At 42.8% G+C, this 144,179-nt stretch overlaps 4 protein-coding genes, 2 non-coding genes and 1 pseudogene across 18 annotated transcripts; 3 read left to right on the forward strand and 4 right to left on the reverse strand.

The window, feature by feature from the left end:
• Window positions 1-4,042: 4,042 nt before the first annotated feature.
• Window positions 4,043-61,533, reverse strand: Ino80d (INO80 complex subunit D). 13 transcript variants are annotated; one of them, XM_032901209.1, is made up of 12 exons: window positions 61,434-61,515; window positions 52,627-52,730; window positions 42,756-42,847; window positions 42,404-42,559; window positions 34,430-35,160; window positions 28,563-28,671; window positions 23,520-23,744; window positions 17,518-17,627; window positions 14,719-14,852; window positions 9,351-9,568; window positions 8,452-8,609; window positions 4,043-6,412 (listed from the first exon to the last, which is right to left on the reverse strand). In XM_032901209.1, exons 5-12 carry the CDS (start codon window positions 35,061-35,063, stop codon window positions 5,250-5,252), a joined length of 2,751 nt encoding a protein of 916 aa, XP_032757100.1. In that variant the 5' UTR covers window positions 35,064-35,160; window positions 42,404-42,559; window positions 42,756-42,847; window positions 52,627-52,730; window positions 61,434-61,515; the 3' UTR covers window positions 4,043-5,249. The 13 variants fall into 13 exon arrangements, with proteins under 13 accessions (XP_032757100.1, XP_032757090.1, XP_032757091.1 ...); XM_032901199.1 differs by having other exon boundaries at window positions 42,404-42,650; XM_032901200.1 differs by lacking the exon at window positions 61,434-61,515 and adding an exon at window positions 61,039-61,141 and having other exon boundaries at window positions 42,404-42,650.
• Window positions 61,534-83,834: 22,301 nt separating this feature from the next.
• On the reverse strand, window positions 83,835-85,234 carry LOC116898195 (annotated as a pseudogene).
• Window positions 85,235-92,374: 7,140 nt separating this feature from the next.
• Ndufs1 (NADH:ubiquinone oxidoreductase core subunit S1) lies at window positions 92,375-126,033 on the reverse strand. The gene is given in 19 exon segments (XM_032901215.1): window positions 92,375-92,889; window positions 95,720-95,792; window positions 95,894-96,028; window positions 97,709-97,884; window positions 100,715-100,869; window positions 103,764-103,923; window positions 105,075-105,214; window positions 108,216-108,344; window positions 109,143-109,288; window positions 111,811-111,925; window positions 112,877-113,011; window positions 114,763-114,948; window positions 115,916-116,046; window positions 116,136-116,217; window positions 117,168-117,244; window positions 119,493-119,600; window positions 120,306-120,397; window positions 120,982-121,047; window positions 125,809-126,033. Coding segments are annotated over 18 exon segments (2,193 nt in total). The 5' UTR covers window positions 121,043-121,047; window positions 125,809-126,033; the 3' UTR covers window positions 92,375-92,797.
• Window positions 126,034-126,122: 89 nt separating this feature from the next.
• On the forward strand, window positions 126,123-128,893 carry Eef1b2 (eukaryotic translation elongation factor 1 beta 2). The gene is made up of 6 exons (XM_032901214.1): window positions 126,123-126,505; window positions 126,954-127,076; window positions 127,630-127,756; window positions 128,043-128,109; window positions 128,472-128,597; window positions 128,695-128,893. The coding sequence occupies exons 1-6, from the start codon at window positions 126,426-126,428 to the stop codon at window positions 128,847-128,849; spliced, it is 678 nt and encodes a 225-aa protein (XP_032757105.1). The 5' UTR covers window positions 126,123-126,425; the 3' UTR covers window positions 128,850-128,893.
• Window positions 127,888-127,965, forward strand: LOC116899815. Its single transcript, XR_004387815.1, has one exon. It is a non-coding gene; the product is annotated as a small nucleolar RNA SNORD51 (small nucleolar RNA).
• On the forward strand, window positions 128,227-128,358 carry LOC116899821. Its single transcript, XR_004387821.1, has one exon. It is a non-coding gene; the product is annotated as a small nucleolar RNA SNORA41 (small nucleolar RNA).
• A 2,951-nt stretch (window positions 128,894-131,844) lies between the features above and the next one.
• Window positions 131,845-132,944, reverse strand: Gpr1 (G protein-coupled receptor 1). Its single transcript, XM_032899559.1, has one exon. It carries the CDS (start codon window positions 132,942-132,944, stop codon window positions 131,883-131,885), a length of 1,062 nt encoding a protein of 353 aa, XP_032755450.1. The 3' UTR covers window positions 131,845-131,882.
• Between the last annotated feature and the right edge of the window lie 11,235 nt (window positions 132,945-144,179).

Consider the following 144,179-nt stretch of genomic DNA (forward strand, 5'->3'; position numbering starts at 1 on the left):
CAAAACTGCCCTAATTTCCGCAAGGAATCCCTGAGACATACTCAACACTAGACAGTGAGAGGAGCTATCACCGTTGAGAACTGATTCCACCCTTTGGAGCAGAGGCACACACTGCCGGCGGCTGTCAAGCTCTCCCCCGGGTCAGCACTAACCCGCTGGAGCCGCCTGGACTACATGACACAGGCTGGAGTCAGTTCAAAGCAAATCAGCCTAAGTCCCCAAGGAAAAGCGACGGTGTGGCCTTGAGCTGTAACTGGTGCCTTCCGTCCTGCATGTTGAAGCGCTTTCCATGGGGAACTTGGGGTGCATATAGAGCTTAGGTCAGTGGTCCCCAGCTTAAAAAGCAAACAAACAAACACATAAGAACAATGAGAACCAACGAATGAAAATCCTACCACTCTTGGGCCAAGACGAGTGCGGCTTGTGTGTGTGCACACGCACACGGCAGCACCGGGGAAGAGCGTGCAAAAGGTGGAGGGAGGGAGGAAGGGAAGAAAACATGCTGCCCGCCAGCCGTCAAGAGTCGAGCGGCTTTCACCTCAGAAGACTGCTTTCCAGACTACCTTTAGGTCAGCCAAAGACCATGTGGATCTGCTCTTCAAAGCACTCAAACATTCCTGGTACTCAGAAACACAGGGTAAGTAAAGTCACAGCAGATCTCTGAAATGCCACATCTCTCCTACTTCATACCACAGTGCGAGAGGGGAAGCCAGCCAAGCACAAACACTGGAGTAAAGACCCCAGGCTCCTACAGTTACTCACAACCACGGCATCCACACCCTGGGCGTTACAAGAGGCAGGGCCAATCCCACACGTGCCCTTCCTGACTAACTCACTGGCCAGTGGAAGGCTCAACAGGCATCTGCCTCTGCTTTTCTCAGAGACTGCATTGTATTATAAACATTTTGAAAGATCTCATGTAAATACTACTTTAATTAAAGTGTGATTTTGGGTCCCACAAATATAATAACATGGGAAGGCTAAAGAAGCCAAAGTATTAAGAAGTCATTTTTCTTTTTTCTGAATTTCAGGGAAGAAGTCAGTTATTTTTTTTATTTGTTGAAAGGGGGAAAAATATGTCTTTTCATGAATGACTGTCTCCCATGAAGTACTCTTGACATGAAGAATCCATAGAACAATGTGGGTAGCAGTAAAGAAAAAAAAAATACAAGAGAACACTCACTTCAATTAAATTATCTTTCAAAGATGTTTCTAAATCTCCTCATTATACTGCAGAGTTGTGTTGACCATTCAACAAACCATTTATTAGATTATCCTACACATGTCAGATAAAGTATAGAACTTAATCTTTTTAAGTCTAAAAAGGAGACTAAAAAGTAAATAGCTTTAAAAGTATAATGAATTCCAAACCTATTAAGTAGTTTAGTGTTAATATCCTCACTCCCACTCTGCAGTGTGAAAACAACACGCAGCCATGCTGAGAACTGCACTAGGGAAGGCAATGCTTTCAGACGGGCACTGCAGAGGACGCCCACACGCCCGCCCACCGCTGACCAGGATGCCAGTGCACAGCAGCGGGGCAGGATCAAGGAACACACAGTGAGGGGTTCACCTCTGTGTGCATGACTCAACTCTAACGCCTTATTTATAACAAGCAATGCAAGAAGCCAACAGAAAGCTGTTCTTTCGTGTAAAAGAAACTAAATATTCAGGATGCCTGAACATGGCTCCCTCCTAAACACAGAACTGACTTTGCCACGTGGACCGGGAGCATGGATGGACTGAGAATGAACTTTGGAAGAGTTTTTAGTGTGACTCTCAGAAGGGATGATTCCCTAACCTTCAGGTGACAGTCTGGTTTTACTTTAAAAGATTCATCTTATAAACAGTTATTTGGCAATATAAAATAATCACTTTCCAACTCCATCTCTAATAACTATCTGCTTCTCATCAAACCAAAATCTTCTCACAGAGGGGCATTAGATCACATTACCTGCCAACAGGGCACTGCTGCCATTTATAAGCAGGAATATCTCACACAGTAGGCTCACTAGAGAAAATCTCTGCTTTCAACTATGGGATGATAAGTACAAGATGTGTCCACTGCAGAGTCTGTTACTTGGTGGGCTTCCTCTAACTGTCATTTACTATCCTGAATTGTTCACTAGCTGTATAACTTACCCAGGTATGAAAATTGCTAAGCCATTTTTACAGAAGAAAAAAACAATGTCTTGAGTACTTTCACTAAAATAACATTAACAGTTAAAGGAGAAAAAGCCCATCTTCCCTTCAGGTACCAGAGATTACAGTTGCTGACATTCATATTCTCAGAGCACATAATGCGGTCATCAACTGCAGCAACTTCACAAGTTAAGTCACAGTAACACAATGAACTGGCCTTTATAAATGGTCCCAGAACCCGCAGAGACACAGTGAGCCTTCTTTGTTACTGTCTCTCATGTACTGAACACTACACTAATACTAGCTTCTATCCCATTAGGGCCTGTGCAGGGTTTGTTTTTGATTCCAGTATTGCCTTACCATAAGTGCTATGTTTTCATATAAGCATTACAAAAGATGCTGAATTTTCTTTGCATATTAATACCCACCTACTACTAAGAGACTAGAATTGCTTCAACAGCTAGAGGGGTGACAAAGTGGACACCTCTGGGCTTAGAAACAGATATTCCTCTAACAGGGAGCTCACAAAAAAACCAAGAGAAAAGCAAATTACAGGCTTGGATGTTCGTTCTGAGACGGAAGGAAAATGTGCTTTTGCTAATTATTCAGTCCATTATCAGTATTTCCAAGACTGCCCTCCCTTCAGCAACCATCATGGGCATCTGAACAGAAGGGAGCTTGCTCAACATTTTTGGCGTGAAGCTGTAACTGGCAACATTCCTGACCACTTCAAGCCTCCTTACTCGAAAGCGAAGAAGGGCTTTTAAATGCACATAAACAGAAAACTGCAAACAATAAAGGTGCAACCTCCTGCAAACTCAGTTTGACAACTAAACGACTTTCAGCAGCTAACACAGAGACAGACAGCCAGTGGCAGTCCAAATTGACTACTCACGACTTCCCTCTCCCTGGCAAAGAGGAGCCGATAAGGAGACGGCCATGTGGCTCTGCTACAGTCTTCAGTCGATGCACACTGGAGACAAAATGCATTTTCTGGGAATTCAGTTACCTAAAATGATTCTAGTGGGGATGTGAGAACAGCCTAACAAACGAAATGACACTTTTGAGGTGAGGTAACCACTCACTCTCACTCTATTACAGCATACTAAAATAAAAAAGCTACTGACATAGGCTCACAGATCAAACAGTCAAAAAGCTGTCCTCACAATTCAGGAGAGAAGTTCATGGTGATACCAAATATAATTTTGCTTTGTGACATAATTTATAATTTAGGATTTTCTCAATTTGCAAACAAGGCAAAGCTATTAAAAATAAATGTTCCAATTAACTAACATGATTTTTAAGGAAAAAAAGGAAACATATTACAAACATATTTGCCTCCCCAACTTCAGTAAATACAAAATAGGTCAGATCATGATTTCATCTGGTCACGTGACACTTTCTCTCCAAAGCTCAGGCACGTGGTGTCTGCATAATGCCTGGTAACCACCATCATTCCTTTGCAAGGCCGAGAACGAAGGCCTTCAACAGGAAGACCTGGTCAGAAGTAGCATGGCATGAGGAGCACACACATAAGAAGTAGGAAAATACGTCTCAACCTTAAACTCGCAGGAAGGAATTAGGATCAGACGGTCCCTGACTAAAGGATTGCTGTACCACACACGTCATTTAGAGACATGCTGCCTTTTAAGAGTGTCTGCATGTAAATCAGGTGGAGCTCAGATGCAGACACCTGACGATATCTGAAGGGGCAGGGAGCCATCAGCAGAGCAGAGCAGAGCAGAGCAGAAAATGAAGCTCCACCCAGCTGGGAGGGGAAGGCAGGCAAGAGGAATCACTTCACAGTCACCAACTTACTGCACTACCCAATAAGATTTTTTACCCTAAAGCCTTGGTACGTTAAAAAAATTTTCCAATTTTACTTTATCCTAAGTACTTAAATTATTTTAAAAGTACCTAAGGTAAGTCAAATTATGTCTAATTTCCAAATTCTGCTTTGACAGAACTGTTAAAATGTGTGTCCTTCTGATATTACACATCACTTCACAACTGGTACACGGTTCTACAGGTGTCCTCCACAGTTCACAAATCTCACCAAAGAATCACAACTGTAAACATGTAAAAACTAGGACCCAATGATGGACCAAACAGGCGGAGATGTCATCTTTCGAATCTCTCTGGTGTAGCCTGCTTTTGCACACCAAAACATTTTTTTCATTACTACTTACAAATGTGTTCCATGAGTGGGGAATCTGAAACAAATGCACATGATAGAAGAGAGGTGGGGGTCACGACACTCCCCATGACTGATGTGAGCTCCGCCTTCTGGGCTCCTTTCCTCACAGGCTGACTTTAGCAAGGCGCTATCACTCTGAGACCACCCCTCTCTGTTCAGGATGCTTTAGCAACTCAGTAGGAAGGAAGGACGAATCTTGCAAGGCATGAGACAGGAGGAGGGGGAAGGGCCTATGCTTATTCTGGGAGTGAGGAGAAGACAAGCCACAGGCGACAGCTACTGCACTGCACACCACACACACAGGGCGAATGAACAAGCAGGCACAGGCAGTTAAGAGACCATGTTCTTTTCAGCTAATGTATCATAATTAGGAATGGCATCCTGGCCTCCCTGTGGTATCTGGCAGTTGGTGCTAAGTCAGAGCTTTGATTTGTGTCCGCACACCACCTACTACACAGGATCTCAACAGAACATCCAGAACAACCTATGTAAAACCTGGCTAGAGAATGGGAAGCATTATCTCAACAGTAGGAGACAGTAAAGGGCACTGGTAATTTGAGGTATCTTCCACTTCTAGGACTTGCTGAAATAAAAACAAATAAAAATAAAAATAAAAAATAAAATAATCAATCCTACCCAGTCACTGTGCTGAGCCACCAAAAAGCCTGCCAGGCCAAGTGACCCGCCAGGCTGAGCGGACCGCCAGGAGGGAATGAGCACCAGTGCTAGGGAGCACGCGCGAACACTGACGCAAGGTCCACTGCACGGCCACCTGTTGAACCGGGAAGGGGCGTCCCTCTAATCCCCACTGTCATTTTTAAATCTTCTGTAGGAAAAGGAGAGAGGGGTGCAAAAGAGGAAACAAAGATAGAAAACACCGGGTTCCACCTGCCGGCAAGCACAGACTCGCTCAGTTGGGGGTGGGGAAGGGGGGAGATGCATTATTGGTACTTGTAGCCGTGGCACCTGTTACTGTGAAGCCTGTAGGAGGGGCTATGGAGCTGTGGCTGGGCTGCAGGTCCTTAGGAATGCCACTGTGAGAACTCAGCTGGTGGCCGAAGGCTGCGCTGAACTGTGGGAGTTGCTGCTTGGGAGAGGTGGAGGCCATTAGTTCAGCAGAAGGCCCCATGCCACTGAAGCTGGTCTGTGGTAACCCCGGAAGCACACTGGAACTGCTTGGGGTAACGGTGGCGAAGGCAGGCTGTGTGGTCTCTGAGTTGGATGTGGTGGGTGGCGTGGAGAGGGAAGTGGAAAGAAGGTGTCCATCCGCGCCAAGGAGGTTGCTAAATGCAGAGGGATCGCCAAGGTTGACGGGGAGATTGCCCCAGTGAGTTCTGGGGTTGACCACTCCTCCAAGTGGCACCTCAAGCTGGGTGGGGAGCAAGTGCTGGGCCATGATGGGCATCTCTGCTGAAAAGGTAGCTGCCATATTATCACCAGAGTAAGATGTGTGGGGAGAGGTGATATGGTCACTGTAGGGCGACGGCACGTGCTCGCTATCATAATGGCTTCCATGGGGTGAGGAGTGTGAATGATCACTGCTGTATTGCTGTCGTGAGGTGATAAGGTCGTCTGCCTTGCTCAGCAGCTGGGCAGGATGTGGCCTCTGAGAGGCATGGCTGCCATCATGAAGTCCATGAAACTGTCCTGGGAAGGCTCTCTCCCCAAGTGCACTCTGGCTGAGCAGAGTGGCAGAAGTAAGGCCAACGCTGGCTGGGGCAGAGAACTGCCCCTGGATCTGCCCTGCCAGGGGTGTAGGTGGGTTGGACAGAGTAGCAGAATGGAGTAGGTTCTCGTCCAGCTCTAGACTAGAAAAGCTATCGTGCACTATACGTCCGTTCAGTAGCTCCCCTAGATCCGTGTTTACTTCTCGACTCAAGGACTGGATTCCCGAAGCATCGGTACCCGTGGAGAACACCCCCATCCCTCTATCTGACAAGCCCTGGACTGGCACACCGTCTGACTGGGAAAGTACCCCAATTGTACTCAGGCACTCGAGAGAAGTTACAGCTTGCAAGGCCCGCTCAAGCTCTTCAGCTTCTTCAGTGGTCGGGAGGAGGTCTCCATTCTTTCCTGCATCAACCAAAGTCATGAGAATCAGTGGCTATGACAACTAACTTACACAGCAAGTCACACGTCTGAGTATTTCACGCTATCCTATCACAGGGGTCCTTCTTGCCGGGTTTGGGGGTGCACACCTACAATTCTGGTACTTAGGAGGCCAGAGCAGGGGGATCTGAGTTCCAGGTCAGCCTGGTCTACAGAGTGAGTTCCAGGCCGGCTAGAGCTCCAGAAGGAGGACCCTGTCTCAAAAAAAAGAGAATCCTTTGTGAAAAGAAACGTTTCTTGAGATGGGACTAGAAAAAAAATTAAATATTGATCTGCAGGACAATGAAATATTGATCCATCAGCTCTCTGGGATTTTAATTGCCATCTTGTTTATTTATGTGTAGAAATCTACCATGCGAAATGTTTTGTTTGTGTTTGTTTTCAGACATTTTACCATGTAACCTTGGGTGGCCTCAAAGTCATAGAGATATGTCTGTCTCTGCCTACCAGTGCTGAGATTAAAGGCGTGTGCTATCAGGCCTGGCTCCGTTAAGTTCTTTTATTTATGAGCAGGTTTATGTCTATGTGAACTCTGGCCACACATGTGTAGGTGCCTGTGGAGGCCAAGGTGTTGGCGCTGGAGGTGCAAACAGCGGTAGGTTCCAATATGGATACTAGGAACTGAACTTGGGTCCTCTGGAGAGTGCAAACACTCAACTGAGCAGTCTCACCCGCCCTCAGTGTTAGTTTCTTAGGAAGTCTAAAAGGCTGTCAATTAAAAACCCAATGTCCATTTGATTATACATATTTTTCACCTAAAACGATATTAGTGTCATTAATATAAATAAATGAAGGCTGTATAGAACAAGACAGGTATATAATACTTTGTCTAGATTCTTCCAACTGGAGATGAGAACAAAAAGTAATGGTAAATGCTCAGTTTCTTTCCAAAGTTAACTTTCTTCCTCTTTTCTAAGATTTACTCTTTCTAATTATGTGTCTATGATCTATGTTTGCCTGTGACAAGTGAGTGCGATACCCGTGGTGTCCAGAAGAGAGTGTCCGATCCCTGAGAGCTGGAGTGAGCAGCCTCCTAAGGACAACCAAAAGGGTCCTAGACAACAGAGGAAAGTGATCTTAACCATCTCTCCAGTTCCATGAGTTACCTTACAAAGGATGCTTGGTTTACTCTTTAGAGTCTGTCCTGTCCTCCTTGGCCAGGCAGAGTGGGAACACCTTTAATCCCAGCATTGCTGGGTTACAGACCTGGACCACTGTGCCAGGCTCCAAAGACAGGGCAAGCTGTAAAAAGATTCTAATAAACTTTCCTTTACAAATAAAAGATATATTGAATAGCACTGTCAAAACATCAAGGAAAATTACTCATTTTAATGGAACAAAATTCAATTGCTATTAAAGTACAAATATACTAAGTATCTGGTATGATTACCTAAATTCAAATTGCCCACCTTCTGAAGAAGAAACCGCTGGAGGGATGTTCATGTCTTCTATTTATAGTGATGGGAATGTTATGTCAGGGAAAACATTTCAGATATGCTGCAAAGGGCTATTTTATTAAAAATAAGAATAGTAAAATGCCAGCAAGATGGGTCAGTGGGGGAAGGTACATGCCACACAGGCCTAACCGTCTGAATGGAACCCTGGAGCCCAGGTAAGGATGGGAGGAGAGGCTCTCCCCAACCCTCCACATTCATGCATGCTTCTACACAGTTACACACGTCACATACAGCAATATTATTATTACTATTATTTCTAGGATGGGTTCAGTGACACCAGGCATAATCCCAGTAAGCCAGAGCTGAGACAGGAGAATTATGAGTTCAAGGTTAGCCTGAATTATGTGGAAAGATAAAATAAAACTCATTTCTCTTCTTTTTTTTTTTTTTTTTTTTTGGTTCTTTTTTTTGGAGCTGGGGATCGAACCCAGGGCCTTGACGCTTCCTAGGCAAGTGCTCTACCACTGAGCTAAATCCCCAACCCCCTCATTTCTCTTCTTATGAACCATGTCTAAATCAGTTCCTTGAGTAAAACACTGACCATACCTTCAAAAAAATCAAAGTCTTGTAAATCATCCGGCAGCCGCGGCAGGACATCTGCAAAGTCTTCCTGGTTCAATTCCAAGTCGTGCGGAATGTCAGTGATCTCATTGGCAATGTCATCCGGCAACTCGTCAGCACTCAGCTCTGGCGTGGAAGGGCTTCTGCAAAGACAGAGTAGACGTCCAGACACCTACAAGGCAGGTCACCCGTCCTCGGTGCACATCCCTCACTCTCTAAGCATCCAGTGCAAACACAAGAGATGGCCGCTCTCTCCAGCCATGGCAGCGGCTCATCCCCACACTTGGGAACTGACGGCTAGAGAGTCAGCTCACTCTCAGTTTCACAGAGACTTGAGGATGTCTAGGAATACACAGGGCTCTGTCTCAAAACAATTCTTTTCCCTTACTTTATGAGAAGGAAATTGGAACACAGGACATTGCAGAAAGACCCACCTCACTACCTGTAGCCATGAATTCCTACAGCCTTTACCCATGATTAAGACAATCATTACTAGATGGTACTTTCACTTCAAAGTAGTAAAATGAATCACTATTTAGGGTATCTATGTTTTAGTAAAATTTCAAAACTGATCAATGAAATAAATGGACAGGAGTGAATTGACATCATTATATCAAAATATTTAAGTCTGCCAAAATTTTAAAAACTCATATTCCTAATTAAATACTTCTATTTTAACATGTATAATTTTAGTTAAAACAGAAGAACCTGAGTGAATAAAATTATCAATTTTAGCACTATTTTCTTTGCTCTAATGAAAAACTGGCATTGATAAATGTATAACACAAACTTAGTCAGACGCTGGTAAAATCTGTGTATGACACTGTTCAAAGGGTTTAAGCTGAGATGCCCAAGAGCTGTGGTAGGTTAGGGGCACCACTGACCGGATCTGGGAGGCCTGCACTGGCAGTGAGACGCTGGTGGGCATGCTGAGATTCCCTTGGGGCACTGCAGGAGGGATGGGCTTCTGGGGTCGACGAGGTCCACGCCGTCTCTTCTTCTTGTGTTTTTTGGTAAGTGCAGGGGGCTTTGTTTTTTTCCTAGGTTTCCTCTGTTGCTGGTGCTGAACTTTACGGGAGTTATCTCCTCTCAGGAAATTATCCTTTAAAATGAATAAAGCATTTTTAAAAACCTACCCTACCCCTCACTCCTAGGTTAGTGCACAGCAGGGTGACTAGCGAATGGCAATTCTCTATATATTTCAAGACCAGAAGAAAGCTTAAAGCTTTTACTCAAAAGAAATGTAGGTACACTGCCTGCCTAGCATGTGCAGGGCCCTGAGCTGGAGCCCCAATATCACATTAAACCAGGTGTGGTGGTGCACGCCAGTACTCTAGATAGGCACCTGAAGGAGGCAACTGGAAGATCAACCCAGGCTACACCAAACCCTGTCTCAAAAGAAAAAAAAAAGAGTTAAATATTTGAAAGATATGTTTTACCCAATTTAAATACTGTATAATATGGAAACATCACATAATTCTAATGATAATTTTTGTGCATCAGTCAGAATAAATTTATCTGAGGCTACAGATAATAATGAGTCTCAGTGGTTAAGAGCACAGACTGATCTTCCAGAGGTCCAGGGTCTTGTTCCCAGCACCCACTGGCAGCTGGCAGCTGGCCCAGGAGAAGTGGCGCCCTTGCCTAACCTTTATAAGCATGAAGCACTCACGTGGTCCATACACTCACGTATAGGAAACCACTCATACACACAGAGATAGATAATTATCTGACAACCCTAAGGTTATCTGGGAAAACTTAACTATCAGAAATGCTCTCTTAATGCTTCCTAAAACTATATATAATAAATGAACAAAAATGTTAACTGAATTCACAGTTCACATTGATCTTTCCCCTGTCTCCTCCCCCAACCCCAGAACACCGCCTAGTATGTGAAAGCCAAGGGTTGATCTCCAGCAAAGCCAACAAACAAATGAGACACTATGATAGTTTATGTTCTCCAAAAACTTACTCTTGCCATGAAGAAACATCAAGAAAAAGAGGCATAAATACACCACTCAGAAAATGAGTAACAGATTTTAAAGACAAGGATGGGTAAGGGAGGGGACCATCCTAGGCCAAAAGAAACAGCAGAAACAAGGACAGACTGACAAGCTAACTGGTGGAGGAGCTTGGAACTAGAGCATACATGATTCTGAATTCAGTGACTTTAAACTTTAATAGGCAGGGAGACTTTTCCTCCCTTTTCTTTCCAACTAGAGGAGTCACTTTTGAGGAAGAAACATGACAAGCATGTTAAGAGATGCCGGCCTTCTAGCAATGTACAGGGATGAACAAGTAGATGTCAAGGTTCCTTCAGAACAGGAATCAAGGTTCCCATCTCAGAGCCAAATGCAAGGCGATAAATAGGCCACATCAGCATTCAATAAAATAAATACAAAGCAAAGGGCTCATCTGAAATTCTTTTTTAAAAAATGTATTCCATTATTTCCCAATTTGTGTGCATGTCTGCACACATGTATGTACAGGTATACACAGGTGCACACGCATGCCAAGGGCAGAAGAGCGTATTGGTCCCTAAGGCGTTTGTGAGATGTCCAGCTTGTCATGTGGGTGCTGGCATCCAAACTCAGTCCTGTCCTTAGAGTTCTTGCCTCCCTGAGTGTGTGATCTAAAATTTCCACTGTTAATAAGCCAGTCACTCTGCAGAACTTTGTGACAGCTCCCGTTGTACGACACTGTATTCCAACAATGTCTATTTGATACCCTGCCTGCAACAGAAGAGTGCTTGTGACTGCTGACACCTTACACTTACTGCCATCGAGATGAGGGTCACAGGAGGCATTACACACACACAGATCAAACATGGTTACAGCTCATGCTGTCACTGCTTGAATTCAGTTATGCACACTGTTGGTACAACTTATGCACACACACAAAGTGTACCAGAAAGGGACAAAGAGCAGCAGGGTATGGAACCGATGACAGTGAGACGGACACTAATACTCAAGAATGAACCACAGCAGGCTGTGTTCTCAAAGCAACAATCCAGTAAAGGAGAAAAACAAAGTACATTAAGTTGTATTATAGCTTCAGAACAAAGAAAAACCTGCCTTTTGCATGTCAAATAATATAGCTGAGATGAGGAGGAGGAAAATTAGAAATCTGTATCTAAACAGCCTTTTTTTAAAAAAGATTTATTTATTTTATGTATATGAATACAGTAAGCTGTCTTCTGACACGCCAGAAGAGGGCATCAGATCCCATTACAGATGGTTCTGAGCTACCATGTGGTTGCTGGGAATTGAACTCAGGACCTCTTAACCACTGAGCCATCTCTCCAGCCCTCTAAACAGCCTTTTAATAGGCTCTTTTAATAGCTATATAACTTAAGAAAAACCATTGTATCTACAACTGGCAACATTTTTTTTCTGGCGATATATAAGACAGTGTTTAAATAGTTGATACCACTCTTTAGTGTATGAATCCTGGGACAGCTCTTAACTAAATAGCTAAAAGGACTGCAGACAGCAGTGTTTGGAAACTAATACCATTAGATCAAATTTAAATCAGGGAAGACAAGGAAAGCACAAAATCAAAAATTCTGAAAGGATTATTTCATGTAAACTTAAGTATAGACTCTGAAGTTGTAGATTTACTTTTTAAAGCCAGTGCTGAGGATATAGAAGAATGCTCACTGGGCATATTGGATACCGGGTGTGATGGTAGGCCTATCATCCTACCACTCATCAGGTGGAAGTTAGATCTGAAGTTCACTGTTATCCTCAGCTGGATACCAAGATCAAGGCTAGCCTCGGGTACAGAAGACCTGTCTCAAACCTTTACTGGATACCAAGATCAAGGCTAGCCTCGGGTACAGAAGACCTGTCTCAAACCTCTACTGAATACCAAGATTGAGGCTAGCCTCGGGTACAGAAGACCTGTCTCAAACCTCCACTGCCAGCAGGGAAAAGGCCCACATTCATCCCTGGGAGGTCACTAACAGACCCTAGTCTTGCATGTATGTGGGATGGCAGAGTAACACCGACGTGAAGAACTGAGTCCTGTGCTGCTTTGAAAGCTGCTGGGCCCTCATCAACAAGGATCTATGGAGCCATCAATCAAGGTCTACACAGCAGTCCAAACACACAGAGGCCTAGGACAATGACCCAGCTGGTATTGCTCAAGCATCAGACTGCAAGCGTCCACATACAGAGCCAGGCACAGCACCAGGCATCTATCTCTCCAGCACTGGGGAGGCAGAGACATGCATCTCTCGAGTTGGTTGAGCAGCCAGTTAAGCCAATCAGTGAGCTCCAGGTTCAGCGAGAGAAGCTATCTCAAAAAACAAGAGTGAGAAGAACTGAGAAAGAGCGCACACACACAAACAGGTATATATATACAAAAGCATGCGGAAAGCTGGGTGTGCTGGCTCTCACACCTATAATCTTAATACTCAGGGGTAGGTAGCTAAGGCACATACTTTATAAGTTCCAGGCCAGTTTGAGCTAGAGTGAAACCCTACCTAAAAACAAAAACAACAAAACCCAGAAAATTATTCTGCATTCATATAAAGCCCAAATAAACAGAAAAATGCCCATCTTTTAAATGTATTTCAATTAAATAAAAAAAATAAATAAGTACTTGGGAGGCAGAGGCAAGAGGATCTCTGTGAGTTCAAGGCCAGCCTAATTTACAGATTGAGTTCTTGGACAGCCAGGGCTACACAGAGAAACCCTAGTCTTGAAAACCTAGAAGGAAAATAAATCCAACATTTCTATGTGAAGTTTAGTATTTGTTGTGGTTTATATATGCTTGGCCCAGGGAATGGCATTGTTGGGAGACGGGGCCTTGTGGGAGTAGGTGTGTCACTGTGGGTGTGGGCTTTGAGACACTACTCCTAGCTGCCTGGGAGCCAGTATTCTGCTAGCTGCCTTCAGATGAAGATGTAGAATGCTCAGCTCCTCCTGCACCAGGCCTGCCTGGATGCTGCCATGCTCCCGCCTTGGTGATCATGGACTGAACCTCTAAACCTGTAAGACAGCCCAATTAAATGTTGTTTTTATAAGAGTTGCCCTGGTCATGATATCTGTTCACAGCAGTAAAACCCTAAGATAGTATTCAAAGTTTTCAAAACGTGATCCTAAAACTGAACTAACCAAAAAGAAGATCTTGGTAAGGCCAGTGGGTTAACAAGGGAACAGACCAGAAAGGCAGCCTTTCTGCCTAACTGTACCCTTAGCTAATGGCAAAGCCAGAGCTGCAAACCAGCTGCCTGGTCCTTGATACCAATGCATGCTCAAAGTGCACCATGCTCAGAGAATACCTTGCACCTTGCCTTTCTGGCCTTATGGTCCAGAAGGTACACAGCACAGTATCTCAAGACAACTGCTTGATAAATGAAAATACAGCTCAAGTCTGAGGAGTTTGTTTTCCATGCTGGCCTCAAACGCAAAATCTCATTCATGTCAGGCAAGTACTCTACTGCTAAGCTACAGCTTCACCCCAAATCAAACCCATTTTAAATAATTATCTAATTCAAAGATTTGACTAATTCAAATGTGTCTCTCTTTCAAATTATTCTAAATTAATTAGGGTTCATGATACTAACATTAACAAAAGCAATAATTAAGTTCAACAAAATTATAGAAAGGCTTGGTATTTTGCCTAAACTTTATTAAATATCCAGAGATTCCCAGAACTGCATATTAAAAAAAAAAAACTGAAGGCGAAGATGGTGTGTAAAACCTGCTATGTATAAGAAACTACAACTATACTACTGTGTGTGTTTATGAATGAGACATAAAGATATGAATGGATGATTTTTTAAAAAGCATTTATCTAAATAATAACAGGTTTGGTATTTCTCATCTGAAACACTGAGGGACCAGCAGTGTTTTTGAGGTTTTGTATATTTGCATATAATTTGCATATGAAAAATCATTACTCCAGAGATCTAAAAACCAGCATCTGGAAGGCTCCAAAACATGTACTTTTTGAGTGTCATGCCATCTTAAAACTGCACAGATTTTGGGTTTTTGGATTAGAGATATTCAAACTGTACTAAGTACTCTTTGAAATACTTGGGAGTTTGGTTTGGTTTTGAAAAAGGTCTCAAATTCAAGAGGTCAACACACTATTTTGAAATTTTTTGGTCAAAGGCAACACAACATAGTGTTTCCAGTACTGAAACCACTGTTTGTACAGAACTTCATTAGTGTCTTATTCCTAGTGGAAACAGTCATCAGCAATTTGAAAGCCCCAACTGCAGGGCATAAATACTAAACTTACCATCTTTTTGGCATGTTCTTCGCACAGGGGCGTCTGGTGTGTAATGTCAAACACTGGCACAGAGCACTGCTGTCCGTCTGCAAACTTGGCAGTGCAGCTGGAGAACAGCTGCTGAGAACGGTTCAAGAGGATGTCTGGGGTTTGTAGTCAGGAAGAAAACACACTCAAATCATTTAACTCTTCGGTATCTGAATAAAGTGTCACTCCCCTCGTGTTTTACAAGCACTACCCTGTCTCTATCAATCAACAGGGGAAATTCTGAGGGACTATTTAGCTAACAGGCACTCGCTCAGGCAAATCTCCTTACGGCCATTCTAAATCAACTTCTACACTGTGAATAAACAATAACACTTTCTTGTTAAACCTTCCTGAAATCCCTGCTAAAAAGATGTTGTAAAATCAGCAGCTGACTTTTTTCTCTTAGGTATTCTATCTTATATATGTATGAGTGTCGTGCCTGGATGCTCTTACATATACCAAATATCAACTGCACTGGAATGGATGGTTGTAAGCTACTGTGTGAGTTCTGGGAATGGAAATCAGGTCCTTCTGAAGAGCAAGGAACAAGTGCTCTTAACTGATAAGCCACCTCCCCAGCTTCTAAAATCAGCATTTAATAAGAAAACTTTATCTTAGGATACTCAACAAAGAGAATGAAAATTTAAATAAAAAAACCCATCTGTCCAAGGTTGAATTTTTTATTCACATTTACAGGACCAAAATAAATCTCACAAATTAATGACGAAAATTAATTTGAAAGCCTTATTTAAAATTGAAATGTCTAGGGCCTCTTGTTTTGTTTGTTGTTTTTTAGACAGGGTCTTGCTATATAGCCTAAGCTAGCCTTAAACTCGTGACTATAGAGTAAGACCACCTCAAAAGACAAAGAAAAGTTCATCTTCTTAGCCACTGTACTGTTCCATGTTTGACCTCTGGGCTGAGGGCAGGGCTTCTCAGCAAGCATGTAAGCAGAATATGAGACCTTCTACTCAATTTCCAGTACCACACACGTACACACACACACACACACACACACACACACACACACACACACATACACACACACACACGCACACACACACACACGCAAAGATTTATTTTCTATTTAAAATGTACATTTGGGTTTCCCTTTTTTTGATTTATATTTGTTATATATAAACTGTTAGAGAAGAGCCTGGTAAGACTCAAAGTAAAGGACAGAAAGGAGGCCAAAAATGTACGTGTAGGAGCCAGGTGGGAGGGTCTGGAGGTGACTGAGCCCCAGAGTGTGACGCCAACCAGACATGATGAGCCCCTGTTTCGAGGGAGGGAGGGAGGGAGGGAGGGAGGAGAGAGAAAACATTCATCCTGAACACAATTACAGACCTGTAACCCTCATATCTAAGAGGGTGAATCAGGTTTCAGGCCAGCTAAGTAACATAGTAACAGTAGGGTTATATCCTACTTTACTATACCGCACATAAATACATACAAAATTAAGACTGCAAATCAGAGAGACTGCTAATGTAAAATGTTCCAGCTGGGTGTGATGACACAAGCCTATAAGCTCAGCCCACAGGAGAGTGAGGAATGACTGCCACAGGCTTAGGGGCAACCAGGGCTATACAGCAAGAGCCTGTCTGATGAAAACAAACACAAGCATTTTCAATGGTACTCAGTTTTAATATTTACTAAAGACGAGGGTAGTGACCCAGTGAAGTGACTTAGTGGGCAAAGGAGCTTTCTTAGCAAACCTGCTGACCATAGTTCCATTTGCAGAGTACACGTAAAGGTGAGAAGAAAGATTGACTTTACACAGTGAGTTAAAGGACAGTTGGGACTACTAAAATATGGTCTCATAAACAAACAAACAAACAAACAAACAAACAAAGTGCCAGATCTGCTGGCACTAGCCCTTAATCCCAGCACTTAGGAGGCAGAGGCAGGAAGATCCACAGTTTAAGGCCAGCTGTGTCTATAAAGAGAGTTTCAGGACAGCTAAGGCTACACAGAGAAACCCTGCCTCAAAACAACAAAGAGTGCTGTTTTCCCACAGTCACTGCGGCCCCAGCTGGAAGCACCTAGAGAAGCAGCTCTCCGCTTTAGTGAGAAGCGTCCCACGTCAGCTGTACAGCACCTGCTTTGCTGCTCTGTGTAGAGGTCCAAGCTCTCACTCTGGCACAGGTCCTCAACTAGAATTAGATGCCTGTCCCTTCTCCATTTGTGAGACAGCAAAAGAGCACAAGATGATGTGCTCACCAATCTCTCCTTGCCAAACTCAGTGCAATGAAAATAAAATATACAATGACATAATAAGGAATTTATTCAAGACTATATGAAATTAGAAATTATGTAAAAATTATTCTGATAATAGCTTTTATTTTACAAGTTTTTTTTTTTTTTTTGGCCAGACATGGTGATGTACACCTGGAATCTCAACAGTGAGGACACCAAGGCATGAGAAACATGAGTTTGAGACCAACTACAACTATATAGTGAAGTTCTACTTCAAAAGGAGTGGAGGCAGGGAGCACCCACTTGATTTTACAATGACATACTGCAGGAGAGCATTGCCTAGCATGCAGAAGATTCTGTTCCACTCCCAGTACCACTGGGGGTAAAAGTACACAGCCTGACAGTAGTGGTGCAAAACAGAAATAGGTAGATCTCTGTGAGTTCTACACCAGCTTGGTCTAAGATTGAGTTCCAATACAGCTATGGCTACACAGTATTTCTGTCTCGAAAAAACAAAATAAAACCAGCATAGAGCCCACCAGGGCTTAGTACCTTCAACGGCTGCTTACTGAGTTAAAAGGATACGCTGGAAACAATGCCTGGTGAAGGGCAGGGCCTGGTTTGTGCACTGTTCACCCTTCACTGTTCCACTGCAAGCTGCTGGCTCCACCTCCTTCAACTTGGTCTGGCTGAGGCTACAGACAGAAAAATATAAAATTCACTTTAAATGCTCTAACAACTCAGGGTAAGTTTTTTTTTTTCCCCCCCGGAGCTGGGGACTGAACCTAGGGCCTTGCGCTTGCTAGGCAAGCGCTCTACCGCTGAGCTAAATCCCCAACCCCTCAGGGTAAGTTTTTTAATGCTGATCTCATTATTTGTATGTATGTGCAGCCATGAATAAGCACAGCAAAGCCCTGGAAGTCAGAGGACAACTCCAGGGAGTCGGTTCTCTTCTCTTCCATGTAAGTTCTGGAGATCAAACACAGGTCATTGAGTTGGATGGCAAGCACCATTACCCACTGCCCATCTCCATGGCCCCCAGGATAAATTTTCTTGAACATGCATACTCTAACTATCTTTACTATACACAGTTATTAAAACACAAGTATGTGGTAAAGTCAGCAGATATTACAATTATCAAATGTGTTATTTTACTGACCAACTAACATTCAAGGCAAACAGCTATATCACAGTGGTTTTCAGATACACCTCTGTGGTCATTTGTTTTCCTCTTGTTTTCTGAGACGGGGTCTTTCTCTGTAGCATACACTTAGCTTCCTGCCCTTACCTCCTGAGTGCTGGGATTAGGCTGTCTATCTTGGCGCTTTGTTTTGTTTTGGCTTTTGTTGTTTTGGCTTTGGGGGACAGGGTCTCTTTACGTAGCTCAGGCTAACCTAGAGAGAACTATCCAACACAGACTAGTCTCAAACTCACAGCAATCCTGCTTCATTCAAACTCCCCACACAGATGTGTGGGGATGGGATCACAAGCATAAGCCACTATGTGCAGCTTGTGGGTCGAAGAAGACCATGAAGCAGACGGACTCTCTTCACTATGTGACAACTAACACAGACTCTCTTAAGCCTTGCCTCTCTTCCCCACTTAAAAAGCAGAGGCAGCAAGCACCTTTAGCTGGCAGGACTGCCTGAGCAGAGACCCGACACACCTTTACCATTCATGGAAAACAGGGAGGGGTGCACAGTAGTCAGCTGAGTTGGTTATCGGTCTCTACTCTTATCATCAGGACCATTTGGCCACCTAGTGCTAATAAACAGTAAGTCTACAAAGACAACTGAGGAGGGATTTTAATCTAGCCATATGGCTAGAATACAGATGCACCTTAGCGCAAACCTTTAATCTCTCTGGCTGGAATATAGTACATGCCTTTGGTACATTCTTAGTGATACCTTTAATACCAAACAATGAAGGTAAAATTAGTTTGAAGAAGGAAGTATTTATATTTCAAAGTGATGTCTAATTGAGTAACAGACAAAGTAAAGAATCAGAAAAAGATTTGACAGAATAGGATATGTCCAACTCTCAAGAGAACAGAGAGAAAAGAGAGGCTACTTAACAGAGAACAGAGAGAGGAAAAAGAGAAAAGGTAGTTTTACTGGGACAGTTGTAGAGACAGGTTGAAGAGAGAACACGCTAGACACAGGTGAAGACACAAGCCAGAGAATGAGAAAGGAGTCAGAAGTTTAGAAGAAATTGCCAAAGTTAGTATGAGGCCAAGCAGAACAATTCGGTCAGAAGCTGAGAGAAGCCGGTTTGAATCAGTCAGCTTGGCGAAGAGTTTGGAGTTGGCCAGCTACCGCCCAGCCAGAGTTCAAAGAGAACTGGAAAGTATAAGTTCATTTAGCAGTCTCAGAGGCTAAAAACATCCTAGGTCTAGATTATACTGTACAGAAGCTAGCAGTTTCCAGGACAAGGCCTACCTTAGCAGACAGAGGCAATAAGTCTTGGAGATGACAATTACATCAGGTGAATAAAAGTTATCTTTACAAACACCTGAGTGTCAAATGGGAAAGGGGATGTGAATATGCTGAAATGGTTTAAGCTTCGTACATCCTTCATACATTCCTTATACATCCTTCAAAATGTGCTCACTTTGAAATACTTATAAGGCTTGCTAAATGTTTGCAATTCCATGCTTCATTATTTGAATACTATCTTAATTTAGATCACTTGTGATATAAGCGTTTAAACTTCTATCTCATCTGTAAGCAACATCTGCATTAGGTTCTAGGTCAATCATAAACACTATGTAAGGCAGGCATTGGGAGGCAAATCCATAGCAGTAGCACTAGGAAGGTGCTGGAAGCAGGAGGAGCAGCTCTGGCTATGAGACTCTCTGAATAAACAAAGACTAAGGACCAGCAAGATGGCTCAACAGGTAAAGTGCTTGCCCTAAATCTAGAGTCTAAGTTTGATCCCCAAAACACATATGGTAAGGAGAGAACTCATACCTGCAATTTGCCACCTCTCTACACATGCACTCAAAATTTAAAATTGAGTAGCACAAATTTAAAAGTAGAAAAAGACTTTGCAAGGGTAGAAAAGTGGATGATTGAAATATCTAATATCTTGCTGGGAAGGATGCATGGGCCTTTAATCCCAGCACTCAGGAAGCAGGCGATTCCTTTACCTACTGAGCCATCTTGCTGGTCCTTAAGTTTGAGGTCAGCCTGGTCTACATAAAGAATCCCGGGCCAGCCAAAGCTACACAGTGAGACCTTGTCTCAAAACAAACAAACAAAAAGAATATTAAATTTTATTTGTTGGTGCTGGGATTAATGCTAAACACCATGAGCATATACAAACCCTCAATGACTGACCCGCAACTTCAGCTCATGTTGACAATATATTTTCCACTACCACTAGAAAAGATGTTTATACTATTAATGTTAGCCTATAAAAATGCACAATTTTCATAAGAAAAGCTGTATTACATTAACAGCTACGCCCCAAATTGCTTGGTCTAGATTTTTATACCACATGGCACTCAATATAAAACATAATTTCACTGAACACTTTAATAATCTACTGACCTGTCTACCAAGCCCAATATACAATATATTTCCTCATTTCTTTCTTTTCTTAAAACAAACAAACAAACAAACAAACAAACAAACAAAACAGTCTCATGTAACTCAGGCTGGTCTAAGTAAACTCACTATGTAGCTAAGAATGACTGATTTCCTGAGCCTACTTACTAAATTCTGGGATTACAAATTTGCATCTATGTCTCTCCCTCTCCCTCTCAGTTTACCCATCTGTCTCATAAATCCAAGGTCAGAATTTCATTATCTCTACAGATAAGTTACAGTCACTATGGTATTAAAAACAATATTATCCAAATAGCACTAATAAAGCAAAGAGAATTACTAATGTGTCATTAATCATGGGTGACAAATGACATTGAGTCAGTGTGAAGGCTGTAGGAACCATCTGGACAGGTTCTCTTTGGTTTGCCAGTCTGTTTTGTTCACCAGTAATAGGACTTGAACTTAGAGCCTCACGCTTCCTGGTCAAATACTCAACCGCTAAGCTACATCGCCCCGGCAGTCTAACTTGATACTGAAGTTGGTTTGGGAGGTGTTCTGAAAACTACTTATGAGTCAGAGAAAAGCTGGAGTGATGACTCCTAGTGCACTGTGATACCTGGGCTAAAGCCTACAGAACTACCGAAAAGGAAAAAAGTGAGAGTTTTTTACAATACCAAACTGCCTCAATCTCATGGTATAGACCGTTACATCTTTGACAAGATCATTATCAAGTATCAGAACTGAGGTATACAAAGCTTATGTACATAGCTGCTTTATGCTGCAGATATAATTTCTACTGATATTATTCAGTGGACAGACTTATAAAGCCATAGGAAACAACTGTTGAACTGAGTAAACTGTCGAATAGAGAATAGGCCTCCACATGTTAAATTCTACTCATCTGTTCATCAACTGGAGATCTCAGATCGCATTGCTTCTGTAGTCACAGCAGTTACTGTGTGGATTGGGAAACTTATTCAAGTGACTCATGAGTAAAATAGAAGACTTAAGAGTATATAAACTAATATTTCAATATTCAATAGTGCATCAGTAACATATTTTTGTATATAAACTTACTTTTTCATATAAATAGAGACTTAAAGTTATTACCTAAAACTATAAAAATTTAAAATATTATTTTTTAAATCAGAACTGAATATTCTAAATTTGAGAAGCTGTTCCTTAGCTGGGCAGCAGGGGCATATGCTTGAACTCTAGCACTTGGAAGCAGAGATAGTATTACCGTAAGTTAAAGCCGGCCTGGACTGTATATTAAGTTCTAAGACAGCCAAGTCAACACGACTGCTTCATGACAGAAGAAACGAGAAACAAAGACATTTCCTTAAAATGAGATGTTAAAAAATGTTTAACTCAATTCAATGCTTTAAATGTGTATTTCAAGTAATACTAAAAGATAGTTATAACTATGATAAGTATAAGTATTTTAAAATCCTATATATGAGACTAGAAAATTTTACTTAATTTTTTTGGTTACAAATACCGAAAACCATTTTTTAAAAAATATATAACTTAATTATTATAAAATTTTCTCTATCAAAACAGCATAAAAGCGATTTCTAATATTCATATTTTAACACATTATACAAATGCTATTAAACTGTATTTTCAAATGAATTTAGGAGAAGGGCCATGGTATATTTCTGAGAAGAAAAACCAGATACAGACCTTTTTGTTTTGTGCGGGGTTTGTTTGTTTGTTTATGATGTGGTCTTAATTAGCTCTCTGGACTTGAGTTCACAACCTTCTGCTCTCAGCACACACAGTGCTGGAGTTACAGGTATATGATGTAGGGAGGAGAAGCTTGAGTACTATGTGGAAGCATCACCTATCAATAAAAATCTGATGGCCAATAAGCTGAGGTAGGATTAGAAAGTGAGACATCCCACAGAGAAACAGAGAGAGAGAGAGAGAGAGAGAGAGAGAGAGAGAGAGAGAGAGAGAGAGAGAGAGAGAGAGAGAGAGAGAGAGAGAGAGAGAGAAACTCTGGGATAGAGTCAAGTTCAGGTACTATAGACGGGGACTTGAGGATATCGGATGTATGAAATTGGGGAGAGGTAACTACACACATGTCAGACATAGAATAGCATAAGTGAATAAGTTATGACCTAGTGGGAGGAGATCTCGCTTATGGCCTAGGCGTGTTTTTAACAAATAACAAGCGTCCAAGCTGTTATTCAGGAACAGACCGACAAAGAACTTTTCAACAATACAGGTTAATTTTAACTTAAATACATAAAACAGAAAAGGTCTAAAGAGTGACACCTATATTATACAGTCACTAGAAATTCTGTTTTCCTAGATTGGGTGGCAAACGCCTGGAACCCCGGTGTTCTGACACTGAGAACAGGCAGCACAGGTCTAAGGGCAGCGGGTGTGTACTACATATTCACCTATGGAGCCAGTGAGACAGCAAGAGGAACAAAACAAACACAACCAACTGTTGTGAACACAAGGTAATATGCAATTAAAAGAAAGCATAGCTAACACAAGTAAAATTTATTTTACTATACAATAAAAATACTAGGTTATGGTTAGAAAAAGATATAATTTTTAAAGACAACAATCATTAATTTAAATAACAGGAAAATTGTAAGCGTTGCAATTTGTTTTGGTTTTGTTTGTTTTTCTAAGACAGTTAACACCGTCAGTCAGATGAAGTGGTGTCTGCTATAATCTCAGTACTCAGGAGGCTGAGGCAGGAGGATCCAGAGTTTGAAGCTGGTCTGGATGACACAGAATCACAAAGCTAACAAGCAAGAGAAACAACATTCTCAAATCTTGTTAAGGCATAAATTCTAATGTAACTCAAGGAATCAAGAACCAGTAAATGCTTTCATTTCTCTGTCAGCTCAAGGTAGCAACTCCTTCTTAACAAAACCAAACATGGCACTCGACTACTTGAGACTTAATGTGTATGCACCTCACACAATGCCTCAACCATCCCTCAAAGGTGAATGAAGCATAGCGGGAGACAAGGCCTGAGAAGGGAGGCCTTGCCTTCGTAGCTCTAGCTCTAACCTGTCTCGGCTACACGCAGCTCTCCGAAGTTCTTGTATCAGCTGACCAGTGCATTCGGGCTCCTTACTGGCTGCCTGCAGCAGCGCCTTCCTAAACGTATGCCGGCATTTCTTTTGTCGAGACTCTGCCCGCTCCAGGCGGCAGAGGTGCTTGTATTTCTGCTGAAAGTAAGTGCAAAGTTGGGTCACCCTGGAGCTCCTGCTCTCCGCATCGTCGTCATCTGACCTAGAAAGGGCAGGGTAAAGGGGAAACTGATTACACGGGAAGTTCACGTAAGAAAGGGGACGTGAAAACAAACGAGGTTAGTGGATACACACTAGTTATGCTCAACACTTCTGTGGCATGAGAATACACAATACACCAGGAGAAATTCCAGTAGCGCTGAAGATAAGCACAAGACTCCAGCAACAGCGGGGCAGTGGGGCTCATCCTGGCCGGCCTTCTACAGGCTCTACTGCACCCAGTAGGGCAGAAAGGACAAGCATTTCTTTATCTTTGCTCCCTGAGGATGCGGACATTGTCTCTTCTTGACAACAGTCACCTCAGAAACACAGCAGTCACTTCCAACAGCCCTTACCAAGAGCTAAAACACTCTACATTCTGCTTTATGGGATCTTCTCTCACTTAGAGCACATAGGCATAGGACCATGGGCCTGCCATGGTAGCTACAGAGGCATCCAAACTGCTTCCTAGGCCAGCGTTACAGTTTCCTACCATGCTAATGTGACTGACTGCTGATCCCAGTGTAAGTGTTTGCTGGAAAGGATGCTGAGGGTACTTCTAAGCTAACCATGCTGCATTGTACTTGCTCAGTATTGCTTACCAGCACCAAGGACAAAATGTCAACTTTTGTAGAGGATAAATATGACCTCATTTTTATTGTTACAAATAGTGCACATGACCTGAACACTGATGTCACATGACCTTCTTTATCTTCTATTATAAGGAAACACTACAGTGCAACTCCCAGAAAACGGGCGTTAACACTGCCTGTCTCCTGTGGCTCAGTATGATTTTGTTTTGTTAGAGGGTGGCATTTTACTCCATATCAGCCCACAGCAAGCTACTCTATAAACGTCTGTTTAGAATATCTCCTAGAAACATGTCCTTTACAGAATAGTTCCTACTTTAAATACACAAATTAAAGGCTCATACCTCAATTTTTGCATTTACTGAACATCTACTGTGTGTCTATTATGCTAACCACCACAGGAGAAGCAAGTGGAAATGAGTCTGCAATGAGATCTACACAAGAGAAATTCACTCCCAGATGGATTAATGCAAAAGAGGCCAGAACCAGTAACTAACACAGTGAGTGGAGCAGAGACCAAAGGCTCAAAGCTCTACCACAAGGCAGAAAAGATATCTGAGAACTCAGCTTGGTGACATATTCAGGAGATAGAGGCAGGAGGAGTGCCTTGAATTCAGGGCTAGGCTGGCACTCATGGTGAGGCTTTGTTGAAAAAAAATAAATAAATAAACAAACCAACAAAACAGAAAACAAAGATTAGGGGGTAGGGTGTCCAGCCAAGTACAGTGGCACAAATGGCATAAGTTTGCAATCCCAAATTCACTGCTACATGAATTCCATGTACACTACATGGTGAATTCCAGGTTAGCCAAAGCTACTAGTCAGAGTGCTTTGGGAGGGAAAATCTAGGAGTGTCTTAGAATGTCAGTCCCCAGGCCTTACTGCAGATCTGCTGGTGAGTGCTAAGAATGAACTTATGTTTCAATTGTTCCTCAGAGCTCACTGTAGGTCTACACTGCAGAGTTCTAGCAGGGCCGATGGGTGCTATAAACATGGTATGGGTGAGTATGACGACTGTAAGCTGTGGCAGAGGTACGGACGTGTCACCGATGCCCACTGCTGAATGAAAGGCTCGGTCTGTGAAGGAGACAGCAGGAGCACTAGCCTTGAAGAAAGCACCCGTACTGAGGACAGACATGAGGAGACCTCACACAGACAGACACCCCATGGAGACGGGAAGTGACATGGTAAGTAGCTGGGCTAAGAAGGGTATAGAATGGAGGGAGTGAGGACAGCTGAAGCTCCGAGTCTAAATGCCAAATCTAGGAGCTTAGTGCCAGGGCTGGTGGCACCGGCCAGTATTTCTAGCTACTCTGGAGGTTGAGACAGGAGGCTCTCAAGTTAAAGGCCATCTTGACCTGTAGAGTCAATTCTGGTCCAGCCTGAGCAACGTGGCAAGATCCTGTCCCAAAACTAAGTAAAGAAAAGGGCTGGCACACAGCTCAGCAGTCGAGCACTCACGGAGTAGAGAGAGCCAGTTCCCAGTGAGGAAGCTGGAGGAAAGCTGAACTTTATTTCAAAGATAAGGAAGAATCTTTACAGGTATTTAAGAAAATGAATAATAGCTAGACATGATGGTGCTGGCCTTTAATCCCAGTAGTCAGCTACTCAGGAGGCTGACTCAGGAGGATCTCTAAGTTTGAGGCCAGCCTGGTATACATTGTGAGTTCCAGAACAGCCAGGGCTATGTAGAGAGACTTGTCTCAGCAAACAAAAACAAAAACAAAAAAAAAAAAAAAAAAAAAAAAAAAGAAAGAAAAAGAAGAAAAGAAGGAAAGAAAGAAAAGGGTAGCAAGGCCTCAGTGAGTCAGAACACCAGTGGGTAAGCTTGAGGGCCTGAATGGATGCCCAGAGCCCATGTAAGAGGATGGGAGTGAAGAGAGGAAGCGATGGCTCAGGAATTAAAAACTGCTTTATTCTTACAGCATACCTGGTTTTCACTCCCAGGACCCACAGGGTGGCTTTCAACCACTCATAGCTCCGGTTCCAGGGTATCCAAGGCCCCATTCTTATCTCCTTGGGTACCAGGTATATACGTAGTAGAGGCAGACTCAAAACTCATACGATAAAAGAAACGAATCTAAAAAAGGGACTGGGGCATGGTACACACACCGATAACCCTAATAGGTGGGAATGGGGACTGCCAGAACTTGGTGACAACCAGACTAGCCTCGGATTCATCGAGAAACCTGATCTCAAAGGAATAAGGCAGAGAGAGCTAGAGTAGGACACCTGATATTCTCCTCTGGCTTCCACACGGGAGGCCTGAGCATGTACACACAGACACAGACACAGACACAGACACACACACACACACACACACACACACACACACACACACACACACACACACACACACACACACACACACGCATGCACATAGTACACTAAAGCCAGGCAAGCAGTAAGGTAATGTATTATTTGTTAAAAGAAGGGAAGTAAAAACTAGAAAAGCAGGGTCTTGCGGCCATCAAGGCAGCCAGGCATGTGGAATGCGCCACAGAGGAAAAGAACTGAGGCAGGCATGAGCCTCAAACAACAAAGGGCACTGTCACTGTGGCAATTCTGTAAGAGCAAAGGCAGAGACAGAACGCACACTGCTTCCAACTGAGAGAATCCACCCCCAAACTGAGACTCAGGCTGTCACAGGAATTAAATAGAAATGGCTTCCATCTGCCGCCATTCATCTCTCAAGTTCTCGGCAGAGCACTCCCTCGGGTTAAGTCGCCATCTGGAGAACTGACCGGAAACCTCTGAAGTCAAGTTAGTGGACATGATGTGTGCCTGATGGCTCTGTAACTACAAAACTAAGCATGACAACCCTACTGTGTGCTCAAAGAGCATAGCAGTAGTAGGCAGCCATCCTGAAGCATGAAATGGAACCTGAGTGAATAAAAATTGCAGTTCCTAACAACTCTCGGGGCTAAGTGAGGCAGAAACGGTGCAGTGGAGATCAAACCCAAGAGCAGAAACAATGCGTGTACTACTGCAACTTCTTGACATTGCCTATTAATAAAACCCAACTAATTCCCTCTGCTCAAGTCCCATGCGCAAATAAGCTTTTAACTATAATTTGCTTCCATGTAGTCTTGGTTTATAATCAGTCTCTACAAAATCATTTTCCATGTCCTGTTGTACTAATCTACCACAAATTCAAGAGGCATAAGATAAACTCTATGTCCATCCTAGGAGGCTGTGAACTTCCAGGGATGGATCTGTGTCAGATGTCAAATGAGCTGCTCTCTATTTCATTGGGTATTTATGTAGACCCCAAGTCTTTAAAGAAAGGATTAGCTCAGTCTATAGCAATCATCTTCCAGCCCCAACAAAGAGGTCACTCTATTTGTTCTCAGGGCACCAACTTCTTTCTTTATATTGCTAAAGAAGTCAATAAAAGAAACTCATTTTTGCACTATTTGTTACTAAGAAGATGCACACTCATTGTCTACAGACTTCTGACAAATACCTCCTTTATAAAGCACACTGGGGAAACACTGATGAAGGCTCTAAGAACACTGAACCAGCATTTGATAGGCTGAGTTCAACTAAGAAGATACCTTCAGAAGCACTTAGCACAAGACGAGTGAAGTACAAAGCACTATTTCTAGTTATCACAGGCGTGGGATATGAAGCATGACGGGACTCACGGAGACCCTCAGAGTGACCATGATCAAGTTCCAGCATGGCGGAGCTTGAGCTGACCCTCAGAGTAATCATGATCAAGTGCCTTAGCTTTCTGGGTATGTTTTCCACTTTTATAAGATGATCTCCAAGAGTCCTTTCTTTTTTTTTTTTTTTTTTTTTTTTACAGATTTATTGATCTCATGTATGTGAGTACACTGTCACTGTCTTCAGACACACCAGAAGAGGGCATAGGAACCCATTACAGATGGTCATGAGCCACCATGTGGTTGCTGGGAATTGAACTCAGGACCTCTGGAAGAACAGTCAGTGCTCTTAACCACTGAGTCATCTCTCCAGCCCTCAAGATTCCTTTCGATTCTGTTATATTAAACATTGGCAAGTGGGAAAGATAGAGAAACATATTTAGCAAGGAAACATCAAAGTTAACTTTGCTCAAACAATATAATCCATTTATTCCCAAATTGAATTAAGTTTGACTAACTAAACTTAATTATAGCATAGTAAAATTTAATAAAAAACATTGGAACAGACAGGAAGAAAGGCAAATTGCTACATATCCAAGATTAAAACCAAAAAGGACAGCTTACGTGTGTCTTTCCTGTCTGAGGGTTTCTCGGACGGACCATGCGACCTGATATGGTGAAGCCTGATCTGAATCCTCCAGCTCCTCTCCGCTCTCCTCAGACCAGTCCAGCCCTGCAGCAGACAGTGCAGAGGACAGCTTAGACAGAACTTGAATGTATTTAACATTTACACAAAGACTGGCAAGATGGCTCATCAATAACAAGGCACTCGCTGCCAGGCCTAACCACCTGAGTTCAAGCCCAGGGGCCCACATGGTAGAACAGCACCAGCTTCCACAGTTGTCCTCTGACCTCCACATGCGTGCAGTGGCACCCCCCCCCATCAATAAAAATTAATGTAATGAAATTTTAAAACAATAAAATCCAGACAAAAACAGTCTAAAATATATAAGTAATGCCTATAGCACAGTGTACTTGATGGCCTCCAAATGAACTTCACTTCTATTCTTATATTTGATATACACTCACAGCTTTTAAAACCCCACCATTTTAACAGTAAGGTTGTGCTTACTTCAAGAATGGGCTTCTTAATGCACTCTGTTAATCATTTGGAAACAACACGAGCAAAGAGACTGAGCTCCCAATACATAAAAAATAAAATCATTCAAATATTAAAAACGTCATACACTAAGTTAAAAAAAAGTCAATGTTAAAAACAAAACATCCAAGTCATAGCTGGTGCTGTAACTTCCCTGGAGAGTGCTTGGCTGGAACACACAAAGCACTAGGCATAATCCCCAACAGGACCTAAACCCAAGTACAGTGCCACATGCTTGTAATCCCAGTGCTTGAAAGACGGAGGTGGGAGGATCTTAAATTCAATGTCACCCTCAGTTACAGAGTTCAAGACCAGTCTGAGATTCAAGAGCCCCTGACTCAACAAACAAACAAGCAAACAAATAAACACCAGTAAAAAGAAAAAAGGATAAGAAAAGCCAGACGTTGTGGCTCATGCCCTTTATCTCAGCACTTAGGAGGCTGAGGCAGGGGTAGAAGTAAGTGGATCTCTGTAGGTGTGAGGCCAGCCTGATCTACAACTGAGTTCCAGGCCAGCCAGGGCTACACAGTGAGAGGTCCTGTCTCAGGAGAAAAAGGAGAGGAGTGAAAAAAGTAACTTATGTAGCCAGGCAAGAAAAAGTGAGTGTCTATGGGAGTCTGTCAGCAGTATAAATGTGGATGTGTTTCTCTTGCTTAAATGTAACTGTCCTCCAAGCAGACCTTTAGGACCAGCCCTGGACTGGCCATAGTGTGAATCAGAATGGATTTTTCTTAATGTGCTCTCACTAACTTGAATGTGGACTACAAAGAGTGCCCAGAGAGCACTACAGTGTCTGTTTTCTCCAAAGAGCCTTGGTTCTCTAATATGCTTGGATTTAAACACACACACACACACACACACACACACACACACACACACACACACACACACAAACACACACACACACACACACACACACACACACAAAAACCATTAAAATGTTTTTTTGGTAAACTTTACTCTGTTCAAAAAATGAAGATAAAAATGACTCAGGCATAGCACTCAAAAGACTAAGAGAAGAACACTCTGAATTCAAGAACAAACAATCAGGGAGTGGGCAGGGTAGCTTAACAAGTAAGGGTGGTTTTGGTCAAGACTCATTTGAGTTCAATCTCCAGATTGAACCCACATGGAAGGAAAGAAACAACTCTCCAAACTACACTGGTACACACGAACACACACACACACACACACACACACACACACACAAATAAATAAATAAATAAATAAATAAAAAAAAAAACAAGTAATTAAATAAAAAGAAAAAAAAGTCTTACAGATATTTGAAACATGGAAAGGGGAGGGAAGGCTTTACAAATGATGTGTAAACAGCTCTAGCTATCAGAAAATACATGCCAGATAAATATTGCTTCATAAAACATATAAATAAGAGCTGGAGAGATGGCTCAGCAGTTAAGAGCACTGGCTGTACTGCCAGATGTCCTGAGTTCAATTCCCAGCAACCACATGGTGGCTCACAACCATCTGTAATAGGATCTGATGCCCTCTTCTGGTGTGTCAGAAGACAGCTAATAGTGTACTCATGTACATAAAATAAATAAATCTTTTTTAAAAAACAAACATACAAACAAACATTCAGCTATATTGCTAAATATTGTTAGTAAATCCCAGAGTTCCTAAAACTTTGAGTTCTGCATGTCAACATTACTTTGAAATATGGATAAGGTACTGCTTGCACATAGGCCAGTGGATGGCTGACAGCAGTGATGTGGGCGTGACGGTGGTGGCTGCCACTTTGTTATACTTCACAGGGCTACAGAGAGTTTTACTTTAAAATGATTTGCCTTATTACATCTCAGCCCTGCGTACTGTCTAGCATACTGAATGACTACACGGGACATGTTCACGAAGCTCCTCTGTGAAGAAAGGCTGATGATGGCTCTAGGCGCAACATGAATAAACTGCTTTTGTTTCACTGAGTTTATCTTAGCTTAGATTATTTTCGTTTCAAGGCAAACTCTCATGTAGCCTAGGAGGCCATGAACTCACTGTGTATGAAAGATGAACTCTGTCCTCCTGCCTCCATTTCCCAAGTACTGGGATTACAGACAGGCATTTTCCCTATGTGGGATGATGTCACAGGTGACGCAGGTACAAGATAGAATGAGGCCTGTCATTGGACGAGAAGGAAGGAGGGGCGGGAGGAAAGTTTGAGGGAAGGGGAGGAGACAGGAACAGAAGAGAGGAGGAGACTGGGAGAGAGTAGCTGGGGACAACATGGAAGGTGATGTTAAGATTCCACGCTGTACCTTTACAGGCTGTTATGAATGTTCTTAAGGGATGGGTGTGTACAGGGCTTTGTACGTTTAGGTGAGCAATTATATCTTGTCAATTGGATCAGAGGTTATTGTGTTGTGTGTTCTTTCATGTAGCGATTTAAGATGTGTGTTTCTGGCATGGAAACCTGCCTTGGGAACTAGACAGGTAGAGAGATTGCTGCCAGGCTCAGAGAGAGGCCTTCAGCAGTGTGATATGGGATGGAGCAGAGTGGGTGAGAGGCTTTGCTGACTGAGAATTAAGATGTCTAGCAGATATCTTGGGGCACTGTGGGGCCGGACCTAGAGTAGATAAAAGACAGCTTTTTATTTTTTATAATTTTACAACAGCAACTCTACACCAGGTTTATGCAGTACTGGGGATCAAACCCATGCATGGGTCTCACTACCAAGCAAGCACCACCAAGTGAGCTATGCCCACTGTCCACACCCCTCAATATCATGTTTTCTTTCTTTTAATTATTTCCACTGATGTGTGTATATGTGAATGCTAGCAGACATCCAATATAGGCCTGGCTTCTACAATCAAGTGCATTTGCATATACATGTATATACATACATGTAGAGAGAATTTCTTCTGTACTGAACAGAAGCATCACCTGTCAATAAAAAAATTATTGGCAAATGAGCTGAGGCAGGAAATAGGAGGTGGCAGTTCTGGTAGGGAGAGAGGAACTCTGGGATAGTTAGGACAAAAGAGATTCACCCCCAAACTCAGGGGACACAGAAGCATGAAACTGAGAAGAGGTAACCAGTCATGTAGCACTCACAGAATAGAATAAATGGGTTAATCAAGTCACAAGCCGTCAGGGAGCAAGCCCAAGCTCATGGCCTGGGTGTTTATTCATATAATTAAGTCTCAGAGTAGTTATTTCAGGAACTGGGATATGGGTGGGAAAGCCCATGGTTACCGCATACATACATTTCCTACACAAAGAAAAGGAAAAAGGCAGCTGAGATGGCTCAGAGGTTCAAGACATTTTTTGCACAAGCGTGATGACCAAGTTCAGTTTCTGGACTCGTGTGGATGGGCGAGAACTAACTGAGTCCACTGTGCTGCCCTCTGATCTTCATGTGCACACCATACGTCTGATCTGATCCCCTTTCCTCCGCATGATTCATGACGTCTGTTTGTTATATAGTTAAGGAAAAATTAAAGATGTGACAGAAATTACTCTGCCGTACAGCTATGCGTCTACAATAGTTTAAAGTAATGTAAACTAGGTTGTGAGTACGTATGTATAACTGGAACTTAATTTAACTTACTTTAAAGAGTTTACCAAGGTCATAACAAATGGGCATTTAATAGTTTTGGGATTATTTTATTATTTTTGCTTACTTTAATCCAGAACTTTTACTCAGATAATTTAATAACAGGTGAAATAATTTAGAGCTATAAAAGAAAGCCCACTACTCTATTTATAGTAAGTACACCCCCTGCCCCTCCCATTCTCCGTGAGTAGGCAAGCCTGGTAAGATATGTACTTCACCGGTACTTACACCAACCAGGCAAACATCTACCCATGTTCATAACCAAAGAGCGAGTGCACCGATGCTCCTGCTTAGGTCCTCTTCTTTACGTAGCTTTACAGAATGGAATAACATAATTCCTCTGGACTTTTTTTACCACCAGTTATGTTAACCACAACCCAGTCAGATCTTATTCAGTCTTCAGAACACTTCTATAATAATGTAAATAAATAAAATAAATCTCATGTGTGTGTGTGTATGTATGTGTGTGTGTGCGTGTGTGTGTATGTGTGTGTGTGTGTGTGTGTATGTGTGTGTGTGCGTGTGTGTGTGTGCGTGTGTGTGTGCGTGTGTGTGTGTATGTGTGTGTGTGTGTGCGTGTGTGTGTGTGTGTGTTCTAGCAGCAGGCGGTGGTAGAGCACCTTTAATCACAGTACTCAGAAGACAGAGGTGGGAGAATCTCTGAGTTCGGGGCTAGCCTGGTCTATGGAGCAAGTGCCAGCACAGCCAGGGTTTACACAGAAAAGCCCTCTCTCAAAAACAACAGAATAAAACAAATCAAAATACAAACCAAAAACACCAAAAACAACCAGACAAAAAAATTCAGAACTTTTCTCTGACTTAATGGTAAAAGCATTTATCATAAAACCTGACTTGAATTTAATCCCCAGATCCCATGATGAAATGGGGGAAACAACATACACAAATAATATATTAAATTAAAAAATAAAATAATAAGTTTTGTTTATATTTTCTTATTTTTGAGTCCTGAACATGAACAGCATGAGACTTTCTTAATGGAGTTTTTAGGGTTTCACTACAAAACCCTGACTGTCCTGGAACTCACTATGTAGATCAGGGTGGCTCAAACTTAGAACAACCTTCCTGCCTCTGCCTCCCAAGTGATGGGATAATAGTCATATGGCACTGTGCTTGGCTTTTTCACCAAGTATGAAAGAAAACCCATTAGCAGATAGTAATGATGCTGCCACACTGAGACAATGAAACAGTCTCTGGCCCACATAGTATAACAAAATATACTGAGGCTGAGGAACGGGCATGCCCTGAGCTGAGAATCGGCTAGCCTATGCAACATATCAGGGCCCTCTCTAAGACACTCAGAACTTCAACGAATGCACAGAGGCTGCAAACACAACCATCCTTTTATATACTGCTATAACCATTAATGAAAGCTATGACTGTTTGTCTACATGCTCAGGAAGCGAAGCTAATTAAACTTATCAGCAACAAAACAAAAATATAAACAATACAAAGTAGAAAAGGAACTTGTAAGAAAAGGGTTCACTGGAAGAGGGAGACAAGAAAAGGCAATGGGGAGATTAAATATAATGAAAATACATTCGTGTATTTTGACATGAAACTGTCAAAAACAACTTAAAATTTCAAGAATTTAATTTTCGAAAGCTGTAACAAAATTATAAATGGTCAATTCAGAGCTGTATCTACTCATCCAACTATCTGAACACATGCTCCCTGCTGAACTATACAGTAGCTGTGACAGACACATTTCCTGGCAGCAGTTTCAGGAAGAGAGGCCAGCTCACCTAAGTGAGGAAACAGATCCGCGTCCAGCTGATGCTTTTGGGTACACAGTTTCACCAGTCTCTGCAGTCGGCTTATACAAGAGAAGTGTGGAGAGAAGGCGGTGGCTTTCATGAGGATTCGGTCAGTCCTGGGGGTGTCTGAGACGGGAGCTCGACTGGAGGGAAGGAGGGGCAGAGGCCTCTTGTGAGAGGCCTGCCTTGTTTGTGCTATAGAGTGTGTGGTGGGGGCCACTCCCTGCATTGGTAGGCTGGTGCTCTGAGGCTGAGGTGACTTGCAGACTGAGCCCTGTGGTGGCGCTGGAGGTTTTAAAGAAGTAGGTAGAGGTGACAGGTGGGCATGCTGCTGTGGAGGTGTGGGAGGGGTGCTAAAGTGCTCTTGCCGAACTTTTAAAATCTCTGTCTCTCTCTGGCGTTGCCGGTTCTGAGCCAACTTGCTCTGCAGCTTTTTTCTCACAGTCACCCCTTTCTTTAGGTCATCGTCTTCCTCGTTGAAAGCAAAGGGGTCTTCCAACTCAGTTTCCAGGTAGTGGAGAGGAACCCTTGCCCCAGGTGGAGAGAGGGACATGCTATCCAGTCCATTGGGCATCTTCAAGGCCAGGGTAGGTACCGTCAGGCTAAACGCCATGGCATCCATCTGGTGCCTGACCTTCACCTCCTCTACCGGGTCATTCTTTTTCTTCCTCTCTTTTTTCGGGATAAAGCCGAGTACCTGCAAGTGGCTGTTGCAGTACCTGCAAAAACGCACACTAACATGAAAGATGCTCTTCGCACATACGTAAATCAGAACAAAAAAGTACACACTGCAAAATGTGACCACAAATACACTAAAAATGAGTGGCCAAGGCCAGGTGGCACAGGTCTGTAATCTGAGCATTTAAGAGGTGGAAGCAGGAGGATCAGACGTTCAAAGCTAGCTAGCTTGTAGACTCTATCTTTAAAAACCACATCAAAAAAATTATAGCCAGCCAGGTAGTGGTGGCACAGGATTTTAATCCACCACTCGGGAGGCAGAGGCAGGTGGATCTCTGAGTTCACAGCTAGCAGAGCAGGCCCTGGTCTACAGATCAAATTCCAAGGTAGCCAAGGCTATTCAGAGAAACCCTGCCTTGAAAACAAACAGAGACAAACAAAAGTAGCAGCCAGCTGGAAGCATGGGAGCACAAGCCTGTAATGCCAACACTTAGGAGGACCGTAATTCAAGATTAGCCTGGGCTACCCAGAAGGACCCTCTCTCAAAAAAATAAATGGAAAGCACTAACTGTCATGTTCAAGCGATGCCTAACTCAAGCCTATGTAATTTTCAGACACATAAGTGAGCTGCTCAAGTACAGATATTGCCAGACAAAGTCAGGTCTGTCCACTGGAGAGTGGCCTGGACAGCAACTTGACCACTGTCTCACACAGCTTCTGTATTCACAGCAAACTAACTCATCCCAAGTCTGAAGATTACTTACAAGTCTCTTATGCAAGAAAGCTATATATTCCAACCCCACTTAAGTTCCTGGAGATTCACCAAGAGCTTATAACATAACACACACACACACACACACACACACACACACACACACACACACACACACACACACACACACGGTGGGAACTAAGCATGATTAGTGGAATGAGCTTCTAGATAGGCAGAGAAGAACAAACACTGTCTCCTCCAGCACTAAGCCGAAGTAGGCACTGAAATAATGACCTTCATTCAGATAAATACGCTACATTTATAAAAGTTAATTTGTCCAAAACTACTTTCCAAGGGAAAAGTGACCAAACTGAGATAGGAACTAAAATCACAGCTCATGATGACCCTCGTTAATCTTCAATAACAGGCAGACTATCGCTGTAACTTAAACACTATGAAGGCTACAATACATACTGAGAAAATAAGTACCTGTTATGACAACTAACTATTCTGAAAACCTGTCAGGTCTGTGAAACAGAATATTCTCAATTCGTATTCTTCAGAGTTCCCACAGCACACTAATAAGTATGCCATCAAAACAGTATTCCACGCTTATGTCAATTTGGAAAATTACGGCTTAACCAAAATTACATAATGATTTTGTTGTTGCTTGTTTCTGCTGAAAAACTTCTCAAAGCATTATGTATAATAATGTGCACTATGAAGTTCCAAGGGAGATACACCCATCTGTCAGGGTCCCCAAAGCTATCTGAAGACAGAACCAATTACTGCGGCAAACACCATCTCTCCACAAAAATGAGCAGACCTGGCAATTCTGAGCTAGACCCCCCATTCACCTTAAACAAAAGAGAATCTTAAGCTGAGGGCAGTAAGGAAAAACTAATAACTAAGAAGAGAAGGAGAAGAAAGGAAGGAAGGAAGGAGGAGGAGGACAGGGAGGGGGAGAAGCAGCAGCAGCAGTATTAGGTATGTGCATCAACCTTGAACCCCAGCACTTGGAGGGTAAAGGCAAGAGGATCAGGAATTCAGTCACCTTCCTCTATACAGGGAGTTCAAGCCCAATCTGGGCTACTTGAAACATAGGATCAAAACACAATAATCCAAGAGGAAAACATAGTAGTCACATACAGTGGCTACCTTGAACCCCAGCACTTGGAGGGTAAAGGCAAGAGGATCAGGAATTCAGTCACCTTCCTCTATACAGGGAGTTCAAGCCCAATCTGGGCTACTTGAAACATAGGATCAAAACACAATAATCCAAGAGGAAAACATAGTAGTCACATACAGTGGCACACACATAATTCCAGTTACTCAGAATACCAAGGCAGGAGGATAACAAGTTTGAGGCCAGCCTAGGTTACACAGGGATGGTTTTAACTCAAAAAAAAAAAAGGGGGGCTAGGAGGGGGGTTGGGGATTTAGCTCAGTGGTAGAGCGCTTGCCTAGCAAGCACAAGGCCCCTGGGTTGGTCCCCAGCTTCGAAAAAAAAAAAAGAAAGGGCTAGGAGGTGGGTGGCTCACTGGTAGAGCAAAGGTCTGGGTTCAGTATCCAACATCGAAAAACAACAAAACAAATGGTTTTCAGCATTTGATGAAAAGATTAGTTTCTCACCGAAGAACAGTAAGGTAGAATTGTGTATTCTAAGTTAGAAGTCAAGGTTAGAGAGATGGCTTGGTGGTGAAGAATGCTTGCTACTCAATCATGAAGACCAGAGTTTGGATTCCCAACACTAATGCTAGGCAGCTCACAAATTCCTAATCAATTAATCATTCCCTCAGACAAAGTGACAAATTCTTACTTATATATTTATGTTAAATGCCATGCAGAACTAAGAAAATGTTCTAGTTCAATTAGGAAGAATTTCCCCTTTCTAAGAAAAGCAGCTTGAGGCTGGAGAGATAGCTCAGTGGTTAAGAGCACCGACTGCTCTTCCAGAGGTCCTGAGTTCAATTCCCAGCAACCACATGGTGACTCGCAACCATCTGGGATGGGATCTGATGCCCTCTTCTGGTGTGCATGAAGACAGCAACAGTGTACTCATGTACTCACATAAATAAATAAGCCTTTAAAAAAAAAAGAAAGAAAGAAAAGAAAAGCAGCTCAAGTGCTTATTGTCAGCTTGCTGTATGGTCCTGTGTGTGTGTGTGTGTGTGTGTGTGTGTGTGTGTGTGTGTGTGTGTGTGTAGTTGTTTTTTTCCTTCCACCATGTGATTTCCCAGGGACTGACCCCAGGTCCTCAGCGCCTTCACTAAGCAGAGCCATGTCAACAGCCTCTAGAGAGAGGGATTTTAAGCAAGCAGGTTGCAGCTGGGATAGTGCTCACCCAGTGGCTAGAGTAAGCGAAGGCTGTGCATAGCCTATGCTGTTTCACCTTCCTGAGGACTGGGACTGTTGGAATGAGTTAACACACCTAGCCAACTCTGTCAACTAAAGCTTGTTGTTTTGTAGGATAGTAAATAAGATCACCTCAAATTCTTCAGTGTTCAAAGAGTAATTGTATTAACAAAAATGAATTCTTATTTTCAAATGATTAACTTTTCAAAATAATTATGATTTAGCTAGTAACATTTATATAGAAATTTAAACATATTATTACATGAATTCAACCTGGATTTCTTGAAACAACATGAATATTAACCTCTTTCTAATTCTAATTTAACTTATTTGCAAATAGCACTACCAACTTTAGTGGATTGGCCTGATGCTACTTGTATTTTAATGGTTGCCCCATAGATGAGAGAGTCCACACGTAAAATGCTAAGTGACCGTGCTCCCAAGTTATTTCTGATTGGTAAATAAAGATGCCAACTGCTGGGTAGAACAGACATAGGCGGGGGGGTTGGGTTTTGGGAGCTTGGGGTTGGCGAGGACCCATGAGGGGAAGAAAGCAGAGGGAGAAAGGAATAAAGAAAAACGTGGCCCTGAGGCCAATTGGAGTTAAGAGCAGCCCAGATGAAACACAGTAATAACTCGGGGTTACAGATAGGGAAGTAGATTCTAACAGCATGGAGGGTAGGCAGCTGCCCAGCTTTTGTACCATTTTAAGGCTTATTGTAAATATAAAAGGCCATGTGTGTTTTTATATCTGGGAACTAAATGGTGTAAGGTGGTGTAGAAACCCCAGGTCATGATTAAATATTTCAACAACAAACAGCAAAAGTCTTTTGCAGTTACACAGTCATGGGATAGTTTTGAAATAGAATGTATACTTAGTACTTCTCTCAATATAGAGATGCAAAACCCCTTTCCCTTCTTTTCTTGTTCTTCAAAAAAGAAAAGAGTCAGACAGGTGAAACAGGTGCTTCAGAAACTCCTCAGATCTTAGGACGGCAGCTGCTGTGGCTCAGGAGAAAGGCGGCCCAGGGGTGCCATGTGTGAAAACCCAAGTGAGGGCCCTGCAGCAATGCAGCCAAGTGACCAAGCGAAGCAGCCCCGTCACAGGCAGAGGTAGGGATTACCCCTCAGTCCCAAGAGCCAAGCGCTCGCTGAGTGTCGATGCACAGGTCCCCTGCACACCTGAGGTTAACGTTTTCTTCCGTGCTCCACTCCTCTAGGCATGGTAATCGGAGCCACATGTGCTCACCAGAAATCTACAAGAAAAACCCCAAATCCCCTGTCTGTGTGCTCATTTTGGTAGGCTCTCTACCGACAGAAATCATTCATTTCACACTAAAACTGAAAAATACTCAACATAAAGAATGCACCATTCTTTTCTGGCCAGTTTATGCAGGTTGACATATGCTTACTTTAAAGAATGTGGACAAACATGCAGAAGGAGGGTGTGTGTTAAAACAGTTCCAATTTCCTACCCTTACATAGTGTCTAAAGCTGTGTTCAAGAATGGCCATTGTGGGCTGGGGTGATAGCTCAGAGGTTAAGAGCACTGACTGCTCTTCCAAAGGTTCTGAATTCAATTCTCAGCAACCGCCTGGTAGCTCACAACCACCTGTAATGAGATCGGTGCCCTCTTCTGCCTTGCAGGCATACGTGCAGGCAGAACACTGTATACACATAAATAAATAAATAAATCTTTAAAAAAAAAAAAAACCCACTGATCTAGAGAATGAAAAGAAGTATGAAGAAACTATATACGAAAGTATTTTTCCTACAAACATAAAAGATAACCAAGTACAACTCATTTCTTAAAAAATAGCACAATGAGCCAGGTGGTAGTGTACACCTTTAACTCCAGTGCTAGGGCGGGAGGCAGAGACAGGAGAATCTTTGTTTTGAGGTCAGCCTTCTCTACAGAGTGAGTTCCAGGACAGCCAGGGCTACTCAGGAACACTGTCTCCAAAAAAACCAAAAAAACAAAAGAAGAAGAAGAGGAGGAGGAGGAAGAAAAGGAGGAGGAGGAGGAAGAAGAGGAAGAGGAGGAAGAGGAGGAGGAAGAAGAGGAGGAAGAGGAAGAAGGAGAAGGAGAAGGAGAAGGAGAAGAAGCAGCAGCAACTAAATAATGAATGGAATATAAATTTGAAAATAGCACAATGTAAAGAAAAGAAAAAAAATAGCACAATGTTTTTAAAGTATAAATTCAAATATTCTAGTGACAAAAGTCTGCCCTTAAAGTAAAACTACAGCTAGCGACGAGGGGTGGGCAGAGTCTAGCTGCAGTCCCGGAGCCAGGCAGGGCGATCATTAAGCACCCGCAGCCACAAAGGGCAACGCCGCAGTGCAGCTTATAAAGTCCCAGGTTGTCCACGCCCTTCCAGCCTTACTTTCTGTAACTGGAGCGCTCTCCTAAGGAGCCAGCCTGACTCTAAGTGAAGCCTGGCTGCTTCTGGACATTGTGGCTGATGCCCTGCCTATTCTGACCTCCAGGGTATTCCTGTAACTCAAAGTGGGTCTCTTGCTTCCTTTCAGGGTGACTCCAGCACCACCACCTGCGCCAGATTTTCATTATTCTGTAGTAATGACCCCAGGAAAGGTATCCCAAAGCCAAACCTTTTACCCTGCTCTACCTCGACTTGCACCCTGAGGAGTTCTCCATTGCCACTGCAGGGGAATGGACAAGGAGAAGAAAAAGATTTGAGTCTGACTTCCACTGAGGTGGAAAAGAGTTCATTTGCTAAGACACAAAGCAAAGAAGCCTAAGATCTTTAATGGAAGGTGTGATGCCCATAATTGCTCTTTCTCAGACGAACGCCTTGACACACCCTGCTCCGGCAGAGACCACAGCTGTCCTAGAACCTGCCCCATTTCCACAGTTGGCTCAGGCCTGGCTCATCAAAGTCTGGTGAGCTGGACACTCCTCCACTCAGGTTGCAGACTGCTTTTTAAAGTCTTGAATCCTAGGCTTAACTCTGTGGTCAGTATCTGCACTAGAAATTCCCACATACTGTATATGGCCACCTGTGGTACATCTCCCTTGGTCAAGGGATGCAGACAGACAGCATATGAAGAACAGGAGAGGTATACCAAGAGGAGAGCAAAGAGTCTCTCAGGCCTGAGGCAGAATGTTCAGGGCAGTGCTGTCTCAGAGAATTTTTAATAATGCTAGAGTGGTTCTGTAATGCACCCCCATCCAGGAGGGAGCCGCACACACCTGCAACTGTGGAGCGCTTTGGTAAGGCACCAAGTGCTCCCCTTTAGTGTGAGCGACCACCTGTGGGGAATGTTTGCTGTGTGGACAGAGCCAGCTCACGAATGAGCTCCCTCTTCGCACTGACCAAGTGACATCTAAGCTCTGCAGCACCTCTGCTCCCTGACAGACAGTCTGTGACATTATTTGGTGACCTGTAAACTAGAAAGGATTAGCTTTTTTCTCACTAAAAACAATTTGCTAAATTAAATATGAAAATGCAAGAAAAATATAAAGAGGATAATTAAGTTCTTTTTTAAAAAGTGAAAATACAGTTTCATAAACATAATGTAAATGGGATTCTTTTTAACCATAAAAGGTCACATAAGAAAACAATGCCAAACATGGCTTACACATGTGTCATGGAGCAAATCTAATGAACAGTTTCAGTATTTTAAATTCTTTTCCAACAAATACATCTTTTATTACCTTTCATACAGGCATTTTCCCCCCAAAATCTAAATTAATGCTGATGGTAGCCCTTAGCTAGTTCCTATGCTGTACCAGCCAGCAGGCAGAGGCCAGCAGCCCCTTTGGTGGCCTCACACCAACAGACCAACACTGCAAGGGTCACCATCAATTTTCCGGAATAAAAATTGCTTTAAAATGTCTAAAAGACAGACAGAAGCAGATGGATCTCTGTGAGTCTGAGGCCAGCCTGGTCTACAGATTGAGTTCCAGGACAGCCAGGACTACACAGAGAAACCCTGTCTCAAAATATAAACAAAAAAGTCTAAACGTGTATGTAATCAATAAAAGAAGAAAATACTTTAAACATACTTTAAAATGCCCCCTAAACATCCTGTTTTACTTAAAAGAAACTGCTTTCTTAAGCCCAGAAATACTCCAAGGTTTTTTGGAACAGCCCCAGGATTTAACACTAAAATTTAACCCACTGAAAAGAAACAGTATCAGAGAGAGAAAAGGGAGAGAACGGACAAGGAATGGTATGATCTGATGCAGCTCTTACCTGCGATCCTCTGACTTGGGAATGGGGTTGGTGCAGCGCTGGCTGTTATACTTGGCCACATATTCACATTGCTTGAAGGGGGCAGTCTTGTCTTCCAGAACGTGTCTGATACAGAAAGCGTAGCCGTTGAGTCGCCGCTGCTTGCACAGTTTGGGGCTATATGAGCACAAGGGCTTATTGTCAACCTCAGAGAAGTGTATATGTTTCCCTTCATACATCACGTGACTCTATTCCTTGTGAACATCAGCTAAAAGGCCACCACAAAAAAGAAACCCAGATGATAAACAAATCAGAGTGTGCGGTAGACTCAATGGAGAATTTCACTGAGGGGCTTGTGGCCTCTCAGCCATACCTGATTTTAAATCTTCTGCACCACAGCAATGTGAAGAGAGCCCAGGGGTACCACAGTTTGGAATGCTGCTCAATCAAGAAGAAGCAGATTGTCTACAAAATATCAAAGGCCTCATTAACACAGACATAAACAAAACCAGCTCAACCAGAACATAAAGTTATCTCCATGTCACCCTTCCTAATGTCACCCTTCCTAGTATCATAGACTGACTCGAATCTAATACTCCAAGGATAAGTTCCAACAGGAAAAGGGGAAATTACAAAATGTGTTATCTCACTCTCCAAAATTGGACCAAATCACATTCACTCTGTAACTAGCTCAGAGTGGCTCAAAGCTACAGCCTCTTCTATCAAGTTATTTCCACAAGGTCTATGCCTATAACCCCAGCACTTGGGAAGTTTGAGCTAGCCTGCACTAAGTAAGACTCAGTCTCAAAGTGAGGGGGGAAAGAGTAGGAGCTGAATAGTTGGCTCAGCAGTTAAGAACACTGGCCGTTTTCCCAGAGAATGTGGGTTCAATCCCCAGAACGTACAATGATCTGTAACTACAGTCCCAAGGCCTCCGAGGGCACTAGGCACCCATGTGGTGTACAGGCACACATGCAGTCAAAATACCCATACACATAAAACAAACAAATACAAATTTTCAAAAATAGCTTCTTACAAAGCACTACATTTTTTTGTCTCATTGACAAAATATTTAGCAATTTGTTAAAAAAAAAAAATGTTTGTATGAAATACAAAACAGAGTTGGTTATGGTATCACACACCTATAATCCCAGCATTTGGAAAGACGAACGAAGCAGGAGGGTTATGTCTAATTCAAGGCCAGCCTGTTCTACATAGATTTCTAGCCATGTCATCCAGGGGTGCACAGGAAGAGCATATTTATAAAGAAACAAGTTAGTTTCAGGTAAAGGCACCCATGGTATATATGTATACACAAGCACACACACAAAATAAATAAATGCAGTAAAAATAAAGGAAAAGGAGGAGGAAGAGAGAGCAGGCCGTGGTGAGACGGCCTTGGTGGGCAAAGCACCACAGTGCAAGCCTGGTTACCTCCGCTCTGTCCTTGGGACCCACACAAGCAAGTGTGGCGGGGATGCACTGACTCCTTCCTGTTGTTCGGACCTCCATGTACACACTGTAGCACACATGCCCACACACATCACTCACATAAACAATGATAAAATAAATAAATCAGATATGATGGTATTCATCTGTAAAATGCCAGTTCTTGTGAAGTAGAGGCCAGAAGAGTAGGAGTTCCAGGCCAGCATAGACTACATAAGTATTAGTTAAAACAAAAATAAAAAAACAAAACAAAAAAAAAAAAGAAAAAACGGGCTGGGGATTTGGCTCATTGGCACTTGCTATAGAAACATGAGGACAAAAGTTCAGCTGTCAGAACTCATAAAATAAAATACCAGGTGAATGTGACGACCCACCGTAATCCCTATGCCTGAATGGCAGACAGGGGGATCCCTAGGAAAACTGGCTAGTGAGACTAGCAGTGTACCTAAGACCCTGCCTTGATATATAAGGGGAGATCAACTGAGGAAGGCTCCTGACATCAGCCTTAGGCTTGTACACTGAGGCATGCATGAATTCACACACACACACACACACACACACACACACACACACACACACACACACACATACCACACATGCCTAAAAGAAAAATTAAAATATACACATACATACACATATGTGCACATAAAACAGAACAAAATCTGTTTTTTAAAAGATGTTATTTCTGGGCTGGGAAGTTGACTCTGATCAAAGTCTGCCACCAAGCCTGGCAATCTCAGTTCAATCACAAGGATCCACAGGGTGGGAGGAGAGAACCAGCTCCTAAAAGTGATCCTCTGATGTCCACACACACGCCATGGCACTCTTGTGAGAACACACACACACACACACACACACACGTAAAATAATGCACTCCCACTGCTTTTCTAACATTCTGTGTGCCAAAACCATCCCATGCAGACCTGAACTCCTTGAGACAAGTCCGAGTTAGTCGGCCACATTTACATCCATCAGTTCAATGTTCCTCAACAGCCAAACACAAGGACTAAGCATGGTTTGGATCTTCTAACCCAATACTCCCTAAGAAAAGGAAAAGAGAAATGACGTAGTATCTGCTATACTAGGACACACAGGAAGACCAAATGTAGCATTTACATAACAGTGCAGTCTACACCAACGGGCTGAATGTAATTCATGAGATCCAAGTCTCATCAACGCTTTCAAAGTCACCTAGATGGTGGATGACAGCTTGGACTTCAGCTTTATCTCTTCCTTTAAAAACATGAATATGGGGCTGGAGAGATTAAGAGCACTGACTGCTCTTCCAGAGGTCCTGAGTTCAAATCCCAGCAACCACATGGTGGCTCACAACCATCTGTAATGGGATCTGATGCCCTCTTCTGGTGTGTCTGAAGACAGCTCCAGTGTGCTTATATATAATAAATAAATAAATCTTAAAAAAATAATGCTCATGCCTTTAATCCTAGTACTTGGGAGGCAGAGACATTCAGATGGCTGTGAGTTCGAGACCAGCATGGTCTATAAAGTGAGTCCAGGACAGCTAGCTAGGACTACATGGAGAAATCCCCTACCTAGGAAAAAAAAAGAACTCGAGTGTGGCTGAAGATGTAGCTCAGGTGGCAGAGTTCACACAAAACCCAGGATTTAATCCCAGCACTACATAAAAATGTGCATGGTAAGACTTTTAGACCTAGGCCTAAAATCAGCACAGTGAATAAGGACACGGGAGAAGTTCAAGGCCATGAGATCTTGTCTTAAAAGAAAAAGGAAACAAACTCTGTTGTTGCCAGTGTGGCCCGGGGTGGGAGATGCTCAGCATGTGCAAGGCTGGAGTTAGTTCCTGGCTCTACAAGAACCCAAGCTAGAAGAAGTAAGAAAGCGCAGAGTGAAGGAGGAGCTGACTACACAGAAATTCCTCACACGAATGACAGGGTAATACACAAATGACTGCACCAGAACAAATCAATGTTCGAGTCCAAAACCTGCACTTACTGTGTCTTGAACATTTAACCTCTCAGGATCTCAGATTTCTCATCCACAAAACAGGGTAACAGGAGCAGTATCATCACTAGGTTCTGAGGGCCCAGTGGTAACACAGGGATGAGCTAAGGAGCATGGCTAACATGTGATAAGTTATTCACAAATATTAACTGTATGGCATGCAGGAACTGTCTTTCCATCTGCCAGAGAACAAGAGATGCTATACGCTCCTCGGGAAAGAACATTCACTACACAGGAAGATAAAACGCAGATCATAAGGCACCGTACACTATAACAATAAAATGAACCTAATTTGCAGAGTCAGGGTCTCAGACTTCACAAAGACAAAGCAAATCCAAACTGTTAGTGTAGCAGTAAAACACATGCACTGACAGACCTAGTCATGCACAAGTGTAGAGCAGACACAAGCGCTGTCTCTTTCACCTTATTAGGATGAAAGACAGACAAACTGATCTAAAGTAACTTTTGTTGCCTCTAGAATGGATGCAGCCCAGGAAGCTCGAACGCTCCACGGAGTCAGGGCTGGGCCACATCAATAGGAAGCTGGGGCCACAGTATCCTCTAGGCCTCAGAAATCCAGAGCCCCACTGATGGGGACCAAGAGACCTCAGAAAGAAAGAAAGAGAGAGACAGACAGACAGACAGACAAACAGACAGACAGACAGAGAAGGGAGGGAGAGAGACAGACAACCAGCAAGCTTGCTCCAGAGTGGAATGAGAATGGTTGTCCAAGAAGAAGGCTATGGAGTCAATCCCTAGCAAAGTGTATGTATCTCTCTCTCTCTCTCTCTCTCTCTCTCTCTCTCTCTCTCTCTCTCTCTCTCTCTCTGTGTGTGTGTGTGTGTGTGTGTGTGTGTGTGTGTGTGTGTGTGTGTGTGTGTGTGCGCCCCCAGCTGGTGCATACCTGTATTCCTAGCACTCACAAGCAGAAGTGGGAGGATCTGAAGTTCAAGAGCATTCTCGGTTACATAGTCAGTTACAGACTAGCTTGGTACACAAGAGATACTGTCTCAAAACAAACAAACAAATTCTACTTGCCCTAAAGGTCTGGGTCCTTAAGACAGGAATCTGAAAACAAATCTACAAATGACCTGAATTCTCACATTCTGTGCCATTCAGCCATCACCCAATTTCTCAAATTAGTTCAAGTCTAGTCTACCATTTTCTTAGAACGTTGCCCTTGGGGCTGTCAGGATGGCTCCGTGGGTAAACACACCAGTCACTAAACCTAAGCACATGAGCTCCACCCCTGGAAGTCAGACTGCAGAGGGAAAGAGCAGGCTCTGGCAAGTTCTGCTCTGGCAAAGTCATTTACATGGTCAAGATGATGGCTGAAGCACCTACTACCTAAATCTGAAGACCTGAGTTTGAAACCCAGAATCCACGAAAACCCACATGCAGTGGCAAACATCTGTAGTCACAGCACTCCTAACAGGAGATGGGAGGCAGAGACAGAAAGGGTCCTTGAAACTCTCAAGTCAGCTATCCTGGCTATCAAGGGCAGCAGGAAAGAAAATGCAAACAAAAAACAAGCAAAAGAAAGAAGAGACCTATCTCAAATTAGGCAGAAGGTGAGGACCTACACCAGAGTAATCCTGTGGTCACATATGCACCAGAGCAGAGCATGCACCCGCGTTCACTCACGTGAGTGTGTACACATGGCTGTGTACACCTACATGCACACAGCACAAAGAGAAGATAAGCAGGCCTGAGCCACCACACCCCACTTCCTTCCTAGCCAGGTGTGGTAGCTCAGACCTGTATTTCCAGCACCAGGGGAAGCAGGATGGCCAAAAGTCAAAGCCCGTCTGTGCTACATGGAGAGCAAGACCTTGTCTCAAGAAAAACAACTTCTTTTAGATTTACTATTTATGTATATGAATGTCTCACCTGCATGTGTATTTGTGCAACATGTGCATGCTCACAGGGGTCAGAGGAGGGGTCAGATCTGATGAAACTTAAGTTACAGGTGACTATGACCATGAAACACTATGTGGGTGCTGGGAACTGAACCAGAGTACTGGCAACAAGTACTCTGAACTACTGAGTCAGATCTCCAGCCTTCAAAAAACCTTTTTGTTTTGTTTTGTTTTTGAAGTTTTTCTACCTTGTTTGTTCTGCTGACACCTTCACGTATTAATGAGCTAGGTTTCTAGGGTCCCTGTAACTTTAATTTTTTTAAAGCTTATTTTTTTAAAGATTTATTTATTTATTATATATGAGCACACTGCTGCTGTCTTCAGACACCAGAAGAGGGCATCAGATCTCATTACAGATGGTTGTGAGCCACCATGTGGTTGCTGGGAATTGAACTCAGAACCTCTGGAAGAGCAGTCAGTGTTCTTAACCCCTGAGCCATCTCTCCCAGCCCTTAAAGCTTACTTTTAATGATGGTTCTTAAATGCTTTACCCTCCCTTCTAGTCCACCATGCACCAGAGGTAGTGGGAAAGAAAGGATATGAAGGAAGTGGACCTGTTGAGAAATGGCTGTTTGGAGCAATTCTCATCGTGTTGTCTGGAAATTATCGGCAGTTTGGTTTACAAGTCAGCAGCAGCAGCTCAATCCACTTGCCAATACTTCACAAATTCACCAGCAGTCCAGTGTGGTAGAGTTGGGACAGCAAACATGAATCAGCAGGTGGTGGCACTACCTAGCAGAGTCACAGGCCTCAGCCTGGGCAGTCAGCAGGAGGGACCAGGAGGGATGTCAAGAGAAGTTCTGAGCTGTGCTTCTCTCAGCAAAGCGAAGATCAGTGAAGACATGAGACCAACAAGCATTGTATAGTTATGTAAGCAAGCCAAGCTCAGCCTCCATCACTGTCCTCACTGTCCTTTGAGTTCTATTTATTCTTCCTCCAAACATCAGGTGTTCCTTATGGGTTTTGTCTCACCATGTGTCGTTACCAAAGAATCTTCCATCACATGTCCTTTTACATGTTTGTTTTAGCAGAACATCTTTTCATAATTCCTTCACGAGTCTGTCTTAGCCTTTTTCCTCCATCCACTTCATCACAATGTTCTTTCACATGTTTGCCCCAGCAAAACACCATTCAACACAACTGACTTTTAAAAAACCTTTAAGTTTCTACTTCAGGTCACCATCTATCATCCTCCATCTGAGTCGACCTTAAACTGTATAGGCCAGAGTAGTGGCTTCACACTCATGTAATCCTCCTGCCTCAGCCTCTCAAGAGCTAGCATTACCAGGTGAGCCACTACACTTGGCTCTCTATTTTTCTTTGTTTGTCCCCGTCATCCACTGCTTTGAAAGAGACCTTCATAATCAGATATCCAGGTATCCAAAGCTTTAGTTCCAGTACTTTGAGAGGCAGAGGCAGGCAGATATCTATGAGTTTGTGACCAGCCTGGTTTACAAAGTGAGTTCCAAGAAAGCCATGGCTACATGGAGACCCTATCTTGAAAGGACAATAAAAAAGTGATTTTTCATTTGTACAACGGGGAGATTCTTATTTTGACCTCTCAGACACCAGCCCATCTTTAAGGCCTTTTGTCTTAATATTAGTTCTTGAGCTTTTTTATCCCATCTTTTCTCCATTTTCGGAAGAGCAACATCTCACCTCCACCTCCTACCACAGAGAGCTACTGAAACACTTTCCACCTTTCTGCTGTTTCTGGAAGTGTTCATCACAAACACTCTTCCCTTGAGGCTAGCTAGCTAGTTCCACAGCACCCACATGACAGAGGCAGGGGAAAGGAAAGTTAGGCTTTATTTTTCTTCAGTTGACAGAAATAATCAACTGTCAACTCCTTGCTACCCGTTTCTCCTCCATTCCGTCTTACAAAATGGAAGAGCTCCAGTTTACAACTAAGCTCCACCTTCTCCACCAGCCTGAAAGCCCACCACACAGACCACTCAGCCATTCCAAGCATGGGTCTGCTGGCTCTGTCTTCAGGCTGTACCAGTGGAGAGCCACTCCCCTTACTGTGCTGAAGGAGGTGGTTATGCGGACATTCTCTCGAGGTCACTACACTTGAGACCACTCATCCACACTGCCTGGCTGTGATGCTGTGCAGTCAGTATACACTGAGTTCCTTTTGTTTCTTCAGTTGCTTTAGAGGAGGGGAACATAGATTTAGGTGGTACTACCATGGTCAAAGTTATTTCTAAATAACTTTAGAAAATTCTGTATAGGCAAATGCTTAATCCAGAGATATACAACCTGTATGAGTTCTGAGTACTGCCTGATGTACATAACAAGTTCTAGGCCAGTTACGGTTAGTGAGCCCTATCTCAAAAAAATAAATAAATAAATAAATCAACAAACAAAAATTCTGTATGGAAGGCTGGGTGCAGTAGCTCATGCTTTTTTAATCCTGACACTTGAGAGACAGAGGCAGGTAAATCTCTAGGAGTTTGAGGTCACCCTAGTATACACAGCAAAGTTCCACTTAATAAAAATATTCTGTGTAGTAAAATACACTTTAATGAGAACAGTGAGTTGGCTCAGAAGGTAAAGTACTTGCTGCTGCCAAGCCTGAATTCAATCAATCCCCAGGACCACACACACAAACAAATATACCTTAAAAAAGTATTTCAATACCCCATAATAACAATCAAAATAATAAAATGTTTATCATGTAATTTGTTTACAATATAATTACTTTTATAATAAATATCTATTTTCTAAAATTTTCTTGCTTTGTTTTGCTTTACTTTTTAAGAGAAGATCACAGCCCAATATTGCCTGGAAGTCTCTATGTAATCAAGGATGATCTTGAACTTCTGATCTTCCTCTGTCTACTTCTCAAGTGCTGGGACCTCAGTGTGTGACATCATGCCTGTCTCTCTGTCTCTGTCTTTCTGTGTCTTTGTCTGTGTGTGTGTGTGTGTGTGTGTGTGTCTGACTCCTTGTATGTCAGTTCTCTTCTTCTGACCTCTATGTGGGGTCTGGGTATGAAGCTCAGTTTATCAGGCTTAGCAGCAAATGCCTTCTCCCTCTTAGCTATCTGGCCAGGCTTGAGATCCTGTTTTCTAATTTTATATTTAATCAACATGTTACTAAAGAAATTCTCATGCTTTTAGACTCAATGTCAAGAACTGATTTCCTAAGCTCTCATGAAAAGATCACTTCTCCAGTAGCTACAGTGGCTATAACAGTAAGAAGCATACCTTCTTCCTTTAGAGGATTATTAACCCATCATGAGATATGTTCAAAAGAACTACATACTCGGGGTGGGCTGTTACAACTCTGTGCTCACCAAGACCCAGAACAGACAGCTTCATCTGCACAGAATAATTGACCAGGTCTTCCCATTCTCTTCTATGTGGTGCCCTTTAATTATGCTTCACGTGTGAGTACGGGTGTCTGTGGAGCTGCTGTAGCTAGAGTTATGGGCAGGTGTAAGCCACCCAACGTCATATTGACAGCCAAACTCGCTCCTCTGCAAGAATACTCCTACTGCTCCTACCTGCTGGTCACGTCTTCAGCAGTGGCTCTCAATTCCATGCTGTCTACTCAAAGTGTGTATGTAACATGTGCTGTAATCATTAAATAGCCCCTCTTTGGTGTCTGAGGTTTGAGTCCAGGTCCTCATCTATGCTAGACCTATACTCCTGAGCCTTAAATAGTTCTTAAAAACACTGGTACTTCACAAAGTCTGCATGACTTCCTACAGCCATAGTCAAATACCAAGAGAAAGCTATGTAAACTGGAAGCCTCAAACTTTTTGAAGGATTGGGGTTATACATTGGTTTGCTTGAGTTATTCAGAGCCCTGAGTTCAAATCCAGCATCACACGAGGGTTGGGGGTTGTGGGGACATAAATGCTATTAGATTTTCTAATCCATGATGGCAAAAGGCTAAAACTAAGCTCTACTGTTTAATACAAGACAAAAATAAACTTCCTAAAAAGGCTGGGGACAGGGGCAGACATGGTAGTACACACTTTTGATCCCAGCACTCGGGAGAGAGAGGCAGGAGGGTCTCAAGTTCAAAGGTCAACCAAGTTCAAAGTCTACACAGCTGGGTTCCTGGCCAGCCAGGGCTATATGTAGGACGTCTCAAAACAACATAAAAGTCCTCCTTGAAGCTATAGTCTAAAATTAATTGTAAAATAACTCACTGTTAGTTTCTTTCTTGGCAACATGGAGGAAAGAGGCACTGGCCACAAGGAAGAAGACAACCTTTTAGGGAAAGCAGCACAAAACACTAACCAAGATCTGAGCACTCTTCTTTTTGGACCACTGTGTCCCCTCCATGTGGAGCTTCTCCCTGTCACTACTGTTCTTTTAGCACACCTGCTTCAGTGTTCACATCACTCCCCAGCATCTCGGACCGCCACTGTAATTTTATATTCTACCACCTTTAAAACACAGACCTAACGATGCACAGCTATTCTAACTCAGAATGAATGTAAACTCCTGGGATATCTGTTTTCTAACAAACTCTATGCAGACGGCAACAATATTATCCAAGAGTGACCACTGCTAAAATTACAGTCTCCACTTATAGACTTTAAGCTATCAGGTTTTCTTTTACTTGGTCTTTCTAAAGTGAATTTGAGTGTGATTTGATCAAGAAAAAAGCAAAGTAGCTAAATAGACTATACTAATTCATAACCACAACACCCTACATTAATATAAAATGTAATAAAGCTTGACTGCAGATGAAAATATATCAACAGCTAAGACTAAAAGAGAAACCTATCTCCCAAAAATAAAAGTCATAATTAAACACATGCCAAAATAATTAAAAATAAATGCTTATCAAATACCTGTTATGTCCCCAAGACTCTCAAAAGGCAGGTGTACAAATAAACGCCCAATATGAATTTAAATTAAGTGCCCTTACCTGGTTTATTTGAAAGGATTAAGGGTAGTTTATGCAGCGGAGAGATCACTCATTGCCTCTGGGAGGAATCAGGGATGGGGCTCAAATCTGGTCAATTTTCTCATCTGTAAAGGGAAGATAACTGTATGTACCTCACTGAGTTGCTTAGCTGAATTAAATTAGGTAGTTCAAGAACACGTATTTAGCACGGTGTCCAGCACATAGTTAAATTAACACTTAACATTAGCTACTATTAGAAGCAGTAAGCAATAGTTTATTAGTATTATCATTTTCATCTCCAATCTACAGGGCTGCCCTCTCCCAGCTGCTGGCGGTTTCCTAATGGTCGGGTGTAATTCTCCACTAATGCCCACCCTCCAACCTCCTTGGGGCTGAAGTTACAGAACACTCTGACAAGTTTCTCCTGTGCTCCACATTTAAAATCTACATCCAAAAAATGTCTAGCTTTGTAAAGAGCACTAAGGTATTGATTTCCTTCTGAGAGAAAAGACTAGCAGAAGCCAGGCTTGGTGACACACGCCTTTTAACCCCAGCATTTGAGAAGCAGAAGCAGGTGCATTTGTGAATGGGAGGCCGGTCTGACTACATGGTAAGTTCCAGGACAGCCAGGGCTACATAATGAGGCCCTGTCTCAAAAAGCAAAAACAAAACAAACAAACAAACAAAACCCTATTGGAACAATGTTTGGTTTCAGGGGCATCGCTTCTTCACTAGCACACACGGTCTAGATTAGACTCTCCAGTAATTCCTATGCATGTGTGCTTGTACACACACACACACACACACACACACACAGACAAACACATTCGCAGACTGATTTGGTTAGAAGTCATCAGCTGCAGTTAATAATTCTTTACAACAAATGCTTCCTGAACCCCTGCCCAGGTCACAATTATTGCAGAAATCGTACACTGCAAGACCACTAAGGAGAAAAATTAAGCTGTGGCTAAACTCAGATTCTCTTGTTCTAAGACTCTGAAACCAAAGCTTCTTCAGTTACTGAATCCATCCACTCTTCCTACGTGAGTTCTCTGGAGCATCTGACATTCTGGACCACTTTCTTTTGTCCTGGCCTCCCAGCCCTTGCCTCCACACTCAGACTGCAATGCTGCCTCCACACTCAGACTGCAATGCTGCCTCCACACTCAGACTGCAATGCTGCCTCCACACTCAGACTGCAATGCTGCCTCCACACTCAGACTGCAATGCTGCCTCCACACTCAGACTGCAATGCTACCTCCACACTCAGACTACAACGCTGGCCTCCACACTCAGACTGCAATGCTGCCTCCACACTCAGACTGCAACGCTGGCCAAGCTTCTTTTCATTTCACTTTATAGCGGCACATGATGAAAGAAAGGTCTAAGGTGGGGCAGAAGTGGACCACAGGCAGGCTTCAGCAAACTTTGCTCTTCTAAGCGCTCCAAGGCAAACAAGTTTCTACAAGTTACTGAGTTTAAAAAAAAAAAAAAAGCAGACCTCACAGGTGTGGTGGCTCATTACTCCTATACTATTCTCAACACCAGGGAGGTTGAGGCAGGAGAATTGCTGTGAATTCGAGTCTGCGAACTCACTTAGGCCAGCTAGAACTAGTGTAAGATACTATCTCAACAAAAGGAAAAGGAAACAAAACAAACAAACAAAAAAAAAAACCAAAAAAACAAAAAACAAAAACCAGAAGCTGGGTGGGATGCTGACTACAAGTTCAAGACCATCCAGCTATATGAACCCTCTCTCAACACACACACAAAGAAATTAAAAATTGAAATCAAGCCCTACTTCCAAGACTTTCCAAGTTTTCAGACTATAAAATTTCTCACAAAATATTTTCAAGTCAGCAGCTAGTTGAAAGTTCTAAATAAGCATTCAAGACCAAGTTATTTTATGATCTATCTGTTTCATCTATAAAATCACTAAGTTACACACACAAAGGTCTGAGTCACACAAGGTATTTCTAGGGAGTTATCTTACTTTTATCTTACTTTTCATTTGTATCCAGATTCCAAACCAATGTACAGACTGTCACGTACACAAATCCATGTTCATTTCCTGAGATTCACTACGGTCAGATCTACCTCTTCCTTCCGTTTCGGCTGCCCTCAGAGCATACCTCCCACCCAGCTGCACTCCACTTAGCCACCTGAGGCCAGCTGACCCTCTAAACAGCCTCTGCCACCCTCTGCTGTGGGGTTCTCAGCCACCTCAGCTCCAACCCTCTTCCATGTGTTCTGGGATGCCTCACTGGCCATCCAGTCTCACCCTCCTTTTCTCCACCTACTCTGTACAACTACGACTCTTGACCCACTCTATTTTAAGTAAATGTATTTGGCCAAAGACTTTCCAGGTCACTTTCAAGATTCACAGAGACCCAAATTCCTTACCAGCAGAGAAACAAGTCTGCACTATCCCACATTCCCTCGCTCCAAGGCCACACAGAACCACAATCTGCAACACAGAACACTCTATTTATTGTCCCTAGGCACTTCTTCATAGTTGCAGGTCCCACCTCCTGAAATACCTAACTCCTCCCATTAGCTTAGGGCAGAAAGACCCGAGCAAAGAAAGCCCTTGAAGAAAGGCCTCCCAGCCAGAGCAAAGAAACCTCCAGGTTAACCCACTTCTTATCATTCCAGGCAGTAAAATATGCTCAGTTTTCTCCTCCACCAAACTAGGGTGGAGATGGGGAAGGGCAGAGGGAGGGGGACTACCTAGACATACAGCTAGAAGCCCTGGGTTCAATAACCTGTACCTGTGACCCAAAAGTAACATTACAGACCTAAAATCTCCACTCAGTCATAGTTGCTGCTACAGACTCTGTTTTTAAACCAAAACAAGTAAAGCTGTGTGTGTGTGTGTGTGTGTGTGTGTGTGTGTGTGTGTGTGTGTGTGTGTGTGTGTGTGTGTGTGTGTATGGTCAGGCTAGGAACAAAGGCAGCTGACCTGCTAGAGGAGTGAACGAACACCTCCTCAATGACTCCTGTCATCTTCTCAGGCCACTTCAGAGTCTGCCTACCATGGCCACAAGCTACCCAGGCCTTCAAAGCCACAAAATTAACCCTATTCTTAAGGGGCACAGACACAGAGGATGTCAAATTCAAAGCACTCACAAGGTCCTGGGTTCAAAACTTGGTGCCACCAAAAAAGGAAACAGAAAATTAAAGGAACAAAGCAAACTCACCATTCTGAAAGGGCACAGCCTCATTTCCACAGTCATTCTACAGGGCAGGTAAGACGGGCGCCCACTTCACTGGCACACAGAATATTTGTTTCTTTGAGACAAGTCTCACACTGGCCCAGGCTGGCTTGAATTCACTCTGCAGCTCGGGCTGACCCTGAACTCTCAGTATTCCTGATGCAGCCTCCCAAGTTCTCCGACTACAGACTTGAGCCACCAGTCCTAACTTGAAGCTAAGATTAATAAAATCAATAGCTTTTTATTTCAAATCATGAGAGTATGTGTGGGTATGTGCACTTGAAGGTAGTGTCTGGTCCTCAGGGTCTAGAGTTGCAGTCATGCAGGAGCTGGGAACAGAACTTGGGTCTTCTAGGAGAGCAGCTCACACTGTTAGCCATCTCTCCAGTGCCTTACTTTTTTATTTTTATTGTGTGGACAAGACTGTATCTATGTGTGGGTGTATGAATGTGTGCGTGCTGCTGCTCCAGTCCGGAGGCTATCAGATCATCTGGAGCTAAAGTCTCAGGCAGCTTATGAGCCACCACTGTGGTGCTGGGAACCAAATTCTAGTTACCTAAAAGAGCAACAAATGCTCGGAACTGCTGAGCCATCTCTCCAGCCTGTCTCTTAAAATAATGATAAAAAAAAAATGTATAAATTATCTATAAATGTAAATCATAAATATTAGTATTACTATTTTAGATAAGCTCTCCCTATTAAGCTCTGGAACTCACTATATAGTAGACCAGGCTGGCTTGAAATTCACCAAGATCCTCCTGCCTCTGCTTCTTGAGTGCTGGGACTAAAGGCATGTGCCACCACACTAAGCAAAAGAAAATCTTTTAAGATTTATTTTTCTTTTGAAAGGTAAAGTAAGTTTTAGGGGCTGCCAAATGGTTCCGTGGATAAAGGTGCTTTCTGTCAATTCTGACAACCTGAGTTCAGTTCCTGGGACCCATCTGGCGAAATTAGAAAACTTGACTCCCACCAGTTGTCCTCTGACCCCTTACATATATGCTGTGGCATACACAGACACACACATCCACGTAAATAAAATACAGTAACATCTTTAAAAGACTGATTTTAATTCTAAGGTGTCAGTCATATCACTAAGATTAAAGACCAATTTAATTCTAAAGCCCAAACGTTAACCATCTGAAAGCCCACAAGTCATCCCTTCCTCAGTTTCCAAGCTTCTGTTTGTGCTGCACACATACTCAGATAAAAATAGAAAGGCACTAAAATGCTATCACCCTGGGTGGGATGGATAGGTCAATTCCCCAAACACACTAGGAATATGTATTTTAGTAAGAAAAACAACAAACAAACAAGGTGTTACTTAGATGGTGTTACTATAGAACATAGGATAGAAAAATCACTAATCCTATAGCAAAGAATTTTATTTTTGTTTCCTGACAAAGAAACCAAAGATACAGAGGAAAGGGAATCAGAGCCCAACCCAAAGCCCGATCCAACCGTGTACATGACAGCAAGAGTTCACCGAGAGTTGTGGGTTTTCCTGAGCGGGACTGGGGGCGGGGAGTAGCAGGGTCATGCTATTAGATAGCCAGGCTGGCCTTAGATTTGAGATCCTCTGCTCTCACTTCTCTAACCCTTGCCTACAGGCATCCACTGCACCCCTGGCTAAGAATTCGGTTTCAGAGTAAAACTCACAACTGAGAATTGTAGTACCTATCCATAAGGCCAGCACTCAGAAGGCACGAGTGGGGAGATCACTGTAAATCAAAGGCTAGCCTAACCAAAGGACTTCCAGGCTGTGAGACCCTGCCTCCAAAACAGACCCTTCCTCTTAACTATCTAACTAGATAGATAGATAGATAGATAGATAGATAGATAGATAGATAATCACATATGTGCAAAACAATTACCAAGCAGTCTGTCACCTTGAATCAAGGACAGAAAAGCAGGAGGCCTAACATTTTAACTTGTTTCTCCTGATTCTCAAATGGCCAGGCGTACTGTCTAAAGTCAGCCTTTACCCAGAGGCCTCTGGATACAGCCACAGCTGATGATGCAGTGGAAGTGGCTGCGCTTTGAGAACAGAGCTGTATTCACCCTAGATTCCATCCAGTGCTGCCCCCAGTCAGTCTCACCTACTGCTTCACAAGTTACCAGGTGTGGGAAGAAGCTGTCTTCAGATGCAGATGGCCAGGTTTTCCGGTATCCAAAACCCTGTTGCAGACCTAGAAACTCAGCTGAGCCTAGAAGATCTTAGGGAAGGATGAATTTGTTGAAGTGCTAAGACTTCAAATTATTTAAGTTTATCTAAACTAAAATTTTCAATCCTTTCAAATTAGCAGCAATAGGACCACACAGAGGACTCAGCAATCAAGAGCATTTGCTGCTCATCAAAGGGCCCAGGGTTTGGTCTCAGCACCATTGTGTCTGTTCAAAGTATCTGGAACTCCAGTTCCAGAGGATCTGACACCTCTTCTGGCCTTCTCAGGCATAACACCCACAAGGTGCACAGACGTACACACCTTCGGGCAAAAACACCACACACACACTCAAACACACACACACACACACACACACACACACACCCATACATACACACACACCCATACATACACACATACACTCACACCTACACACACACACCTACACATACACACACATACACCCACCCCCACACACATACACACACATACACTCTCACACACACTCACACTCTCTCACACACACTCACACACAATCACATACAAATAAAAATTTAAATAACAGCAATATAACTTTCTGGAAAAAGAACAGCAGAGATAGGATACACAAATTTCTTTACAAAATCTTTCAGAAATAAGCTGATTATTTCAGACATATAAATGAACATCTACTTTTTCTTTTCCTGAGACAGGATTTCTTTGGAGTCCTAGCTGTCTTATAAGTCTCTCTGTAGACCAGGCTGGCCTTGAACTCTGAGATCCACCTTCTTCTGCTTCTGCCTCTGCCTCTGCCTCCTGAGTGCTGGGATTAAAGATGTGTGCCACCTCTGCCAGGCTAAACATCTACTTTTAAAACAAAACAACTCATAGTGGAAAAGACATTCTCTTTCAATTTAAAACTAATTCTGTATGTTCTCATAAAGTCTCTTATTAATTTGAAATTAAATTTTAAAATATCAAATCTACCATTTCTTCAAGAATAAAATAGCCCCCAAATGTATTACAGCACAGAATTAAACATTTTGGGACAGGATGGGGGGAAAAATCATAAAGCTTTCAGTACTTTTACATATACAATTTTTGAAACTCCAAGAAAATGAAGCTGATGATAAGCATTAAACATATTACAAAATATCAAGATTTCTTTCAACTTTTAAAATATGCTGGGAAAGGGGACTTAGAATGATTTTTCTATGCAGTTTGCTCTAAGAAATAAGGGACAGTGATAACAGAAATAATGGTTTTTGCTACACACATACATGAAAACACCCTAGTCAATAAGCAATTTCAATAAATCAATAATGATAAAACAACCATTACAAGTAATTTGCATTTTGATACCAAATCCATACCATCTTCAAATATCAAGACATTCTTAGGAACAATTCTAAACGACTGGATATCTAAAAACAGAGCTCTATTTTAGCCAGACAAAAAGCAAGGGATTCTTGGTAAGAACCGTGTAAGGAGCCTCAGTGTGATGCCTGACAGAAGCCAGTGCCGACCAAGTCACGGATTACCCGGTTGCTCTGCAACTGACAAGCAGCTTTTCACTAACTGCCCTGTAGACTGGACCACCTCTGCCAACCACACCTCCAACCTGCAGCTAAGCAAGGCACATGAGCACCAGCGTGTGCATGCATGCATGCATGCATGCGCGCGCGCACACACACACAGACACACAAACACACACACAGCCCCAAGCTCTGAGAGAAGTGTGGAGTTAAAATAAGAACTAATAAAAGAAGTCAAATGAACTCTCCACACATGCCCACACTAGGCTGGGAGTGGAGGGGCCAGGTACATTGCAATTTCAACATAAAACAACACCCAGGTGGTCAGTTGTAGCCTTGAAAAACAGCCTATCCTCGAAAAGAAAGAAATCCTTGATTTGGAAACTTAAGTTTACTACACGAAAGAAAAAGAAGAGAAAAAAAGTTTCAGGGCTGATGGCACCAAAACAGAACCAAAAATTGAGTTCGTTTACAGGGTAGGCCAAAGCCAAACTATGTTTAGTTCACAGGGCTCCTCCACAGAGCCCCCCAGCTGTAGCAATATAACTTTAAGTTTCCATAAAACGCCATGGTTTCTATTCTAGAGTTACACCTAAGGACACCACATAAATCCAAATAGTATCAGAACAAATCAGTCATTGCTCCTTAAACTGCAGGTAGACCTTACTTCACAAGCCGCCCAGCCCTCCAGTTCCTTCCTCCCAATTTTGAACGCTCTGCACCGTCTGTCAGCCGTGGTCTCCCCCATGGCTTCAGTTTCTGAGTCGGTTTTAACCGGACAAGTGACCAACTAAGAGGGGTAAAGTCCTACAACTGAGGGCAGGGGACTGCTCCAGAAGCCTGCCTGGTCCTGCCCCTCTCCCTGACAGTTTGCTCTCTGCTCTCTACTTCCTACCTTCCTGCCGGAGCTGTCCAGAGAGGTGGACTGGGGACCCAAAGGAGTCCGGGAGAAAAGGTGGGGGTAATAAATGCACAAGTAGCACCCCCCACGGCTCTTTGGTGGGGTACCGGGTTTTTAAAAGAGAAAAAAAGGAGGGGAGGCCGATGGACACAGACTTTGCAATAGAAACAGCACCTGAATTTACCTCCAGCCTTTCCCGCCCCCGAACGCCCAGTCGCTAATAAAGCTAAGAAAAAAATCCCTTGAAAACTTTTCCAAACCGGAAGAGAAGGCTTCTCCCCGGGCCCCGGAGCTCTTGGGGAATGGGCTGGAGTTGGCAACCCCGTCGGGGACCGCGGGGAGTGGGGTGGGGCGCGGGCGAGGGGTGCAGGGGCGGAGTACCTTGAACGGACAGGAACTGGCAAAGAGTTTCGAGCCAGCCGAGTGCTCTCCCCCACGCCCTCGGGGGTCCCGGGCGCTAGGACCGGGGCTCCCCAGAGAGAAGGCAGCCCCCAATTCGGGCCTAAAAGGAAACTTTCCGGGCCGCGGCTGCACCTGACTCCTCGCCGCCCCTCCACCCCACGCCTGCCAGGCCGCCCGCCCCGCCCCGGCCAGGCCGCCCGAAGCGCCGCGGAGCGGGGATAAATAAACCCAACAGTTACCGGAATCCGGGGGCCCCGTCAGCGCGATGCCCGGGGACGGGGTACTGCCGTACAGTCCCTACTCCAAGGCCCCGCCGCCCCGGTCCCCGCTGCCCGGCCTTCCGTCCCGCGGGAGAGCCTGGGGCCAGCGCAGGATGCAGCCCGCCAGCCCGCCCCGAGGCCCCGGGGGACCCCAGGGGCGCGGGAGGCCTGTGGCGCGGGGGCAGGGCGCGGCCGCCGCGGGGCCCGAGGCCTAAGGCGCCCCCCTTCCGCAGCACTCCCGGGGCCCGGCCCGCGCAGGCCGCACTGCTCCCGGCGCTCAGTCCGCCGCCGGAACCCCCGCCGTCGCTGCCCGCGGGCGTCCCCAAGGCCCCCGGTGCCCCATTCCCGGCCACCCCAGCGCCGGCCCCACTCACCCTTTCATTCTCCGCCCGCGGCCTGGCGTGGGCCGGCGAATCCCCGGCCTCACGTAAGCGCGCTCGCCGCCCGCCCTGCCTGCGCGGCCCAGCCCGCCGCCCTACGGGAGCCCGGGGATGTGGGCCGGGCCTGGGGCCGCCTCTGCTTACCTTTCAGCTGCTTTTTTTTTTTTTTTTTTTTTTTATTTTTTTCCTCCTTCCCCCCCCCCCCTCTCCCTCGGCTAGGCTGACAGATCAGAGAGGTGCTGGCAGTGAACTAGGAAGCTCGGCTGATACTGCTCCCTCCCTGGGCTTCAGCAAGAGTCTTTCCCTGTCTAACAAGCGGGGTGAGGATCATATTTTTATTTTGGAAACTAAAAAGTGCTCCCAGGGTCGGTGATCATTAAGGGGAAATCCCTGAATATACTCTCCAGCCAAGAAGGCAGGGCTGCCCGCCTGCACTAGAAGAGGCAGCAGCCTCCTACAGCACTACTACAGGCGCTGCGAGGACATAACACCACACAGCAGTTTCTCTGCCCTCAGAAACGACAACTTTCCTACCATCTTGGAGGCAGAGGAGAGAGGTGCCAAGGGGAGAAGTGCACCGGCTCCGGAGAAAGTACAAATTTCTACCTCTCATCTCTGGAAAAAGTCCATGCTTGAGGAAAAGCAGGGAAGAAACAGATACAAGGTCATGTGCTCCGTGGTGGGGAATGGCTCTGCACCTTCTGATGGAAAGAAAGCTTTACAAGACACAGGTTTTACGATATTATTGTTTTCCATGTTAACTTTTTCCATGAGGGCGACAGTGGCAGCTTACTTTTTTCTTTCAGGCTAATAATGATTTTTCTCTATGGCAGGTCCAAGTTCTGTATCTGGTGGCCAGTCTGTAAATTGGCACTACAGAGACTTAGAGGTCACGGTATTGTCTTTAATTCCGTGCTCGTTTATGTTGTATGGATTCGTACTTCTGTTTTCATGTGTTAGAGTTAAGATTTTGTGGTTTTGGTATCTGAGGAGCTGAGGCTTCAGCGAATCAATTGTAAAGAGATGGCTTTTGTCTTCTCTCAAAGCAATGTAAGTAAAACCTATTGACTGCCCAGAAAGGCATAATCCAGCTGTTTATTCTTCACGGTGCAAATAGAAGTACTGTGTATTTAAACTTTCAGTACAGCAGAGCAAACCTGTTAATCTATTGGCCCAAGAAGATGACTCCTGTAAACCTAGCAACAGATTGAAAGATGCCTTGAATTTTCTTCAAGTAAAATCATTTATTAAGAATTACATCTAGAATTCCATCTGTGTTATTTTCTCTTCGTTTGCATAGATTATTTAATGTTCGTTTGCATAGGTAATCTTTGGTGCGTTGCATCTATGGCTGTCTGCTTCTTGGAACACAGAATTGAGGGGTGTGTTTCTTTTCCCTATCGTTGAAATGGTAAGGACTTTCAGTGTAGGGTTAGCCTGTTGAGCGACTTTATACATTGCAAGGATGTCATGGATTTACTTTTTTTATATATAATGTTTTATTTTATGTACACTGGCTGCATATATGTCTGTGTGAAGATGTTGGATCACCTGGAACTGGAGTTACAGACAGTTGTGAGCTGTCACGTGGTTGCTGGGACTTGAAGTTGGGTTCTCTGGAAGAGCAGCCAGTGCTCTTTACTACCATTTGTCCAACCCCAGAATCCCCTCTTTTTCCTTTTCTTTCTTTTTTTTTTTTCCTTAATGAACAAACTTTAGCATATAAACAGGATCAAAGTAAACTGCACTGGGCACGGGAGACAGCCAGGTCCTCCTGCAGACTGGCACGGACTCTGGTGGAGCTGCAGTAGAGAATTGCTGGCAGAGGGAGGCATTAGAAGTAGGGGATGGCCAGGCATTTTGTATGCTGAAAGGGAATGAGGAGTTTTCATTTAAAATTCATTGCAGGGGCTGGGAAGTTAGCTAAGTGGTTAAAATTCATTGCAAAGCATTTTAGGAGTAATTGGTGTTTAAAATGCCTATTTCTGAGTTATAACTTTAAGATGAGTTCAGATACTATTTGTCTGAGGGACTTTATCATCTAAATTTGAATATAAAACCTGTGAGTTTTTCTCCTTCATTGATGGGGAAAACTATAGGCATTAAAATTAACTAGTTCCTCTCGTCTTGGAGACCTTACTTGTGAGGTTGTGTGCTATTCATATTTTGTTGTTGGTTTGCTTTGGTTTGGTTTGGAGAAAGGATCTTGCTGTATAACACAAGCACTGGACTCCGTATGTAGTTCAGGCTAGCATGGGACTCGGAGCCTTCTGCCTCTCAAGTGCCAGCATTAGTCACCCCACACCACCCAGCCCAGTTTTTGTTCTGTCACATTCAGACATAAAGGGCAGTGACAAGCACAATAACAAGAAAGTAAGTGTCCATCACAGATCCCTGGTGAGCCTGAGAAGCATGTTTGCCCGCAGTGTGTTTTTCCTTTGTGTACCTTAACTTTAGGTGGATCTCCACTTTCAAGAGCTGAAGCTGCATTTGCATTAAAGTTAATAATTTTTAGGGTTTGGGGGGAGATAAGGGGTATAGGGGGTGAGACAGTGTTTCTTTGTGTAGCCCTGGCTGTCCTGGAACTTACTCTGTAGACGAGGCTGGCCTCAAACTCAGAGACCCATTTTACCTCTGTCCTGGGCTTCTTAAAGGCCAGTGGTGCTCAACCACGACACTTGCCACTGACCAGCTAGACTCTTTAATGTATGTGTTATTCTCTCCACTGGTTTGGTTTGGTTTGAGACAGTCCTACTATGTAACCCTGACTGGTCTGGAACTAGACCAGGATGGCCTTGAATTCACAAAGATTCCCTTGCTTCTACCTCCTAGGTGCTGGAATTAAAGATATATACCACTGTCCTCCCCTCCCCACTTTTTTTGAGGAATCTTCTTTCTCTGGAGTTTAGGCTGGCCTTGAACTCCCCATGTAGCCCAGAGTAAGTCTTGAACTCAAAATCCTTCTGCCATAGCCTCTGAAGTATTATAATTATATACATCGTGACATCTTGTTAGATCTACCTTTTGCTACTAGTGGTTTTAGTATTGTAAAAACAGAGTAGTTCATTGTGAATATTATAGTGAAGTTATTTAAAAAAATGACAACTATATTCTGTCCTTAAAAGGTCTCTTTTAAACAGTGATATATATGTATGGAAATGTAACAATTATTTTGTATGCTTACTTAAAAATTAATTTTAAAAAATCTTATTTAGACATTGTGGATTTAAAGTAAAAGATTCATTGTGATCAATGTATTAGAATTCATCTGTAAATAAAAAAGGCCATTCTTGGCAAATAGTTGCTAACAAAATCACCAGTTTTTATTCTTTAAAGAAAGAAACCACTGACAATAAAAATTGTTATTTGGGTTTATTAAGATTTTTGTTTTGCGGGAGCTTTTGGGGGGGGTTGTTTGTGCTGTTTTCTTTCTTGAGATGGGGGTCTCAGGTACCCTAGGCTAACCTCAACTTATATTTAGCTGATCCTTCTGTCTTTGACGTACTAGGATCATGGACATATACCACCATTGCTCTCTCTTCTTTCTTCTGGAAACACAGGTTGACCAGACTTCTGGTCTGGATCCCTCCCCTCCCCCCCAAATCCCCCATTTTTTTAATATGAGCTACCATATCCAGCATATTCAAACACTTCTAAAAGCAGACTCCATACCGAACAGACTGCAATAGCTAATGCCTGTGCTCTTAGTAGGAGGAGGCTGAGGCAGGAGGCAGAAGGGTGGACAGTTCCAGAGACCTTGGTTGAATGGAAGGGTGGGTATCATCCAAGCACAGAGTTGCCGTTACTACAGAGGCTGAGCAGCATAAGTGCCCCGTGTTGACTGCTCTGGTGCACCACACAGACCTGGAGTTTACACTAAGTTCAGAGTCTGTGTGGCATTCTCCCTACCATGACTGCAGTTGAGAGGCTGTGCCTATCAATATCGCCTGTACCCCAGCCTAGGCAGCTGACCCCCAAACCCTGAGGTGAATAAATGGCTGGTAGGTGTGTGCCTAAGTTCTATATTAACATGACCATGGACTCTTCCACTCTCAGCCTTTCTGTTTTAGAAATGGTGATTGATAGTATTTCTACCTAAAACAAAGATTTGGGTTTTATTGTGGTTACTGGGTCTTGCAAGAAACTGTTTCTGAATAGAGTAGATATGTAATAGCTTTAGATTATTTCAGTGTGAAATGTCTGTAAAAAAAAAAAGAAAGAAAGAAAAGAAAATACACAAGTTCTTTAATCCCAGAAACTAGGTAGGCAGAGGCAGACAGATCTCTTCAAGCTCAAGGCCAGCCTGGTGTATATACAGGAATAATTAGTGAAACCCTTACTCTAGGTGGTAGGTAGGTAGATCGATAGATAGATAGATATCTCTGATTCAAATGTAGTCAAAATACAGATAATCTAAATTCTAACACTTATCCAGGACCACTCAGACCTGAGAACTGTTACCTGATCTTATGCTAAACAAGAAAGGAATCTGAGAGTTCCTGAGAGGGCTGCTGGTTTATTTGTGTTAAGTCTCCTCAAAACACAACAGGTCCCCTTCCAGAACTAGGTGACCAATGACTGTGCTAAGAGCAGGCCCTTTTCAAGCTATAGACAGAGAATGTGACAGTGTCACATTGGGGGACATTATTTCTCCCAGTGTTAAGAAAATAACTCTCTACCACAAGTCACATCTTAAGTGATCTTTAGGTTCTGTTTGTTGTTTGTTTTTGTTTTTTTATTAAAGCTTCAAAGCAAGATTAAAGGTTGAATTTAGGAAGAATTAGCAATGATAGTCAATCTTTTCTGTAATTTATAATGAGAAGAAAAAAAGTGTTCCCAAAGTGCTGGTTAGTTAAATATTGTCGTAAGGAGAGAAATCCATTGAGACCTCAGGATAATAAGCAGGGGTTAGCAGAAAGGTGACACTTCATTTCTATGACATTTCTGGCTAAACAAGCTTTTGTAGACCCGCTGGGAATGTAACCACTATTTCCATGGGAAAATAAATCCCAGGTTCCAGACAAGTAATTTAGAGATGTTGTGGAACACAGCCACTAATAAATTTAGACTTGTGGTTGGGGATTTGGCTCAGTGGTAGAGCGCTTGCCTAGGAAGCGCAAGGTCCTGGGTTCAATCCCCAGCCCCAAAAAAAAAAAAAAAAGAAAAAAAAAAAAACTATGGAAAAAAAAAAATTTAGACTTGTGTGCTCCAGAGTCCCCATCACACCGCTCTAATAGATGGCCAGAGTTCAGTAGTAAGGGGAAATGGGGTAAATCCACTCCTGTGGATAAGATGAAGATTAACTATGATCATAGCTCAGAGGAGAAGACTGTCAAAGACAGAAACGATTATAGTACAGAAGAAAGGGAAACCTCAGTGACTCAAATTAGACCATTCCCCTTTATCCTGCATGCAGTGAAGCTCCTAGGTGTCACATGATGTTATAGATATTTGTGTTTTGTTTTGTTTTATTCTGTTTTGTCTTGCTCTAATAAGAGAGACAAGGTCTCAGACTAGCCTGGAATTAACTCTGTAAACCAGACTGGCCTGGACACTGTGGCAATCCTTCAGTCCCAGACTCCCAAGTGTTATGATTACAAGCATTCATTAGCCATCATGTCTGCCTCTTCTTTTAGACTTAAAACCAGGAGGAGAAACAGTGCAGTGACTCAGCAGAGAAAGACACTTGCTGCACAACCCTGGTAACCTGGGTTCAATCCCTGGCCCCCACACAAAGGTAGTAGGAGAGATCTGACTCCACAAAGCTATCCTCCGACCTTCACATGTACAATGTAGCACTCATGCCTCCAACACTGCCATCCAGTAACAAATAGTTCTCCTCTAATCAGAATAAGAAAGAAACGAGACAAGAGCAGGTAAACTTCCCCTAAGCTTTACTCAGCCTTCTGTTACCTGGTCCTCTACTACTCCTTGTTATGCCTTCATCTCTGTCTTAAGGTGACAGGGCAGAACGTTACCCAGCATAACCAAGGCCTAGAGTTTGATCCCCAACACTAGTGTCAAAAGTGGCTTTAACATAGTGTGTCTGGGTGTTCTTCTGGACTGGGTCAAAAGAAAGTGAAGTGAAACACTGCTGTTGTGTTAAGGGTGAAATGTGTGGCATTGTCACACATGAGATGGATGGATGGATGGATGGATGGATGGATGGACAGGCAGACAGACAGACTGACAGACATTCTCCATTCTCGACTTAGATTTAAATCCAAGGAATTGAGGAGCCTGAGGAAAACCTTAAGATTACTGGCTTAAATTTAACCCTTGCCCCTGTGTATGACGAGCATTCCCATACACAGACAGACAGACAGCAGACACACACACATGTTGCATGTAGTTTTATGCTACTGCCTTTGTTCCGGGACGGCTGTGCTACGAGCCCCTAACTGACTTCCCTTGAGTCCTCGGACAAAAGACACACACATGTTCCTTTACAACTTCCCTTGTTGGCACAATTGCTGGGCACTGAGATCTCCCACCTAGAAACGTGTGCCCTTATCAATTTATTATCTCCATCTCTCCGCCTGCCCTAAACTTCAGTGGCTAGTCCCACCTAGCCCCTGTCAAACATCCCTGGCCGCCCACCTATAGCAGTGGCCACAGGTTTCAGCTCCCCAAGACCTCACATGGTTGCTGTGTCCTTCTCCCTCCAAAGGATGGCAGAAACCCTGTCTCCTTCCTTGAATCTGCCCTTTCTCCTGGGACCCAGAAGTCCCGCCTGTACCTTTTGCCCGACAATTGGCCCCAGCCTTCTTTACTGAACCAACTGGGGAACAGGACCTTAGCATCAGGACCACCCCTTTCACTCACCTCTCTCTCTCTCTCTCTCTCTCTCTCTCTCTCTCTCTCTCTCTCTCACACACACACACACACACACACACACACACACACACACACAGAGTTGTTGGCAGCTCTAAATACATCCATGGGAATTTGTTGACTAATCAGGATGTGTCCCTATCTAGAACATCTCATCAAAATGTAGTGTGTCCATGCAGTTCAGGTCACCCTGCTTCATACACAAGAAGGAGCCAACAAGATGCATGCATGGAATCGATGAGAGAAAAAGAAACACAGCAATGCAAGAGCTTTTCTTGTGGAAAATCAAATGAAATAGGTGTTGTGGCCATACCCTATCATGTTACACTGGGCTTTTTGTCCACTGATGACCCTGCAGGAAGTGATTAGCTGATAAGGGCTCTGTCTTTGTAGGTGGACTGATCCACCGATAATTCATAATCTGATGGCATTATTGGGTGCTTGTTGGAAGAAGTGGGCCACTGACGGTGTGCATTTGAGGAATGTATCTTGTCCCCAGCTGTGCTTCTAGGCTTCTGCTTCCTGATTGCCTGGATGTAAGCAGCTTTACTCCTATATATCTATCTACCATGATGCTCTGCCTCACTATGGCCTAGAAACCTCTGAAACAGTGAGCCAAAATAAATCTGCCCACCCTTTCGATTGGGTTTTTTTTTTTTCTTCTTCTGATATTTGGCACATCAAAGGAAGTCTGAACACACCTGGGTTGATACTGAAGTCCATGAAAGAAGATTCTCTCAACATCGCTTATCTACAAATCAAAAATAATGCTTGGATCTAAAGAGAAATGTGTAAAAAAGAAAGAAGGAAATGCTGGAGAGAGGGAAGGAGAAAAAAAAGGTGTTAGAGGTGTTGTTTTGTTTATGTTGTTTTTGCTTTATTTTGAGACATGTTCATATAGCCCATTATGACCTAGAACCCTCTTTGTCATCAAGAACAGCCTTGAACTTTTGATCCTTTTGCCTCTATGTGTAGAATCCTGGCATTGAGGCATGAACCAACATGCCCGGTTTATGCAGAACTGATGCTAGGACCCAGGGCTTCATGCCTGTTAGATGAGAACTTTGCTGTTCCCAATTGAGCTATCTCCCCAGCCCCAAACAGAGCACTTTTCATACAGCAAGCCCCAGTCATGCATAGCTTATTTTAAAAATTGGCACAAGTGGGCTCTGATTTAAAGGGTAACTTTTTCTTTTTCTTTTTCCTGAGATTTGCTGTCACTATGTTATAGCTCTATACCATAACAAAAAAATTGGAGGAATGTCTTTCATTATACAAGTTTTCTTTAAATTGTTGTGGGGCTGAGGGTGACAGATGACCACACATGATGGGGACCCAACCTTTCAACTGGGAAAATAAAAGTGTATCTTCCCATAGTCATAAACTATTTCTGTTTCCACAGAAGTTGCATGTCTATTCCAAATGTATTTAGGAGCAATTATGTAATTTACTACCAACAGAATTTATCTTTCAGATGTCGCAACAATGGGTCACCTCCGTTTGTGGTAGGATACACAGGTGTTTCCTGTTGCCCTGTCCAGGATGATGTTAACATCAACCTCAGAGAAGGCCGTTGGGCCAGCCTGGAGCCAAATGTTAGCCACTTTGTCTGTATTGAGGAGGTAGGGAGCACTGTTCCTTAAAATTTATTTATTTGTTTCTGGTTTTGAGACAAGATTACCACACTATATGACTCTGGGTAGCCTGCTACTCACTGCGTAGCCCACACAGGCTGCAAAATCACAGTATTCCTTCAAACTTAACTTGACTAACTCTGTAATCAAAGGCAAGTACCATTGTGCCCAAGAGCAGGACTGCAGAGGTGGCCCAGCAGTTGAGAACACACTGAAGGACCTGGGTCCAATTCCAAGCATTCACACAGTGCCTAACAACCAACTGTAACTCCCCGTGCCAAGGGATCTAACACCCTCTTCTGGCCTCAGTGGGTACCAGGCAAGCATGTGGTACACAGACATACATGTATGAAAAACACCCATACTCATAAAATATAAATAATAAAAATTTAAGAGCAATAAATCCGAGTGCTTTATACAACAGTAGTTACTAGTGGTCAGATAAGTTATCACAAGTAAGTGTGTCTACCACTGAGACAAACTAAGAAAACAATTCACGTCAGCATGGCAATGCACACACCTATCCCAGTAGGAAAGAAGCTGAGGCAGACTAATACCATGAGTTCAAAAGTTCAAGACCAGCTGGACCAACATAGCGTAACTCCATGTCAAAGTAAGTAGGACTGAGGATGTAGTTCTCTTGGGAATGTGTTTCCCTAGCATGCATAAAGCCCCGGGTTCGATCTTCAGCACTGTATAAGCAGGGTGTAGCAGTCTGCACCGATAATCCCAGCAGCTAAAGGCAAGATCTGAACTTTCAAGGTCATCATCAGATACACATGGAAACTATGTTCCAAATCACGTGGGGTTGGGAGTGGGAGAAGATAAGTAGAATGGCAAGATACCGTTCTAAAAAATGCCATGTAACTGTTCTCCAAGGCTATTTGTCTTTTGTTGCTATTGTTAGAAGGAAATTTCTGTTTTCTTCAGATCAAATACATATGTGTGTATACATAAATATATAGAGTACATATGTGTTCCAATATGGAATCTTTATTTTCTGCTGGAGTAGTACGCTACTGTTCTCTTGTTTCCAGAACTATCTTAGCTGAGATGAGAGAAATTAAGATTCTTTAAAGATATATTTATTTGGGCTGGAGAGATGGCTCAGTGGTTAAGAGCACTCACTGACTGCTGCTCTTCCAGAGGTCCTGAGTTCAAATCCCAGCAACCACATGGTGGCTCACAACCATCTGTAATGGGATCTGATGCCCTCTTCTTGTGTCTGAGCAGCTACAGTGTACTTACATATAATAAATATTTTTTAAATGATATATTTATTTTATGTGTCAGAGTGTTTTATCTATGTGTATGAAAGTGCAAGTGCCCTCAGAAGCCAAAAGGTGGCACTGGCTCCTGAGGCTGGAGTTAGAACAGTTGTAAGCCAACATGTAGGTTCTGGGAAGGAAACTGAGTCCTCCACAAGAGCAATAAGAAAATGTGAAAGATTCTTTTAAGCAGTGAGAAAAATTTGTGTTTTTATAGTTGTGTTTGCTGAGTTCTCTGCCCAAACAATATTTCTAATACTGTTGGTTGCACTGACACATGCGTGCCTGCCTGTAGCCCCAAATTCTCTAGAGACTGAAGCACCAAATCACTACAGCCCGAGAGTTTGAAGTCTGTCTGGACAATAGAACAAGGCCCAGAAGGTAGAGAGAGGGAGAGGGAAGAGGAGGGAGGGAGAGGGGAGAAGAGGGAGGGAGAGAACCAAATTTATCATGTAAACATTCTGGGCATGTGTGGGGTTTTCTCATTTCAACCAATTCTCCCAACTCACTGGATATAACAGAGTGTCCTACAGCTCAGTCAAAAGTGACACTGTGACACCAATTACCAAGAGTTATCATCAGACCACACAGGTTTAGTGGCTCAGTCCCACAAGACAACCTCACTTCAGATGCTAGGCCCAAGCATCAGGTCCTCAGGCTACCCCCACTTCCGTCCATGTGGCCAAAGTCAGGTTGTCCTACAACCTCTAGCTTGATGGTTTGCCAGAACTGCTTATACAAACAGCAACACCCATGGTTTATTATCGAGTCTAACCCTGGAACATCGAAACAGAAGAGCAAGATGACCAGGATTGTGGAAGAGCTGAAGGGGCACAGGGTTTTGTGCATCACCCTCTGAGCTCCAATGTGTGTTCTCCATCCCGGATGCGTTCATACCCTGGCATGTGGAATACTGATGGTCAGGCACGTAGACATGCTTAATTATTAACTCCATCTCCTGCCCCTATCCTTCCCTGGGGCCATGGGGTAAGCAAAGTTTTCAGGCCTCTGATCAAGGTTTGGTGTTTCTGGTCTCCACTTACTCCTAAGCTGTTTTGGGGCAGTTCAAGAGTCACTCATTAGAAAGATACTCTTGACCGAGGAATTCCAGGAGCTTTCAGAACTCTGTGGCCCAGGGACAATGGCCAAATATCAGCACAGGAGGTATACACATCTGTCATCTGGAAGTTATGAGGGGGCTTAGAGGCTTTGTGTCAGGAAACAAGGACAGAGAGCATGTATATGTTTCTTATACAATACATACACACTAACTGTTTATTTAGGGCTGGGGATGGAGAGATGGCTCAGTGGTTAAGAGTCAAGGTTCAGTTCCCAGCACCACGTGAAGGTTCAGAGGTAACCCTAGTTCCAGAGGCTCTGAGGTCTTCTGATCTCTGAGGGTAGAGAGGCCTGGGGGGAAGGGGAACACAGGCAACAGAATGGTGACGCTCTTACACTTAGTAAACTAATAAAGCTTTTTTAAAAAATCCTTCACAAATGTATTAATTGCTCTAATTTTCCCTTTTGGATTATTCTCATTAACAGGCACTCTTCGTAATCTATACCATCAAGGAACAACAGTTGAACCAGGCTGTCTCTGCTTCCCAAATGCTGAGGTGGACCCTAACATGCCCAGCGTATGCTGTCCTTCGAAGCACACCAGCTCTTCCAAAATCAAACCACCCTACTGAACAGAGCAGCTGTGTCTCCATAATCCCAGCCTTCGGCAAGTGGAGGCAGGAGGATGAGGTCATGGTGACCCTCAGCAACCTACAGAATTTAAAGCCAAGCCTGAACAACTCGAGACAAAACAAAACGAAGGTACAAAGCAAGGCGGGGAAAAGCTGTAGTAAATGAAAATAGGACATTAATACACACATATTAAGCAATAGGACAATGTCGCGGGAATATTTTCCAGTTCTTTTTAATGTTTCTGTGTGTGCGTGTGTGTGTGCGTGTGTGTGTGTGTGTGTGTGTGTGTGTGTGTGTGTGTGTGTGTGCACGCGTGCGCGCGTGTGTGTTTACATGGGCCATGGCACGGATGTGGAGGTCAGAGGGCAACTTTAAGGAGTCATTTTTATCCCACCACATGGGGATCACATTCAGGTGGTGAGGTGCCTTTCCCCGCTGAGCCATCTCACCAGCTGTCAGCTAGGGATGTTTCAGCACACTACACACGCTCTTGTTTCAAAAAGGAAGTTCTTTTTACTGGGCCTAGTGGCATACATCTTTAACCACAGCACAGAGACAGAGGCAGGCGGATCTCTATGAGTTTGAGGCCAGCCTGGTCTACATAGTGACTTCCAGGTTAGCAGAGCTACAAAAACAAAACAAAACAAAACAAAACAAAACAAAAAAAACCCATATATATACTTACTTTTAATTACAAATAATGGTATGTGCAGGAGAGTGCAGGTACCCTCAAGGATCAGAGGCCCCTGGGCCTGGAGTTGCAGGGGATTGGGAGCTGCCCTATGTGGGGGATTGGGACCGAATGAGTCCTCTGCAAGTGTAGTAGGTGCTCTTAACCACTGAGCCATCTCTCCAGCCCCTATATGTGCTTTTCACCTTAACAACTGGACGCACCAGCAAGATGGTCCAGCAGGTAAAGACACCTGCTCCCAAGCCTGACAACTTGAGTCTATTCCCCAGAATCCACACGGCAGGCAGAAAGAGAACCAACCCCTGAAGACTGTCATCTGACCTCCACGTGTGTGCCACAATGTACGGGGAGAGAGAGAGAGAGAGAGAGAGAGAGAGAGAGAGAGAGAGAGAGAGAGAGAGAGAGATATAAAAAAAAAAAAAAACAACTGGAAGATCCCAAATTCTAGCAGGTGGTTTAAGTCTCATTGCCTCTCCCGACGCTAGGTGACTTGTGCGTTCCTGTATTTTGTTAGCAGTCTACCTCAGAGCTCCTCAGTTTCACACTCTATGCTTCCCCAGTTACTCAGTCCTTCCTGTCTTTCCTGACCTCATCACTCTGGAAGAGTACTGATCTTTATTTGGTAGAATGTCTCTTACTTTGGTTTTTCCCCAGTGTTTTTGTGTTTGTTTGTTTGATTGATTGTTTTTATGATTAGACGAGGGTTGGAATATTCTCTGCAAGAATCTCAGATGTAATGACCTGCAGGTGATGCCAATGTATTATTAATAACTATATCATTTTCTAGTGCCTCCATAACAAGTTACCACAGATTTAGCATCTGAAAGCAACACCCATTTATTATCTCATTTAATATCTCATATTTGATTATTATCTTCTGGTGGTCAGAACTACGAGTGACTTCTGCACCTACCTAGAAATCACAATGCAAAACCTCTGTGGGCTGGACAGCCTTCTCATCAAGGTTAGGTACCAGTCAATTCCTTGAGGTTATATCCTGAATGGCTGTCCTGTTGGCTGGCAGGTGAGACTCCCTCTAAGCTATTAGAGAATATTTCCATATGATTGTCACATGACCCCCATCTACAAAGGCAGCAGGTGTCCCTGCAAACAGTCCTCACACTTTCTCTGCTTCTAGACTCAAGTTCACAATGTAGCATAAAGTTGGGCATGTGGCCTACTCCTGTAATCCTGCCACCCGGAAGGAAGCCTGAAGTTAGGCACTGCCGCAAATCTGAGTCCAACCCAGAGTACGAGCTGAGGCCACAGTGTGAGACCTATTTCAAAGAAAGGAAGAGGATGGGGCAAGAAGGGAGGGAGGGAAAATGGCTGTCTCCTCTAGAGTTGTTTTCACTGGTGGTGTTAAGCCAGGGGCACTGAACTTGAACCCCTGCAGCAGCAGTACGAGCCCCATGCTTTTATTTTTCTAAAAATAAACCTGTTAATCATAAATGGAAAAAAACCAAGTTCGTAGTGGAGAAATCCAGAAAGCAATATTTTAACTAGTGGTCAGTGTTATCATCATCACTAGCGAAGTTGGTAAAATTCTGGTTGCCCACTCCTTCCCACCCTGCATAAGGATGGTGGGTGGCTCACGACCATCTGTAATCCCAATTCAAGAGGATCTGACACCCATTTCTGACATCCTTGGGCACCGGGCATGTACATGGTACACACACATATATATACATTCAGGCCAGCACGCACGTTAAGCAAAATCGCTTTATTCTAATTAAGTCACAAAAACACCACACAGCTGGTTGGAGGAAGCCACTTAAACACCTGTCCAGTCCCAAGCTATACATCTTGGTGAACTTCTATATACCTACAACGGCCATTCTGAAGACAAGGGGCTTTGCTTAGGGCTTTACACTTTTTTTTAAGATTTATTTATTTATTATATATAAGTACACTGTAGCTGTCTTCAAACACACCAGAAGAAGGCATCAGATCCCATTACAGATGCTTGTGAGCCACCATGTGGTTGCTGGGATTTGAACTCAGGACCCCTGGAAGAGCAGTCAGTGCTCTTAACCGCTGAGCCATCTCTCTAGCGCACGGCTTTACACTTTACTACTAACTACATTTTGTATTTAATCTTGAAGTTGTTGCATAATTAAGTTTTTGAAGGAGATATTTGTGTCTATGCAAATGCTCTATTTCTCTGCAATACGTGTCTTTTCTTGTATGAGCTCACTGTATGCTAGTTTCTTCTATGTGCTAATTACGTGTGCTCTGCTTTGTCAGGGAATCTTGCTGTATCTCAGGCTTGCTTTAATGCTCAGTCTGTTGTCAGCCTACCAAATCCTGAGATTAGAAGTAGGTGTCTCTACACCTGGCTTAAGTTACCACAAGCTTAATTAATGGCCTAAGCCAACACAAATGTATTAGCTTGTCATTCTGGAAACAAAACTCCAAAATAGTATTTACTTGGCTAAAATTACGATGTTAGTAAGAGGTGTGGTGACCTCCATCACACCTTCATGTATGACCTACTATGCACACAGTTTATCTTGGCACTTGGCAGGAAGCTCTCCTGGTCACAACAGCTAGTCCTAGCTAGTCCAAGCAAACAATAACAAAAGGTCTTAGGACCGTCCCATTCCCAGACACAGCAGGAATACCCCATAGCCCTCCTTCAGTAGCGTTCCTGTCTTTACCTTGACAGGTGGCAGAAGCATATCCTCCAATCTCCCTCCGACTCTGTTTTAGATGCCTTCCTCTAAGGACTCTGGTTCGAGGCCCACCTGGACCATACAGGGTCATCTCCCCATTTTAAGACATTTAATGTATTAACATGTATAAAATGTCTTTTGCTGTGCAAGCCTGTTCACAGGTCCAAGCATCCAAGCATGGCACCCTTGAGAGCTGCTAGTCTACTTCCCACATGAACATATTTGGACTAATGAGATAATTGATCAGTCTATCATAAAGCTATTTTGTTCTGTTTTAAGATGGAGTCCCTGCTATGTGGCCCAAGCTTGCAATGTGTCACCATGCCCTGTTTAGAAAGTGATATTGTTGGGGTTGTAGATTAAACTAGGGATCCCTACAATGCTAAGCAAGTACTCTACACTGAGAATAAGCGCCACACTCTTTAGCTTGTTTCTTTAAATAGGGTCTCTAGCCCCCTCTAGGGATGACCTTGACCTCCTAGTCATCTGTTTCTACCTCCCAAGTGCTAGGATACTAGGCATGTGCTGGCATACCCTGTGTGTGCGGTGCTGGGGACCGGACTCTGGGCTTCATACACACAAGGCAAACGCTCTGCCAAGCATCTCTACCTTAATTGTTGTGTTTTGTTTGGAGAGAGGTTCTCACTCTAGTCCAGGCTACACGGGAACTCATGATGACCTCAAATTCACCTCAAATCCTCCTGCCTCAGCTAGCCACTATTATAAAATATTATAATATATTATCAATATAATAGTAATATTATTATATTATGTGTTATATAATACATACTATTATATAATTATTACATATAGTAGCCATAACTGTGCCTGGTGCTTTTAAAAAAACTGTATTTGTGCATTTGTCTAAATCTTTAATAAAAGTAAAAGTCATTAATTCCCCCCTGGCAGGACACTGGTTTCAATTCTGTCCTCTAGCAACAATGAAAACTGTCAACCCATCTGTCTGTTCCTCTCTTTCATGTTTGTACCAGCAGCACAGATTTTTACCCAGCTGTAAAAGCAATGATTCTAATCTACCCTACTGTGCTACTCTGCTGTATAAAGAGCAGTTTGTAAACCCCACACACATCCCTGGCTGGGAATTACATCTTTAGAGCCACATAAAAAGAGTTAAATCATCTAAGCCAGGCATAGTCATGCATGCAGTGGCTGCAATGACCCAGGAGGCTCGCAAAAAAGGTTCACGTCCGCTGAAGATTTTGGAGTCAGACTAGGCAACATAGTAAGATCCTATCTCAAAAGAAAAACATTTAAAACTAAATAAATGTTCTCATCCTATTCTTGGCCGTAATGCATTCTTACTCTTTATTCACTTATTCATTGAGTAAACGTTTATTGAATATCTGACTTTGGAAAGCACTGTCGTAAATATTGGTGACAAACAGTGAGATGTAACAAATCATAATTTAAAAGACAGAAAAGCTGCTTTCAGTAGCTTAATCTCAGGATCATCTGAGTAGCTAAAGTAGCCTTCCTAAGAGCAGTTCTATAAGTGGAGTTTCCCCTCATTGTTTCAGCTGACACGAAATAGGTACTTGGTGTAAAGCGCTGTGTGCCAACAGGGGTGGTGGTGGGCAGTGGGAGACGAGAGGACCAGGAGGACCCAAGGCCAGCCGGGAGCACAGGAGACCCTGTCTCAACAAAAGGGCTAAGGAGATTATCACTAGGCAACGGGGCTTGCTGTACAGGCTTGGATACCTGAATCCAGTAGGTAGAAGTTTGAAAATGTAGGAGAGAAAAATAAAATCAGTCAGTCTTTTTGAAAGGAGTTCAAAGACAGCCTGGACTATGCAGTGAGGACACCCCACAGCCCTCTGCACACACAGAAGGAAGTTATTTAATTCTTTCTGTTTTAGTGCTGAGCTTCCCACTGGTTGCATTAGGAATCACTCTGGGACTAGAGAGATGGCTCAGCCCTTGCCGTTGTCGCAGAGGACCCAGTTCAACCCCCATTACCCACACGGCAGCTTACAACTGTCACACAACTCCAGTTCTAGAAACCAGTACCGTCTTCTGAACTCAGGGCATTAGGCACAGACACACACATGCAGAGGAATTAAATAAAATAAACCATAAAATAAACCTTTGTATAGCTACAGGATTCTCAGTGTCCGCTCCCGTTCTTTGAGACTTGTTTTACATTTTATGCATATAAGTTTTGCCTGCGCATGCGTATGTGTACCACCGGAGTGTCTGGTATCCTTGGAGGTTCAGAGGAAGGTGTCAGATCTGCCAGAACCGGAGTTACAGACAGTTGTGAGCTGTTGTGTGGGTGCTGGGAACGAAACCAGAGTCCTCTGCTACAGCCGCAAGTGCCCCACTGAGCAAGTCTCCAGCCCCCACTCTCATTCTTAAAGATCAGACTCTTGTGGGTGAATCTGTGGTTTAGTTCTGTAATCCAAGGTCCTCAGGAAATGAGGCAAGAAGGTTCTAGATGCCAGGCCAGTCTTAGTAAGATTCTGTCAGAGAAAATCGCTTTAAAAGGGCTGGAGACACAGCTCAGAGGTAGAACACATACCTAGTTTGGGTGAGGCACTAAAGTACCCAAGAGTCCCAGAGAAGGAAAGCTAAAGAGGAGGTCCTACTGCCATCCCCAGTGGTGCCTATGTGTCACTCAGGCACTAAGGGGGTTGAGAAAGAAGTGTCGCAAGTTCAAAGAAAGCCTGGGCTACCTCAGGAGGCCCTGTCTCGAAGGCAGCACACTTACTTACAAATGTGGAATTCCTAGAACTGCCTAATGCTGAACATGATACTAGCAGCCACACTTGGCGGGGCAAGCCTATAACCCCAGCATTTGGAAGGCTGAGGCAGCAGCATTGCTGCAGTTATCTTGGCCACATAGTGGCTTTCAGGTGTCCAAAGAATGTCTCAAAAATAAAAAGTAGCAATAACTACTCTGTGGCTGACATTATCCTAGCATTGCCATCTCACAGGTAATGGAGTACGGTGACGGTTAACTTTCCGTTGGAGATAGGTCTTCCTGTATCCCAGACTGGCCTTGAACTTGCTATGCAGCCAAGGATGACCTTGAACTATTTTTTTTTTTTGAGATTTATTTATTTTATGTATAGAAGTACACTGCAGCTGCCTTCAGACATACCAGAAGAGAGCATCAGATCCCATTACAGATGGTTGTGAGCCACCATGTGGGTGCTGGGAATTGAACTCAGGATCTCTGGAAGAGCAGTCAGTGCTCTTAACCGCTGAGCCATCTCTCCAGTCCGACCTTGAACATTTTTAAAAGCATTTACATTTTGTTATGAGTGTTTTGCCTGCATGTATGTCTGTAGGCCATGTGCATGCTGAGTGCCCATGGAGGTCAGAAGAGGGCCCTGGGTTCCTGGGATTGAAGTTACAGATGGTTGTGAGCCACCAGGGCATGCTAGGAATCAAATCTGGGTCCTCTAGAAGAGTAACCAGGACCCTTAACCACTGGGCCATCTCTTCAGCTAGACCTCGACCTTCTGATCCTCTTGCCTCTAACTCTGAGGACCTGGGATTGTAATTGTAGGCACTGTACTACCTACCATGGCTGGCTGATGCTTACTAAGACTGAGGATGGGCTCCAGAGCCTTGCGCATGCTTGGTAAACACACTGCCGACTGAACTTCTCCGTACTTGGCTACATTGGATGTGCTTAGATTTGCAAAGCACATCAGATTTGTGAGGACACTTCCAGAGGAGCACCACCCTCCTTCAATGTGGATGGCTCCACCCAATGGGCCTGAGGAAGTCATTTCTCCTTCTGTTTCCTGGTGGCCATGAATGAATAGCCCTGACCCACTACACCTTCCCAGATACAATGGACTGGAAACAAAATCAAAACCGAATTTTCCTCTTTGGCTGTTTCTCAGGTGTTTTTGTCACAGTGATGAAAACCGTCTAACAGAATGATAGGGCTAGGGTTCCCATTTAGAGAACTGATCCTACAGCTCTCTCTCTGAGTACATGAATGATGGATCTATCATCGCGCTGCCACCCAGTAAGTGGTGCTGGATGTCACGATGTCTTTAAACTGTTCACAGCTTAGTGATTTCCCCCAACTTTGTCATAGTTGAAAAACTGTAATTTCAACAGACTGGAAATACACAGGGTGAAAATCTCAGAAATAGACTAAGTGCTGTGCAGACTTAGATCTACATCAGCATCCTGCTGATGTGCAAAGGCGGTTTTTGAGACGGCGTCGTGTCCAACAGTATCGTGTCCTAGGCAGGCCTCGAGCTTGCTAAGTACTTGAGGAGCACATTAACTTTGATCCTCCTGAGTTGGGAACGTGTGCCACCATGCCCAGGTTTAAGCAGTTGCTAGGGTTTGAACCCAGGGTTTCCTACATGCTAACAAGTACCCTACTGACTAAGCTCCCTAGTTCTGGCCCTAGAACAGTTTTCATACTTGCTTTATTTCTACATGGAAGAACATGTTTCATATATGTAAAAGTGCTTTCCTACTTTAGGACCTCAAGAGTATACTGTTTTTCTTTTCTTTCTTACTTCTTTAAGATTTTTATCCCTTCGAGACAGGGTTTCTCTCTGTAGGCCTGGATATCCTAGAACTTGCTCTGTAGACCAGGCTGGCTTTGAACTCACAGAGATCTTTCTACCTCTGCAGCACTGACATTAAAGGGGTGAGCTACCACACACCCATATTCTTAAAGCAAACCTCCCAGTCCTGCATGTAATTTTTCTTTTAATGTGTTTGCATTTGGTGTACATATGTGTACACGTGTGCAGGGGTGAGAGAATACGTGTGTATAAGCATGCACATGGAGGCCTGAGGTTGATGTCAGGGCTCTTTTACCTTGTTCAGTAAGGTCAGGTTTCTCAATGGAACCCAGACCTGGCTGATATGGCTGGTCTTGCTAGGCAGTTTGCCCTGGGGAACCTGGGTCCTGTCTCTAGCCTTCCGAGGCTGGTTACCAGTGGTTACCATACCCACCCAGCACTTATGTGGACTCTGGGCATCCGAACTGGGGTCCTCATGCTTTTGTGGAAGTCTTAGCCATCTACCCAGCCCAAGCCTACATTTTTTTTTTTAAAAAAATGGAATGAATAAAGTGTGGAGTCACTTGTTTATCTGAATATGCAAGAGCTGGGGCAGGGGAATTGCTAAGAACTCAAGGTCAGCTTGAGCTATGTGATGTGAACATTCTTCAAAAATAGAACAGGAGAGGAGAGTGGAGGAGGAGGAGGAGCTGAGGAAGAGGGGAAAGAGGAAAAAAGAAAGATGACGAGGGAGGTGGAGGAGGAGGAGGAGGAGGAGGAGGAGGAGGAGGAGGAGGCGGGAGGGGGGAGGGGGGGAGAAGAAATCCTAAGCAGGTGTGCTGCGATTTGCCTATAACATTGCACTTGTCAAATGGAAACAGCAGTCAGAAGTCCAAGGGTGTCTTTGGCCACAGAGCAAGTTCAAAGCCAGTCTGGGCTATAGGAGACCCTGTCTCCAAACAAAACAACAAAACAGATCAAAATCAGTATGGAATGTCTTCAGTCACAGCATTCCAGACAAAGACAAGCAAGTTTCTCTTATGAGTTTGAGGCCAGCCTGGTCTGTTCTCCAAAGTGAGACCCTATGTCACAAACACAAACAAGCATAGCAAAGTAACAGCAAAACAAAACCCCATATAATGTGAAAAGGGAAAAAAAATCAATCTCTTTGAAATTTAAAATATAGTAAGAAGGAATATTATTTAATTAAAAGTTTTAGAAAATAGAAAACCTGCAAAATATCTGTCTTACAAGTCAAAATACACATAATCTAAAAATGTATTGAAATTTCGCGTGTGTCTATTTGTGCATGTGGTGTGTGGAGGACGCACTGACGTACAGCACACTTAAGACTAAGGGAGGGTGTATGTCCTCTCTCCTGTCTTATGGCTGTGAAACACCTTCCACTGAACCTAGAGTTTGCCTGACGAGCAGTAAACAGCAGCAACCCAAACACATACGGGGTACAGGAGTGCGTGACCCCACGTACGGGGTACAGCAGTGTGTGGCGGGCTAAGTGACTGTCGGATTCATATTCAGGTTCTCACGCTTACTCAGAGGGTGTTCCTTCCCGCTGAGTCACCGACCCAGCCCTTCAGAACAAGTCTGTAGGGTTTTTTACTTGTTTGCACTTTGAGTCAAGGTTTTGCTGTATATCCTCATGCCTCACCTGTTGAGTGTTGAGATTACAGATCTGTCTCTCCCACAAGGTCTGGCAGATATTAAAGTTTGACAGTTTTTTTCTTAAATTTTTATTTTTTCGAGACAGGGTTTCTCTGTGTAGCTCTGGCTCTTTGGAAACTCACCCGGTAGACCAGGCTGGCCTTAAATTCAAAGAAATCCACCTGCCTCTGCTTCCCCAGTGCTGGGACTAAAGGTGTACATAAACCACCACCTGGCAAAAGTATTTTATTTTCATGATTTATTTTTATTTTATGTGTTTCGGTGTTTTACCTGCATGTATTTTGTATGAGGGTGTTAGATATCCTAGAACTGGAGTTACAGACAGTTGTGAGCTGCCATGTGGGTGCTGGGATTTGAACCCAGGTCCTTTGGAAGAGCAGCCAGTGCTCTTAACTGCTTAGACATCTCTCCAGCTCCTTGAAAGTTTTTATGAGCATATATAACTATACATAATTTACTCTGGGTTGCTGTTGCTAATGCTTACGACTGATTTTCTTTTTCTTTCTGTTTTTTTTTTTTTTTTGGCAATGTATAAAAGCACGCTTTTTTTCAAGAGCGCTGAAGATACAATACAGACAACTGGAGGTTTTTACGTCATTCGTAGTTGAGGATAGTTAGGCCCCACTCACCCCTTGCCCACGATCCTGCTGGAGAACAGACCTCACATTCTCAGGCCACTGCTTACAACAGGCTTGTCACCAAGGATGGCCATGTCCTGGAAAGCCCAGGAGTGGCACACAGTAGAGTAGTACCTGGCAATCTGCCAGTCCCAGAAGGCAGGCTTGGGTCCCTGATGTTTGACTTAAACCATGGCCAACAAAAGCAACACAGAGTGAGCAAAGGCCTAGCTCCTTGGCCTTCTACAGTCACGCCCAGCTTCCTGGAAAGTCTCTGGAGGGACCCAAGGCTGGGAGCACTGAGGAGGAGGAGGCAGTGCCTACAGAAGCCCACGGCTGCAGCACTTGCTGCTGGGCTGCTGGTCCATCGGCGCTAATAACATTTCCTGGGGCAATACCAGAGTTACCTGGGCAGAGTAAACGCAAAAACACGACACAGGAGTGCCTTTAATCCCACCTAGGGCTACAGGGAGAAGCCCAATGTCAAACAAAACAGAAACACCTAATCATGTTACACAGGTAAAACTTTTTATCATGTACAGAATACATTGAAATAGAGCATCTCCTCTGAACACAAGACAGCAGGCCCTGGCTTTCTGTAAGCTCCCAACACAACACAAACCATGGCCTTGAAAGAGTTCCTTCTCCTCCAGGTGGTGGTGGTACACGCCTTTAATCCCAGCATTTGGGAGGCAGAGGCCGGTGGATCTCTGAGTTCAAGGCCAACCTGGTCTACAGAGGGAGTTCTAGGACAGATAAGCCTATTAGAGAGATGCTATCTCAAAAGACAAAACGGAGTTCCTTCTCCAGCAGGAAGGAGGGGCGCAGGGGAAGAGGCAGAGACAGTGTGCATGTACAACCTGATTCCATAGGACTGTCTCAGCATCATCTGAAACTATACGTCCCTTGCCTTACAGCCTGGGTTTGGTTTCTTTGGGCCACCAGACCTAGGTCTCGGGGCGTGCACTACTCAGTCTATCTCTATCTTCTTATTCTGCAAAGAATCCATGAAGACTTGCCATTCCATTGGATAAAAGCGCTTATAGACATTGATCTTGTTCCAAATCTGTTTTGGGGTGTCTTGATAGTAATTCTTCTCCTCTCAGCCATGGCCTTATAGTCCTCCCGTGATTCTCCACCACGTAATAAACATAATCGATGAGGTCCCGAGACAAGGTATTTCCTTTCTTCTGTGGGAGGCTGGCTTCTGCCTCCAGGTCATTTACCACATAGAGCTTCCGAACAAGATCCTTGGGTCTCTCCTCCATGTCTACCTCCATGGCCTCTTACGGAGGGGAACTGCCTTGTTGGGGTCCATGGCCAACCCCATCTCCGCCATGTTCTGCCACACGGATTTGGTGTGGTCCCAGGCTTTGTCGGATGTGGGAGCACTGGATCTGTGGCGCTGCCTTCCGACGAGCATTCCGGTTCAGACGCTTTCGGTTGACGTTGTAACTGAACTTCTGCCTCCGAGTCTTTCCATTAGCCTTGGGCATCACGCAAACTGCCGCACCAGCAGCTCAAACTCCGAATCACGCTCTCAGAGCCGCGTGTTAATAGTCTCGGTCCCCAATGCCCGCTACAACTGATTTTCTATCAATTTTAAATTTAAATTTAATTATAAATTTAAAGAAATTATAAATTTAAAGAAATAAATAGTAGTATTCAAATGGACCAAGAAATTGTGTTGTATGGCAAAATTGCATTGTATCACTTACTAGTTAATACCACAACCATTGTATGAGACTCACTGAGCAGCTGCCAAGCTGAAGTGAGTCATCCGATCAGTATCACAGTGATTGAATGGGTAAAGTTAATGAGTATGATAACTGGTCCAGAAGAAAAACATGTCTGTTCTGTTTTTCTGGAGCTAGGAATTGAACCCAGAGCCTGGACTGTCAAGGCAGGTGCTTTACCAGGAAAAAAAATATAAGGTGCAACATAGTTAATCAAAGTTAAGAATATCACTGATTTGGTCAAACCTACTTAGCAACCAAGACGTTGTAATCATAATGAATTTATCATTTGGATTGGAAAGAAAAGGGTGACCAACATCTTTGATGTGTTAGCTTGATAAAGAGGAATCAGGAAAAGTTTAAGGACTAACCATGGGACTTAGACTTAGATAATGGATGGTAGGGAATGGAGGTGCGGATCCTTTTGGTCAGCTATGTGTACATAAACTAGCCTGTATCAGAGACTAGCAGAGGCAACCTAATTTTGTGTGACCATGCTGAATCAGAAGGCATGGAGGAAGAGCTCTCAGTGAGGGACGAATGACCTTTTCCCTGACAGAAGAGCCTATTTAATACAATTTCTCGCCCAGTCCTTTACCCAGCAATTTAATGCCTAGGAGAAATGACCTCATTCTGGGAGTAAGCATTTTGCTCATTATATTAACACTGGCACCAGGTTTGAAGAGCAAAGTTAACATCACTGTTCCCATTTAAGAGCATGCCAGATACTTCCTGGAATATAACACTGAGTAGGCACAGTCCTTACCTAGCGGCCTTAATTTAAACTATTAGCGGTAAGAGCAGGGTGTTGTATTAGAACAGTAAAAGCCCCTAGGGATCTTTTCGGTGGTTCTAGCACAAAAGTTTTCTACCCCACTGCAGGTTGCTTCTCATTCCGTCTCTTAGGACTGCTTCTTTTGCACGTGTACTTACAGGGCGATGGCAAAAACATAGTGGAAGAACCAAGTCCAGTCAGAAAGGTTTTTTTTTTTTTTTTTCCAGAGCTGGGAACCGAACCCAGGGCCTTGCGTTTGCTAGGCAAGCACTCTACCACTGAGCTAAATCCCCAACCCCCCAGTCAGAAAGTTTACCAGGGGACTTTCAGCTGTGTGGATGGTTTTCATTATACATCCCTGGCTGTCTGGGAACTCATTACATAGCTCCTGCTTGGCCTCCAACTCCTACACTCCTTCCTGTCAGCCTCCTGAGTGCTGGCATTACTACAGTGTGCTCCTATACCTGGCACCAAATATATTAAGACTTAGAGGGCACTAGAGATGCTTCAGAGGTTAAGAGTGATTGTTCTTCCAGAGGGCCAAGGTTCAACTTCCAACATCCACGTGGTGGTTTACAACAACCTGTAACCCCAGTCCCAGGGGATCTGAGGCCCTTTTCTGGCTGCCTTGGGTGCATATAGCACATATACATGCATACAGGCAAAAACCTCATACACACAAAAATAAAATAAAAACAAAAGATTAGATATCTCCTTCGGTACCCAGTGATTTCTACAATGTCAGATTTTCCTAAAATCATGCTGTTTGTCCTGATTATGCCAGGGGACTCACTCCATTTTTACCAAAGAGTAAGATATTTTATAAGCTGAACCTAAGTTAAGCACATATGTAGAAAAGGTAGATTTTAGGTATTTGCTTTATTGTTTATTTATTTATTTAGGCAGAGGCTCGTGCATACCCCTAGCTGGTTCAAACTCTATGCAGTTGAGGATAACTCGGATGACCTGATTCTCCTACCTCAATCTCTCAAGTGTTGTGATTACAGGTGTGTACCCCTACTACTGGCCACGATCACTTAAATAATATATGAGATGACAACATGAGTGGAAAGTATGCGCTAAGCACATTAGAAGGAAGCCACCAGAGGCACTGCTGGTGAGACAAGCCGCCTCTCCCATCCACAGAGAACAAAGGTTTGAAGAGATGGTCCGAATATATTACATACAAATACTTGGCTGATAGTGAAGGGTGTGGACCACAGAGGACACATTCTAGTTACTGAAAAAGAAAGCTAATTCCCAAGGGACCAATGCTGCCCAGGGATACTTAGCTCTTAACTGACCATTCTGTGAGGCTTGCAGAACAAGCCCTGCCCCACAGAGGCGTGGCTGTGTACTTCCTGCTAAGCAAACAAAAATGTCCAATTTCTGCTTTATGGGCATTATAGCTTGAAGAGCTACAGGAAGTGACTTGCTCTAGGATTATTTATCTATGCAATGACACACCTCAGATAAATACCTTTCTCCCAGCATTGGAAAAAAAAGGCTTAAAATTTCATTACAAGTCGGACATGGTGGTGCACACCCTTAATCACAACATTGAGGTGTCGGAGGGAGGCAGACCTCTGAGTTCGAGACCAACCTGATCTATACAATGAGTCAGACCAGTCAGGGCTATAACCCCAAAGCAAACCAAGCACATTTATTTGAGTATGTGTGCAGGTGTCATCGTGGTCTGCACATGGAGGCCAGGACAACTCTCAGGGATCAGTTCTCTCCTTCCACCATGAGTCCCAGGGGTCAGACTCAGGGTTGGTGGCAAATGCGTTCCCCTTCTCACCAGTTCACTGCTGATTTCTAAAACTGTCACCCAGACTAGTATGGAACTTGTGATGTTCCTGCTTCCGAGTGAAAAAATAACACGCATGCACGCACAATGTGAGTTCTCATTGGCAAGGAAGTAGACCGATGGAAGTCAGACCTGTTCCTTCTAGTTTAAACGCTAGTCCAGAACTTCAGAAACAGATAGATGTTTCTGCTCTTTAGCAGTGAGGCAAGTCCACTCTGCCAGTAGGACCACAGGGCAGTTCTGAAGTCTGAGAAGTCTCAGCAGGTTCAGTGGCCCTAACTTGTCCCCATGAAATCCTGCTTTATTTTTATTGTTCATGGAATAACATTCATCTCAGCGTTAAGGTGACTTTCCATCTACTGGCAGGGGGCTTACTTATCTTGCTAAATACAAGAGGGGCTAGGGCGGGTTTCAGTCACTGAAGTGCCCGCTTTACAAATATGAGGATCTGAGTTCAAGCCTCAGAACTCACATAAAAAAGCTGGTTGGCAACACACACACACACACACACACACACACACACACACACACTGCAGTTAAGTCCAATAAAATGGTAATGGAGCAACTTCACTCTTGTATACAAACTACAGTGTTACGCATTTTATTGAGGAGTATTACTTCTCATGAAATAATACTGACCTGCAGTAACCCAGATCACATATCCATAGACACCCACCAGAGAACCATCTCCTAAGAAGCCGTTGGCCTGAGCCAGGGGTGGTGGCACAGGCCTGTGGTTCCAGCAGTTGAGAGGCAAAATTGGAAAGACTGGAACTTCGAGGGCAGCATGGGCTACAAAGCAAGATTTTCCTTGGTGGGGATCAAAACGAACATATTTTTTCTTTAGATCTATTTAACAGATAAGGCTGGAGCGATGGCTCAGTGGTTGAGACTGGAGTGATGGCTCAGTGGTTAAGAGTGCTTGCTGCACAACCACAGACCCTGACTGCCCATGAGCTCAGTGCTGTGGAGGTGGGGACAAAGGACTGATGAGGCTTGCTGGACGGCAGCCTAGATGCACGGAACAAGTGTGTTAGAGGACCCGTGGTGTCTCCTCTGGCTTCTTTGAACAAAGGCGTGCACACACTACACACACACACACATGCGTGTGTGCTAATACCATAAAAGTAGAAGAGGAAGTAGTTAGAGAGAGGGTCGATGGGAGAGTAAGAGGACAAGATAGAGTAATAGGAGGTATGAAACTTTATATACAGCATGAAACTGTCACAGTGAAACTCATTATATGTAATACATGCTAACAAAATATTTTTAAACGCTAAGAGGGGTCTCAATCTTATCCTACACTCACTCACCTAGAGGTTTGCAGGTTTTACACTGGACATGAGCAATGAAGCTTAGTATAGAATAAGAAAATATTTACAGGAACTAGACTTAAAGGATTTCATTTTATAATCTATACTGCTTTCATTACTTAAGTACCTGCTTAAGTGTGGTACATGTTCCATGCCTATGGGAAGAACTAACTGTCCAGTGACTATTCTTCCTTTCCTTATAGTGCTGTTCCAGGACGGCCTTGAACATAGGACCCTCCCACTTTGCCTTAAGTGTTGGATGTGTGCCACACCTGCTCCATGTTGACATCTTACATGTTTTAAAATTAATGCATCTGGGTGTTTGTGTGTGTAAGCACATGCCTTGGCACGTGTGCAGAAGTCAGTTCTCTTCTTCCAAAATGTGGGTTGCATGACTTGATGGCATGCACCTATTAGTTCCATTGTGTTACTGGCCCCATGTTAATATTTTTGAAAATTACTTATGTGTTTGCCTGTGTTGTATGGATATGTACCATGAGCATGTCTGGTGCATGAGGAGGCCAGAGAAGGCATCAGATGCCCTGGAATTACGGAATTTTGATCTGCCACATGGGTGCTGGTAACCAGACTCAGGTCCTCGTAAGAGCAGGAAGTGCTATTAAACACGTCTCCAGATTTCCTCTATGTCCACTCCCATGCTATCCTTTAAAAAACCCACAATGCTTTGGTTGTTAAACTTGCTATAGCTTTTGAATTGATAGCTTAATTGCTGGTGAGGTGATTCTGGCTCTAACGGGCTGGCAACCTGTTATCAAATGCTGGCACTGACACACATACATGAGTACGTACTCAGCAGTTCCGTCTACTTCAGTACCTAGCATATGGTTTTCTTGTTCTGCAGGCACTGTTTGGTTTTGCTCTCAGAAACCAAGCCTGGCGGCCTAAACTGTAGTCCCAGAACTTAAGAGACAGAGGAGAAAGATTCAATAGTTAAGTCCATCCTTGGCTACATAGTGACTTTGAAGCCAGTCTAGGATACATAAGATCTTGTCACAAAATAAAACAGGCAAAATACATACACATATACTGACAGACAGACACACCAACACACACACCACGCAGTAAATTACACTACAACTGTTAAAAACTTTCATCAAAATAAACAAAGAATGTCTAAGTAATAAATTAATTTTCTTTCTTTTTTTTTTTTCTTTTTTCCGGAGCTAGGGACTGAACCCAGGGCTTTGCGGTTGCTAAGCAAGCGCTCTACCACTGAGCTAAATCCCCAACCCTTATAAATTAATTTTCATAAGCTGTGGTAGTAGCATTATTGATTGGGCTACCACAGGAGGATTCATTAAATGTCTTAGATCCTGGGAGAGGAAGGCGCTTTTGTAGGAAAATATAAACCTGGTAGAGGTCATAGAAAGCATGATTACTGCTCAGCCTAGGAACTCAAGTCCCTGATGGTGACTTTCAGTTCAGGATCAAGGACTCACTGGCAGGCTCTCACTACAGTCTCCGGAAGCAACCAGTAACATTTGAGTCTGCTTTACAATGGAGCCAGCCCTCAGTTACTGAGCTCTCAGAAACTGGCCAAAAGTTTTATAAACTTTCTGATTTAACTGTGGGGTTGAACCTGTAGTTACTATAAATTTTATCCTCAGCTTACAAACGAAGAAACAATGTTTAAAAATGTCCAACTCGGGGTTGGGGATTCAGATCAGTGGGTAGAACCCAGTGGCCCTGGGTTCGGTCGCCAGAACCGAAAAAAAAGAAATAAAAAAAAAAAAAAAGAAAGAAAAAAAAAATGTCCAACTCTTCCAAAGTTAAACAAGATCTGATCTGGCAAGAAATGCTTTAGTAGGCTGGGGATTTAGCTCAGCGGTAGAGCGCTTACCTAGGAAGCGCAAGGCCCTGGGTTCGGTCCCCAGCTCCGAAAAAAAGAAGAAATGCTTTAGTAAGTCAGGTAATCATGGTGGCACGACCAGGTAGTGCCAGCTTTATAGGAGGCTGAGGTGAGAAGGAGAAAACCATACCAAAACAACAAAAACCCCCCAAAAACAAACAAACAAAAGACCACTTGTCTCCATGTACACACTTCCCAGAGTCCTCTAGCACTAGCATGCAGTTTCCCTCTTGGGGTGAAAATTTTATTTTACTCTTAGAAGCAAAACTCCATGAATCTAAGTTTGGGAAGCATGGCAAGACCTTTACACCACTCTTGCCACTGGGATCTAAGTGTATTTATTCTTAGTTCCTGGAGGGCATCCAAAGTTGCCAGATCACCTTAGCCATATCCAGGCCCTCTCCACTGAGAATCGCCTTCACTGAAGACTGACACTGTGTGAAACACAGAGCTGGGGTTATGTCCTCTCGTGTGTAGCCAGCAGTGCAGAGTGCTGAAGGACACTGTATGGACTCAAACCCTTAAAGAGTTTACACTTTCAGGCAGCTAAGTTTTAGAAAAGTACTTTTGCATGTGCTAAGGTTTGAACCTAGGGCCACATATATTTTCTATCACTGAGGTAAGCCCTTAACCCCTAGCCAAATACTTTAAAGTGCATATCTTTAGGACCTATCACTAAGAACAAGTATTTGTGGAAAAAGTTAAGATGACAGACTTCATACAATTATTTTGAGTGCAGGGAAGAGAACCTCGGGCCTCACACACTAGGTCACTGTCCAACACTCAGCCAGCCCTGAACCACTTTTAAAGTATTGATGGCACACTACTACTACTCTAAAACCCTACTTTTCTTATGCCAGGAAAATGGCATTCTATAGCTGGAGCTTTTAGTGCAAAGAGTAATAAATGAGAATTACAAAAGAAAAGAATTTTGGAAAAAGTAAAACAAAACCCAGTGCTGAGGCTGTAATGCCATGGCAGGACACCAGCCCGGCCTGCTTAGGCCTGGGTTCAATTCTCAAATCTGCAGGTAAAACAAAACAACACAAAACCTACTTTGGATCATCTCCTAAGTTAATAATGAAATGTTTAATTTTTTCAATTATTTCTTACGTTTTATGTATATAAGTACTCTGCCTGCATGTGCCACTTGCATGCCTGATGCCCAGAGACCAGAAGATATCTGATCCCCTGGAACTGAAGTAACCGACAATTGTGAGCCACTGTGTTCATGGTGGGAATTGAACCCAGGTTCTCTCAAAGAGCAACCATTGCTTCTAACAGCTGAGCCATCTCTCCAGTCCTACATTTCTATTAACTTACTTCAACAGAAAACTTAAAAGTCCTTTTTTGAGACTCCCTGCTACTGTTACACTCCAGACATGGCTTCTCTGTATAGCTCTGGCTTTCCTGGAACTAACTCTGTAGACCAGGCTGATCTCGAACTCACAGGGATCCGTCCTACCTCTGCCTCCTTAGTGCTGGGATTAAAGGGGTATTCCACCATACCCAGCTTGCAGCAGGGTCTTAACCCAGGCTGGCTAGATTTGTATGTGTGGAATATGTAGGATTCAATTTCCTCCTTCTACTATATAGGTTCCAGGGCTAAAACTCAAGTTAGTTGGAGTTGACAACAAGCACCTTTACCCATTTTGAGCCATCCTGCTGTCCCATAAATCTTCAGCATAAAATGTGGGGACTGAATGGAAGATCTATATTGTTTCATTAAGGTTCAGGGGTTGAATCTTTAGTCTCACACATGCTTGGCAACTGCTCTACCAATGAACTATGTCAAATAAAAAAACTTCACATTTTAAGGATCAGCTTTTTTTGTTTGGTTGGTTTTTTAAAGATTTATTTTATTTTATGTGAGTACATTGTAGCTGTTTTTATACATACCAGAAGAGGGCATCAGATCTCATCACAGATGGTTGTGAGCCACCATGTGGTTGCTGGGATTTGAACTCAGGACCTCTGGAAGAGCAGTCAGTGCTCTTACCCACTGAGCCATCTCTCCAGCCCGATCAGTGTTTTAACATGAAAGAACAAATGATAGTTTTATTAAACTACTTAATGCTTGCACACACATAAATTTTAAACTGCCAAGATTTTTGATAAGTGCAACACCATTTTCAAATAAGCATAGTCTAACTTTAAATATTATATCATTTAGACTCATGTTGGAAAACGTTAACTTATAAGGGTTACACCAATGTCCATTTACTGTCTGTAGCAAAACAGGGTCCCTGATAGATGTGTCAGCATATGGATGGCTCCTCTACTGCCTGAGCGCCTTCTGTGACGGCTTTGACACACTTGGCCATTGTCTGTGAGGCTCTGCTAATTGAATCTGAAAGACATTAAGAACATGCATTTTGTTAATATAACTTCGTTTGTTGTTTCTGAAACAATGTCTTAGATTTCAGGCCAGACCAGAAGTCACTGGTATACCAAGTTAGCCTCAAAGTTGAGGTGATCCCCCTACTTCAGATTCCCAATTGTTGAGATTACAGGGAAGAGCCACCAATGCCAATTTTTGTTACTGTGACTTTGAACTTTGATCTGTCTGCCTCCACCTCCCATTTACCAACACAACTTTCTGGTTATATGCTTTTAATCTCTAGCAGTAATTAAATAATCACATAAGAACTAGATAACATGCCAGTATGAAACATTAATGATAGGAAATTCTTAAAAATCTAAGAAAAAAATAGACATCACACACTCAGTGTATCAGCGAGATGTGGCTCAAGCTCACAGTCCTCCATCACTTCGCAAGCTGAGGCAGCAAGATTACTGTGTGTCTAGTCAACCTGGGCTACAAGAAATAGAAGTATTTTCAAAAAACCCCAAGCCCACCAGAGGCTGTCAAGATAGCATGGCTGGTAAGGGCCAGCCAAGCTGAGTGTGATCTGTTCAGGCACACGTTAGTAATCCAACCCTCCATGGGATGGCACCGGGAACTAAGAGCATCACTCTGTAGCTTGGCTTAGCTACCTGGAATATAAAATATCCAAGAGTGATAGCACTTTTCTGTATCGTAACACTGAGGAAGCTGAGGCAGAAGATAGTAAATTGGAAGCCATTGTGGGCTACATAAAAAAACCTTCTCTTGGACTGGAGAGATGGCTCAGCAGTTAAGAGCACTGACTGCCCTTCTAGAGGTCCTGAGTTCAATTCCCAGCAACCACTTGGTGGCTCATAATCATCTATAATGGGATCCGATACACTCTTCTGGTGTGTCTGAAGACAGCTACAGTGTACTCATATATATAAAGTAAATAAATAAATCTTAAAAAACAAAACGGTCTTGCTATGTGGTATGGTTTAACTTTGAACTCCTTAATCAACTGACACCCAAGTACTGTACTGAGACTCCAGGTGTAACCCACCATTACCAGAAAAAACTGCCCATCTTTGAATATATGGAAATCTTCCTACTTCCACCACTCAAAAGCTAGAAGTCATAGTAATATTTCATTGAAATTTTGTGCTTGGTTGTATATTGCACAATGATCCCAACTTATATTTATTTTAAAAACTGTTTAGAAATGTAGCACTGGGGTGTGTGTGTGTGTGTGTGTGTGTGTGTGTGTATGCATGCACATGTCCAGTGTTTCTGTGGAGGTCAGAGGACAACTTTTGTGAGTTGGTTCTCTGTGTTGTGGAGTCGGGTTTACTGATAAGCTCCTTTACACAATAAGCCATCCTGCTGGACCTGATCTTAACACTTCTATCACCTCCCTGAAATAATCTATTAATACTAATAGATTATTAATAATAATGCTAACTTAAAGATGTATACAACAGAGTCTGAGAGATGGCTCAAAAGTTACGATCATTTGCTGCTCTTGAAAAGAACTGGGATCAAGTTTCCAGCACCTACATGAAGGCTTACTACTGTCTATAACTCTAGTCCTGGGGGATCCCAAACCCTCTTCTCGTCTCCTCAGGCATTAGATACACAAATGGTACAGAGACATGCACGCAGGCAAACCTATACACATTTTTTTAAAAGGGTATAAAACAGAAAACAAAAACAAAAACCAAACAAACTATTAAACATAATTTAAGACTATGAGATGTAGTTCAGTTGGTAGAATGCTGAACTAGCATGCAGGAATCCCTAGGCTGGGTCTCTAGTATCATAAAAATTGTGGTGGTGTGGGCCTGTAGTCTCAGCACTTGGCAGTGGGAGAAGGAAGATTACAAATTCAAGGTCATCTTTTGTTATGACACAGAGTTTAAGGTCACCTTGGCTACATCAAACCCAGTTTTTAAATAAACAAACAAGGGGGGCTGGAGAGATGTCTCAGAGGTTAAGAGCACTGACTGCTCTTCCTAGAGGTCCTGAGTTCAATTCCCAGCAACCACATGGTGGCTCACAACCATCTGTAGTGGGATCCGATGCCCTCTTTTTGTGTCTGAAGACAGTGACAGTGTACTCACATACATAAAATAAACAAAATCTTTAAAAATAGAAAAACAAAAAAGTTTATGCTCCTATGTGCTTTTAGGTAAGAAATTATTTACATAGCAACTGTTGCAAACCTTTTTCAACTGTTGTCAAAGCTATAGAAAATGAATGGCGGTCCACATTTCTTAAAAGCCTTCTAACATTTACACCAGAAGCCCTGTCTAATATATCAAAACATTTAAATGTTTTGAATATATTATCAATAATTTTCAGAAAACCTTGAATTTTTTTAGTACTTTAAATTTCTATTCAATGATTTTCCATATAATACTAGATTTTACATTTAAAATCTGTTAAAACCTTTTGGGTGTTCAAACTTTGCTTCCATGTCAGAAATACACAGAATGCTAGAGAACTGGGGATATGGTGTCCATGCTTACCATGTACAAAATGAGCCTTGAGACCCAGATCTACCCCAAATTATACTAGTTTTGATGGTTAACAATTTCAGACCAGAGGCTACCGAGGTGGCAGCTCAGTGGACAGAAGAGTTGTCACCAAGCTTAATGACTTGAGTTTGATTCCCACAAACTGTCCTGACCTCCACACTCTTCATGGTGAGTGTGTCCCTGCCCACGCACAAGTAAATAAATGAAAAAAAGTCAAGTTCTTTAGGTTAATAGCAAATATTGCCAATCAAAAGAAGCTTTAAAGCTAAAGGAAGTCCTCTGGTTCTCTGTGAGTAGGTGACAGTCAAACTTACCTGTCATATAGAAGTCTTTTATAGTTAGCTGAGGTGGAACAAGTGGGTCAGCAAGAAATTCCTGGTCTACTAGCTGGAAAAAAAGAGAGACCAGAATCACAGAATCATACTGAAAACCAGTACTATCATGCTAAATCACATCGATTAGGAAAGCTGCACACAGGCAGGTTTTACCTTGGCAAGCTCACTTGCTTGTTGAAAGTAATTAGCTTCTTCAACATCATCATATCGAACCAGGTTAGGAGAGACTTCTCCGAGACGGTTCCTCACTTTATCCAGAGTATCATATGGGAGAGTGATACCTGCAATCTACAACAGATCAGATCCACCATGACAAACAACTCTGCTACTTAAACAATGTCAGAAGCCTGAAGAGCTGAGTCAATCACTGGGACCCACACAGTGCAAGGAGAGAACAGATTCCCTCAGAGCCGTTTAAACCTCCAAATCTTGTACATGGGCAGCATGTACAGCCCATGACCCAATATAATAAATAGCTGTGATTTAGCAGGCTGAGATGGCCTGGGCCTTTAATCTTAGCACTTGGAAGACAGAGGCAGGCAGGTCTCTGAATCTGAGGCCAACTAGGTCTATAGAACAAGTTCTAGAGCTATAAAGAGAAGCCCTGTCTTGAGGGGGAAAAAAAAATCAGGGTTGGGACTTAGGAAGCACATCAGACTGTGCTCAATCTCCACACCAAAAAGTGGAACAAAACAATTCATACTATGTATATAAAACAATCACAACTATGATTAAATAATGCAGTATTACTAGAAAGAAAACAGTCTCTATTAGTATCTTTAACAGGCATTTTTTCCTTTTCCTTTATTCATTATTTATTTGTATATATGTTTTGTCTCTGTGTATAATTTTATACCATGTGTATGCTTAATCTTTTTTTTTTTCCTTTTTCTTTTTTTCGGAGCTGGGGACCGAACCTAGGGCCTTGCGCTTGTTAGACAAGCGCTCTACCACTGAGCTAAATCCCCAACCCCTGTGCATGCTTAATCTTAAAGGAGGCCAGAGAAGTGTGTCAAATCTCCTAAAACTAGGGCTGGAGAGATGGCTCGGTAGTGAGATCTGATGCCCTCTTCTGGTGTGTCTGAAGACAACTATAATATACTTATATAGAATAAAAAAAATAAAGCTTTTTTAAAAAAATCTAAAACTGAAATTATAGATCATTGCAAGCCACCATGTGGGTGCTGGTGCTGGGAATTGAACCCAGGTCCTCTGTGAAGAGCAAACAGCCCTTACTGTTAACTACTCTTAACTACTGAGTCGTCTCTCCAATCCAGACAGATTCTTTCAAGGAAGTGTCATGTATAGAATATAGATATCAAAAATTCTAATTTAAAGATGTCACCACATTAATAACTTATCTGCAGAATGTTGTCTGTAGTGGAGAGAATACTTAGCAAGAATATAGTCCTGATGGGGGGTTGGGGATTTAGCTCAGTGGTAGAGCGCTTGCCTAGCAAGTGCAAGGCCCTGGGTTTGGTCCCCAGCTCCGGAAAAAAAAAAAAAAGAATACAGTCCTGAAGTAAAGGATTACAGAGGTGATGTTAGGCTAACCATCAATACTTCTAGCTTGTTGTTACTCTACAATAAAAGTACCAACTTCGATTCTTCATTTTCTGAACACTTTACCTCCTACACAATCAGATTATGCAAACCCTTCCTCCCTCATTTTAGAGAAAAATTTTCCTTGATTTTGAAAATCACTTTAAGCATTTAACATGTCCATTACCCCGTAAGCAGCATCACTAATGCCTTAAGGAATGAAAATGTGCTTAGCGGTAGAGCCCCTGCCTAGTACCTGCTGAGGCCCTGGGTTCTGTCTCGCATTACAAGGTATATACAAGAATTTATAGAACTCAGGACTTCATACATGCTAGGCAAGCCCTCAACTGAGCCACATCCTCAGCTGCTTAATGAATATTAACAAACAAACAAACAGACTTCAAAGAAATGCCTCAAAACTAATACCTCAGAGAGAGCTCTTATGATTTTCCAGTCTTCTCTTGCCAAGCCAGGAGGTGTCACTGCTACTTTGGTTTGTTGAGCTCTGCCCTCAGTATTGACGTAAGTAGCAGACTTTTCTGTGTAAGCAGCCCCTGGGAGAATAACATCAGCTATGGGAGCACCAACATCACCATGATGTCCTGTGAGGAAAAAAACAACGACCCACACTTTAGTTAAAACTGGACTTATAAACCCAAAGTAGTGGTACACATATGTAATCTCAGTGTGGGGGTCAAGGCAGGAGAAGCTTGAGGTTAGGATGAGTTAGTCAAGACCCTGCCTCAGAACCTACCTCCACATCAACAACCAACCCAGCACTCACTTGTCACTATGATATGTGAAGACAGTAGACCTCCTGTTCCTCTGTGAATTCCCATCTTTATTTTTATTTTTTATTTATGTTGGCCTCATGCAAACTATGCAATTTACCACTGAACTATCTTTTTGTTGTTGTTGTTGTTGTTGGTTTTCTGAGACAAGGTTTCTCTGTGTCGCCCTGGCTGTCCTAGAACTCACTCTGTAGACTTGGCTAGCCTCAAACTCAGAGATCCACCTGCTTCTGCTTCCAAGAGTTTGGGCTTAAAGGTGTGTGCCACCTCTGTGCCACACTGCCTAGCCTGAACTATACTCTTTATAAACTATGAAAGTGGCTGGGCATGGTAATGTTCACCTTCTCACAGAAACCCTGTCTTGCCAAACTCAATGAGGAAAGACCTATTAAGATATACATTATAGTAGCTGGAGGTGCTGGTACATGCCTATAGTCTCCTCACTTAGGAGGTAGGAGCAGAGGGTCAGGAGTTCAAGGTCACACTGGCCCCACAGTGACATTTAAGGTCAGACTAGACCACAAAAGATTCTGCCTCAAGAGACAGAAAAAGAAAAAAGAGATGGTACGTACATCAAACTGACTTCTCGCACTACAACAGGAGTAGTCTACCCAAGTTTTCTTTATCAACTGACTATATAAAGATATAATAAAATATTCTGTGTGTGTTTGTTTGTTGAGACATGGTTTCTCTCCTTCACCCTGGCTGTGCTCAAAATCACTCTGTCCTGGAACTCAGAGAACTGACTGCCTCTGATCCTGTGTGCTGGGATTAAAGGCGTATGCCACCAACACCTGGCATAAAATTTTATATAATGATTTTATTTGATTTTTACTTGTCCTGGATTTCTTTGGGACTTGACAGTTTTTGTAAGATAGGATACATTTTAAAGAAAATTGATTTATAGTCAAAATATACATTGATTTCAGCTGTTTTTATTATTCTCTTTATAAGTACACTGTAGTTGTCTTCAGACACACCAGAAGAGGGCATCAGATCCCATTACAGATGACTGTGAGCCACCATGTGGTTGCTGGGAATTGAACTCAGGACCTCGGGAAGAGCAGTCAGTGCTCTTAACCGCTGAGCCATCTCTTCACCCCCATAATTTTATTTTAAAAATTTATTTTATGTGTACGTCTGTTTGCTTGCATGTATGTCTGTGCACCACATGAGTGCTGGTACCCACAGAGGCCAGAAGAGTCGTGAGATCCCCTGACCTGGAATTATAGAAGATTGTGAGCTACCATGTAGATGCTGAGATTCAAACCTGGGTCCTCTGAAAAAGTATTAAGTGCTCTTAACTGCTGCATCACCTCTCTAGTCCTTGTATAATGATTTTAATGGAAATAAAACATCTATTATAAATTAATTATATCCATGTATACAGTACAATTAAAGCTTGTGCTGCAGTTTCATTTTAATTATCCAGGAATATACAACGCACCATTTACTCTAGGGGGACTGAATTACATTTACCGGTGGGAGTTCAAAAGAATGAGTTAAATACAAAAAGTCAGAGTGTTACATTACCTGTAACCTACTTATTTGTTTCTTAGTCTTTTGACTAAGGTCTGGTAAAACATAACTTAAGCCAGACATGGTGTACACCTAGAATCCCCAGGACAAGGAGGCAGAACATGAGGCTCATGAGTTCAGGTCCAGCCTAGGCTACATATTAAGATCTTTCTCTCAACAACCAAGGGCTGGAGAGATAGCTTAGGTGGGGAGGCCTTGCCAAGCATGAAAATACACATGCACAAGCCCTGTGATAAAGCCTCTAAACAAAGCCAGGCACATGGTGGTGGCACATGGGAGGCAGGAGTGGGAGGCAGAGGCAGTCAGATCTCTAAGCTCAGGCCAGCCAGTCTACAGAGCAAGTTCGTGAACAGACTGAGCTACAGAGAAACCATCAAACCAAACAAGCCTCTATACAAGCAACAGCAGCAAGAACATGTCCTATAATTCAGAATCCAAGTGTAAAATTACATTTTACAGTTTAGTCAGACATGATATACATGCCTATAATCCCGTGGAAGGTGGAGCAGGAGGACCAGGAGTTCAAGGTCATCCTCAACTATGTATACAACTAGGACTCAACCTGAGCTCCATGAAACATTGCTTCAAAAACAGGTAACAAAGCCGATCCTGCAGGATTCCAGCTCTTCTAACACAGCATTATCACTGTTGTCACCGTAAGACGACTTTACTGAGTATTTTGACAGAGGCTCAGCTTGCTCTGGCTGGCCACAAACCTGTATTCCTCCTCCTACCTCACCTTCCCAAGGACAGGACTCACAAGTGTACACCAGATGCCCGCTGGGAAGGTGGCTATTGTTCACCTATGAAAGGTTTAAGAACTGCCTCAAACTCCTGTCCTCCTGTCTCATCCTCATCCTGGGCTAGGATCACAGGTATATCTGGTTAACAAACAGATTTTATTTGTTTTGATTTTTAAAAAAGGTTTATTATTAAAAAATTGCAAATAAAATCACATATTCAAGTTGCAGACCCAATGACACTTCAATGAGCTTTTATACAGTCAGACAGTTATTCAAACCAGAAGTTGTGTGTATTAGATAGATTTTAATATACACCACGTATGGTTCTCTTTTGTTTCTAGTGCCACGGTGCTACTTACCTTGATAAACAATGAAACAATCCTTTGGCAAGTCCTGTCGGGTGATACAACCTCCATCTGCTCCCAGAAGAAACAGCAGTTTGGGTGGGTTCTTCCTAATTGCTTCTACCCCCGGTTTATAGCCAAGGTCCAAAGCAGCTACCTGGCTTGCAATCCTGTACAACAATTATGGATTTTCAAATGCGTGCAGCATTTAAGTATAAGCAATTTGAGTGATTACATAGGAATAATTTGTAGCTTCTTTTATACTCAACTCTTACCACTGAAATATAAGATACACAGTATAGTGCCTCTCTTTTTCTTTTTGAGACAGGGTTTCTCTGTGTAGCCCTGGCTGTCCCAGAACTCACTTTGGAGACCAAGCTGGCTTCAAGCTCAAAGAGATCCTCCTGCTTCCTAAGGGCTGGAATTAAAGTCACGGGCCACTATATCTGGCTTTCTCTTCCTTTTCCTGTGGTTTTGGAGACTGAACTAGACTCTTGTAGGTGGTAGGCAAGCACTGTAACAGTGAGCTACACATCCTCCTCCTCCTGAGACTGATTTTATGAATTAATATGCATGAAGTAATTATGAAAACCAACTGTAAATGGCTTAAATTCAACACAGTAAGACCTAAAACTTACAGTAAATCAAACATGTTTTAGAACAAAGTCACAGAATTTTAAAATCAAAAGGGAGCTAGGTATGGTAACACACTACCATAATCCCAGCAAAGGCAGGAGGACCATGAGGGTCATGTTCAGTCTAGGGCCAGTCTGAGCTACATGGTGCATTCAAAGTAAGTCATGGATTACACAGCAAGATCCTATCTTTAAAAAAGAAAAAAAGTAAAAGGGAGAAATTAAAAACTATTGTTAAAACAATAATTCAAGTAGAAACGAGGCTGGTGATTCCAGCTATATAAGGGTTAGAGCTAGGAGAAAGGCTGCAAGTATGAGGTCAACTGGCAGAGGCACAGCAAGTTCAAAGCTTCCCAAAGACAGTAAAAACCTGCCTCAAAAAAACAAAAACAAAAACAAAACCCAAAAAAACAAAACAATAAAACAACAACAACAATGAAGAAACAAAGAAAGAAGGAGAAAGAGGAAGGGAAAGAGAGAGGGAGGGAGGAAGGGAAAGAGGGAGGGAGGGAGGAAGGGAAAGAGGGAGGGAGGGAGGAAGGGAAAGAGGGAGGGAGGGAGGGAGGAGGAGGGAACACAAAGTGCTGGGCACGATGGGCACAGGGCTCACACCTTTAGCCTCAGTGCTCAGGAGGCTGGTTGGATCTCTGAGTTCTAGACTAACCTGCTCCACACAGTGAAGCCCAGGACAGACAGCTACACAGTGAGATACTTTCTCAAAACAAAAGAACACCTCCCCCCAACCCCCGCCACACACACACACACACAGAGGGAGGGAAAAAGGAAGGGAGGGAGGGAGAGGGGAAGGAAAAGACAGGAAAACCATTATATACAGACTAGAATATACCCTTATGGAATTGCTTCCTACAACTGTTATTTGTTTCAGTGAAGAGAATCTAAGAAAGAAGCTCAAAATAACAACCCTCCTAAAACCAGCAGAAACATTTGAAACAGCTCTTGAAACATCAGCCTTTTTCAGTCCAGCCATGCTACCTTTATAACCTAAGGACAAGCTATTCTAAAATTCAGTTAACTGGGTCATCACTGCTTCCTTACTTAGCTTAATTTCCTAAGTGAGGATGGATGCCAGTCTTACACCTGGATAGGTACGTATTTTATACCACTAAGCTGCACTTTAGTCACTCAGAATTATTTTAAAGTCATCAAAAACTACCATCAGTGTCCATGTTAAAAATGAAATGTTATAAATTATTATAGTAAATAACTACTAATGTCTTTTGGTTTTTTTCTTATTGGTTTTTATTCATTCGTCCTGATTTTCAAGTTTTGCTTTAATTTTTTTGTTTATTTTAAAGATTTATTTATTATATATAAGTACACTGTAGCTGTCTTCAGACACACCAGAAGAAGGAATCAGATCCCATTATAGATGATTATGAGCCACCATGTGGTTGCTGGTATTTGAATTCAGGACCTCTGGAAGAGCAGTCGGTGCTCTTAACCACTGAGCCATCTCTCCAGCCCAGTTTTTTTTTTTTTGAGAGAAAGAACATTAAGGTGGAGGTAGGGAGAGGACTTGTAGGAGTTGGGGGAGAGGGAGATAATATCAAAATATACCATATGAAAAAAATTTTAAAGAAAAAAGTTCATGAAGGATTTCTAGTTATAGATAAAAATTCTCATTTGGAAATAAAAATGAGTTAAATCACAACACGAAGTTGTACTCATGGTATATTAACCATATAACTAGAAACAATTACATAAGAGGAACTAATAAAAGAGCAGTAACAATTATCTTCAGACCATGAAATAACCACTTTCCTAAATAAATCAGCATAATTGGAAGGTTTACAAAAAAAAAATTCTCAAAAGTCAGAGGATACACTTATTTTTAAGTAGAGGACAAAAAATATGATACAGATTTTTTTTTTAAATACAAAGTATTACATATCCCATGCTGGTCTCAACTTCACTGTGCAGTAGGAAACGACTTGAACTTCTGCTCCCCCTGCCTCTACCCCAGCTGGAATTATAGTGCACATCACTATGTCCAGTTTTATGTTGTCCTGGGGAACGAGTCCAGGACTTCATGTATGCCAGGCAAATCTCTAGGAAACAAGCCTCACACATTTAAAATTACTTTCTGACTACCATACAAATAAATAAGTGCCATTTTGTTCACTGTCCACTCTGCCCTCATCTTCCCCTGCTTCATACATTTTCACTGTCACTTACTAACTTGCATTCTTCTTAAACAAAACATTTTACATATCATGTCTGCAATGGGAATAATATCTCTAAATGCTGTTTGTACATATAAACATGACAAGTCAGGAACAAACACACACACACACACCTACACACACCTACACACACAAACCCCTATACACCCACACATCTACACACACACACACACACACACACACACACCCACTTGAATTTCCTAGTACATAAAACGAGTAACAAACCTATGCAGAATATTCATAACTTTCCACTCTGCAGCAGCACCACTTGCCACCCGAATCTTTTGTGCAATTCTGGACACAGCTGCAAGAATTGCTGCCCCATCATCTCTCTGGAGTGCAGAACTGCCTAAAACCACCATTGGTTTTTAGCTGCGTTTAAGACCTATAAAAAAAAAAAAAAAAAAAAGAACTGTTGATCTCAAAGCACTAAATGATATTTGCATCTACTGACATGCAAGTCTGGGGATCTAACATGAAGAATCATTAATTTACTTAACAACATCTAAATGAATAAAATATCTTGTAAATGTTACTATGAAAAAGCTTAATATCACATAAAACAGATTTTATACAAGTAAGTATTGGGGATGAATCTCCTAGCCAAGTAATCTTTGGTTGAAGTAAATATGGGCCTGTCTCAGACAACCTGGGAAATGTCCCTAGAGATACTCAAATGCTACTAAAGATCCAGGCGTGGTGATACATGGCTGTAATCCCAAAATTTGGAAAGAAGTAAATGATCATTAGGTTTCAGGCCAGCCTGATCTACATAATAGATTTCAAACCATCCAGGGCTACACAGCAAGACACCATCTTCAAACAAAAATAAAAAATTTAAAACATGACAGAAAAATTGTGTTGAAGTGTCATCGCCTACTACTTCCCACATTCAGAGACTCAGAACAGAAGAGAAAGCAGGAAGAGCGGCAGAGCATTCCTAAAGCAGTAAAGTGTTTGCCTTATGCCACAGTAAAGGAGTGAGTCTCAAGCAGATAGGAAACTATAGGCTTGGGGGAAGGCTGGTAAGTAAAACTGAAAAACAAACAGCTCACACATTCGTATAAAATCAATAAATTAAAAGAGCTGGAGAGACGGCTCAGAAGCTCTTATAAAGCAGGAGTTCAGTTCCCTGAACCCACATGGCAGCTCACAACCATTTATTAACTCTAATTCCAGGGCACGCAACACTCTGACTTCTCCAGACATGGCTGGCAAGCGATAGATTTACATTCAGGCAGGCAAAAGAACTCACATATAAAGTAAGAATAAATAAATCTACAAGAAAGAATAATAATTTAAAAAAATGGAGCTAGACAGATGGCTCAGTGGTTAAGAGCACTGGCTGCTGTTCTTCCAGAGGTCTTGGAGTCAATTCCTAGCACCCACATGGCAGCTCACAACTGTCTTTAACTCAAGTTGAGGAAGATCTGGAACCCTCACTCAGACATACATGCAGGCAAAACAGCAATGCACTTTAAAATAATAGTAACAGTTAAAAGACAGTATATACAGTATACAGTAGATATGTATAACTTAAAAGCACCTTGCTGAATTCATGATTCCCTGAAGCAATGTCTTGCAGAATTTTGGGAGAGTCTCCTAGATGGTCGTATCTGTAAGTGAGGTCTACTGGACTGCCTATGAGGGCCACTTTTAAGTCATTATGCAGCCAGCTGAAATAAAAAAAAGTATTAGAGCCAAATAAGTTAAGCACAGCCTTTGGACCCAACAATTCCAAGTCCCACCTCTATTTACAATCACAAATTGTCAGAAGTGCAAAAGAATTCACAGACTATTTATTCTTAACCCACATTGTTTAATGTATACCTTTCAAAATAAGAGTTGTAAAAATGTGTAAATAATTCAGGAAATAAATTTGTAGCAATCCTAAGTACGAGTCTAATGAAAACAAAAACTCTCTTAGAGTAACTGAGCTGTAGGTCACACTCCTCGGTACCTAACGGCGGAGTCCCTTAGTGCTCCAATGCCCACAGATAAACTGTCACTCACCCAGCCTGACAGCGAGTGCTGCAGAGCTGCCTCCTTCAAACTACTGCAGCTTTTGTTTTTCCAGTCAGGGTTTCTCAGTGCAGTCCTGTCTGTCCTGGAACTCACCCTGTAGAGCAGGGTGGCCTCGAACTCAAGAGATAAGCCTGGCTCTTCCCCCAGAATGCTGGAATTAAAGGTGCGCCACTACCGACTTTCTACCCTTCAAAACTATGTGAGTGTGGTGGCCATTAATTCTTGTTTGTCTGAAGCAGTGCTAATTTTACCTGTCATCCTGAAGTAGTCACTCCCTTTCGCTCTCAACTATTTTCCAGATGAGATAATCTAGACAGATAATACAACTGCCCTATTGTAAATGTCTATAGCACCAATGAAAAAGACAGTAGATGTGGGATGTGTTCTACAAAGTAAGTAAAAAAAGTTCCATGCTCTGAAAAAAAAAAAAAGTAAAATGGGGGGGGGGTGTACATCTTTAGGACCAGCCAAAGACCTGGGATGGGGGAGACTGCAGGTAGTCTGTGGAGTGACTCTAGCTCAGACTCCTAGCGGGGGGGAGATATGAAGCATGAAGTGGCCACCTCCTAAAGCCAGGCGGGAACTCCAGGGGAGTGACAAGGACACCAACCTACCTACAAAACCTTCTACCCAAATTTTATCCTGTCTACAAGAAAGGGGATGAAGGAAAGACTGAGGGAATGGCTAACAAATAACCAGCCCAACTTGAGACCCATCCCATAAGCAAGCACCAATCACCAACATTCTGATACTCTGTAATGCTTGCAGACAGGAGCATGTTGTCCTCTGAGAGGCTCTACCTAGCAGCTGACACAGACAGATGCAGAAACCCACACTAAACAGTGGATGGAGCTTATTCTTTTTTTTTTATTAACTTGAGTATTTCTTATGTACATTTCGAGTGTTATTCCCTTTCCCGGTTTCCGGGCAAACATCCCCTTCCCTCCCCCCTTCCTTATGGGTGTCCCCCCCACCCTCCCCATTGCTGCCCTCCCCACAGTCTAGTTCACTGGGGTTCAGTCTTAGCAGGACCAAGGGCTTCCCCTTCCACTGGTGCTCTTACTAGGATATTCATTGCTACCTATGAGGTCAGAGTCCAGGGTCAGTCCATGTATAGTCTTTTAGGTAGTGGCTTAGTCCCTGGAAGCTCTGGTTGCTTGGCATTGTTGTACATATGGGGTCTCGAGCCCCAATGGAGCTTATTCTTTTGGAAGAATAAGAGGAAGGACTGTGGCCCCAAAGGGCACAGGAACTTCCCTATAGGAAGCAGAGTCAACTAACCTGGACCCTTGGGGCTATAAGAGTCTAAGCCCATAACATAAATGGGCTAGACCTAGGCCTCCTGACTCATATGTAGCAGATGTGCAATTTGGTCTTCATGTGAGTCCTGAAAAACTGGAACAGGGGCTGTCCCAAAAGCTGTTGCCTGTACTTTGTTCTATTAGCTGGGCTGCCTTGTCTGGCCTCAGTGAAACAGGAAGTGCCTAGCCTTGAAGAGACTTGAAGTGTCAGGATTGGGGGGGGTGTGCCCAGGGGAGCCCCCACCCCCTCAGAAAAAGGGAGGTGGGTATGGAAGAATTGTGGGAAGGGTGACCAAGAGGGAGCAGTGAGCAGGATGTAAAGTAAGTAAAAAAAAATTAAATTAAATTAAAAAGAAAAGTAAAAATGGGGCCTGAAATGACATGACATTAATTGTAGTGTGTAACTCTAGATAGATGCTGGGCAAGAACAAAACTGCTATAAAAGATAGGGCTAAAGATACAACTCAGCTGGCAGGTGCTTATGTAGTATGCAAGAAAAGCTCTGAATTTAATCCCTAGTAAAGCAGAGGGTGGGACTGATAAGACTGCTCTGTAGGTGCAGGTGCTTGCCACCAAGCCTGACAAGCTCAGTTCCATTCCTGGGACTAGAAGGCAGAGGGGGAGAGCCAGCTCCTAAAAGTTGTCCTCTGGTTACCAGATATACACTGCACTACAGCATGCTCATGCCCACATACATATATACACACATAAAATAAAGTTTACAAACAAACGTGCCCGTAATTCATGAAGAGAGGCGGAAGCTGAAGGACCAGTTTGAAAGTTCAAGGGCAGTCATGAGTATATCATAAGACCTTGTTTAAAAACAAGTACAGAACAAGGTGTCGTTGCATATGCCTATAATGCCAGCACTGGAGATAAAGGCAGGAAGATCAGGAGCTCAAGGTTTACTCTGACTATGTAGTAAGCTAGAGACTAGCCTGGGTCACATGAGACCCTCACTCAGTAACAAGGAAGCCAAGTGGGATGGTACATGTCTTTGATCCCAGCATTCAAGAGGCAGAGGCAGGCTGATTTCGTGTCAGTTCTAGACCAGCCTGATCTACACAGTGAGTTCCAGGCCAGCCAGGGCTATGTAATGAGACCAAGTCAAAATAAAATAAAATAAAATAAAATAAAATAAAATAAAATAAAATAAAATAAAAATATAAACAAAGTACATTAAAAGAGAGGTAGGGGTAGGGAAGAATGAATCTGTTAGGAATTTTCCCTCCTCTGGTATCACTACAACTAGCACTTATTAGGAATCACCTAAAATATCATTTCCATATGTAAAACAAAAACAATCACATATTTTTAAGGTTCTTATTAAATAAGGATTAAATTAAATTACCTCTTTCTGATTCTAGCATTAAACAGCGGTGCCTCAAAACGTGGATTTGTACCAACTAGAAGAACAACATCTGCTTCTTCCACACCGGCAATTGTGGTATTGAGAAGATAATTGGAACGTAAATCTGTGCTAAAAATATAAAAATATAACTCAAGTTTAAGAAAAACAAACAATAACATATAACCCTGCAAATAAACTTAATACATGCTATAATACATACATAAAGTTACTACATGCAAGAGCCAACAGACTAGTCTCTGATCATAAATCCCAGTGCACTCTCACGCACAAGTTTTCATGAAGTGTGTAACTGTTGTCCTGTTTACAGCCCAAGTTGGCCTTGAACTTGAGCAGTCGTCCTCTCAGCTACTGAGTGCTTGAGATACCACATGTACCATGATGCCAGGCAGGTGTGTCGAAATGAAACTAAACTTACAACATGTATTAAGGACTATATTCTTCTGTAAGTTTAGCTTTTGGTTTCATTTATTGAAGTCTTTTATTAGCAATGTGTTAATTACAGATGTGGGTAGAATCCCACATTCATAGGTGTCTAATTTGATCATGTTCACTTCTCATTACCCTGGGAGTCCCTGACCACCCTGCTAACCCCTCTTGTCAGACAGGCTCTTTCTACGTTCATGCTATTTGCTTTGTCTCAGATGTGAGAGTGCACTGGTGTGTTAAGTATGTCAGAGAACCCAGTGTGTCAGGAAACTGAACAGTGCTATTACGGATGTGGCTGTTTTCTGTGACTAAGAGGAAAATGATAGCTGGGGACAGTAGCACTCATCTTCAGTCTAAGTGCTTCGGAGGTAAAGACAAGAGTTCTGCTACACAGAGTTCAAGGCCAGCCTGAGCTACACAAGACTCAAAAATCAAAAAGAAATCCAAATAAGCAGCTGAGCACAGCTTAATGTTTCTCACCCAGCTCCTTCATTGGGGAAGATCTCTTCAGTGCATAAGGTGTCAGAGTCAACTTTATTAAGCAAATCTTTCAGAGCTACCAAGGCTTCAGCATCCACCAAGCCACCTGCAATTGCTGCCACAGCCTTGCCTTCAAAACTCTGTAACTGAAACGGAGAAAAGGGCATCACTAAGAAACCTACAGTCAGCAAAAACCATGACTTTGTTCAGAAATAAAACGAGTCATTCTCCAGTTATTAAGAGTATCAGGATGCACAGCCATCTTCCCTGGATTAGTGTAGCTACCACTCCACATCAAAGAAGTTTCCAGTAGGGGACTGGAGAGATGGCTCAGTGGTTAAGAGCACCGACTGCTCTTCCAGAGTTCCTGAGTTCAAATCCCAGCAACCACATGCTGGCTCACAACCATCTGTAATGGGATCTGATGTCCTCTTCTGGTGTGTCTGAAGACAGCTACATTATATTCAGACATAAAGTAAATCTAAAAGCTTTTTACAGCAAATGGGGTGGGGAACCACACTGGAAACAATGCAGAGATCAACAAATTGTAGGGACCCCAGACACAAAAGACACACCTACATCATGGTTCTTGCATCTATAGCTCAAGGAACACCATGGAAAAGACAGAAAGATTCTAAGAGCCAGACTACCAGAAGTCTGCTGTGAAACAGTATCTCCAAGAAAGGCTGCATAAACAAGACCAGAGTAACAAGACCAACAGACATTTTAACATGGACGGGAGAAAATTTCTCACAGTCTCCCCTCTAGAAAAAGAACTATAGGCAACTGACTACTGAGAGAAAAAGAATTAGCTTCTCTCAGGAATGAACCCCCTTACAGGTTGCCCAGTACAGAGCAGTCAGCCTTGAAATCATATACATACAAACAACAAAAATGGATTTAGGAGGTTCTACTTGTATTTGTTTATGTATACAAATTTGTATATAATAAAAATATAAATATAAAAAATATATTTTTTAATGAAAAGGTTTTTTCAATAAAAAAAGACAGAGGCTATCAACTTCAGAGTTTGGGGGAAATGAGAGGGATTCAGGGAAGGGTAACTAGGAGGGCCTAGAGGGAGAAAAGAGAAGTGGTACAATGCTATTTCAATTAAAAAATGAAAAAAATATATTTAACATGAATTTAAAAGGACATTCTTGTCAAAAAATATTAGCAAGTAACAAAATTTTAAAGTTTTCTTTTTCTGGTGAATTTAATTAGCATATGATTATTGAAATAATTTATTAGTTTTCAAAATACTCTTACAGTTAAGGAATTTAATATATTTTGGGTTTGAATGCAATAAACTGCTTAATTATATTCTAATAAGTTGATTCCAAGCAGATTATAAGCTTTAAATGCTTTTTATTGACAAACTCTTAAAGCCAAACTATACATAGTCTAAAGTTTTCCTATATTTTAAGAATAACTATACATTTTATCAAATTTACCAATAAAACATATCAAACAATATGCAAAGCAGAAAAAAAGTAAAGCACACCTGACTGAAGAGCTTAACAGTGCTCATTCAGCCTAAACATGAGATGCAGCAGTGGTGTGTGGGGCCAAGGAGACTGACTCCAGCTCAGCCTGAAGCTGTGTATTGTGCTTTAAGACATAAGCAGCTTCGGGGTTGGGGATTTAGCTCAGTGGTAGAGCGCTTGCCTAGGAAGTGCAAGGCCCTAGGTTCGGTCCCCAGCTCCGAAAAAAAGAACCAAAAAAAAAAAAAGACATAAGCAGCTTCGATATGACCTCTGGAGAATGGAAATCATGGAGTTATAGTTACCTTTAATTTGACCTTTCTAAAGCATCCCCCTTTCCCTCTAGCTTTTGCTTTTTGTCTATAGTGTCTTTCATCAGGGAGCTTTATTCTGTTCTTTCCCCTCATCCTGGCTACTGGTGATCAAACCCAGGGCTGTGCACATGCCAAGCATACTCAGTGCCAGTGAGTCACACCCTGGACCCTCCGGAGGCCCTCAGTGCCTTTCTCTAGGAAGGCATCCTGATACCAAAATTTTGGTTAGGTGTCCCACACCCCTTATGTGTTTTCTCTCCTACCAGTCCTGTTAGAACAATAATTATACCTTTTTCTCTAGCATAACAAGGTGGAAGGTGGAATCTATGGGTTAAATTCTAGAATGTATCTAGCATATCTGAGATATGGCTCTTGAAAAAAATCAAATAGAGAGCTGAAGAGATGGCTCAACAGTTAAGAGTACTGTGGTCCTGAATTTGATTCCTAGCCACCACATAGTGGCTTACACCATCTATAATGGAATCTGATGCCCTCTTCTTGTCATGCAGGCATACCTGCAAATAAAGCACTCATATACATAAATAAATTTTTAAAATGTCAACTAGAGACAAATTATAATCTTGGCAAGAAAGGAGAAAAGAATGGGTGTAGTGATACTGCCTTTAATCCCAACACTCAGGGTCAGAGGCAAGCAGATCTCTGTGAGTTTAAGGCCACTGGTTTACATGGTCAGCCATGAGCTATACAATTTAAAAATAAAACAAACAAAAAATACCCTGTCTAAAACAAATAGAAAGAAAAAAAGAAAGAAAGAAAGAAACAAACAAACAAACTGAAAGATATGCCTCGTCTTCATGGCAAAGCTGTTTCGTAATAACTGCACTGTTTAATCTACATTTCAATTTTTACCATTCCAGCTACACGAGAGAGTGCATCTTCCCAGGAGGTATAAGTTAAAAGCCCCTTTTCATTTCTGACCATTGGTTCGGTAAGTCTTTGCCGTTTCAGTCCATCATAGGCAAATCTAGACAAAAGAAATCACACAATATATAGAATATTGCTAAGGAGCAACTATAATTTTCAAGTTTAAAAACTGTAACGAATGTTACTTAAGTAGAAGATTACTTAAAGTATCAAAATAATAAATACCTAACACAGGGATGGTGGCAATAAATACATCTGCCTTACCATACACCTTTAATTCTAGTATTCAGGAGGCAGAGGTGAGAGAATTTCTAAATTTAAGGCTAGCCTAATCTACAGAGTGAGTTCGGGACAGCCAGACCTAAACGGGAAGAAGTTATCTTGAAGAAAAAAACAAAAAACAAAAAACAAAAAACCTTCCCTTTTCCCCCCAAGCACTGGAGATCAAAACCAGGGCCTGGGATATATTAGGCAAATGTTCTACAGCTCAGCTACATGTCCAGGCCCTTTGCATCTTTACTCTCAGACAAGGTCTAAGTCTCCCAGGCTGTCCGTAAATTTCATATCCTCCAAGAAGCTTAGATCATAAGCTTGTGCCGCTATGCCCAGCATTTATAACTACTCAAGTTGGTTTTTTCATTCTCTTTATAAAAACTCAGCTTTTGGGGTTGGGGATTTAGCTCAGTGGTAGAGCGCTTGCCTAGGAAGCACAAAGGCCCTGGGTTGGTCCCCAGCCAAAAAAAAAAAGAACCAAAAAAAAAAAAAAAAAAAAAAAAAAAAAAAACTCAGCTTTTTCAATAGTTTATATCATTTTGCAACATAAACATGTCCCTTAAAGCTGACCCCGAGGGCTGGAGGCTGGCTCGGTGGCTAAGGGCACTTATTCGGGCAGAGCTCCGTTTCTGGCACCCACAGTTCTAATCCCCACGTCAGCTAACAACCATCTACAACACTGTGGTACACACAGAGAGTAAAAGATTCATAGACACAAAATACATCTCAAAAATAACCACAGATTTTTACATCAATTGCAAAAAATTAAAGGCAATACCTGGTTTTATCAGAGATCCATTCTTCATTAATATCTTCATGCATTCTTGGCAAAATCCTCAGTACCTCTCCAGTTCTTGTGCTAACCACAATGTTACTTCCCACTGCATCCATTACATCAATGGACTCTGTCTTTCTGAGAAAATAATATACACTTAGTATGCTGATTCTGAGAGTAAGAAGAGTTTCTGTTATTTAGTTATTTTCGTATCAATTTTTCTTTTTTGATATTTTGAGGCAAGTCTCATAAGCCCACGTTGTCCTCAAAAGACTTTGAACAGATCCTCCAGCCTCTGTATCCCAAGTGTTGGGATTACAGACAAATACTACCAGATCTACCTCTCCTTCTAAATCTCTAAAAATAGTGGAACTCAGAACAGCAATAAATATAAGCACCTCCATATTTTAACAACATTACTTAACAGGCCAATTAGAAGTGAATACAATTAATTAGTCCTGGGCTGCTGGTAGTCAGACACCAACAAACCAACCATTCCGGACAGTAGAAACAAAGCCCAACAAACAGACAAATTATAAAAATCCCCCAAATACACTTATACACCAAAACAGAAGAAGCTTTAATGCATTAAAAACTCTCTGTGAGGCAGGAGAGATAGTTCAGCAATTAAGAACATTTGTTACTCCTACAGAAAACCAGAGTTGGGCTCCCAGCACCCACATGGTGGCTCACCACTATCCAACTTTAATCTCAAAGGATTCAGTGCCCTCTTCTGGCTTCTTTAGGCACCTGCATACATACAGTGTTCACACATAACTTAGACCCACACATAGACACATAAAATAAAATAAATCTAAAAACAACTGTTTTGTGAGGCTGGAGAGATGGTTTAGGAGAGAAAGTACTAGCTATGCAAGCATGAAGACAATAATTCAGATTCCTAGCGCCTGTGTAAAAGCCAGGAGTACATCTCAGTCTAGCACTCTAGAGGCTGAGAAAGGGGTTGAGAGTAGAGGATGCAGGGTTAGGTAAGGAGACCAAGAAAACTGGCTAGTGAGAGTAGAGAATAGCAATCGGCAAGCTTCAGACTCAGCAGGAGTGCAGGCTGAGTCAACTGAGTGAAAAGAATTAGGAAGACACCTGATGTCAACACACACACACACACACACACACACACACACACACACACACACAAACTTAAAGCAAACATAAAAATGTAGATCGAAACCAATTAAAATTAAGGAAGTAAATGACAGATTTTATTTTAAAAAATTAGTGAACTAACAATTTCAAACAACGCCAGGAGGGTTGTTGCTGACAAGGCTGATGACCTGAGTTTGATCTCTGAAAGCCATGTCAAGAGCCAGATGAAGTGCAAATTTCTAATCCTAGCACTCCTACAGGGTGGAAACAGAAGAACCGGCCAAGAGCTTGTGGGCTGCTCAGTGTGGCATATACAGCATAATGACGAAATAACAAATTTGCCTTAACAAGGTAATGCTGATCCTAAAAGTTGTTTTTCACATGTGCACACTAGCATGCACCCACCTGTGCATGAACACAGGCACACACCAAATAAAACTTAAAAACAAATTATCAGGGACGGGAGCATGGCTCAGTCTGTAAAGCCCTGGTCAAGAACCTGAGTCCTAGCCTCATCAAGATGTAAAAATACTTGCACTCCCAGTGCTGGAGCGGCAGAGGATCCAGAGCCAGTCAGTCTAGCCCAATTGGTAAGTTACAGACTAATAAGAGACTGTGCCTCAAAGAAAGTAGACAGTGTCCCTGAGGATGACACTAAAGGTTGTCTCAGCTTCCAAATACAACTGCTTACACATTCAGGGGCACCTGCACCACACACACCCGTCATACACACACAAAATAAAATCTTTTAAAAGCAACTTGGTCAACACCACAAAGATGAATACCTTGTTTCCCAAGGCCGGGCAGTAAAGGCATAAGGCTTAGAGGTTAGGGCCCCGACAGGGCAGATATCAATGATGTTCCCAGACAGTTCAGACATGAACATTTTCTCAATGTATGTTCCAACTTGCATGTCATTTCCTCTCCCCGTTGTTCCCAAATCATCTACTCCTGCAATTTCACTTGCAAACCTAAAAAATAAAATGTATTACCAAATGGATGAGCTCAGCAAAAAGTATTACTTTTCCTTTTCATAATTGCAAAGACAATGACTTTCCAAACATTAAAAGGCATTAGTATATGTTCAACAATAAATACAGTCTGCAAATAAAAATGAATGTTTCTCTGAAACTGAAGTGTAACACACAAATGGAAAATCATACAAATCACATGGTTCAGTAAATTATCACACAATTAATACCAGACTAAAAGTTTTAAATTCAACTGAAATTGGCATTAACTGAAAGCAAATATGTCATGTTATCAGAACATGTGAAAACAAACAAGGGGTTGGGGATTTAGTTCATTCAGTGGTAGAGCGCTTTGCCTAGCAAACGAAGGCCCTAGGTTTGGTCCCCAGCTCGAAAAAAAGAAAAAGGAAAAAAAAAAAAAAAAAAAAGAAAGAAAAGAAAACAAACAAACCAAAAACCACCAAAAAAAAAAAAAATCTAATTTTTTCCCACTAAATAATGGCTATCATCTCCAGTGCTGTTATTTGATGAAACTGTATGAACATTAAGTTAGCATTGTTAGGTTTCAAACCCAGGACAAATGGCCAACCCAGGTACCTATTTAACATATCAAGGTGCACCTGGCCCCAGGTCCTCCCAGCATCTCTCAGGCATACCCAGCACACCAGGCCCCCTCCCTTAAACATCTCCAGCCAAGAGGCTGGTGCCCTCCAGCCATTTTGCTATATGGGTCCTTCTGGGCTCTTTTCATCTACCATTTACCCTCGTGGCCTCTTGGTCTGAATCTCTACTCCCCTGTCACACTGCCTGGCTCAGGGTCATGTTCACTCTGCACTTTGCCAGCTGTGTACGTCTACCTCTGACTGTGCACTCCCTTTATCTACAATAAACTTTCTCTTCCACTATTCCAGTCAAGCCTTCCTTTTTTATTTCTTTTCTCAGTGATATTCCAGGAGAGAGACATTACCTGATGCAGCGGGTACACTGTATGCATCTAGTCATGATGGTCTTTACCAGGGGCCCAATGTTCTTGTCCTCCACAGCACGCTTCCCCTCTAGAAATCGGCTCCTATCACTTCCAAACATCATGGACTGGTCCTTAAGTAGATTACGAGACAGTCAGTCTAATGCTGCTAATGAAATTAAAATGAGTCAATCAAAAACATTTATAGAATTATTCTAGATACCTGTAGATCACATTCACCTCCCTGGTCACAAATAGGACAATCCAATGGGTGATTTGCTAATAAAAACTCCATCACACCTTCTCTGTATGAAAAATCAAATATATAAAGTGACATAAGAAGCTACCACTAAAAATGGTACCCTATAGGCTAGCTCAATAACCTTCACAGATTTTTTTACAGCTAGCATAAACTTTACATTTACTTCCAGATATGCTATCATATTAGTATTCGCTAGTATTAAACACAGTTTGAATTTGTTCATAAGGGTTTAAATATTGATCCTAGGAAATTATGACTTTCAGGGCTTTGTTTATTCATTTACATATTTCTCTTGAGACAGGGTCTCATGAAGCCCGCTGGCCTCCAACTCACAATGTGGCCAAGGATTCCGTGTCCTTGTCCTCTGATTTTCCAGCCTACACCTTCCAAGTGATGAGATCCAAAGCACATGCCACCGCTGTCAGCCTTTTGTTTCTGAAAGCAACCACCCAATTCCTGAAATTACAGTCATGTGCTGCTATGCTCCTCTTCTTAAATGCATAACTTCTAGGCTGGAGAGTTGGCTCAGTGGTTAAGAGCATCAGCTGCTCCTCCAGGACCTGGTTTTATTCCTAGCATCTATGTGGCAGCTCACAACTGTCTAACTCCTGTTCCAGGGTGTCCAACACCCTCACAAAGACATACATTCAGGCTAAACACCAAAGCATATGAAATAAGTAAAATCATTTTTAATTTGAAATAAAAACTGGGCTGGAATTATAGCACTATGGCAAGTTTAATCAACAAGCCCCACAGATACACACGGAGCATTAGAGCAAATACTAAAGTGTCATCAGTGCATGTTCAACTCAGCGAGTCCTGGTGCTACTCATCTCAAGTTAAGTTCTCAAGACTGATAACACTCCAGACAAGACCCGACCTTCTCTACTGTGTACTCATTTCTGCTGTTCTTAAAAGGTCTGATGGGAAATCTCTCATGTATGGGCCACACAACCACCTTCTGACAAATCTACAGTAGTAACAACAAAGTACCTGGCTTTCTTAGATTTTTCTGAGTTTGTCAGGATATTCCAGCCCTTCATAACAGGCATAGCACAAGCAGCAACAACCTAGAATTTCAATAGAGAAATCCATACTTGTATTTATTTGTAGTTATAAGCATCCCTATACATAAAATATTAAATAAATCATTAAGAAACAAAATAAGACCATGAGAGACACAATGAGGTGCAGGACAGCCTGAGACCTAACTCAAAGATTAAAAAACAAAACACAGCAAAAAAAATAAATAAATAAAAACAAAGATCATCTTTCAAAATCATTTTTGTTTTCAGATAGGTATCTCAGAAGGCAGAGGCTGCAAGTCTGAAGCCAACTGAGTCTGGCCAGGGTTTTATTTATAAGACCTTTTCTAAAAAAATGTTTTTCATATTTTTAAAAACTATTAATAGGATAATCTGACCATTCATACTAGTCTTAAAAAGAAATAAAATGTCACTGTGGTTCGTCCCGTCCCCCCCCACCCCCCTTGTGAAGCAGTGCCTAGTCAGAGGCACCTGGGATATGTGAGAGTGACACTGGCCTCTCAGTGACTAGGTCTTGGAGATTAGTTCCCAAAAAAGGGTGGCCCAGTCTCTTGCTTTTCCTCTTCTCATATAACAAACAGAGGCTTACTAAATGTGGTTGCTTGACTTTGGGATGACAAAACTATGAGCTAAATACACCTCTTTACTTCATAAAGTATCGAGACTTGGGTATTTTGTTATAGCATCCCCAAAGAAACTACAATATATTAGCCCTTAGGGATAGTCTATTAGTCAAAACAATTTTTTATTCTGCTCTGAAATTGGACTTTTTTGTTTGAAACGGAGTTTCTCTACTTGGCTGTTCTGGATCTCTCTGTAGCCAGAAGCAGAGGTAGGTGAATCTCTGGGTTTGAGGGAGTTTGAGGCCAAGAATGGGCAGACTAAATAATATTCATACTCTGCTTGCCTCTGCCTCCCACTTGGGAGGTATATCTACCACCTGGCTTTTTTAAAATTTAAAAATGTTTAAATTTTTAAGTGTTTAATACTAGCCAGTGCTATAAATATGTATCATTTAAATTAAAAAATTTAAGACCAGAAAAGAGCCCTAGGATTTAGTGAGATAGCTCAGTAAGTAAAGTGCTTGCTATATAAGTCTGAGAAACATGAGGACTTAAGTTTGATCCCCAAAGCCCATATCAAAAAGCTGGGCATGAGGCTGGAGAGATGGCTCAGTGGTTAGGAGCACTGACTGCTCTTCCAGAGGTCCCGAGTTCAAATCCCAGCAACCACATGGCAGCTCACAACCATCTGTAATGGGATCTGATGCCCTCTTCTGATGTGTCTGAAGGCAGCTACAGTGTAGTCACATACATAAAATACATGTTTAAAAAAAAAAGTGGGCATAGCGGTGCATGCTTATAATCTCAGCCCTGGGGAGGCAAAGACAGGCGCGGATATCCCTGGAGCTTGCCCACCTAGCATAAGCAGAAAGACCTGTCTGTTTAAAAAAAAAAAAAGAAAAAGAAAAGGAGACTCCCTGAGGAATGATACTGGAGGTTGTCCTTTGCCCTCCGCAGACAGGAACATGTACACATACATACACATCTTTGTAGCCGGGCTACAGCTATATACATCAAAATGCAATTACATAACCTAAAGTGAACTTTTTCTATATAATTCTTTGTCAAGTGAAAACGGTGCAGCATAAGCCCTTCTAGTATACATTACACACTCACCATGCATCTTAAGATTGTGTCTTAAGACACTGACAGCTTAAGAAACCATTTTGAACTCCCAGACTTGCTATATGGCATTTCTGTTTATATAATATTTCCATCCATGTATTTTATTTGAAATGAATCACTTATGTGGTGATTTGAATAGGTTTGGCCCCCACAGATTCATGTGTTTGATGCTTGGCCATAGGGAAAGGCACTATTAGGACTTTGGCCTTTCACTGTGGGCAGGCGCTTTGAAGTCTCCTCCTATGCTCAGACTCAGTGCAGAAGAAACCCTCCTGCAAACTGCCTATAGGAGACGGTCTTCTCCTGGCTCCTATAGCACCAAATCTGCCTGCACGCTGTCATGTTTCCCACCATGATGATAATGGACAGTTCCTCTGAAACTGTAAGCCAGCCCACTTAAGTTTTTACCTTTATAATAGTTGACTTGGTTATAGTCTCTCTTCATAGCAATAAAACCCAAATTAAGACAACCTACTACAAAAAATATTGGAGTTATAGCAGTAATGATTCTAGATAAAGTTTGCTGCAAGATTTAAAGTCTTCTCCCTCCCACAGTATGATAGGGAATTCCAGATATTGTGTACCTTTGGAGCTTTCTCAATCTCTACCAGGCACATCCTGCAATTTCCAGCTACAGACAACCTTTCATGGTAACAGAATCGAGGGATTTGCATGCCAACCTTCTCGCAGGCCTAGAAGACAAAATATTGCTTTAGAATAATTTCCTTGGATCTTGTTCTTACTGAAACATAAAGGATGAAGACATCTTTTAATATTTCTGCCCCATTACCCACTTATCTTAACCCCCTCCTTATAAGTTCCTCAAGAACTCTTGCTCCATTCCAAACTGGCAGCTGCCTCAAAGGACATAAATCCCTCCACTTTATGCATAATGAATTAGGTAAGTCCTCACAGTCTGTGGTGAGTCTTTCCCATTATCTGCTTTGTCCACAGTCCACAAAAGCTCCCCTGTCAACCTGTCCCAGTGGCTTCATTCCTAGACTTACTTTCTCTTTTGAGTTACCGCCTCATCTCACATCTTACGGCTGGCTAGGATTTAGTTTTACCTCTGACATCTCTACCAACCCCCAGCTATCCAAAATACTTTCCATTGTACCTAGAATTTTTTTTTCTAACATTCAGTGCTTTCATGTCTGTCTATGTCTGCCACAGTCCAGAAATGAAAAAAAAAAAAAAAAAATTAACTCACAGTCAAAATAAAGCATCATCTGCCTATGACCAAATTTGTTATTTCTGGAGAAATTTAGAGAAATAACATACTATATCCTTCACTTACTTGCCTTGCAGGACATATTTCTATATTGAAACTAAACAGTATGAAGGAAATAATTTTTAAATATAAATCGGGGAACACACAGATTCACAAAAGTCATTACCTGCAGGACAGTGGTTCCTGGTTCCACCATGACAGACTGACCATCAACAAATACTTCAATCAAGTTACTTGCTGCTGTGCCAGTTGATCGAACTGGTTATCAAAACAATAAGGTGAGAAATAAATTAACCGAGTTGAATTCAAAGAGCCTAATGAATTAGCTAAATATAAAAAAATTATCATTTTTTACTAGTCTTCTCTCTCCAGATGCAAATTTTGTTTTTCGTTTTTGTTTGTTTCTTCCAGTCAGGGTTTCTCTCTGTAGCCCTGGCTGTCCTGGAAAGACCCAGCCAGACCAGGCCAGCCTTGAACTCAGAAACCCACCTGTCTCTGCATTCTGAGTACTGGGATTAAAGGCTTGGCTAAGACACAAACTTTTCAAGCACTAAATAAGCATAAAAGCTTTTTTAACTCAACTCTATCAAACACATGGTTGTTAGGTTTGGTTTTGCATTTATAAAGATAATCAAAAATACTCATGGGACTCGAGAGATGGTTCAGCAGTTAAGAGCACTGACTGCTCTTCCAGAGGTCCTGGGTTCAACTCCCAACAACCACGTGGTGGCTTACAATCTGTAATGGGATCTGATGCCCTCTTCTGAAGACAGCTACAGTATACTTTAATATACATAAATAAATCTCTAAAAAAATTTCATGAATATACAACAAAAACTTACCATATCCTTTAGGAGACTTAGAAAGGCCTATCAAGGCCCTTTTTACAGGTATCCTTAACATGATGGCTAAAAGCAATAAAACAAAGATTAATTTTGTAAAAGAAAAAGACCCACCTACTTATAAAATTCCTGGTACTATTTTATGGTTTCACATACATTATTCTAGGAGAATATTCGGATTCAATGTTTTCCCTCAAGTTGTACATATAATATGCAGTCCCAGAAACACTAGCAATACAGTATCAATATCAGACAACTGAGAAGTAGTTAGCAGATAGCAGACTTTGGGTCCTTGCATAGATAGGTAAGGTACAGCTGAGCTACATCTCCAGCACTAAACTTGGGCTCTGTAAATACAAAGTAAAGGGCGGTTTTGATATAGTCAGAACAAAGTGGTAAGAGCTTGGAATACAGCTCAGTTGGTATAAGAGTGTTTGCCTAGCACTGAGGAAGTTCTAGGTTCTAATATCAGAACAGCATAATCCAGATTATATGTGTGCAATCGCTGAATTTGGGAGGTTGAGGCAGAATCAGAACTATAAGGACATCTTCTGCTACAGCAAGTTTGAAGTCAGGTAGAGATACAAGAAAAAGAATTAAGAATAAAGTAAAATAAGTTGCAAGAATAACTCTTTGTCATTAACAGCTATCTAAAATACATAAAATACCTTTCTGCCTTCATCTACCACCAGTACGTTGGGGATTTTGTTTTGTTGAGACAGATCTCATTATTAATCTGCTTCTGCTTCCTGGGTGCTACCACGACTAGGTCCAGTATGCACTCTCTCATGATATATATCATGATATATATTTTATATATGACCCTAAGGTATTCCGAGGTAGCTCAGAAGTCAAAAGCCTTTGATGCATCTTTGTTCTCTCACAGTCCTACAATCTGCTTGTGTTATGCTTTTATCTTAAACGCACTATGAACTCTTGGCATCTTCCTCCTTTCAGTACCAATTCCCAAAAGGTAGTAAAAATAGGTTTTAGCTTTCTTTTTTTTTTTTTTTCCGGAGCTGGGGACCGAACCCAGGGCCTTGCGCTTCCTAGGCAAGCGCTCTACTGCTGAGCTAAATCCCCAACCCCCCAAAATAGGTTTTAAAACAATGCTTCTACATTGTTTTGGGTGTTTTAGAGGCCTAATCTCAGTTACTTGGGACACTAAAGCAGCAGGATCCCATGTTCCCAGACTGCCCAGACCTTGAGTGAGTTCAATACTAACCTGGATAATCTAGTGAGACCCTGACTCAAAAATAAAAAGGTAACTGGAGAGGCTCAGCAGTTTAAGAGCACATGTTGCTCTTGCAGAAAACCTGGTTTCTGCTCCCAGGGCCCAAACGAAGGCTCACAACCATCCACAATTGTTACTGATGTCCTCTGCAAGTGCCAACACACAGAGCACACACATACAAGCAGGCAAAGCACTCATATACGAAAAGAGAATAAGCTGGGCATGGTGGTACACACCTTTAATCACAGTGCCTGGGATGCAGAGGGAGGCGGAGCTCTGAGTTCAAGGCCAGCCTGGTCTACAGAGTGAGTTCCAACAGCCAGGGCTACAAAAACCCTGTCTCCAAAAGTAAAGAGAGAGAGAGAGAGAGAGAGAGAGAGAGAGAGAGAGAGAGAGAGAGAGAGGGAGAGAAAGTGTGTGTGTGTGAGAGAGAGAGAGAGTGAGAGGAGAGAGAGAGAGAGAGAGAGAATAAATTATTTTAAAGTTTTTTTTTTAATCGAAAGTAAAGGATGGAAATGTGGCTCGGTGGTACCAAGTGTGAGACAGCTCTAGGTTCAATAAAATAATTTAAATGAAGGGCCAGAGAGAGAACTCAGAGGTTAACATTGTCATCCATCACTGAAGGAAGTGAGGGCTAGAAGGAAGCAGTTTCTTAATTGAAGTTCCCTCCTCTCAGATGATTTTAGTTTGTGTCAAATAGACATAAAACTATGCAGCACAGTCTCTAAAATCAAATAGACATAAAACTATGCAGCACAGTCTCTAAAATCAAATAGACATAAAACTATGCAGCACAGTCTCTAAAACCCTTTTCTACAAATTTCTGGGATTACAGATATGTTGTTTTTACCTTTTAAAGATAGTAAAAAAAAAAAAAGTGATGAGTATATCAACATTTAAAAAAAACAGTAAAAATGTTTCTCAACAGCAGTAGCAGTACTAATAGAAAATAGTTCAAAAAACAGATTTTTTTTCCTTTTTAATAATTAAAAAAAGTGTTTGTTATATGTTTTGTCTGCATGTATGTCTATTCACCTCAAGGAGGCCAGGAGAGGTTATCAGATCCCTTGGAATTGGAGTTACAGACAGCTGCTGAGCTGCCCTGTAATTTTAGGGAATCGGATCTAGGTCCTCTCTGAAAGAACAGTCTTAACCACCCAGCCATCTTTCCAGTCCCAAAGGTATAGCCTAGGCAGGTCTTGAATTCATGATCCTCCTGTCTATACTTCTTGAACATACGCTGGCATGTGCTACTACAACTGGCTTTTAGCTGTGTAGAGACCAGGCTGGCCTGAAACTCACAGAGATTCACCTACAGGCTTCTGCCTCTTAAGTGCTGAAATTAAAAGCATGTACTACCACTTCAGATAAAACAGAATCCTAAACATTAAAGTCTGTAGTTATTATAGACGATATATAATTAAATATTTCATTAGCTTATAATTTAATTTATTTAATTAATTCTTTAAAAATGGAAATCTACAGTTTACAAACTGAATTTGCAGATACCGAGTCTGTTATCTACTAGGTATTGGTTCTTTACCTATAGAGCAAATCTACACTGTTTCTTAGGGTATTATTACTAGGTCAATAATAAAAACAAAGAAAAAATTTGCAGTAAAAACTAACAGCAAGGCAATCAGTAATGGCTACTGACAATCAGTTGTACAGTGATCTTCGTTTGTGGCCCTTTTTCTTATTAAAAACACACCATGTATATATTTTATTATTCTACTTACTAGAGTTGGACAGAGCAGGTAGCTTTAATTCAGGACCACTTCCTTTAGGCTGCACTGGGCTATATCCGTAATACAAACAACAAACAAACCCACAATACTAAATTGAAGGTGAATCATCAATATTGTTAGCTACTGGACTGTAAGTTCCTTGACAAAAAATTTGGCTATTTCTCTTTTCTGAAGACTAGCAAGTCCCCAAGTAGTTTTGCCACCAAATTCCAGAATGAGCAGTTATCTATCTCTGTTTTAAATGGTACTGATGAGGCTACGCACAGCAGTCTATGCCTGTGGTTGCAGCACTGGGGAGCCTAAAGCATGAGAATCAGGAGTCTGAGGCCAGTCTGAGCTATATACATGGGACCTCATCCCACCAAAACAGCCTGCACTGCATAAAGAGTCTGAGGATAACCTGGTTTATGCACTGTACAGGTTGTTTTGCTGTGGTTTTTTTACTTTGGTGGGTTTTTTTTTTTTTTTTTTTTTTAGATAGATCTCATGTACCTCAGACTGGCCTCAAACTTGCTATGAAGTCAAGGATCAACTTGGACTCCTAAACTTCAGGCCTCCACTTCCCAAGCAAGGGGCAGAATTAGCAACATGTACCACCATGTTCAGCTTGGTATATGTTTTATTGTTGTTGTTATTGTTGTTGTTATTGTTGTTGTTGACATTCATTTACTTGCTGGATGAAGGTTACCATATACACACAGGGGGTGGGGCAGGCGCACGAGGAAGTCAAAGGCAACTTCTGAAAGTCAGTTCTCTCTTTCCATCAATGTGGGTCCTGGAGACCTAACTCACGGATGCCAGGCTTAGCAAGCATCATTACCAACTAAGCTATCTCACCAGCATGCATTTCAGAATATGCATTTCAGACATAGTATCTATCAAATAGGAACAGTAGAGTCCTTACCTAAGCATGCACAAACTCCTCCATTCAATCCTGTCCCAGCCTCCCCAGTCTAGGATTACAGATAAGCACCACCACACCCTGGCATATCTCTACTATCTTGGCTGTAACTAATAAAAATAAAGGGCGTTGATGTTCTGGCTTAGAATAATAGATTCAAAGATGCAAAACTCAGTGGGGGCTGGGGAGGAGATTCCCAGAAATTTCTGTTTCATCTTAAAAGACATGAATCTTGAGAACACTGCAGCTTCCTGATTTGCAGTGGGACTCAGGGCTAACTTTTTAAGATTCACTTTTAATTTATGTGTGCATATGCTTGTCTCTGTGTGGTTATGTGCATTTATAAGTGCCGGTGCTCACAGTCCAAAAGAGTGGCAAATTCCCTGTTACAAGGCAGTTGTCCCCCTTCTGACGGAGACAGTGGGAACTGAACTCGGATCTACTCTGCAAGGCACTCTTAACTACTTGGCTATCTCTCCAACTCCGACTGAGCTTTTAGTTTTTGTCATTCTCCCCGTCAGTGGAATGAATAAAATACTACCCAACATCATCAACGAACTGGACAAAATAAACAGTAGTGTGGGCAGTTTCAAGATAGCAACTAAAGAGACGCCTAATGTTTAAGTCTTTCCTGACACTGGGAAATGAACCGGTCTCCTTCAGACAGGGCCATCTCCTGTCTTCCCCTGCAGAGAGAAAGTAGCTAGCAAGCCGGAACTCCCAAAGGTTTCCTGATCATCTTGCTTATGCTCCATCAGACCAGAAACTAAGGCTAGTAACCTTCACCTGCCGGTTCTCTGGGGTTCTGGAGGTGGCGGGGCAGGAGGTGGTGCCCAGTCAAGGACAAGAGGAGAATGACTTGTTTGACCTAAAGGATACAGTCCTGCTAAGAAAGAAAACACCACTCGAAGCACTTCAACTTTCTCTCTTAAACGCGTCCTCACCTTTCCTCTAGAGCTCACCAACTTGTCCCGCTGATTTGTCCGGATCCCTCTGACCCCTCAAAACCCAGCCGCTAAGTCAATATGGCGGCCACGGCTAACTCCGTCAGCCTGACCTGGCGGACGGAAAGCCAGGAGGGACAACAAAGTCGGATTCGACAATCTCCCCTCTTTGGACCTGTTCGGCAATTTCCGTCAGCTTGAGAGGGAGCCGGGAGAAAGCGGAGAAGGCGACTTGGACCTGCAGTTCCGCCGGAAGTAGCCGAGGCCTTGAGGCCGAATGCTTTCGTTCAACTCCGGCTCCTCAAGGGGCGTTTCCTTTAGTTTTAGAAACCTTGGAAGTAGGCGTTTTAAAATGCATCTTTTATTAATTTCCTTCCAAACACAAGGAAAAGCCCGCGGACGACCTGTGGGTCATCTAATTCACAAGACGCAGTTTTACGTGAAGGAACGAGACTAGTAACGTACTTTGACCTTTAACCTCTAGCCGGTGCAGTGGAGGGAAACGCCTCCGTCTCTATATAAGGACTTTTCCGGCCGGTCCCGGCCCTTTTTCTCCCTCAGCGCTGGCCGCGGGCTTCTAGCGCTCTTTTCCTCCGCTCCGGGTTACAGCCGACGCCATGGGTTTCGGAGACCTGAAAACCCCCGCCGGCCTCCAGGTGCTCAACGATTACCTGGCGGACAAGAGCTACATTGAGGGGTGAGCCGGGAGCCCCGGGGGCCACGTGGCGCGGGCTCGGCGGGAGGGAAGCGGGTCGCCGGAAACTAGGGGAAGCCGAGTTAGGTCTCCCGAGTCTCGGATGCCACTGGAGCAGGACCTCCCTGGAGGGGCTGCCAGCGCAATAATTGAAATAATGCTTGCTCTCCATGTAACTACGTTCAGCCGGTTCTTCCGCGTCCTTTGACTAGTTAATTTAAACCTGTGGAAAGCCCGAGGTAGCCTTTGAGTTCGCCCAAGTGGCAGAGAATTCTTGGCTTGTACAGATTGAAACATATTTTGTGCACTTCCGATTAGAAGCAATTTAGGTTAGCCCTGTAATAGTTCCCACTAGTAGTTAGTTTGGCGGGTATGGGCTGTGTCATTTACCAGTTAGTGTTTGTGTCTTTTCTTTTAAAGGTGCGTGTACTTGTTTTTGTGTTACCTGCAGGTACGTGCCATCACAAGCCGATGTGGCAGTATTTGAAGCAATCTCTGGTCCACCACCCGCTGACCTGTGTCATGCTCTGCGTTGGTATAATCACATCAAATCTTACGAAAAAGAAAAGGCCAGGTAAAAGTATCATTGCGCTACCTGGATTTTCACATGGCAAAGTAGGACCGGGGTTAAAGTTGCTTTAGCATTGTTGACCTAGTGTAAACCAAATTTCTTTGTGACCTTAAATTAAGGCCAACAGACTGAAGTTCTCCATTTTCTCACAGAACAGGTAGAACATGGACAACTGCAGTTTACAATTTTCCCACACCTCATTAATGTGTTTTGACCTGGGGGAGGGGCACCACTGGGCTGTGAGGGTAGCTGATTTAATTCCTGGCTATTCTTCTAAAACTACAAGCAAAGGTGGGAGTTTGGGGAAGTGGATTCCATTTCACTAAGAATGGAAGTGGGGATATATAATGAATCTCATTCAGATGTTCATTTTGGAAGAGTAAACCATATTGAGTACTGAATACTATGTCTCCTTTAAAGTCAAGTCATTTACCTGGGGTTGTGCTGAGGTTAAGTAACCAGAAGAGATTGTGAGTTACTGGAAAGGAATATTGTGTGTTTTGCCCAGAAAGAGCTTTGACACCAACCTAATGTTGTAGAATGCTTGTTTTTCAAGCTTGCCGGGAGTGAAGAAATCTTTGGGCAAGTATGGCCCTGTCAGTGTGGCAGATACCACAGGAAGTGGAGCAGCAGATGCTAAAGATGATGATGACATTGATCTCTTCGGATCTGATGATGAGGAGGTATGCCTTTCTCTTTATACAAGTATATTGATAAGGCAGTCAGTCTTTACAGCATGACTAACTGGTGCTGTAGCCACTGCCTGGACATGGATCCTGCCTTGGCTTTATTGTCTGCCTTTAAAAATTTATCACTGGGTACATGATGAATAAAATCGAATCACCATCTTTCGGCTGAGCTCCTGATGGATTTGCTTTTTTCTGATGTCCAGTCATTTTTGTGATGACCTTGTTACTACATTTAAGCAGAAGATAACCAACTTTGTGAAATGTTTTTTTCTCTGTACAGGAAAGTGAAGACGCAAAGAGGCTACGAGAAGAACGCCTTGCTCAGTATGAATCAAAGAAAGCTAAAAGTGGGTAGCTTATGGTTTATCTTTATTGTTAATAATGTGAATGCCTTTGTCTAGTGCTTGGCCTTAAAGTGGGTTTTCCCCCAGTTAAATTGAATGGGTCAATATTTTATTTAAATCTTCCACAGCTACTGGTCTGCAGCTGTCTTTATGGTAGCAGTTGTAGCATTCCTCTGTGGGAAAGAAACTGTTACACAATTTAATGCCTCTTTCTTAGCCACATAGAAAGAGGAATATGCGTGACAGACACAAGGCGAGTTGTGTACGTTTTTGGCAAGAAGGTGGCCTGTTTCAAAACAAACAGATTTGACTTATGGTGAAAATGTTGAGTATTTGGGTGTCATTCATTTTTTCACCTTTTTTAGAGCCTGCGGTTGTTGCGAAGTCTTCCATCTTGTTGGATGTGAAGCCTTGGGACGATGAGACAGACATGACGAAACTGGAGGAGTGTGTCCGAAGCATTCAAGCGGACGGCTTGGTGTGGGGCTCCTGTAAGTGATGCTTGTGTTTGGGGGTTGGAATTTGGGCATCTTCAGTTTTCCCATCACAAAGAGTTTCCTAATTTTTTTACCCCTTGATCTTTTTTAGCTAAATTGGTTCCAGTGGGATACGGAATTAAGAAGCTTCAAATACAGTGTGTAGTTGAAGATGATAAGGTTGGAACAGATATGCTGGAAGAGCAGATTACTGCTTTTGAGGACTACGTACAGTCCATGGATGTGGCTGCTTTTAACAAAATCTAAATTATCCTTAAGTCTGTGCACTTAAATAAAAGCTTGAAAGATAACCCTTGACTCTTCATTTGCTGTGAGAGATGATATACTTTGTTTTGAAGAAAAGGTGAAGTGGTGGGGACTTGGGCTAGAAAGAGAAATTTTGCTCAGCATTTCAAACCACTTTGGCCAAGGTTATCCAGACCAACATGAAGTTGCCCTTTAGCCAACACTGTATCGTGTCATAGATATAACTAAAAAGAAGATTAAAAAATGTGTTATTAAAAATTTAGCGGGGTTGGGGATTTAGCTCAGTGGTAGCTCAGTGGACCGACTGGGTTCGGTCCTTAGCTCTGAAAAAAAAATTAGCAATTAACTATTGTCACCAGATGTCTTCAATACCTTTTTGAAAAGCAGAATCTTGGGCTACTAAGATGACTCCGAGGGTGCTTACCATTTGGTTCAATCCCTAAAGATAGCGTTATGTCCTGAGAGGAACATTGTATAGGTTTATAAGGTGGTTAGGTGTGGAGGTCTTTCCCTTGAATCTGGAAATCTGAACCTAGAGCTGCAGGAAAGTGCTGGAATAAGCAGTGTGCTAAAAGCTACTTATTGGAAACATTTGTGGGAGATCATACTGCTCAAGAAGTACACCATGGGGGGCTGGAGAGATGGCTCAGCGGTTAAGAGCACTGACTGCTCTTCCAGAGGTCCTGAGTTCAAACCCCAGCAACCACATGGTGGCTCACAACCATCTGTAATGGGAGCCGATGCCCTCTTCTGACAGGCAGGTGTAGATAGACCACTCATATACATAAAATAAATAAAACGGGGTTGGGGATTTGGCTCAGTGGCAGAGCGCTTGCCTAGGAAGCGCAAGGCCCTGGGTTCAGTCCCCAGCTCCGAAAAAAAGAACCAAATAAATAAATAAATAAATAAAACATCTTTAAAAAAAAAAGAAGTACACCATGGAATACATCACAGCATTTCAGCTTTATGTTAAAAATTTGGTACATACAGTAACTAAATGTATTTACCATAATTTTTAAAGTTTGGGCTTTGTGTTCTGTGAGCCGGGTGGTGGTAGTGCACATTTTTAAACACAACACTCAGGAGGCAGAAAAATGCAGACTTCTGGGTTCAAGGCCAACCTGAGTTATAAAGTCCATGAGAGTTGTGTATACAAAGAAACACTGTCTTAAAAACAAAGTTCTCTAGAAGAATAATTCAGTTACTTCAGTCAGACAGTAGTACTCTTGCTCTCAGTCTGGTTTTATGTTGACTACCTTCAGTGAGGGAAGCTTCACGTTGTAAATGTGTATTTAATCATACATAGATTCAATAAAACGTACTAAGGAGAATATACTTCAACAGACCCGTTCTAAAGTAGTAGAAATTTTTCCAGGTTAGAATCATGAGGGCCAGCAGAGGGCAGTATTGTCAAAAGCCTGAAAGCAGAGAAAGGGTTAGAGCAGAACTGTTAGAGCCTGCTGTAGAGCATGTCAGAAGCATGAGAGCAGGCTGGGGGCCGTAGCAGAACCAAGAGAGCTGGCTGGGGCCCTGTCAGAGTCACGAGAGCCGGCAGAGGGCAGCACTAGGTATTCCAGGGCTTCATAGTGCTTAGGGCTTCTGGAGAACAAAGGTACATTTTATTCATCTTATTCTGGTGTCTCTGTAAACAAAAGAACAAGATGGAATTGTGCTGTCAGTGCATGCTCTCTGAAGAGCATCTATACCATCTGGAAACATGTTTATAGTAATCTACACACTTGTACTTAGCTAGAATTTTCCATAACCATGATGTTCTGGAGGACTAAGAATGAACACAAAATTGTAGACATATTTCATAAAGGGGCAAAGAGTCTGTCCCCTCCCTTTCGTTCTGAGCCAGCCTAGTCTTGCTTTGGCCAGTTTGATATGGTGGAAACAATGCCGTGTGTATGACATTCATAACCTGTAAGAGGACTGTGGATGTGGCTCAATAGCAGAGCACATGCGGCTTGCAGCTGGAAGTCTGGTGACCCCCGGAGAGGTCATGGGGCAATTACAAGAGGAAGGACAAGATCTACTGATTAACTAGCCCAAGTATTCCAAGATAAGGCCATTAGCATTATTACCTACCTGAAGCTCCAAGCATAAGAAGCAGGGTCAAATCACCCTGTCTTGTTTATATTCCAGAAACTCAGAATTGAGCTATACTAACAATAAATTGTTGTTTTAAGCAACTTACTAAATAAACAGTTAACAGGAATGGAAGTTTTAAATCCATAGCCAACTAATACTTTATAGTTTATGGAAGCTTGAGTCCAGCCTAGCCTACATAGTGAGACCTTACCCCAAACAAAAGGGTTGGCTTTTTTTTTTGTTTGTTTGGTTGGTTTTTTTGTTTTTTTGTTTTTGACTGGAAAGGTGATGATGAGGGAGCTGGGGAGCTGCCCCACCTTAGCCAGAGTGCATTCAAGGACGACCTGAGTTCAACTCCTGGAACACACATTAGAGAAAGCACTGGCAATCTCGTTGAGGTGTAGCTAGGCAGAGCTCTGGCACTTGCTGGCTAGCTATTTTAGCCTGGTTGGTGAGCTCTAGACAACTGAAAAACCCTGTCTCAAAAAAAAAGAGAGTGTCTCCATGAGAAACATGATTTAGTTACAGTTTACATACATGTACATCTATAAATACATTAACATACACACACACAAAATGACCCAAAAGCAAACCAGAAAAAAAGTCAGCCTGATAGTTTTTCAACAGAGATGATTAATATGATGTGGTATACACTATAAAAATTATTTATAATCTGATACATATATTGCGTACATTAATAGACGAAGGCTAAAAGAGTGGGGGAAACTTTTAGGGTGTCAGTATCAGAATTGCCACCAGAGGGCGGCAGAAAGATACATGATTTAAATTGCAAGGAAGAGATCCTACCTTTTATACCCATACAAAAAACGTAACCGAACAAAAATACGATCATTTCAGATCGGAACAAAGCCTAATCTGAAAGGATTGGTTATGAGGCTCCCACAGAAACTTTGCACTGGTTTTCTGGGCGCACAATACTCATTGGGCAGTTTCTAGGAGAGACAGGCTCTTGGTTTCAGCGCTTCTGAGTTGTTCACTCACTGTACCAGAGCAACTGGCCTCCCACAGTGACCGCTTTAGTACCTCGGCAACAGAGGCCCTGAAGCGAGCTTGAAACTTCTTGCTTATTAGAACGTAAAGGATGGGGTTCAAGCAGCTGTTGAGGAAGGCCAAGCCAGTAGAGAGAGGGATTCCACCCTGCAGCACGTTCTGGAAAGAGCTGTTGTGATGAATGCTGAGTTCCCAAATGCTGAACAGGTGAAAAGGAGTCCAGCAAACCATGAAGGCGATGACCACAGACAGGATCATCCAGAGATGCTTACTGGATATCAGAATGTTTCGCTTCTTCATCTTGAAGATGAGGCACAGGTAGCAGGAGCTCATTGTCAGCAAAGGCAAGAGGTAGCCAAAAAGGAACTTCACCCAGGTCAGAACGTGGTGTCTCATCAGGGTGAGCTCATGCTCCTGGAAGTTGTTATAACAAATAATGCGGTTGTTGACCTCCATGGTGTCCCGGAAGTACAGGGTAGGACCTCCAAGCAGAGAAGCCAACAGCCAGACAAATAGAACAACAAGCAGTGACTTCTTCAGGGTCCGGTGCGGATGAGACAAGCCAGGGTGGATCAAGTGGATGTAGCGGTCCAGGCTAATCACTGTCAAGAAGAATACACTGGAAAACATGTTCAGTTGGGCAATGAAGGAATTAAGCTTGCAGAGCCATCGGCCAAAGGGCCAGTGGAAACTCAGAGCCACATAGGAAATATACAGAGGCAGGAAGAGAACAAAGACGAAGTCTGCAATGGCCAGATTGAGAAACCAAAGAGTGGTGACCGTTTTCTTCCACTTGAATCCCATGAACCAAATGACGATGGCATTCCCTGGAATTCCCAGAACAAATGCTAGGGCACATAAGAGCAGGGAGATCCAGTGAACGATTCCCAGGTACACATTCTCCTCTGCGTCAGGCTCCTGGGCGTAATATTCTAAGGCATAGGAGTAGTTGTCCAGTTCTTCAAATAGCATTTCCCTTGAGACTTCCATGATGATCTTATAGGTGGAGAGTGAGGAAATCTGGAAAAGTAATGTTTAAAGGAAAAAGAAAAGCTTAAGAATTAAGTTTGCTGAATGCAAGACATAAATTGAAAAGTACAACATTTTATGACTAAGACATGGGTTCTTTTTGGAAGGGCTTGTGTTTATACTACAGATGTCTAAGACCCGGGCTCACAGATTACACACACTGGCTCAAAGGTTTTGAGAGTTCATCTGTGATTCAGTAATTGTTACGTGGAAAATGATCTACTGTACAGGTCAAGTCCTCTGCCCTTAATACTTGTAGCCCATTATGGTGCATTGAAAGAATCTTGACACTCAGCAGGCACTTATTAGGCTCCTAGTATGCGTTAGTTTATATCAGATGCTAAGGGAAACAGATGGATACCTGCACAGTGGTGAGTTCCAGATCCGCAATCGTAGTCCTGACTTCTTAAGCTCTAGCTTGAGAAAAAATACATTCTGGATCCTTCCTTTTCCAAGATACCAGTAAGACTGAAGATTTTGACCAGAATGTATTTTAAGCCCAGGATTTTTTTTTTTTTTTGGTCATGTTAGGAATTAAATTAGGGGCCTTGAATAAGCCAAGCAGACACTCTAAGGGCTAAGGGTCCAACCCTAAGAATGATGGGATTGCAAATACAGCAATCAGAGTTCTATATCAATATAGCTAAATGGCTTTTCAGTTAGAAGATAGCTTTACTTTTGTTGTATTTTGACATTGAGTTTCTGGTGTTGCCTTTCTTCCTCTTCTTGGAATAGGCTATCACGCTGTAGGGCTCGTAGATGGCTTGTATCCCACTGTACAGTCTAGATTGGCTTACGCCTCACAGCAATTCTCCTGCCTCAGTCTTCCAAATGGTCAGAGATGGGGATAAGCCATCACACCTAAATAAAAGATATCTTTTGGAGTAAATGTCAGCATAACCATATAATTTTCACATCAACTTCTTTGCTTTGAATTAACTTGAATTTTTTTTTTTGTAATTATGACGAAAAGTAGCTAGACAGTAGTAGCATACATCTCTAATCTCAGCACTCAGGAGGCAGAGGCAAGTGGATCTCTGTGAGTTCAAGACCAACCTGGTTTACAGAGTAAGTTCCAGGACAGCCCAGACTACATAGAGAAACCCTGTCTTGAAAAACCACATGCACACTGAAGGACTCTAGTTTTTACTGAAACATAAGAGCTATTATTAGAAGGCTTGGCCTGGTAGGAAGTAGGTAGGTTATGAGGACCCTAAGGGCTTTCGCCAGCTTTACACCCACCACCTCAGGTCAAGATTAGGCCAAGTACCACCTTCCTGCCTCAGGTCAAGGCTATGCCAAGTTCCATTCTCCACCCAAAGTTCTCGGGAGGAGCAGGGATAGGACATTTTTGAAAATCCGCAGAATGTACTGACTGACAGTCACCTGACCCTCTTGTCCCAGATAGAGCTCGAAGGCATGTCATGTAAGTTTAAACTGAAACCTTGCTGATGTAACCTGTACCTCGAAAAGTATAAAACCTGTTTGCTATAGCCATTCAGGGTTGCCTTCCAGTCACTCGCCATGAGGAGCTGATTGAAGGTCGACCCTGACACACTGGACATTAAACCTCTTGCGTTTGCATCAAACCCCATTCTTGTGTCTCACTTGGGGGCTGGGGGGTCTCCCCATAGTTAAGACTCACTTCGAGCCTTACAACACGACAAAAATTAATCAATTTTACATTGGATCAAATTTCCTGTGTTGAGTGTTCAATCTCGGGTTTTGTGGGGGTGTTTGTTTGTTTGTTTGTTTAATGTTTGGCTCTCTTAGGCTTGTTGTGAACTCACTATGTAGCCCAGGCTGACCTCGAAAGCAGTAATCTTGTCTCAACCGCCTGAGTAGTGGGTTATAGGCATGCCCTGTCGTGTCTGGTGTATGTGGGTCTGGGGACGGAACCTGGGACCTTGTGAATGTTAGGCCAGAGCCCTTTCTATCCTTTCTTCCTCTCCAGTCCTTTCCTCTCTTTTTCCTTTTCTTTCCTTCCTAAGCTGTGTGCATGTTTGCCAGGCCACCTTCATCCTGGAGAACCTCCTTCCTCCTCACACATCAGCAACCATTCTCCGGATCCAGTACTAAATAATCCTCCCCAAATGTTAGATTCTAGCAAACAGAAATGTAGTTAAAAAAAAAAATTGAGCAGCTGTAAATTACATTTTATTAGTGTGTTGGTCTGCATGCCATGGCATACATATAGAGGTCACAGGACAAATTTCAGGAGGAACAGATCTCTCCTTGCATGATGTGGGTCCCAGGGATCAAATTCAGTTCACCAGGCTAAACATCGATCCCTTAACCTGCTGAGCCATCTCGATGAACCTTTTTTGAGGGTTGTTTTTGGTTTTGTTTTTTTAGTAAAAAATAAAATAACAACTTTTAAAAAATTATGTGCTGTGTTAAATGACAGTAAGGACATAGAAAATGAGAGGAGAGAGCAAAGGAAGGTGACTGTAGGTGACTGTAATTTTCTTTGTGATTGTTTGCTTTGGCTTTCGTTTGTTTTGTTTATTTTTCATTTCTTCAAGACCGGGTTTCTCTATTTAACAGCCCTGACTGTACCAGAACTCAATTTGTAGACCAGGGAAGCCTGGAACTCACAGAGATCCACCTGCCTCCGCCTCCCAAGAACTGGGATTAAAGGCGTGCCTGGATTTCAGTAATTGAGACAGGGAGAAACTGTTGAAAAGTTCACTGGAGGAAGAAGCAGGAAGTCACTGGAGGAGTGACGACAGCAAACACAGACCCACTGCGTCCAGAAACAGTAAGATCCTCGAGCACAACAAGAAGGAGTTGAAGATTGGCTAGCAAGATGGCTGTTGCTGGTTAATACACTTGCTGCCACACCTAAGGACCGAAAATTGAATCCCAGGACCCATGGTGGAAGGAAAGAATTGTCTTCCAAAACTTGTTCTTTTTTTTTTTTTTTTAAAGATTTATTTCTTTATTATATATGTGTACATTGTCCTCAGGCACACCAGAAACGGGCATCAGATCTCATTACAGATGGCTGTGAGCCACCATGTGGTTGCTGGGATTTGAACTCAGGACCTCTGGAAGAGCAGTCAGTGCTCTTAACCACTGAGCCGTCTCTCCAGCCCCCCCCCCCAAAACTTGTTCTTAAATCTATAAGCGTTCCATGATGCATGATCTCATGTGGGTGGGTGGGTAGATAGATAATTACATAGATGTAATTCGAAAATTTTCAGACTATGATTTAAAAAGCTGGGCAATAGTAATAGAGGAAAGGGAGCTAGCAAGGTACATCAGTGGGAGGGTGAAGAGATGGCTCAGTGGTTAAGAGCACTCACTGGCTGTTCTAAAGGATCCCAATTGCATTCTAGTACCCACAGATATGGCTCACAACTTTGGGCAATTCTAGCCTTGTGGTATCTGCTGCCCTCTTCTGGCCTCTGCTGGCATTGCACACATGTAGTGCTCAGATAAATACATGCAGGCAAAACAAAACACATAAAATATATATTTTAAAATTATTTTTAAAAAATAGTGGATCAGTGGGTAAAGGGGATTGGTGCCAATCCTGAAGAAAAACCTGGGTTTGAGCGCAGGACCTAGTAGTAGAAGGAGAGGAGAGGAGTTTGTCCTCTGACCTCCATATGCATGTCATGTTGTATCCCAACTCACAATAAAAAAATAAAAATATAAATACTTTTTTAAAAGAGAAAAGAAAAAATGAAGTTCAGTGAGGTTGTGATTAGATTATGTAGGCAGTTGAAGAATTATTTCTTTTAAAGATTTATTTATTTATTATACATAAGTACACTGTGGCTGTCTTCAGACATACCAGAAGAGGGCATCAGATCCCATTACAGGTGGTTGTGAGCCACCATGTGGTTGCTGGGAATTGAACTCAGGACCTCTGGAAGAGCAGTCAGTGCTCTTAACCACTGAGCAATCTCTCCAGCCCAAAGAATTATTTTTAATTAAAAAATATACATATAAACGTATGGGTATTTTGCCTGCATATGTACCATGTATGAGCCTACAGGGGGCAAAGGGGAGCATTGGAGTTGCATATGGCTGTAAACCACCATGTGGGGTGCTAGGAAGCCGACCTAGGGTCTCTGGAAGGGAAGCCAGTGTTTTTACTGCTGAGCCATATCTGCAGCCCCATTGAAGAAGGATTTTTAAGCAAATATTTTCTGCTTTGTATTACATAGAAATCCCTGTTTCTGCTATGATAAAAGCCTACTGGTAGAAACAAGGAGGTAATTACAGTGATCTTGTCTAGGGCAGAAGGCCAGCTGGCAATTTCAGTTGGGTGCGTAGGTCATAGCACATGAGGCAGAATTATGGCTTTGGCACTGTTTTCCTTTGGAAGTTAGGTGCGATATAAGGTAATTCGATTGAGTGTCAAGTGGAGGATGGCTGTGACAGTGAATAGTGGCTGTCAACCTGACTGGATCTGGAATCAGCAAACAGCTACTGCTGGGTGCTACTCTAAGGGGCTTTCTTCCTTTCCTCCCTTTTAAACTTTGTTTTTGTTTTTTTTGTTTTTGTTTTTTGTTTGTTTGTTTGTTTATTTTTACCAGGCAGGGACTCGTTATGTATCTCTGGCTGTCCTAGAACTCACTGTGGAGACCAGCCTGGAACCAAGCTCACAGGGTGCTGGGATTAGAGGCATGAGTCACTCTGCCTGGCCTTTTCACAATAGGTTATACGAAGTGAGAGGAGCCACCTAAATGTGGGTAGTGTCTCCCAGTGGCAAGCCAGACAGAAGATGGTGGTGGAAGAAGGAAGGATCACTTTTGCCTGAGTACCTCAGCTCTCCAGGGCAAGCTCATCTGCCCCGTTACTGCAGGGTGTTGCTGTCCCTTGCTGATATCAGAGCCGGCATTCTCAAGCTTCCAGCATGGATGGAGGACCAGAGGGCTCCAGGAATCCTCCCAGCCCTTGGTTGTGGACTGGGGATGTTGAGGTACTCAGACTGCTGGTTTCTCAGCGTCTCCAGCAGGAGGAAGCCATTGTTGAGCTACTCTGATTGCACTGAGTAAGCTAACCTAGTAAAGCGCCTTAATCTAATTCTCTTGGTTCTGTTTCTCTATGGAGTCTCAATACATTTGTCCTTCCTCTATTTAGTTCCCTGTTCCCCTAAACAGTTTCATGCCTCCTTTTTTTTTTTTTTTTTTTAAAGATTTATTTTATTTGCCTTCACACATAAATATATGTATCATTCCTGCCTGGTGTCATGGATCTCCTGGAAGAAGATACTTGCGAGCTGCCATGGGGGTGCTGGAAACTGAACCTGGGTCCCTCTAGAAGAGCATCCAGTACTCTTAACAGCTGAGCCATTTCTCCAGTCCCTCATGCCTATTTATTTTGAGGCAAGGTCTCAGTCTGTAGCCCTGGATGTCCTGAAACTCACTGTAGACCAGGCTGACTTGAACTCTCCTGCCTCTGCCTCCTAAGTGCTGGATTAAAGGCATGTGCTACCATTCCCAGCACATATATGATTTTAAACATTTTTAGAGATAGTTGCATTTATTGTATGTGTGTGAGTGTTTTACCCGAATATACATGTTATGAACCATGTGTGTTCCTCATGCCATGGAAGTCAGAAGATGGTGTGAGATTCCTGGAACTGGAGGCACCGGTGGCTGGGAGCCATCTTTCTTGTGGGTACCTGGGATCCAGGTTTTCTACAAGAGTTACAAGTGCCCTTAAATACTGAGCCCTCTCCCCCGCTCAGCCCCACAGACGTCTTTCTCTGCTTCATTTGGTTGAGACAGGATTTCTCTTTACAGTCTCTGTAACATACTTTGTAGACCAGGGCTAACCTTGAACTCACATTCCTAAAAAAATCTTAAACCATGTGTACTGGTACACACCTTTAATCCCAGCACTCTGCAAGCAGAGGCAGGGGGATCTCTGTGAGTTCAAGGCCAGCCTGTGCAATTTAAACACACACACACACACACACACACACACACACACACACACACACACACACACACACACCCATGTTCTGAGAAATAAAACAAAAAAACTTATGTAGTAAATCCCATCATGTTGCGTTATCTACTCATTTTTGGTGAGTAAAAGAGAAGGGGGAAGTCATATGAAGGAAGACATTAAAATGTCCCTTAGTCTAAGTAAGTAGAGCTGTATCAAGACAAATATAAACACAAACATGCACACAGGCACATGCATGTATCTATGCATGTATGCACATGTGTGGACTTCTGAGAGGCAGAGGGAGGTAAGAATGAACCTCATGGGTAAACTAATCACTATAAAGGAGTTACACTGGGCAAGAACAAGAAAAGATGGGTAGCAAGCAGACACTAGGTCTTCAAACTCCCATTTAAAGGAAATGTCATTTATTAAGTAGGCAGCTCAAGTGTCTTAGATTGCAGTGACTTTGTACTGAGATGTACAGTTTCCTCAATTTGGAAGAGCATAATAATGTCACAGTGAGGTTTTTAGGCCTGACTGGAAATAGAAAAATAGCTACTGTTTTAGTTTAAAACCATTTGTGCTGCTGGAAGGTCAGTAAATAATTCTGACTGTAATAAAAGCTAATAAAGATATTTATAATCATAAAACATTTGACTTGCCACTAAAATAACCACCAAGCTGCAGTGTAGACAGGGCCAGGGACACTGGAATCTGCTAGAAACGTGTGGAAAATGTTTGGGACAGAGCCAAGCTGCAGAAACTGTCTTTGACAGCCGCGGTCTGGTTGCCTGAGAATGTGAAGTGACATAGTCAAGGATTCAGTTGCTGTGATGGCCCAAGCGATCACATTCCTCGGGTACATTTATTCACACATTCAAGCATCTGTCCAGTTCTGGAGCAGACAGGAATTTACTGAGTTAAACACACTGGCTTCTGATCTAGTCGGGACTGAGTAGATGATAAAGCTTGAAACTGTTTTTCTGAATAAATACGTTTTACTGTAAGACTTTTGTCAGAAAGCCTAGTGACAAATACTCTATAAAACCCAGAGGACTCAAGGGAGGTGAGGGGACCCAGAGAATTTCAGGGAGAGGACATGTGGCAGTAGACAAAACGTGGCTGCAGAGGGAAGGAAGCGTTGGTTTTAGTTACTAACATCTCAGCACTCAGGAGGATCAGGACTTCTGGAGTTTGAGGAGATCCTATCCTACCATGGGACCTGTGTTATCTCAAAAACAATGCTTCCTTCTAGCAGACTATGTGGTGCAGGTCAAGAGGTTGACTTTGTAACTTTGAGGGACACGGGTTTTCCTAAACCATGGAAGAGATGTGCTCTTAACAGACCCTGAAGGGACTGTGAACTGTAATCTACTTTGATGATGAAGATTTGATGATGTTGACTTTTGTGCATGCTGACTGGAAAAAGAGAAGCTCAATGGCAAACTGTTTATTGTATTAAAACCAAGGGCCTGGGGGCTGAAGAGATGACTTGGTGGTTTAGAGCACTGATTGCTCTTCCATTGGTCCTGGGTTCAAATCCCAGCAACCACAGAGGTGGCTCACAACCATCTGTAATGGGATCTGATGCCCTCTCCTGGTGTGTCTGAAGACAGTTACAGTGTATTCATATAAATAAATTAAAAAAACAACAACAACAAACAAAAACCAAGGGCCTTCAGCCAGGCATGGAAAGACATGCACTTAATCCCCCTCCCCACCCCCTGCACTCAGGAGGCAGGGACAAGTGGATCTCTGTGAGTTAGAGGAAGGCCAGCCTGGTCTATGTAGATAGAGAGTTCTAGGCCAGCCAAGATAATATAGTTAGACTCTGCCTAAGAAAAGAAAAGAAAAGAAAAGAAAAGAAAAGAAAAGAAAAGAAATAAAAGGGCTGGAAAGATGGCTTGGCTGTTAAGAGCACTGTCTGCTCTTCCACAGGTCCTGAGTTCAATTCCCAGCAACCACATGGTGGCTCACAGCCATCTGTAATGGGGTCCGATGCCCTCTTCTGGTGTGTCTGAAGACAGTGACAATGTACTTACATATTTGAAAGAAAGAAGGAAAGAAAGAAAGGAAGGAAGGAAAGGGGGTTGGGATTTAGCTCAGTGGTAGAGCGCTTGCCTAGCGAGCGTAAGGCCCTGGGTTCGGTCCCCAGCTCTGAAAAAAAGAAAAAGAAAAAAAAAAAAAAAGAAAGGAAGGAAGGAAGGAAAGAAGAAAGAAAGGAAAGAAGAAAGAAAGGAAGGAAGGAAGGAAGAAAAGCTTTAAAAGCATGGGCCTTTGAAAGAACGTATGTCTTGCCTATGGCAGGATAATTGGAAGGAGTGGCAAAAGAAATAAGAAATAATATATTAACGGGACAGAAACTTGGATGAAAGCCACAGATCCATGACCCAGGAGTCAATTGTCAACAAACGCTTGCTGCCATAAAGATAAGACCAAGTTTCCTGTAATCTAGGGTGACCTCAAACTCCTGAATTCCCGATCCTCCTCCAGCTCCTCAGTGCTGGGATTGCATGCAGGGGGCTGCCACACTCAGAGAGAGAACTATTTTCATTTTCTTTTTCACTGCAGAGAGCATGCGTGTGCAGGCTCAGTTGTGCTCATGTGGCTGCACGTGTAGGCACAGGGTGGGGGTGGGGGTAACTTATGTCATTGTTCCCTGTTCTTCACTAATTATCAGACATGAACGATATACCACACCCCAGAATGTACTCAAGATGTTTGGCACTAGTAGAGTATTCTGCCGCCCTTTGCGTGAACAGTCCCTTGGAAGGGGTCAAGGCATACCAAGGGTTTACGAAATACCCTGTTTATTTACCCAAGGGAAACAAAGACATTTTTGTGCTGTTACCAATGCTGAGAATAGAATCTACAGTCTCCATCTTGCCACAGGAGCTTAAACAGGAGCTGTAGGTTGTGTAGAGCAAAACCATGAAGCTCCAAAGGTGGGGGTGGGAGGGGTGGGGAGCTCAATGAGTTCAAGGCCTACCTGGGTATCTAGTGAGTTCCAGGCTGAGTACATTGTTAAATCTTGACAAAGGAAGGGAAGGAAGAAGGGAGGAAGGGTGGAAGGGGAGGAGAGAGAGGGAGAGAGAGAGAGAGAGAGAGAGAGAGAGAGAGAGAGAGAGAGAGAGAGGAAGAGAGAGAGAGAAACAACAACAAAAGAATAAAAGAATGGAAGATGGAAGTTTGACCAAGCCAGTTCAGTCAGTCACCAAGTTCCCCAGGGCAGGAGCAAGGACAATTAGACAATACCATAGTGTTGTGTTCAGAACTGACTCCAGCCAGTTCTGAAGCTGGAACAGCTTTACTTCTTCTCAGTCTGCTTTTATATCGATCTAGGTACATTCATTCAAAGAATACAGTCAGTTCTCAGATCAAAGACAAAATGATCAAGCAAGGTCAAGATCAAAGAGGTCAGACAAGGTAAGCAGTGAAACAAAGCAGTAAGGTCCCCAGAGTCGCTGGGTCTGGGGGTTTAACAGGATTATCCAGACAAAGGGGAAGTCACACATTCCTTGACTGTGCTTATCTTGATCATTGCATTAGCCCAAATGGGGAATATTCTTATCTGAGCCTTCTTCCTTGAGCCCAGTGACAGGTACTTGCCAAAATCTCTATGAGCAGCACCAAAAGGTCTCCACAGGAGTTGGTATTATAGGACAGCCCCTGCTGGTGTGTACCTTTTCAACTATAATCTCAATATGCCCTTTCCTTTAATAGAGAAGTGTTGGGTTTTCTTCAGACTTATCATCGTGTCACTTACTGCTTAATGCTATGCACATAAGATAAATGAAAATACTCTTTGGCGTATTCCAAGAAGTGGACTTGTTTTGGTGTGGCTGGAAACAAGAGAGAACATAGGGGAGTGTTCTGTGGACGGTCTTTGAATGTTCCATTTAAGGGTTTGGATTTTATTACACTGCCAGTTGGGAGCAAGGAAAAATGTTTTCAGCAAGGAATGACATACCAAATCTTTGTTTTTGTCAAAAATCATCTGGTAGCAGTTTGGGAAATGAGTTAGAAAAAAAAAAATTGAATGAAACTAGGGAGACAGTTACCACACTTGAAATCTGAAAGTGGAACGGGGCTTAGCAGGCCTTAGAGTCCAGATGGGGGAGATACTCCTGAAAGACGGGAATGCAGCAACTGAAGAGCTGAGCGAAGCAAAACCTTCACAGTAACACTCCTGTTGAGCTGGCGCTGGGAAAATCTATCTTGGATACAATGTAGCTAATTTGAAGAATTTAGATCTATTGTTTAGTTGTTGAAGCAGTGACATTGGGAGAAAGAAAAAGATTTTCTTTTTACATTTAAACAAACAAACAACAAAACAAACACACAAACACCCCAACCAAACAAGAAGGCAAAGGAAGTCAAACGGAAATGCAATGACGTCTGCCCACTCTGTGCTGAGATCAGAGTCTGCTCAGAAAAGGACTTGCAAACTGATCTTCCTGTTTGTCTCCCGTACCTCGCTTGGACAGTTTGGGAAAGAGGGGGCGGCACACATTCAAGAATGTTGCCGGCTACTTATGCACCAGTTGCTTTTTGGCCCCACCCAGAAATTAGTGCCCTTGCTTGTACAGTCTTGTGACTGTTCAATGTTGGGTCAGGGGCAATTTCTCGGACTAATACTTTGTAAGTGTAGAACTAGAGTTTTAAAAAGGTTACTCATTGTCAGAGTCCGGATGTGCAGGGCCGGATGTGCCTGAGGGAGAGCCAGAGATAGGACTTGCCAGACCAGCTACCAGCTCCAAGGACATTGACCATCTGTAGCCACCCCCTCCCCTTCCTTCACTCCCCAGAAGTAAGTCACCCCCCTGAGTGAGATGAACCACCCTACCTGTGCTGCTGAGCTGCTAGATAGCACGTACTCCTTGCTGATGTAATTTCGCGCCGAAAGTAACTGTGCACCATTTGAATTGACCAATCATGTGTAATCATGCGAATGCCCCTAACCTCCCTATATAAACCCCTGAGTTTGGAAGCTCGGGTCGATTCTCTGTCTCCTGTGTGGGATATGTATCGACCCGGGATCCCGCTAATAGGGATCTCGTTAATAAAAGCTACCTCTTGCTGTTATATCAAGACCGGCTACTCGTGATTCCTGGGGGCACCCCACCCCGCGATTGGAGCGAGAGACGCGGCTCCCCGTTTAGGGGTACGCTCTTTCATAAGTATTGTAACAACCAGCACACGGGGGGTACTTTAAACACCAGACAACACAGTAGGCTCTGAACTCCCTCCTCACTTTCAAACCCAAGGCCCACTGCCTCCTGA

This window comes from Rattus rattus, chromosome 4, assembly GCF_011064425.1.
Source record: "Rattus rattus isolate New Zealand chromosome 4, Rrattus_CSIRO_v1, whole genome shotgun sequence".
NCBI classification, from domain to species: Eukaryota; Metazoa; Chordata; class Mammalia; order Rodentia; family Muridae; genus Rattus; species Rattus rattus.

Excerpts from the sequence above, each read along its gene's own strand:
- Eef1b2 (XM_032901214.1), top strand. The coding sequence starts at position 126,426 with ATGGGTTTCGGAGACCTGAAAACCCCCGCCGGCCTCCAGGTGCTCAAC. Across the intron at positions 127,077-127,629 it reads TACGAAAAAGAAAAGGCCAG|CTTGCCGGGAGTGAAGAAAT; the intron begins GTAAAAGTATCA and ends TTGTTTTTCAAG. Across the intron at positions 128,598-128,694 it reads CGGCTTGGTGTGGGGCTCCT|CTAAATTGGTTCCAGTGGGA; the intron begins GTAAGTGATGCT and ends GATCTTTTTTAG.
- Gpr1 (XM_032899559.1), bottom strand. The coding sequence starts at position 132,944 with ATGGAAGTCTCAAGGGAAATGCTATTTGAAGAACTGGACAACTACTCC.
- Ino80d (XM_032901201.1), bottom strand. The coding sequence starts at position 42,621 with ATGTATGAAGGGAAACATATACACTTCTCTGAGGTTGACAATAAGCCC. Across the intron at positions 23,745-28,562 it reads CTCAGACAGGAAAGACACAC|GTCAGATGACGACGATGCGG; the intron begins GTAAGCTGTCCT and ends TGCCCTTTCTAG. Across the intron at positions 6,413-8,451 it reads AGACTTTGATTTTTTTGAAG|GAAAGAATGGAGACCTCCTC; the intron begins GTATGGTCAGTG and ends TGGTTGATGCAG.